The sequence below is a fragment of the Talpa occidentalis genome, unplaced genomic scaffold (assembly GCF_014898055.3).
Source record: "Talpa occidentalis isolate TD23 unplaced genomic scaffold, MPIMG_talOcc4v2.1 talOcc4.8, whole genome shotgun sequence".
Taxonomy (NCBI): Eukaryota; Metazoa; Chordata; class Mammalia; order Eulipotyphla; family Talpidae; genus Talpa; species Talpa occidentalis.
In genome coordinates, this window is record NW_023605194.1 from 71,843,758 (window position 1) to 71,982,999 (window position 139,242).

Sequence of the window (139,242 nt, forward strand, 5' to 3'; positions counted from 1 at the left end):
CTAGCCCTGGGGGCCCCTCAGCCCATGCTGCACCCCAGCCCCCCTTGGTTTCAAACTCTTGTAAACCCCCGGTCCTGAGTAAATATTTTATCTTTCACGAGCAGCTGGAGGGGTGGGGGCGCTGCTGCAGCCTCGGTCAATCCTGTTTAAATATTGATCACAGACATCGTTCAAGTAGAAGTCGATCGACTCGGCGGCCGCATAGCTCCAGCTCCAGGCTCTGCAGAGGCACTTCCTGCACTGCCGCCGGGCACTGCCCCAGCTGTGGTGCCCATAAGCGCCCCTCTTCAGGAGCGCTGGGTGCATCAGAATCCATGTGGAGCTGCGGAGCCATGACACCTCTGTCCACATTACCAGGGGATGGTGGGTGGTACAGGCAGGCCCAGCCCTGAGACCATCAGCTCCCACACCCATGCGAGGCAGCTCCATCCGAACCCCATGCCCACACAACCTCAGCTGCCGGCACTGCCCCATGCAGGGCTCAGCTTGCCCTTTCAACACCTTAGTGGACGTCCTTAAGATGACACCCATGTGGGGTCCAGCATGGGGCTGGCCTGCATGGACGTGGGAGAGGGGCTAGAGCTGCCTGCTGGCCCCATGGCTCCAACTGACCGTGAGCCCCAGTGGACATGGGACCCCTGGGCAGAGTCGGGACAAGGGTCCATCCAGGGGTGGGTGCTGGCCTCTCTGCAGACTCCATGCGACACAGGGTCCATCCAGGGAGAGTGGGTGCATGGCTTTCTCCGCGGCCTGCCATGGATTCAGTCTCAGGCATGTGTCCATCCGGCCAATGGCCTGACTTCCACGGACACACCAAGGGCGGCCAGTGGGCAGAGTAGTGACTGGCTGGTGGATGTGCCCAGCCAGGAGCAGGGGATGCTGCCTGCAGCGAGGCCAGAGCCTAACAAGGGGACAGGCCTCACACAGAGCTTGGAAGCCAGTGGGGGACAGAGGGAGGGCACGGGCCAGAGGTCAGCCAAGAGGTGAGACACCCCTCGTCTCCCACCAGGGTCCTACCCTCTCCTGTCCCATCAGCCCTGTACTCCTGGTCTGCTAGGGCCATCGGCCTGTCGTGGCAGAGCCCCAGCCGCTGCAGGAGGCCCCTGGGTGGAGGCCTTATCTCCCTCTCCGGAGTCAGACCGGCACTGCACCAGTCAGTGGCTTCCTTGTGCTCAGCCCGGCTCTGCACGCAGCTGGCTGGCTGTGGCTGGACTTTGCGGGCAGCCTGTGCCAGTGGCAGCCTCGGGACAGATGGACGACTCATGCATCTGCCTCCTGGCCCAGTGGGTCCCAGGCCAGCACCCTGAGGCAGCACGGGCAGCAAGTATCAGTGCCTGAGGCTTTAAGCCCTTGCCCGAGCCACCTTGAGGTCATCCCACAGCCGTGGCATCCCGTGGAGGCGAGAGCTCAGGTGAGCTGGTCCACCCCCCCACACCCCCCTCTCCGCTGCCTCGACCGCTGCCCTGTGGGCTCTGCCTTCTCTGCAGGCCTGGCCGGGGTCCTGAGACCTGTCCTGATCTCTCCCTCCCGGCCTGGCAGTGACGCCATCTCAGCAGACTGGTGTGGACATGCCCAAGCAGTCAGAGGCCTGCAGGGGATCCCGGGGCTCAGGCTGCAGGTGGGACTGAGCGAGCCCCCTGGCACCCCAAGAAGAGGTCGCCCCTGTTCCACCCACAGGGGCCCAGGGACCTGGCCCAGCCTGCTTTTTGCATTGTGGGGCCTCCCAGCGTGCCCTCCCTTCGCCCGCCCCCCTGGCTGCCTCACCCACTGGCAGCTGGTACTGGGGACTGCGCCCCTCCTGAGAGGCTCCCATGGCACAGCAGGAGGCCACTAGTGACACTTGGGGGGCGGGAACCCAGGAGTGTGACCCTCCATTTCTAGGGAAATTCTGGCATTTTGGAGTAAATGGGAAACCGCATGGACACAATCAAAACATGCTTTCATTACAAGTTCAGGACACAGCTGTGGGGGAGGGAGCGCTGCCCACTGCCCCCCCCCCGCTGGGGCCACCTAGTGGACGGAGGCCTCAGAGGCAGGAGGGGAGCAGGTGCCCACTGCGGGGCTCTGGGAGCCAGGTGGCTGGTAGGGCAGGGCCGCCTCCGTGGCTCAGTTCCCTCCTCTGTGAGGTGGAGCTAGGGGTACAGGCACCCACCTGCTCCCAGCCTCATTCTTCCAGCCTCTCCCCTGGGACCATGATGTGGGTCCCACGGGGCAGATGGGGACCATCCCCAAGGCCTGTCCCACAGGGAGTGAGGATGATGCGGACTCAGATCTGTGCAGCAGCCCCAGCGTCTCATGGGCTCCAGCCCCCAGAATCTCACAGGCTCCAGCTCCCAGAATCTCATGGACTCCAGCCCCCAGAATCTCACAGGCTCCAGCTCCCAGAATCTCATGGGCTCCAGCCCCAGCATCTCACAGGCTTCCACCCGCAGTGTCTCATAGGCTCCTGTCCCTGCATGCCCCAGAGCCTGCTGCCAGGGGACCCAGCCAACAAAGCTGCCCCCAGAAGGCAAATGTGCCCAGGACAGGGCCAAGCGCCACATCCTCGGTGGCAGGTGGCCACTCACCTCTGCAGGTGCAACACCTTGGGGCACTGGGGGCAGAAGAGCAACAGGAGGGGTTGGCCATAGCTGCACACTGCAGGTTGGAAGTGGGGATGGCACCCCCTTCCCAGGACTTGAGGTGGAGAGGTGATGGGTGGAGATGGAGGGGTGGGCAGTACAGGGGTGGGGGGTGGAGGGATGGGGGTTGGAGGTGTGGGGGTGGGGGATGAGGGTAGGGGTGGAGGGGTAAGGGTGAAGGGGTAGGGAGTGGGGGCTGTGGGTGGGAGTGAGGGGTGGGAGTAGAGGGGTAACGGGTAGGGGTAGAAGGGTGGGGGTGAGGGGTGGAGTGGTGGGCAGTGCAGGGGTGGAAGGTGAGGGGTGGGGGTGGCAGTGGACAGGTGGGGGTGAGGAGTGGGGGTGGAGGGATAGGCCATGGAATGGTGGGCGGTGCAGGGGTGAGGGGTGGGAGTGGAGGGGTGGAGGTAAGGGGTGGGGGTGGGCAGTGGACAGGTGGGGGTGGGGTGAGGGATGCAGGGGTGGGTGGTGGAGTGGTGGGCGGTGCAGGGATATGGGGTGGGGGGAGGAGTGGCGGGGAGGGGTGGGAGTAAGGGTGGGGGTGCATGGGTGGGGGTGCATCGGTGGGCAGCGAGTGGTAGGTGGTACAGGGGTGAGGGGTGGTAGGTGGGCAATGAACGGGTGGGGGTAGGGGTGGGGGATGAGGAGTGAGGGTGGAGGGTCTGGCCGGCCCCTCAGTGGGGCTCCTGGGATCCCACAGACCTGTCAGCAGCGGTCAGGGGCCCTCTAGGTGGGTGTCAGCGCAGGGGCGGGGCTTGTCTGCACGTGGGGTGGAGCTGGGGTCTGACGGCTGTGTGTGAGCTGCTAAATGGACACCTCCCACCCTTTGGCCCTGAGCTGGGAGCCCCCTCCCCACAGGACCCCGAGTTGGGACAGGGGCCAAGCAGGCGTGTTTAGCTGGGGCATGGGGCCAGCCCCGTCTGGACCTCGCCTCTGCGGAACCAGCATCCTCCTGCCCTGTGAAAAGACCCAAGTGTCCCCGGCGGCTGGCAGGGTCCCGGGGACAGAGGATGGCAAAGCCAGGCGCTGAAAGGGCCACCCACCAGGGGCCAGACCTGCTGACTGGACCTGCGTCCATCATCTTGAGGATTTTAAGGTAAGAGGGGGTCAGGCCTGCTTCCCCTGAGGCCTGTGTGTGTGATGTGCTGCCCAGAGGAGTGGACAGTGGGGAGCTTGTCATCTCCGGGAGAGAGGGCTGCGGGCAGGGATGCGGCTGTGCCAGCCGGCGGGGCCTCTCTCCCCCTGTGCTGGCTTTGCGCTTGGGCTGCTGGGAGGGCGCTCACTGCTGTCCCCCTGACTCTGGCACAATGGGGGCCTGAGCCTGGCCCTCCCCAGCCCCCACCTGCCCCCGCCCCCTGTCTCCCCCCACACCTGCCTCACCTGCCCACCCCTCCCCCTGCCCTCCCCCACCCAGGCCCTCCCTGCTCTCACCCTCCCCAGCCCCGACCTCACCTGACCCCCACCTCACACCCTCCTTGCCTACCCTTGGCCCTCCCCTGCCCCTGCCTTCCCTGGCAAACGCCCCCATCCCCACTCTCCCATCCTTCCCTGCCCCTGGCCCTCCCTCCCCCCCAGTCCTCCTCCTCCCTTGGCCTCTCTACCAGCCACATCCAGCCTCCAACCAGGCCTGTAGCCAGGTGGGCCCCAGGCTTCTCTGTGGAAGGTCACATATGGTGTGGTCAGGTGGACCGCGTTGGGAGCCGGGAACCTGGGCGGAGGTGCCCTCAACAGGGGCGGCCTCAGGGCCTGCAGCCTGTCTTCACTCTGTGCCCTCACTCCCTGCCAGGAGGCCTCATAGCTATTTCCTGGACGATGTCCTGTGGGACGCCCAGTACGCACTGCCCAACTGCACCCTCCTCCTGGCCCATCTCTAAGAAACCAGGTGCTGGTTGCGGACTGGCTTCTCTCAGGCGCTGCCTTTTGCCACAGAGATGTCTGCAGGGCCACGTGGCCAGACAGCCCTCGGGGTCCCTGCCCCACCCCTGGCCCTGGCGCCCGCCCGGCATATCCCACTCCCGAGGCCACTGATCCGAGCAGTGGCCTGCCACCAGCCCGAAGGGATGGGTCATCCAGCACTGGACATTGTGAGGACGGGCTCCCGCGGCTCCCCACTGGCACTGCAGACCAGGGGGCCACCTGCGCTCGGGCTCCAGGGGTATCTGGCATTCAGCCCCCAGGGCCAGGCAGCATCAGGGCTGGGGTGGGCACTGGCCCACTGCTAGCCCCCTTCCCTGCCCCTAGCACGGGCCTGACCCTCAGGCCGGCTCCTGGGCCGCAGCTGCCCTTGCAGCTCCTGCTGGCTTTCTTTTAAAGCTTGCGCCCTGCACGGCAGGCAGGTCAGTGGCTGCCCTGGCCTCTCCCGGGATGCCAGATGCTGGCGGCACCCCAAGTCATGACAACCCAAGATGGACGTGGCACTGGTGGTGCTCCCAACCCCCAGGGCTAACCCTCAGGCCCAGTCCCCCAAGCCTAGGGCCTCTGAAGGTCTGTGGGCACCAAGGGCGGGACGAGCCTTATCTGCTCTGTGCAGCTGCAGCTTCTCCAGGTGCATCCTGGCCGTCAATACCGTCCTATTAAATTAAATGACTTATTGACCGGTGTGCAGGCAGCAAGGGGCTGATGGGCTCCCGCCTCCCCCCACCCCCCATAGGTCACTGCCCAGTAAATCAGCCGGTAATGGAGTCTGAGTTGCAGAACCAGGTCTGTGTACCTTTTTATTTGTTTTTAATTTGTATCAATGGTAATTCTGTCGGTTCCAATTTATGGAGGCACAGGCCGGGAAGTACCTGTTCTCCGCAGCCAGGCTCCAGCAAGCCCCACTGTGGTGTCGGGCCTCACCCGGGCCAGGCTTCTGCTTCCATGTCATGCCCCAGTGATAAGGCAACATGCAGTTCAGGGTGCTGGGGCTGTACCCCCCCACCCCTCAAGACCAGGGCTCCTTCCTACTGGACTGCTCATGCCATCCTGCTCTGGGGAGGCCATGCGGCCATGTATGGGGGGCTGCCGGCCTCTGCCCTCTGGGGTCCCGCTCTGCCCTCCCCCTCCCTGCGCAGTGCCAGGGGGTGGCCCGGGAAGTTTGGGGAGGGAGGGGGCTTCCCAGGGTGGGCAGCCCAAGGTGCTGGGGCTGCTGGACTGGCAGCCCAGCCCTGGTGGCTTCTGGGGGAAGCTAAGGAGCCCACGTGCTGCAGGACAGGAAGGGAGGACAGAGAAGGAGCCCCACCCAGAGTGGCTCCACAGGTTTTCAAAGAAAGGTAAAAAGCGAAATCTGATGCAGGCAACAGTGAGGCCAAGTGTGGGCGGACCCAGTGGGCCCAGGCCCAGGTCCAGGCGGTGCGAGGACACATGGGTCGGCCTCTGGTGGTGCAGCACGGGCCCCACTGGGGCATGTGGGAAAGCCCACTCCGCAGTGGCCAAGACCCTCAGCTGCTGGTGAGTGACAACTGCCAACCGCCCCCACCCCCGGTCCCGTGGGACACGCCTTAAAGCTCAAGGCCCCCCCTCTGGCTGGGAGCCCTGGAGACTGGCCGCCCATCTGCCAGCGGCTCCCCTGGAATCCCAGGGCACATCAGGCCAGGCCACCGGCCCGAGTCATCTCCTGCCTCCAGGCCCTGCTCAGGGTCGGGCCCAAGCCGGGACTGAAGCCTTCAGTTCTGGGTGACTCTGGGCAGAGAGCTCCCAGCGGGAGGTGTTGGGGTGAAGGAGCCAGGTGTCCAAGCACCCCAGGTCGCCTTCTGCCCCCCCACTGCCCTCCAAGGCCCTGGAGGCCACTGCTGGGGAGTATTACCAGATGACGCTTGGGGTGGTCAGATGCGACAGGTCTTGCAGTGTGGGAGGGGGGTGCCCAGGGCCCCGAACCTGCCGGCTTGGGATGGGTCTATGCCCGCCGCATCGAGCAGACACTCCAGTGCTGAGACCTTCATAGAAAAGGACTTTAATCCTCTTGGTGTGCCACAGAGAGAAGAGAAAGAACAGAGTTAAAATACTTTCCACATGAAGCACCTACAGTCACCGTCCCCTCTGGGCAAAGGCCCAGCCCAACCACCAGCGTGGCCCAAGGAGGGCCCTGAGGCCCCAGAGCCTGTCATGTCCAGGGTGCCTCCTTGGGGGCCACAGGGAAGGGCAGAGGGCCCAGGCGCATCTGGGAGGGAAGGACCAAAATCCAAGCCCAAGTCCAGGGACAGGCTGCCACAGTCACTCCTGCGGGCCTCTCTCCATGTCTGTCTCCTCCAAGTGTCCCTTCCCTGTCCCCGAGTCCCTTGGGCAAGTCCAGGGCCAGGAAGCCAGTGCGGCTTCTCACACTTTTCTGCTCCACAGGCCTCCCCCAGGCTCCTCTGCTCTCTGTCCTCCCAGCTCCAAACCTCATGGAGGCTCAGTGCCCCCCACACCCCTCCAGCCTTGTTAGGGGAATCCAGGCAGGAGTCAACAGGCCACAGGAGGGGCCCCACACCAAGGGTGTCCTCCCCATACTTGAGGATACGGGGACTCTGTGGGCCCAACTGGGTGCAACACCGCTTGGCTGTTGAGGAGACTTCCTGGGGCAGTCGCCTTGGGCCTGCTCTGTGGGCCCTACCTGCCCCCTCCCTCCTGCCCTTCCCCTCCTATCCCTCCCTCCTCCTCCCCCACCCCCAGACTCTCCTTTGCTGCCCTGGACACCGAGCAGCCTTCTCAGGCGAGCCCAGCACTGCTCCTGACAAGAGGTAGGAGCTGCCTGGTGCATCTGCCCCGAAGACAAGGCCGAGGCGGGGGCTCATGGGGGCACCAGCCCAGCCCACCCCCCTGGCCACAGCAGCGATAGGCCCAGAGCTTCCCCTCAGGCAGGGGCCAGCTCAGGGCAGCCTCAGCCCAGGCATGGTTCCATCCTCTCCTCCTGGCATCACTTCTGTCACCCCTAAGGCCAGGCTGGGGCAGTGGCCCAGGGGGATGGGGCAGAAGAGAGAGAGCTTTGCCTTGGCCTTGGGGGACTCCAGCTAGGACCCAGCAGGGGGCAGTGCTGAGTCGGGGCCAGGGTGTGCAGTCGCCCAGAGCCGGGGGAGGCCTGGTTGGGCAAGAGGCCTGGCCCCATGGGCCCTGTCAACACTGAGATTCACGCTCCCCGCGGAGGCTCCGCAGGCCAGGCTCTGGGCTCCGGGAAACAGCTGAGAAGGAGCTGCAGAGGGTCCAAGACCTCACCTTGACACGGGGTCCAAGGGGCACCTGGGCCAAGGAGGAGCAAGTCAGCGCTGGGCATCCGGGGGGTATGAGTGGATCCCTGGACACTCCTACCTCATGCCCACAGGGACAAAGGGATCACAGGGCTACCCCCGGGGCACTGCAAACCAGCCTGGGAGCACCCCGGGACATGGACCCCCAGCCTGGAGCCCCCCCACCCCGGCATGGACCCCTGCCTGGAGACCCCCAGGCACACATCTGCTGCCCACGCCTGCATCTCCCTCATAAGCGCCAGGAGCTCCCCCAGGGCTCGTTCACACCCTCGCTGCCAGACCCCCCTCCCCCGCAGGCCCTCCTGGCCCCAGCCCAGGTCGTGGAGCCCTGAGCCTTCTTTACCCATGTTCTCTCCTGTTTTGTTTCTGTTTCCCTCCCTGCTCTGCCCAACTGATGCCTTCCAGTCTGAAAAGGCGAGACTTTCCTCAGTCCTGCGAGCTCTGACTCGGCCGGAGTAGGGAGGGAGAGTCTATATTTAACAACAAAGATAATTCCTTCTTCTTGACACGTCCCCAGCCGGGAACGCTGACATTTGCGGTGAGCAGAGAGAGATGCTTGTTTATCCCACTGTCAGGCCAGTGGGTTGAGGCTGCTGGAGAACTACAGGGTGGGGGAAGGAGCAGGCGCGGTGGGGGACCCCTATCGTGGGGTTGGGGCACACAGACAGCAGGCCCCCAACCACCAAGCAGCTCCTCTGCAGCTGACGGCCTCACACAAGCACCGACAGGACACCCAGGCCAGCTCTCCCACTGCTCATGGCGCCAGCGCCTCTGGGCCCTACTGACCAGCAGCCTTGCCTCAGCCCACAGGTCTGGGCCAGTCCCAACTCAATGATTTCTGGTGAATGTCCACTGGTCCTCAGAGGATGCATTGGGCAGTGAGGCTTGCAGGAGGACTTGGGGTCCCTGGGTGAAGTCACGGGGCGGGAAGCTGCCTCCTGCTGGCTGGGGGAGCTGTGGGGTGGGCAGCCACCTCCCGCTGGCCTGTCCCCCATACCCCACTGCACCAGTGTCCCCTCCGCTTCCCCTCTGAACTTGCCAGGACCTGCACAGGCCTCGAATGGAACAGGCTCTTCACCACAGTGCTGGGCAGCACCTGTCCCCAGCAGCACCTGTCCCTGGGAGCGTTGCCCGCAAACATTGCAGCTCCGGTGTCCATGTTGCTCGACAGCGACACAGCGACTCCAGTGTCCGTGTTGCTTACGCAGCCTGATGGCCCACATGGCGCCTCTGCCGAGCACCCTGAGTTGCTGTTTTTTTTTTTTTTGCTGCCTGCACATGCTGGTTCCGCAGCTTGGCGTGGGTCAGTCCTCCAAGGAAAGAGACGGTACCTTTGCCCATCGTCTGGCAGGTCCAGCCCCAACACCAGAGCCAGGCAGGGGTGCAGGGGCTGGCTGGACCCCCATCTGAGCTGGTGGTGCCAGGGCCTGTTTGGGGCCAGCTGGAGGGACCCCACGGTGATGAGAGCGGGTGGCAAGACCCCCCCAGAGTCTGTGCTTCCTCGCGCTTCAGAAAGTCACCAGCAGACAGGGAGGGAAACTCTTGTCACCACCACGGGAGCAGCCTGGCAGGCCCTGCTCTAGTCCTGACAGGCAGGCCTTGTTGGGCGGCCCCAGGGCAGCGAGCCAGAGCACCCGTGGACCTGGCTGCCTTGCTGGGGCTCTCGCGAGCCCGGCTGACCAGGGTCTGTGTCCTCAGAACCAGCTCGGGCCAACTGGGGGTGCGATCAGCTGGGTGTGGCTGGCCCCCTCCAGAGGCTTGGCCAGCAGTGCCCTCCAGCACCTCCCTGGGGCCTGTCCTCAGCAGGTTTCTCCCCTCTGTGACATCTCCTGCCTAAGGACACCCCTTGGCTGGCCAGGGACTGCACACTGCAGCGAGCCAAGCTGGCCTCCGCCTGGTGTCCTCACTGTTGAGCTAAGGAGGACCTTTGCAGCTGAAATTGTCAAATCAAAGCCTGAGACAGGACCACAGGTCTGGGCCCTGCAGAGCCTCCTGGAGCTGACACTAGCATGTAGAATGCCAGACCGACTGCCTGGCCCCTGCCCACGCCACTGACCCTTGATGCATCTCAGAGCCTGGGGCCCAGGAAGAGGCCCCGCGGGCTGTGCATGGAATGGAGGGCCCGCTGCAGAAGCTGGGCCTGGTGGGACAGAGGTGGAAGCCTGGGCAGGCCAGACAGCAGCTCAGGTGGGTGGGCAGGGCCTCCACTGCCGATGGTGTGGGGCAGTCTCGACCGACCTGCTGGGGCAGCTGGACCCTGGAGACTAGGTGAGTCCAGGGCAATAGCCAGAATCACAGGGCGGCCCCCACTGCCCCTCTCCTCTCTGGGTCCCGCCAGAGACTCGCTGTGGCTAGCTGGTCCAGTGCCTGGCTCCTGGGGCTCTGGGTCCGGCCAGCACTTTCATTGGGGGCCCATCCCCCACCTGAGTTCTGGCTTCACTCTCAGCAGACCCCATGGGGCACCACCTGTGTCCTGGGGCTCCTGTGCAGGGGGTGCCTGCAGGGCTCCTGGCTCATGGGGTGCCAGGCAGCAGCTGGGCCTCCCTGCCGGGGTGGGGGCTCCCCATGTTCCAGGGCAGGCAGGCTTTTGGACAGTGCCTGCCCCCAGGCCCGAGTCTCCTACATGGGGAGCTGCAGAGCTGGGCCCACACGCTCCAGGGGCTACGGCGCTGGGCTGGGGAGAGCGGAAACTTTTCCTTTTCTTTTCTCCTTTGTCACCAGCATGCAGAGCAGCCGCCAAGGTGATGCAGGTGGGACCGACATGGCTGTGGTGCCCAGCAGGCATGCGCCACCAGGGCCGCGCTGGGCTGGGTCTCTGCAGCCAGGTCTGCGTCCTTCTTGGCCATCGGAGCCCCCCACCCCCGTGCATCCTGTGCCATGTCTTCCTGGGGCATTGCCTGGGATGGCCGTGTGGCTCCCTGGAGGCCAGGCCAAGCTTTCTCCCAGGTCCTCCTGTCCACACTGCTCATCTCCACGGATGCCTGGACGGTGAGGCTGGCTGGCAGGAACTCTCCGCAGAGCCCGGCCAGCAGATGTGGGGGCAGTGCCCCTGGCCAGAGAAGCTGCCCTCCTTGGGCAGAGATGGGCCCGCAGGCCCAGAGAGTGTTGGGGCCACTGGAGACCCACCTCCGTGGGTGGCAGAGGCAGCGTCACCCAGCCAGGGCCCCAGACAGCCAGCCACATGCCTCATAGGCTTGCAGGGGCACACGGAGGGGGTGGCTGGCTCCCACTGAGGCAGTGCACATGAGAGGGGGCTCCTGAAGCCCCTCCTAGGGCCCGGAGCCTCCTGCAGCTCACTGCATCCTGCTGGTGTGTGTCTGGCCCCACTGGCCACATCCATCTAGTTAAGGGGAAAACGTGGCTTCATTTTGCTCTTTCCAATGCCGTTTGCTCTAGCATCTGGCACAAGGTCCCCAAGGCTCCCAGTGTGGGGTGTGGGCAGAGGCTGCCATGCAGCCCCACAGGGTGAGGCTCCTAGGCGTCCTCAATGTGGGGCAGGGTGTCTGCAGGGGCCCCGGTACTGTCTGCGCCCCAGAGGCCTGTGCTTCCTCTGTGGGCACGTGATGTGGAGCTTCCAGGCCCTGCCCCATGGCCTTTGCCTGGACCTTCTGGCGGACGCTATCCGTGGAGCTGGCGTAGTATAGCCTGACTGAGAAGGAGGCTCCTCTGCTCTGCAGGACCCTGCTGACCCCTGACCAACCCTGACCCCCAACCCGGCCCCCTGCCAACCCCTGACCTGGCCACCTGCCCATGGACAGGGACCTCCAGCGAGACACACGGGGAGGGAGACCTGAGGGGAGGGGAAGGCCACGTGGCCAGGGGTCCCTGCTGCCAGTTCCTGTCAGGCCTGGAGTCAAACCATTAGGGCACAGCCTGGGCCCCACACAGCAGTTCCAAGCTGACGTCACAGGCTTTGGGGATCCAAATGTGTGGGCACTGCAGTAGCATGTGACATGCGTGTGCTGCCAAGCGAGCGTCAGAAGCTCCTGAGGCGCTCGGGGCAGGGGGTGGTGTGAGGGGGGTGGGTCCTGGAACCTGCCAGGTGTGGGCAGGATGCTGCAGCCTTTCACCAGAAGAGATCAGGAAGTGAGAGGCTAAGCTTTATTTTGGGCTGAGGATGAGAAAGCAAGACTTGTTATTCCAGAACCTGAGTGTGAGCACAGATGCATGTCTGGTAGACTGGGCAGGCCCCTCCTCCACACAGCAGGAAGCTCCAGTCCTGCGGGTCGTCCTCTGTTTCCTATGGTCCTCCCTGCCTCTCTCCCTCCTGACAGTCAGTGCCCACTCCTGGGCAGTGGTGTGGGGCTTCAGATGAACACATTCATGCAAGTCAAGTCCACATCCATGTATGAGAATGAGGAGCTGCAGCTGTGTGCGGAGACAGTGGGCCTGGGGGCACAGGTGCCACCTCTGAGGGCAATCAAGCCACCCCTTGCTGCTTTCTGCTGCCACTGGGGTATTCGTGATGCACATGCTATCGATGGCTTGTTGCTGTCTTCACAGGCTGGACTGAGCTGCCAAGCCTCAGTGCTCCTCTGAAGGGGCCAGGAGACTTCTCACCCCCCAGCAGGGCCACAGGGGGAGTCAGGTCATGCAGAGCTTCCCCAGCTGCCCTCCAGGGTCTGGCTCTGTCCCCTGCACAGGGAGGCATCACACTGGACAGCCCACACTGAGTCCCTCCCAGATGCTTCACCTTGTGTTTCCATGGCTCCAGACCTGGCACCCCAGGGCTCGTAAAAGTGAGACAGGCAGGACTCGGTCTCCCCATCAGATAGTGCCATCCCCTCAGGCACCCATGGGCTCTGGATCTTCAGACAGCACCAAACAAACCCATGATGCTTGTTTTAAGTACTGATGAAAACCCACAGCTGACCACTGGCTGAGCCAGGCCTCTCAGTGGCTCATCTGTGCTCCACCACCTCTGTGGAGTATCCTCACCTCTCCTTCTCTGCTCAAGCCTAGGACTCACGGTGACACAGACGCCTGGCATGGGTGCCTATCTTGGACCTGCTTATGTCAACACAAATCCACCTTGTTGGTACAACATTTTGTTCAAGGGCCGAAGGAGCAAAGCGGAGCCAAATAGCAAACCATCTGCACTTTCAGGTTCCCTCCACAGCCGTTTTAAGACCCCTTACCCCGTGAGGGTGGGCATGGCTCTGCATGTGCAGGGAAGAAGCTGGACCCAGCTACTGAGTGGCCACTTCAGGATTTAGCCCTCATGCTCTTCTGCTCAGAGTCCTTGGCATTTCTACAGCATGGTCAGGGTGTCCTTGGCAAAGAAGCTTGAAGTCTAGAATCACTGATCGCTCAGGGGCACCATTTACTAAGCCCAGAGAAATGCCTCTCAGACAGATCTGCCAGCAAGCGCCCCTGAGGGCTCTGCCCAGCTCTGCTTGGAGGGACCCTAGAGCCCTGAGTCAAGGCAGTTCAGAGACTGGTCATGGCAGTGCCACTGCTTTCTAGGGACCTAGCACCCCCTCTCTCCCGGGGGTCCATAGGTAGCTTCCATGATCTACAAATAAAGCACCTGCCCCAGCCTGTTTCCTGAATTCAAAACCTGTGAGACTGCAGAACTGGCTGGTGGATGAAAAACAACCTGGCCCTCTGGGCAGAGCGTCAGCACCACGGACAGCGCCACGGACAGCCTCAGCAATGGCCACAGGGAGAGCGCCACGCCGCAACCCAGCCGTGGACCAACGTGTCAGAACCACGGACAGCGCCACAGACAGCCACGCGCCGCGGCCGTACAGGGCGTCAGCACCAAGGACAGAGACATCAGCTGCATCAGCACCGCGGACAGCCCCCGCGCCTCCCGGAGGGGAAGCCGAGGGGGAGGCCTGGGGCTAGGGTGCAGCTTTCTGCCTGGGGAAGGATAGAGAAGAGGCTTTGTGTTTGCTCAATGACTCTGTTTTGGTTCTTCTTTCACCAAAAGTCTAAGAGCACGTGGGCAGGGGCTCACCTGTTGTTTGGGTTCTCCCTTCTCTGTTGTCAACAACGTCTACAAAGAGGCAGACAAAGGCAAGTTTGCTAAAAAAATAAATAAAAATAAAAGAAGCGGCTTCTTTTGTTTCCTATCTGTTTCTCTGGAAATATCTTTCGCGGGGAATTTTTAAAGGAATGCTTCTTGGATCAGGCCCTTTGTGTCACAACCCCCCCTTTATGATCTAGAGTCCTTCAAGAGCATCTTGCCCACCAGCGAGGGGAGCCCCCAGAACCTCCAGGCCCTTGGGGGTGGCAGCACTGTCCTGGACCCTCACTGATGCTGCTAGAGGGGGGAGGGCGGGGGGCGGGAAGCCTGAAGGTCTTGATGCTTTGTGGAGTCCAGACTTAGAGCCTCAGCCAGAGCTGGCCACCAAGCCCTCGTCTGTGGACGTGCACCCAGTGCATCCAACCCCCCGGTCTGCCCATCCGGCCCCATGGGAGGCAGGTGCTCTCAGATCTCCTGTCTCCACCCTGGACTACCAGCTCCCACAGAGCCCAGGGCTGCCGTCCTCCCCAGCCCCTCTGCCTGGCCAGGGTGTGCTCCTCCTCCACGCGTCCTGACCTTGCACCCTGGTGCAGGGGGCATCTCCCCATTCTGTGACCCTCTGGCCCCATTTCAGCATCAGCTCTGCAGAAGTTCAGTAAATATTTATAGTACTAAATTGAATCTGAAGTCCCTCTAAATGATTCAAGATGTTGGTGGAAAACCCAGCTGCCAGAAGGTGCTCCACAACCGAGAGTGGGGGCAGGTCAGCCAGAAGGGGTGCACCTCCCTGAGTCGTCAGCCAGGAGGGGTGTCTCTGCCCAAGTCATCAGCCAGGGGTCCTGCAGTCGGTCACTCTTCATGTTTCACTAACCAAATTAGACCCCAGGCTGACCACACAGTTGCTACGGGCGATGTCTTGGAGCAGGAGCTTCAGTCTGGAACAAGGTTGAGCTGGTCCAAGGGAGAGGCCAGGCAGGGCTGAGATGGGCTTTGAGGTTTAGAATCTGCTCCCTTTGCCCCCAGATCTCATCGGTGGGCAGCAACCCCTAGAGACCCCTCCCAACACACGGTGTGGGCAGAGGGCTCCTGGAACCGCAGCCCCTGCTCCTGGACCAGAGTTTATGGGATCGGACCCTGTGGCTGGGTGTGGGGGAGGCAGCTGGCCCCACTGAAGTGTGAACGGGCGTGCGTGGGCCTGCAGCCATCATGGTGACCTCACCCTGAGATGTCAGTTTACCCCACACCACAGCCGCCAGCCCAGCTGCTGCTCTTTCACCTTCTCCAGGATCCCCTCACACTCACACCAGGACTGTGGAGCTGTCAGGGCCAGGTTGCTGGCTGTCAGCACCCACACTGAAGCAGCCAGCCCATGCTGGGGTGCCCTGGTCTTCCCCTGCCCACTACCTGCCACCCACCATCATGCCTGCCAGGGCCCCGCAGCCCCCCATTGCCCATGAGCTGGAGAGACAGTGGTGCACCCCAAAGGGGTCAGATGATGGCACCTCCCTCAGGCAGAAGTGGCTGGGCCCAGCCCTTGTGCCCCTTTTTCCTGGCAGCTCACCCCGGGCCACGGGACCGTGTACTCCCTGAATTCGGGGGCTGCAGCAGGCAGGTGTAGCCTTGGCTCACTTCCAGCACAGACTGGGGCTCTGGGGTCCCTGGGGGTGCTTCCACAGCCCCCCTCACCTCCCAGAGACCCCCAGACACCACAGCTTTGGGGGTTTCACAGATGAAGGTGAGAGGCTCCAAATTTCAATCTCCAGCTCACTCTTCCTTCACCTCAATTTTAAAAAACCATCACTCCTTCTTCTGTGGCTGCTGGGGCTGCCCTGCTGCCAGGGGCAGTGGCTGGGGGCAATGGCTGTGGGCAGTGGCTGGGAACAGTGGCTGGGGGCAGAGGCCATGGCCCCTGGCACTGGGCAAGAGGCCTCAGCCACCCATGTGGCCTTGGCTGGGGGCATCAGGGGGTATTGTCTGCTGGGGCAGCACAGCCAGCCTCCAGGGGAGGGCTCTGGGGGTGGGGGTAGTTTCAGGGCTCATGGCTGACAGACCAGCCCCGGGGGGTGGGGTTTGAGTTCCAGGGAGTGGGGGCACCGCCTTGGGGTGGCAGCTGGCCTAGCCCAGCCCAGGTGTTGGTTGGCAGAGTCTGCAGGCCTCCCAGAGACCTTGCCTCCACCTCCCCTGCCTGCTCCTCCCACGCTGCTCTCCTGTTACTCACACCCGCGGGCAGCAGTGCATTGCGGCCTGAAGTCTGGGGGTGAAGTGGCTAGAAGAGGTGACCCGAGATCAGCACCAGGGAGTGGCTGCAGAGGGTGTGAGTCTCGAGGCCAGACGCTGGCCTGGGCAGTTGCCCTGGACCTCAGTGCTGTCCGCCCGTGTTGTTCCTGCAGCTCACAGCGGGGCGGGTGCCTAGTGGGGGCGCTGAGGGCAGCCAAGGTGAGGAGGGTCCCTGCCCACCTTGCCTGCCCCAGTCTGAGCTTAATTCATTATTCGCGACTCTGAGCGGGACAGCCACCTCCGCTGCCCACCGAGAGGAGGCCTATCCCCCTCTCCGGACCAAGGACTCATCAGATGTGCCCATTTTCTCTATCCTTAAGCAGCTAGGCAGGTGTGCTCAGCTCCACTCACTGACTGCTGTGTCCACTCTCCAGAGGACTCTGTCTTCTGAGCTGAGGAGGGGAAGGGGCAGGAAGGAGAGAGGGGAGGGGGGAGAGGAGCAAGAGTACGGAAGGCGGGGGGGCCCTGCAGCCGTGATCAATCCCATGTGGCTAGGCTGCCTGGGTGGCCGTGGGCAGGGTGGCCTCACGCTGGCCCCAGGCCAACGCTGCCCGTGGACTGCCGGGTGCAAGCCCTGTGCTCACAGTGGCTGAGCCCCCACCAGGACAGCATCTGAAATTCCAGCTCGCAGCTCAGTCTGTGTGAGACTGAACCACAGAACACTGACATAATATCATTGGATCAACGTTAAACAGTGAAACTAAAAATAAGCAAATAACTTAAGTTGGAAGAGGCACTTTCAAACCGCGTAGACTGTGCTAAGGGAATGGGTGAAAACCCAGTCTCCCCCAGCTCACTCCCTTTGGTCCCCCCATCTGGCTGCTTCATAGTTTATTGTCTTGACGTTGCTGAAATTCCCACCCAGTGACCTGTAGGGGCCAGGGCCAGGCACACAAGAAGCTTTCCAGCCCGCAAGAGTTTGTGAAGGCACCTCCTGAGAAAATGGCCAACTTCAAGCCTCAGGCTCTGCCACATGAGGAGCAGCAGACACCCATGTCCGGCCCCAGCCTTTGGACCTGGAGGGCTGACCAGGGCCGGGTCTCTGTCCCTGGAAAACTCATCTAGAACCTTCTTAGCAGCTCTCTTCATCCTTCAGTGCTCCTGGACACCTGGCCCTGCCTGGCAGAGACCAGGCCAAGCAGGCAGGGGTACCTGCTGTCCAGGCCCAGCACTGTGACCCGGTCTACCACCCCTCGCCAGCCGTCTGCCTGCCACGGGGCCTCAGGACCAGGATGCCGACCCTCAGGCCCTCTCTGGTTGCTGGTCCTCTGACCTGCGACCTCCCCAGCCAGCAGGCCTGTCCTGGGTGCTGCCCCAAGCTGGGTGGGGTCCCTCTGTCCCTCCAGAGCAGCCCTGTGGGCTACGCACCAGGGGAGGCAGGGAGGGTGGCTGGGCCTCTGTGGGGCCCTGGTGTAGGCCGAGACTTCTTGGAAGCCACTTGTTCTCCCCTTTCCATTTCTTCTTCCTTCCCAGTTCTTTCTTAAACAAAAACAAAGGAATTGTAAATGAGCCAATTCTTCACTGACAGGGACAGTCTCCACCACACTGGTGAGCTGGAGGCGGCACCGGGACCGTCTGCTCCTGCTGCGGTCTACGATGCCACCATCGCTGCGGTCACAGTCAGGGCTGGGGAAGGGAAGGGGTCAGTGGTGGTTCAACATCAGGATAGATGGCTTGCATAGGTGAGTGTGCGTGGACACATAGGGGTGCACCCACACACACACCCCAGGCCAGGGCAGGGAGAGCACACACTCATGCGTATCTGAGGCCAAGGTCCCAGACGCTGTGGAGGATGGGTGTCGCCCGGCCGTCCTCAAGACGAGACAGCCTCGCGCTCTGGAGGCACGTGAAGGCCACAGCGTTGCCACTGCGGCGGAACTTGCTTGAGATTCCGACCCCCACCCGATCCCCAGACAGATGGACATGGCCTGCACCTTGGGGGCCACCTCCCTGGAGCTCAGCCCCTGAGCGCAGGCCCCACTGGACCCCAGATCCACTGCTGATGAGTTACAGCTCCAACTTAGGACATGCCCACGGGAATTTAAAGGGCTCTGGGAGGGGCTGGACTGGGTCAGGGGCTGGGCTGGGGCTGGGCTGGTCCTGGGACTTGGCTGGGCTGGGGCTGGGCTGGGCTGGGACTGGGCTGGACTGGGCTGGGCTGGGGCTGGGCTGGGCTGGGACTGGGCTGGGCTGCGCTGGACTGGGGCTGGGTGGCCTGGGCTGTGTGTTGAGGAACAGCCCAGGCCATGGCCAGGACATCCTGTCTGAGCTGGTGTGAGAGCTAGAGGCACTGGGGTTCCTGGGAGCTGGGCCCCAAGGAGGCCTCGGTGAGCTCTGTGGGCACAAGACGGGGGCTCCCCGTCATTGTGCACCTACAGAGACAGCCCTACTAAGCCTTCCAGCCACTGCAGGCCATGGGGGGTGTGGGCACGGGCTATGGGGGTGCTGCTGGATGACTGGCTGGAGGCCCCACAGCAGGAGGGGATGGGCTCAGTGTCTGGGGCAGCCCCTGGGGCCAGTCCTCTATTTAGCTGGCTCCTGTGAGCTCAGAGGAGTGCTTAGGAACTAGTGCTCCCAATCCCTTGTGCCTGATGGTCCTCTGGCCCCAGCAGAAAGGGCTCTCCACTGCCAAGCCAAGAGGAGACCCAGGCAGGCTGAGTCCACAGGCGTTGCTGCCCTTCCTTTGCCGTCCAGGGGGCACAGCAGTGGAGTGGGGTGGGCCACAGCCGGCAAAGCAGTCGGCAGGGCAAGCACCACTAGGTGGGCCCCAGATGCCCCTTGTCTGCAGCGGTGGGGCCTCAGGTGCTGCTGGCCTTGGGTCCTGGCCCAGCCCCCACTCCCTGCATTGCAAGTTCTGGCAACAGCTGGGACCGGGGCTGGCAGAAGCTAAGCCAGGAGCTCCTGGACGCCTCCCGGCCCCGTCTGCCACGTGCTCTCCGAGGCAGAGGCCACAGGGGCCCTGGGCCGCGTGGTGGATGGGGGAGTGGGTGGCCAGGGCACCTCCATCCCGGGGAGCCTCCTGCCCTGACCATCCGTCAGGGCAGACTCTGCCAAGTTTGGGGCAGGTGTGAGGTGAGGGGTTTGCGCTGGCCTATGACGACCTCGTCTTGGGACCCCAAGCTGGTGGCCAGACAGCAGCCAGCCCAGGTAGGCAATGCAGCCCCGGGAGCGTGAGCGGAGCCCACTCCTTCTCTGGAGAACCTGCCCCTCAAACCCAGGCTGGGGCCAGCAGACGGGCACCCAGACCACCGCCCATGTCCCCTGACACCCACCGGTGTGAGGGGTCTCCAGCAAGTGTGTGCGGCTCAGTCACCCCAGGCCCTGCCCCAGTCATCCTTCCCTCTGGACGCTGCCTCTGTCGTGGTGCCCCGGCCCAGCCCAGCCATCTCCAGGGCCCACATGGAAAGCCGGCTGCTGGGGGTCGGAAGCCTGGATGCCCGTGTGTGAGGAGCCACACTGGAGCCGGGATGGATGTGCCTGCCGAGGCTGCGCTGTCTGCTCAGGAGGAGGCGTCCAAGGAGGCCAGGTGGTGAGGGGCAGAGTGGTGGGAGAAGCCAGGACTCACTCCCCGCGCTGTCTGTCTAGCATCTTCACCCCACGTCAAATTCTCACCCAGTTTTCCTCTTCGTGGCAACCCCAGACTCAGGCATGACCCCTCTTCCCTGGTGGCTGCCCATGCACGGGGTTTCTTCCTTCAAGTAGGAAATGGTTCCCCAGCGGCAGTGCTTACCGGCTGGGCCACCTGGCCCTGCCGGAGGCCGGGCACCCACAGCCGCAATTGAGGGACTGCCGGGCCCTTCGTGGCTCTAGCTGGCTGTGCAGAACCTGGACCGCCCCGCCAGGACCCCCGCAGAGCTGGGGCTTCCCCAGGAGCGCATTCCTGGGGGGGGGGGCATGGAGTTGGAGATGCTGGGAGGGTGGTGCTCAGCTGGGAGCTGCATCGGCTGCTGACTCAGGCGCAGACCTGCAGACGTGGTGACGCTAATTCGGTCCTTTGTTCCTGTCCCAGCCCTCATTAAAATCATCTGCTCTGATTGTCTGGAGTTATTTTTGTGCTTCCTCTCCCTCGCTGTCTCCTGCTACCACAGTCAGCAGCAGATCCTGGGGGTCCACACTGCTGGGGGTCCTGGGAGCTGGGCCAGGCCTCTTGGCAGCCAGAGGGCAGTAACCTGGACCCGGGCCTGGCCCGTCCCTGCTGCCCACTGGCCTCGCAGCCACCTCCTTGGAGACCACATCAGGGTGTGATTGCGGGTGACCTGACCTGCCCTGCAGTGTCAGAAGGGACTCCAGGTATCCGGTGAAGACCCAGGGACAGCTGGGGGTGCTGGGCCTTGACCCGCCCGGTGGCCTCAGCACACTCCCCTGCCTGCTGAGCGCCCTCTGGAGCAGGGGTGCAGGCTGCGGGTCAGAGGTGAGTGAACATGGCCTGCCTTGGAGCCTCACCTCTGCCCCCAGGCAGCTGGGACGCTGCCTTGACCCGTACTTGCTCAAGCCAGCTCCCGCCTCCCCTGCTCCCTCATCTTCCCCCGCTTCTCCCTCTTCCCTACTCTCCTGCTTCCTCCTCATCCCCTGCTCCCTCCTCTCTCTCCCTCCTCCTCCAGCACAGAGGCTGCTGCATTCACAGCTTCATCCTTCCACCACTGACATATTTTAAGGTCTTGGGAAGGTCTTTAATTGGCTGGAACACTGATAGCCATAACAGCAGGCTGATGGCCCGTGGGGCACAGGTCACACTCATGTATGAATTAGCCAGGAACTGAGTCCTCCGTCCTCCCCTGGGCCAGGGCCTACAGGCTCGCAAAGTGGCCCCAGAGGCCGGGGTCGGGCGGGACCACACAGGCTGGGTCCAGGGCCGGTGTGCACTCGTTGGGGGCAGCTGAGGCGGTGGCAGGGGGTGGGGGGCTGAGGGGAAGCAGGGACTGTGGGGGAGGGGAGAGGTGGGGGGGTGAGGCCCTGGAGGGAGGGGGCCAGGACTGTGGGGCAGGGGTGGGGACAGTGTGGGCCTGGTCCCCATGTTGGCTCCCTGTAGCTGTTATCCAGAATCTGCTGCTGAGTTGCGTGAGCCCCAGTCGCAGCCATTGTTTTCAGACCAGCACCTGTAGTCACTGAAGTCTGCCCACCCTCCCACCCCACACATGCAGCGTCCCTGTGCCCGGCCCTTCACCCAGTCCTGAACCCTTGCTCAGGGTTTCCTGGGCCAGAGCCCCAAGTGCATGGAGAGCTCGGCTGCCCTGGAGGCAGCAGACACCCGCTTCTTAGAGCTTTGTCCAGGTTACTGCCCTTGCCTGGCCCTGGGGCTGGAAACCCCAGGTGAGGCCTGGTATGCCCTGAGAGCCCAGCACCCATGGGGCCTGATGGCCCTGTCCAGCCAGTTGAAGGACACAGAGGACACAGGAGATGGGGGCAGAGGGAGGCTGGTGCATGCGGGGGCGGGGGCCAGCCGGCGGGATGCGGGAGCCTGCAGGGAGCAGCTCAGGATGTTTCTGGAGGATGGCCATCCCCGGGCAGACAGGGCCCAAGCTCAGGACATACCCAGGCATCACCCAGAGGTTGCCCAGGCGAGGGATGTCAAAGGGTTTCAGGGAGCGTGCGACAGTCTCCCCCTCTACCCTTAGGACCCGCAGCGGGAGCAGGGGCCTGGCAACGTGGAGGGAGGCCAGACTGAGGCCCCAAGGCCAGCCGCACGGCTCTGTGACCTGGGACCAGGGAGGGGCTTCGGACACCACGGGCTGACCACGGCCCACGTTCCTCCGGCAGCAGGACCTTGGCTGGCCCTGCCCATTCCCCTGAGTGAGCATGGGGCGGCCCAGAGGGGCTAGCATGGGCTAAGAGCCTGGGGGTACTGAGGTGGGGGTACTGAGGCGGGCACGGGAGGGAGGCTGAGCTCCAGGAGCTCGTGGCTGAGCATGGCAGGAAGGGCGGCCAGGCCAGGCCGGCTGTGGCTGCGGAGGGTGGCCTGGAGGGGCTTCCACTGCTGTGGATTTGGTGTCTGTTTGTTCCTTGTTTCCAGTTTTGTTTGCTCTAAGCGATGCTTGAAATGAACATATACAAAACGGGGAGAGGAAAGAAGAGGTTCTTGCTGGTTGCCTTGAAATTACCCTCCAGGCGCCAGCAGTCAAGAGCCCAGGGGCCGATGTCCTCACACTTTGTTTCTTGCTTCCACCCTCTTCCTTCCCTTGCCATCTGCTCCTTTCTTTCTCTCCCGGTTCTTCACTTTTTCCTCTCCCCACCCCTCTCCCTCTCTCCACCCCCACCCCTCCCACAGCAACAAAGAAGTAGATGCACATGGTGCCCTCTCATTGTGCCAGGGCCCAGCCCCTGCCTGTGCCACCTCTCCCTGCCTGTGCCACCACCCCCTGCCTCTGCCGACTCTCTCTTGCCTGTGCCACCTCCCCCTGCTTGTGCCACCTCCCCCTCCCTGTGCCACCACCCCCTGCCTCTGCCACCTCCCCCTGCCTGTGCCACCGCCCCCTGCCTCTGCCACCTCCCCCTGCCTGTGCCAACTCTCTCTTGCCTGTGCCACCTCCCCCTACCTGTGCCAACTTCTTGTGCCTGTGCCACCTCCCCCTTGCCTGTGCCACTTCCCCCTAGCCTGTGCCACTTCCCCCTTGCCTTCACCAAAGGTCCTCCCTCAGCCTCTAAAAGAGACACAGCCTCTTCTGTTAACTCAGGACAGAAGCAGGGCAGATGAACATTTCTCAGAGGTGACCCTGGGCATTAGCAGGTACCAGAGGAGAGACCCTCTGGATGGTGGGCCTCAGTTTGGTGGATTCAGATTATTTTTAGTTTGTAGCTGGGGAAGGGGGAGGAAGGGGTAACCTAACAGCAGGGAAGGAGCCCCACCCCATCTCATTAGAGCCTCATGAATATGCAAAGGAGGACTAATTGTCCTCTTCAAAAACTAATCATTCTGAATTTTACAAGCTGAATTATAAAACCTGACACACTTATTTTTCTCTTTTATTATATTTGTAAGCATTACTCCTTCTGTAAAGAAAATCAGATCCTTTTTTATCAGCCGCCGCCGTCTCCTGCTTGCCGGCTTCTCCTCCCTCCTGCTGAACGAGGCAACATCGCATGTGTATTAATTGCCCTGCAAAATGCACTTGAAGTCATTAGAATTCCCCATTCAAAACTATTATCTCGTGCCATTATGCCTGTGCATTATATTTATTTAAATGTGCCTCTTCTGAATTAGCTCGTTTTCCACAGCCAGTCAGGCCCAGACAGCGGCCAGCGGCCAGCGCCTAGTCCCCCTCCCTGGAGGCTGTGCGCCCCCCACCGTCCCCTCAGGGCTGCCTGTTCAGGCAGCTCCCGTCCACCTCCATGTGCCCAGGGCAGCATGAAGATACGAGGTCACGGTCCATTCTCCGGTGTACCCAATTGGCACTCCCAGCAGGCCCATCTACCCCCTCCGGCAGCAATGAAGCCTGCATCCACCAGATCCTGCCTGGCGCTCGGGTGAGGCCCCTCAATTCTTCCTCCATGCTGCTTCCCCATCCAGGGCGGGTGCCCAGATGTCCCTGTGCCCCCTGTGACCTAGTGTGTCCCACCATCAAGCTGCCCAACCCCACCCAGAGGCTGCTGACCGCTCATGTGCGGCAGGTCACCTGACAGCACAGTCAGCTCCCAGGCCCCCCCGGGCCACAGCAGGGGCTTGGACCCCAGTTCAGGGAAATCTGCTGCATGGGGAGCAGTGCCCTTGCCTGCCCCCGTGTGCCCCTGCATACCCCCTGATTGCTCCTGCCTGGTTCCCCCAGTCTTTGTGTGAACCCGCCTGCCCCACCTGCCCCCTGTGTGCCCCTGCATATCCCCCACGTGGCTTCTCCAGTCTCCAATTGCCCCCGTGAGCCTTTTGCTCATGAGAGCCCTGGCCCAGCTCACCCAGGCCCAGCGGTGGGTGGGGCTCAGCTGAGCTCCCCGTGAGCCTCCCCGGCTGCCAGCGGCAGGGACTGCCCACACGTGGCACAGGCAGTAGCAGCAGCCACCTGCTACGTCAGTTGGGGTGGGAACGGGGACGCTTGCTGACCCCACAGTGGTCAGCGCCCACCTTGGTCTGTACGGCGGGAGACCCGCCAATCTCCGGGGATCAGAGAACCCACCTGCCAAGGTCCATTGTGGGAAGTCTTTGGGCTCCAGTGCCTTGGTCACCACGGCACCCTCAGAGACGGCTGTGTCCTGAGACTGGCCAAGCTGTGGACATTCACAGCTGCTCAGCAGCACCCCTTCCCTGAGCTGAGAGGGCTGCTGTCTGTTGGCAGGGGCAGGTGGGGAGGGAGTCGGGGGGTTCTGGGCATCTGCGATGTGGGGGGCGGGTCTTGCCCGGTCTCAGGGGGGAGCTGAGGAGGGGGAGCCAGGGACAGGACTGGCCTCCCAGGCCCAGGTCTCCCAGCTCAGCACAGGCTGCCTCTGCCCCAAGGCCACTCCTGCATGCGGGAGGTTTGGGGCAGTCTGCAGTAGATGAACCCCCTTCTAATTCTAGAATTTTACACAAATGGGCTCCAACACTGACCCGAACTGTGGGGGTCCGGGTGCAGGAACAAGGGCCCCCTTGTCCGGGCAGGATGCCCAGTTGCCTTGTGGGCAGGGATCTGGCCAGAGCACACCTGGGGGAGACACCTGTGAGGGACGGGGCCTCCTGGCCTTCCCATAGAGAGAATTACCTGAAACAGGGCCAGGAGGCCTGATGCCCCCCAAGACAAGAGCAGCAAAAAACCCAAGCCAAGGGCCAGAACAGCACCTGCAAACCAGGGGCTGCGGCCAGTGGGACAGGCCATGGTGGACGGGCACTGTCTGGGGTCTCACCTGTGCACAATTGCAAGAGACCTCACGCTCCAGGAACAACCACCCTGGGGTTTATCTTATAAACAGGGGAGACAAAGAGCTGACTGTGGCCACAGGTGGTGGTTGCCTCACCCAGAGAGTCCATGGAAGCAGAGTGCCAGTCACCTCTCAGCAGAGCATGGGTAGTGATGGTTACCAGGGGTGCTGGCCAGCAGTGGCCAGTGGGGATGGTCACCACTGGTCCCCCACAGGCAGTGTCAAAGACACCCAGTGTTCACAGCTCTCTGAGACACTGCATGACACCAGCAACAACAGCTGTTTGAGACCCCAGGCCGGGCCCTCTGGGCCCCTTTCAGGTCATGGAGAGATGGGACCTCCCCATCTCTGCAAAGGTCTTTGGCTCCTCTCCCTCCTCAGCTGCTGAGGCTGCTTCTTCATTCCCAGGCTGGAACAGTGCCCCAGCCTCTCAGGCCCTGCCTTATATCCTCTCAGGGTGCCCTGCCCACAAGTCTGATTGGGCCACTTTTCACTCCTGTGGCTGACTGGACCATTAGCACCAATCAGCTCATAGCTCACACCTGATTGGCCTAGTCTAATATCTAGGAGGGACTCATAAAAGGGAGGCTGCTGGGCTCCTGGGGGCCACAGCCTTAGTGGCCTGCTCTGGGGCAGTAGGTGAGTGACCCCACTGCTGCTGCCGCTCCCGCTGCTGGGGCAGGTCCCAGCATCACGTCCACGCTGGTCAGACGTGACAGGCACTACAAGGGAGCTCAGCTCTTGAGGGTGGGGCTTGGCTCGTGGTGACTCAGCAGCAGTCTCCACGGGACCCTGCATGGGACCCCATGCAGCATTCCAGAATCTTCGGCTGGGTGGAGTAGGAGGCCATGAGGCTGTCCTGCTACTGAGGCCCACTATCACCAGGTGGCGCCTCCTGAAACTGCTCCATTGGTGGATCCTTGTAGAAGCTGAGCACAGGTTGGTGCAGACAGGTCTGGACCTGACAGAGGCAGCATCCCCGAGAGGCTGAGCCCTTTCTAAGACCCAAGACCTTTGAAATTAGGGAGGAGGCTGGAGCCACACCACAGACGGGAGGAGCCACAGCAGGAGCTCAAGCACCCACCATCACTGGTGACAGCAAATGTAACACACATGCCAGGCACAGTGGACACAGTGGTGACCAGAAGCAAGGAGCTGCCACCGCTGTGTAACACCTCCCGGTGGTGAACACCACGGGACTCTCACGGCTGCCTCCAGGGCCTCTGGGCTCCCTGCTTCCCCCCACTCCATGGAGTGTACCCAGACCCGGGGGTCATGGGGCCCTGGAGCACAGCCCAGGTCTGAGTCATCGGAAGGACAGCGGGGAGGGCCCGGAACCCTGGGGCGGGCACCTCTGTGTAGATGCTTCAGCAGGGCTGTCCCAGACCCTCCAGCTCCACAAAGGAGGCACAGCCGCTGTGGCTAAGGGGTCCTGGGGCTCAGGATCCCTGGTACCACCCCCTCCCGCACTGCTCCTGGCACCACGAGGATGGACTGGGTACCAGGGTCGCTGACCTCCCTTCACACATCCAACTCCAGGAGATGCCGGTGCTGGGGCAGGTCCCTGCAGGCGCAACTGGGTCACAGGCTGGGGTTTCCCTCCTCCCTGAACGCGCTCTGGCCCAGAGTTCAGCTACCCAATTCCCCTCTCAGTGCGTGGAGACTTCAGCTTTGTCTGGCCAGATAACCATGGGCATTGATGGGGGCCGCTGTGTGTGTCAGGCTCAGAGCAGCAGGGTCAGCAGGAGGGATGTGTGCAGAGTGGGCCTTCCTCACAGGGCCAGTCCTCTCAGGGGCTGCCTGGAGGCTCCACGCAGGCCAGCCCGTCCCCTGCCCACCTGCCCAGCAGGACAGCCTTTCTCTCTGCTCCTGCCCCAGCAGGCCAGCCCATCTCCTGCCCCACTGCCCCAGCAGGCCGGCCCGTCTCCCCACCCTCCTGCCCCAGCAGGCCAGCCTTTCTCTCTGCCCCTGCCCCAGAAGGCCAGCCCGTCTCCTGCCCCCCTGCCCCAGCAGGCCGGCCCATCTCCCCGCTGCCCTGTCCCTGCAGGCCAGACTGTCTCCCTGCCCCCTGCCCCAACAGGCCAGGCCAACGTCCCCGTCCCCTGTGCCCCTGCAGCGCAGACCAACTCCCTGCCCCTGGCTCCCCAGCAAGACTGTGCCTCCTTAGCAGACACACATCAGTGGCAGAAGTACTAAAGCAGATGGCAGGCCTGGAGCACTCAGCTGGCCTGGCCCCATGGCAGCAGGACCTGACCAGCCCACATGTCACCGGGGGCAGCAGGATCATCGGGGCGCCTTGTCTGCCGGCCGGTCACCTCCCAGAGCCGAGAAAGCCCGGGACGTGCAGCCTGAACGTACTCCTCCTCAGCCACCGATGGTGAGTCCTGGCAGCCCCGGCTGCCCAGCTGCAGCCGGACCACCCCTTCGGCACGTCAGGAGCAGGGCCGAGGTCAGGGGCTGCGTATGGGCCGTGGACACTAGCCAACAACGCACCCCAGGCAGGATGGCATGATCCTTCCTACATTCATCAGGACCCTTCCCGGGGAGGAAGGCCAGCACCCCTGGCCAGGGCTGGGGCTTGGGGGCTGCATCCCTTCTCTGGGAGTCTTCGGCCAGTGGATGCCTTCATGCCACTCAGCAGGTGCCTGTCAGACTTGCTGGAGGATTAAGTGATTATTTAGGGCTTTGTGCCTGGGGCTGGAAGGAAGGAACCTCAGGGAGAAGGATGTGGCTCCAGACCAGAGGGACTGGGAGGAGTGAGGGGGCTGGGTGGCTGCGTCCTCTACCACTCACACGTCAGCTGTGCACTCCCCAGCTGTGCCAGCAACCCCAGGGCGAACCCTAGGGGCCCTCTGCAGGCTCAGTGCTGGGGACCTGGCAGCAAAACCAGGTGCCCTGCCACAGCCTTTAGCCACCAAACTGTAGCCCCCAGCCCAGCCCGGCCTAGCCTTAGCCCAGCCCCAGCCCAGCCCCAGCCCCAGCCCAGCTCCAGCCCCAACCCCAACCCAGGCCCAGCCCCAGCCCAGCCCTGGCCTAGCCCCAGCTCTGGCCCAGCCCCAGCCCAGCCCAGCCCAGCCCCAGCCCCACCTCAGGGATCCCTGACCTGTGGGCATTCCTGCTGGCCCTGACCTCCCCCGGGCCATGTGCTCTCCCTGTGGCTCCAACCCCTACTCTCAGGGGATTCACATCCCCCTCTGGACACAGCGCAAGACAGAGCTTCCTCAGAGGCCTTCGGGGAAGGCCCCAATCCAGGAGAAGCCAGCACCCACACTTCCGGGTAGGACCCTGGACTCTGCCCTGAGCGCAAGGAGAGAGAAACCTCCCAGGCCCCAGACCAGGCGGCCCCACTCGGCAGGCCCTGAGCTAGCCAGTCTGAGAGGACACACGAGGTGACACCACCCAGGCCTTGGTGCCTGCGGCCACAGAGCAAGGACACACCTGGCCTGGCACCTGGGCTGGGCTGGGCTTCTCCGAGGGCCCCAGGGGCTACGGCAGCTCGTCCATCTCCGCATAGCTCGTCTGCACCCATACCACCCTTTGTCCTGCGCCACGGCACCTGGGACCCCCACAGAGGGACCCCGACAGTTGTACCCAGCCCCTGCTGACTGTCCACTCACACCCACTGCCCTCCTGACCCAGAGCCCAGGCCAGACTTCTGTCCCCAGTTCCGCAGGGCCAGCTCCTAGGGGCCACTTTCAGCTCACTCTTCCTAATGAGTCAGCAGAAGCAACTGGGTCGGAGGGCAGGGCCTTTCTGGAATGTTCTCAGACTCCCCATCACCATCACACCAGGATGCACCTCTCCTGCTTCCTGGAACTAGGGATGGCCCAGCTCCTGCCAGCTTAGGAGCTTGCCCTGAGGGCTACATGTCCCAGGGACTCCATGTGTGGGGCAGAGCTCCATAACCTGGGAGCATGTCTGGGGTGGGGGGGGGGCGCCACACCCTGGAGGCTCCATGCCCTGGGAGCTGCACAGATGGGGGTGCTCCACACGCTGGGAGCTGCATACCCTGGGGGCTTCCACATCACGGGGACGGGGGAGCTCCAGCCCCCCTGAAGTTCCAACTTCCCAGGGCACTGCTGGCTCCTGCAGAATAATTCTCAGCTTGATATTTACAGAAAAATAATAAACATAATCCACGTTGGCGCCCATATCGACCCCCAGATTTCACTGACATTCACGAATAAATGATGGATTGCCTTTTGCGTGAGGCTGGCTGGCTGACCCCAGCGGCCCGCACATAATTTACTTTTGATTAAAGAAGTGCCTCGACATGAGATTTGGCTTGGGAACAGGAGGCGGGATCAATACGTTTATGACACAGACTTTCCAGCAGTGTGTGGGGGAAGCATCTCCCCGGTAAGTTCATAGCAGGCTTTGTGGGCGGCTGGGAGGAGGGTTCTGAGTTTGGCGCCTTTGCTGAAGTCTAAACAGAGTGAACAGCTGGGCTGCACCATGGACAGCTGCTGCGAGGAGCCGAGTTGTCACCTCTGCCCACAACGGAGGGGTGGGGCGCAGAGACCACGGAGGGTAGAGAGAGGCATCTCTGTGGGGCGGGGGTCCTCACCCAGAGAGGCACCTCTGAGGGGTAGGGGGTCCTCATCCAGAGGGGCAGGGTGTATCTGGAGACTTTACTATTTGTTTTCAAACCCACGAAGCAGAAGGTTGCAAATATGCTCTCAGTTTGCCACAGTCAATACCACCCCTTAATGCCTCACGTCTGAGCTGTTGGGCCTCTTCCTTGAAGGCATCACACCCCCATCCTCAGTTAAGGTCACCATGATGCTTGCACTTTTTCTGAGAATCCTGGTGAAAAGCTGTTGGGCTGACTTTCACTCATGTCTCTTCCTTGAAGGCATCACACCCCCATCCTCACTTAAGGTCACCATGATGCTTGCACTTTTTCTGAATAACCTGGTGAAAAGCATATCTCTATTTTTCCTGATAATTAGCATCAATTAACTATCAAATCATAATTGTTGTAACAATAGTGTAATAGCTAAAACACATGAAGCCAGCTGTCTTAGTCCACCTGGGCAGCCGCAGACCAGGAGCTTATGACTCTGGCGCTGAGGTGCAGGGTCAGGGCCCCGCACACGAGTCTGATAAAGAGCATTTTCTGGGGTGCAGCCTGCAGAGGTGCTCAATGCTCCAGGTGGCTGGGCCACAGGACCCAAGCCCCGCCTTTCTCAATGTGTTGGGCACCTTCAGCCTGGCCTGCAGATGACAAGATTGGGGGAGTGGTAGGGCAGCTGCAGGGGGTTGCCACTCCAGGAGCACATGCCTCCTCGGGGTCCTGTCCCAGCCTCTGGGAACTAAGGTGTGGACACGGCAGGTCCCAGGCTCCCTGCTGCAGGGGCAGCGGTGGGGCCGGCCCAGTACCTGCCGCCAGTCTTGTCCCCTGAATTCCCTTCTCGCTGAGGTTGCTTTTATTCACACCTCAGTGTCAGCATAAAGCGGGAAACGTCGCCATGCTATTTCGGCAAATTGTCCTCATCATCCTCCTCCCGCCATAGGTTCTGATCTAAAGAGCAACAATGTGGGAATCGTGGCAACACCAAGATGAAGTGATGCTCCGCTAATGACACCCCCAAATATTTATTCTGCCTCCCCCCAGCAGCGCCACATGCATAATTGATGCAGCCTCTCAATTAGAAGTCCTGGGCAGGCTAGGATGGCCGCCTGAGTCCCGCGGCCTGACAAGGAAAGATGAAAGTCCTTTATGCGTCTCCCAACACCGCAGCCACGTGGCACGTCCATATTTCAGCTTTGCAGGAAAATATAGTGTTTGCATTATCTGGAGAAAATCATTACGTGCATGAGTCTGCCGCTACCGCAGGCTGCCCCATGCCGTGTCCGAGTGAGCGGCCACTGTCCTTGCAGCACGGGGCTGTCGTGGGTGGGTGAGCGGGGCGTAGCACAGGCTGGTGGGGTACAGCGCGGGGCTGCCCGCGGGTGGGTGGGTGGGGCACAGCCCAGGCCCTGGCGTTTCTCACTCCTTCTCATCGGGCCTCAGAATAAGGACAGGAGCAGGGCAGGCAGACCTCTTTCGACTGCCCCCAGGCTCCCGCCCCTTCCGGCCTGTGCCAGGCTGCACAGGCCATGGACCTGGTGGAGGCCAGTGACCGTGACGGAGGGGTGGTGGCCACAGGCCCTGACTCACCTCTGCACCCCGCCAGCCAGGCCAGCTCTACCTCTTCCCCCTTCAATGCCAGTGAAGGCAAAAAAGACATTTGAACAGGTCTGGCTACAAACATGGACTTCAATGTGGTATGCTGATGGTGGCTGCCAGTCTCCCTTGCGCTGCTAGGTGGACAGAGCTGCGAAGTACAGCCTGGGGCGGGCGAAGGAGGCCCCTCCCTGCAGCTTGCAGACGGGGGCAGTGCCAGGCCATCGTCCAGTGCCCAAGAGTGGAGCTCCCAGTCTCTGCAGGGTCGGGCTGGTGGGCATGGGCCACAGAGGACAGAGGGAGGAGGGAAGACAGAGGGAGGAGCTGAAGCTGAGCCCCTCCAGCTGAGGGGACACTCTCTGAGAGCTCCCGTTTTGCAGGAGGGGTTGACACCCCCTTGCAGGTGTGCCTGTTGTGGTCCCAGGTCCCAGGTCTTGTGGCTTCCCCTGAGGGCGAGCTGGGCCCACTGCTGTCCCTGCATCTGGCCAACAGCTGGGAAGGCCCCCGCGGGAGACACCTGTTGGTACCTGCTGGGGGGAAGCAAGCTCCATGGGGTCTGGAGATGGGTTCAGGGTAAACTGAGTCACGTGTATGCTCTACCTCCCTACCTTAGAGTCACAAGCCACTCCTCAGCCTCAAGACTCATGAACCTCATTCTGGGAGTGGATGAGTCTGTCCTGCTCACCAGCATCTGGACCTGACAACAGCAGGTCAAGGGCAGGTTTTGAGCTGACAGCATCTCCTCACCATCCTGCTCCTCTCCACGAAGAGCTCACCCGGCAGGTGCAGGGGTGAGAGCCGGGGGCCCAGCTGGACACCGTGTCCGTACCAGGACACCATATTCCTTCAGGAGCCCCAGGCCCCCAGCAGCTCCTGGACTGTCCACCTTGAATTCTCCCTGACCGGCCTCCTGCTGGGCCCTGTGAGCACCCCAGGATGGACCTCCCCAGTGAGCCCCCACCCTGTCACCTTCCCTGGTCCCAGTCCTGGCCACCCCCACCTGGCCCCTGTCCTAGCCACCTGGTCTGGGCCCTTGGCCACGAATGACTACATGGGAGCCCAGGTCGGCCAGTTCCTGGTCTCCGTGGTCCCCCTGGGGCTGCGACAACCTCGCAGTACTACACTGGGGCTCCCCGCGCTGGGGTAACCCATGTGTTCGTGGTTTCAGTGGAACAGCCAGCCTCCTGCAAAGGACACTATCCCCTGTGGGGGGTGACCTCCAGGGAGAAACAAGTGGCTGATGCTCAGGCCGCATGTGCTCCACAGGCTCCCCCTGATTCCTTCCCCCACCCCACCCCCACCCCACAAGTCATATCATCAATAGCGCAGTGAGTCCCTGGGACCACACTGATTTCCTGGACACCGGTGGTGGCACCTGGTGGGTGAGCCTGGCCTGTCGCCCTCGGGCAAGTCCAGCACAGGGCGCCCACCCCACCCAGAAAGTTCCAAGAGAAGGAGCCTGGGCTGCGCAAGGGGCATGGGCAGCCCCTGGCCCAGAGCTCTCCAGCCCAGACCCCCACAAACCCCCCTGGGCCCAGAACCCCCTTGCCCCTACCCGGCCCAGACCCCCCAGATGCCCCCAGAGCCCAGACATCCCCTCCCAAACCCCCCCAAGGGCCCAGACCCCCCAGACCCCTCAGGGCCCAGACCCTCCAGGCCTAGACAGCCCCTCCCAGATCCCCCCAGGGCCCAGACTGCCCCCCAGGGTCCAGACACCCCCTCCTAGAACTCCCCAGGGCCCAGATACCCCCCCCAGACTCCCCAGGGCCCAGATATCCCCCAAGGCCCCCAGGGCCCAGACACCCCCTCCCCCACCGAGGCCACACAGAGAGAGCCCGGTGCCTGCTGCAGACACCCAGTAATGGCTACTTGCAAACACAAATCAATGAATTGCATCACGAGCCCCTTGTCCTTCCCCAGCGCCTTCTCTCCCCTCACATCACGCCCCCTGCCAAGGAGGGCTGCAGGGCTGCCGGGGCCGGTGCCAGCCGGGATGGGCTGCTCTGGGACAGAGCTATCTCCCAGGGTGTCCCCTAAGGATGCCGGAATGTCCCATGTCCCCGCCACAGCCAAGTGCCCGGAAAACCACACCCCCACACCCAGGAACACGGAGCCATGCCTAAGGGCCGGACATGCCCAGGGAGGGCAGTCCCTGCGGGCTGGCAGAAGGAGGCCCAGACGGCATCACCCTGTGCTCTTGGGCCGAAGGGGCCGGAACCTGGATGCTTGCCCGCAGCACCCCATCCCCTCACACATGTGAACAAGGGTCTGGGCAGTCGGTCAGGCCTGAGAGCCTCCAGGCCCTCCCTGGCCCTGAACCTCATGTCTAAATCCCATGCCATGTCTGCTGTCTGGCAGCGTCTGTCCTGCCCAGGCCTGGGCCAGCGAGCAGGAGGGGGCAGGAGCAAGGCCTCAGGCGCCCACTCTGGGCCTCATGACTGGCGGAGTGGCGGGTTCCCCTCTGTGAGAGAAAGAGTGTAGTGGGTGCCCCAGATGGCCATACAGGGGTGCCCAGGGGACGCCCCCCTCACCCGGGGTGCTTGCCGGGTCTGAGTTGCCGGCAGCCACCAAGCCAGGCAGCCAGTCTCAGAGGCCATCATCTTTGTCGGGGGTGGACGCTCCCACTCTGCCATGGAGGTGGACCCCAAGAGGGCGTGTTCTGGCATGAGGCTGCTCTATTCTAGGCTCACAGTCCTCCCGGGCCACTGCCGAGCCCCCGAATCTTAGGAGACATGTTTGCTTGGAAATTCCTTCCACTGAATGCGGGGTGAGTGTGCCACGGCCAGGAACAGCCAGAGCGAAAGAAGAGTGGGTCCCCCTGGTACCCCTGAAAACAGGAGCTGGCTTGCAGCCGTGGTTGGGGTGCTTGGTCCCGGTGGTGTGAGGCCCCCCAGATATGGGGGCGGGGAACATGAGGGCAGAGGAAAGTGGGGTCAGGGAGACATGGGGGGCTGGGGATTCAGGGCCCCCTCACACCCCTAGCCAGGCTGGGCCCCTTGACCCTCTGCCTTGTCAGGTGGGTCCTGAGAGCTGGGCTCCGCGTAGGTCTCTGAGAAGCGTCCCCCGGGGCAGGCCTGGTGAGGAAGGAGGATGAAGGAAGTGAGGCTGGCGAAGCCTCTGAGCAGGAGCTGCGGCCCTCCAGAAGTAGCCAGGGCATCCAGCACCAGGATGAGGATTGAAAAAGGCCAGAGCACACCCCTCAGTGTTCCTGGCCAGCGCCCCAAGGCTGTAGGGCCTCCTGACGAGGTGGACAGCAGGGGCCTCACTAGAGGATGCCCGGTGGGCTCCTGAGCAGGACAGCCATGGTCGAGCATGCTGCTCAGTGGGTCCTGCTGTCTGAGGCTGAGGGAGGGGAGGGGTGCACAGGGCCCCCAACCCCAGACAGGACCCCAGAGGCCCCAGAGACCCCAGGGACTGACCCCAGAGGTTCTGTTATTTTTTTGTTTCCTCCATTCTCCCCCTTCCTCCTTTCCCCCTCCTCCCCTCTCCCTCCACCTTTCTCCTCCCCTCCCCCTTCCTCCCCCTTGCTTCCTACTCCTCCCTTCCTTCTTCTCCCTCCCCACTCCCTCCTCTTTCTCCCTCCTCCTCCCTCCTCCTAACTCTGGGGACCTGGGGGGCTGGGGGGCTGTGGCCTTGGAAGGCCATGGCCCTAGTGGGTGGCCGTGGCCCTGGGCCCATCTGTGAGCGGGCAAGGAGAACCTGACTGTCCTGAGTGCCCAGGACACTGTCCAGTCCAGATCAGGGGAGGGGTTCAGAGGGCGGAGACTGTGGCAGGGTGGCCGACAGATGCAGAGTCCTCGAAACACTTCCATGCTGGGGACAACAGGCCGCAAACGCCATGGGGGAGGAGCAAGGGCCCACCCTATTCAATTCTTTTGATCGACACACTTGCTTTTATGCCAATACCACACTGTTTTGATTACTACAGCTTTGTAATATAGTCCAAAATCAAGACATGTGATGCCTCCAGCTTTGTTCCTCTTTCTCAAGATTGCTTTTGTTATTTGGGGTCTTTGTGTTGTTTCAAACAAAATTAGCTATTGTTTATTCTATCTCTGTACACAATGTCACTGGGGTTTTGATGTGAATGGCATTGAGTCTGTGGGCTGTTTAGGTTGGTTTGAACATTTTAATAATATTAATCTTTTCAATGTATGAGCATAGAATATCTTTCCATTATTTTGTATCTTGAATTTCTTTCATCAGCATCTTATAATTTCCAGCATGAAGGTCTCTCACTTATTTGGTTTCTTCCCAGGGATTTTGTCCTTTTTGATGCAGCTGCACAGGGGACCTGCCCTCAGCTCCTCCCCCTGACTGCTCGGCCGTGATGTGCAGATGCACATCAGACTTTTGTTTATTGATTTTGTGTCCTGCACTTTGCTGATCTTGCTTATCGGTTCTGACAATGTTTGATGGAGTCACTGGAGTCATTTTTTAATATAATATCACATCATCTGCAAGTGGTTTTCTTCTTCCTGTTCACTTTATATGAATCTATTTCTTTGTCTTGTCTAATTGCTCTGATTGGGCTCCAATAATACTGTCAGTGGCATGGCAGCGCGGGCATCTTTATCTCGTTCCCAAGCGTGCAGAGATGCCTTACAGGCTGTCAGTTTGCTTCCAGCTGTGGGTGGCTGAGCCAGCCCTTTAACATGCTGCACTGCTCCTCTGCCCAGGGCTTTGCTGTGAGTGGGTACTGAACTTTGCCACGTGATGTTCTCCATGGACTGAGAGTCTTGTGACCCTGCCCTCTCCTTGTTAATGTGCATGTCACCGTCGTTTTGGGGAGGCTGAGGCATCTTTGCATCCCTGGAATAAACTCCACTCAGTCGAGTGTGTAATCCTTTTACTGTGTTCTTGGATTCAGCTTGCTAACATCTTGTTGAGGATTTTTGCATCTGCCAGAAAATATTGTTTAGGGCCTCCCTGGGGACACAAGGGGTTAAGCACAGCACTGTGAAGCTGTCCGCAGCCACTGCGGCTGAGCTCGATTCCCAGCCAGGGAGGTGACACACAAGGCACAGCAGACCTCTCCTGTCTCCCTGTTGCTCCCCTTAGCAGTGCATTTCAGTCAATCTGCCTGTTCTGTTCCCCACTCTGCCTCTGGTGAATCCTCTCACCCCCCGCACCTCTGGCCTGTACCCCAGTTCTTGTATGCATAAATAAATAAATCTTTTAAAAAAATATTGTCTATATTTTTAAACATTGTCCGTAATTTTGAAATAGCAGGGTACCTCTGAAAAGGCTGGAGTCCCTCCTAAGTCAGTAGGTGACAGATCGGTCACGTGCTCATGCAGGGCTCAGCCCTGGCTCCTGGGCAGGGAATACCAGGGCCTCTGAGGGAAGCATGCAGAGCACAGGGAACAGGGTTGTGCCCATGACGGGGACAGCAGGGCAGCCCCTTTGCCCTGACACCTCACTGGTGTGATCAGAGCCCTGAGCTGCACAGAGCCGGGGCTCCGGAGTCAGGAAGCTCGGGGTAGGGGTGGGCCTAGGTGAGGGACCTGGCTATCCAGGGCCCAGCTGGCCATCCAGGGCCCAGTGGAATGGGCTCCCCTGTAAGCCTGGGGAGCAGGTGTGCATGGAAGGGGCTGGCCATGGGTGAGAACTGGGGCTCTGCTAGGGCCTCTGCCTCCAAGGATGGTGGGAGAAATTACGGGGTCCCGGTGTTTCAAGGAGGGAGGGGTCCTTTCCCAGTGTAGGGATGAGGCACTGGGGCCCAGAGCCCAATGACCCTCTTTCCAGCCTGACCCTGTGGGAAGTCTGGGGATACAGCCCCTTCCCAACCCAGGCACATGTCTGCCAACCAGCTCCAGTGTCCAGCAAACCCCAGCTCCTCTCCTTCCCAGCCCCGTCACGGGAGAAGGCTCTACTCAGCCCGAGGCCCATGGACAGCAGCATGTGGGAAAGGGACTCATGAGGCCACTGGTCCGGGCCTGGAGCTTGCCATCCGGGCACTGATCTCACAGACACTCGAGGTCCGGCTTTATTTCCTTCTCTCTCAATTTCCTTTAAAAACCTCTTTTTAGTGGCTGTGGAGAGGTGGATGGAGACAATGTATCTTTAAATAATAAAGCACCCATTTTAATATTCTCATAAACATCACCCCCTGCTCCCCTCCAAGCCCTGCGCCAGAGCCAGCTAGAGGCTGGCAGCAGAGGAGAGTCATTATTGTAACTAAATTAGACCGTTTGTTTTCTTTCCCTCAAATCAAATTGTGTAGGAGCTGCTTTATTGCAAAACAGACATTAAAATTCCAGCAAGACCTCAGAGAGAAAGTAATTTCTATTTTATCAGCGCAGTAAAGCTGTCTTTATGTTCTGACGCAGGAAATACTGCGAGGGGATTTATGGCCGCCTCCGAAGCCCGTGTGAATAGAAATGTTACACAGCGGCCTGTCGCCTGCTCGCTGGAGCAGGGATTCGGTGAATTCCTGAATTACGGCCGTAGTCCTGACAGGCCCGGTGCTGCCATGTCTGGGCGTGTGGTGAGGGATGATGATTAAATGCTCGGTCTGCTCAGCACGGAGATCTGAATGATGTTCCATGGCTCATCACTGTGCTCACTGCGGCCTCAGCCTGGCACTCCCGACCTTGTCATCAGGCCGGTGGCCACCCCCTTGCCCGGCCGCCCTGGAGGTGTCACCGGCCAGGACATGACCACACACAGAGCCTCCTGCTTTGTCCCATCCGGTGGGAGGGTCCAGGCTCCTGGGAGTCAGGGAGGCCTCGCCACCCATCAGCCTGCATCCTGGCGCCCAGGGCTGGCCCACGCCGCCCGCTCTGCTGGAGTCAGCTCCTTGTGGAAAATAAACACCATTTAGTGACAGCATAGGCAGAGCCCTCCTGCGTGTCACAGGGCTGGTGACTCTGCACAGCGCTCCTGGCGGGTGTCCAGGGGGCCAGGGCCAGTGGCAGCGGTGACCACTGGGTGTGGGGAGGGGGTGCGCTGGGGACGCGGCAGCTTCCTCAGCCAAAGAGGGAGGAACAGAGCGGGCAGTTGGGGCAGCACAGGAAGGTGGCTCTGCAGAGCGTGGCCCTCTCACCGGTCTCCTGGTGCAGGGCCCCAGGGTGCAGGTTCAGGTATGCGCAGCTGCACACAGGGCCAGGCTTGGGGCTGCATCTGGGCCGTGCGCTGGCGGAGGGAGCAGGCTCGGCGGGTGCAGAGGTCCTGCTGGACTTGTCCCTCCCCGCGAGCCTGCGGATGGCCAGGGATGCCGGGTGGGGGATAAGGGACAGAGGCTTGCGGGGCCCTGCGCTCCCGCCTCACCGGACTTGGCAATGCCACGTTGTGCCTAAAACCTCTTGGGAGGCAGCGAGGGCCCCACCGGCAGCTCTTCCTCCTTGCTTGTCGGTGATACAGGAAGGAAGGAAGGGGGGTGAGAAAAGAGAAGTGCACACAGGGTCACAGCAGCCTTGCTTGGAAGGTGTGGTGGGACACCCAGGCAGGGTGTGGGGGTGCCCTGGTGTGGGGATGCCCTGGTGGGGTATGGGAGGTGCTCTGGCATGGGGGACGCCCTGGCGTGGTGGTGGCCTACTGTGGAGGTTGCCCTGGTGTGGGGGACACCCTGGTGGGGTAGAGGGGCACCTTGGTGTGGGGGTGCCCTGGCAGGAGCAGGGGAAGTCCCAGCTTCTGCTGGCCTTCCCTCAAGGAAGCCGCACACACAGGTGGGAAGACCCGGTGTCTAGACGCACAGAAGCAAGTCTGTGCTGGGGCGGGATGAGCAGGGTGGACGAGGCTGACATCTCCCCTGGGCTGGACACCGCCACCTCCCTGCACCTCTGTCTGCCTCCCTGTGGGGCCTGCAGGCTGCCACTGCCCCAGCCACTCTGGCCCTGCCCTGCCTCCTGTCTTCCAACCCCCTGCCCGGGCACGCTCACAGCCTGCCCACCTGTGCATCCCTGTGGTGGGTCCCGGCTCAGGAGGGCAGCAGTGTTGCAGGAGGTGTTGGCCACGGCTCCTCTCCCAGGCGCACCTGAGTCTGATCGGGCAGTGGGGCGGGCAGAGACCCCAAAGGGTAGGTGGCCGAGGCATAGTGCTCATGGCCAGGGTTGCAGGAGCCTAAGACATGACCCCAATGGGCAGCCATTGGGGCAAAGCTGTGCCTGGACAGCCAGTGAGGGGCCCTGCAGTGGAGGTGGCCCCTGACCAGCCCAGCCTGCCAGACTCCCATACCCTGAGGGCCCAGGCAGGCGGATGCTGTCCTTGGTGGCCGCTGAGCCGCCGGTGCCCAGCAGCCACAACTTTTGCTCCTGGAGGAGAGGACGCAGGTAGGGAAGTGGTTGCAAGCCTGAGCCCATAGCTGGGCCCCACAGGGCCTCCGCGGCAGAGCTGCTCTCTGAGGACAGCCAAGGGGTCAGAGTGGGAAGCTGGGTGGCTGTGCACATCTGGAGGGGCCCTGAGTGTCGTGGGGGTGGGGCGCCAGGCACCTGGGCTGGGAGGGAGGAGGAGGGGCCGGTGGACAAGGGGTGGTGGCAGCAAAGAGGGTCCAGATGGAGAAACGCAGTTTTGAAGGAAAATAAAATGCCCCCAGGTCAGACTCCTTTGAGGAGAACTTTGGGGACCCAGTGGGAGCTGGGCGAGGTGCAGGTGCCTCTGAGCGATGGGGAAAAGCTCAGAAAACAAACCACCATTTAAGGGCGACATTGACACCACCCGAGGAACGGCGCACTCCCATCACCCCAGCCACGGGCCTCGGGGCGCACAGCACTGGGGTCCGGGGCTGATCTGTGGCCTGTGAGGACAAAGGGGAGTGGTTGCTGCTAGACACACCAGAAATTGTAGTGAGGTTCTGCGTGGGTGGCCTCCCCAGGACAGGCTGGGCCCAGCTCAGCTCTGAACCCCGGGTCTTGGGAGCATTTCTGGGGGCGTTGCAGCCAAGCTCCCAGCATCTGTCGGAGCGCTGGTGCCGAGCCGTCTGGGCCGGCGGTGAGGGTGGGGATGGTAGGCAGAGCCCTAGTGGCCACCCTTTCTGGGGATGGGGAGACCACGCGTGCCCCAGGAGGCTAGGACCAGGGTGCTGACTGGGGGATTGGGAAGGTCCCTTGCCTCCCAGGCCGACGTGGGGCTGAGGCTGGGAGACACTTTGTGGAGCTTCTCCCGCCTTGCCAGGCACCCTGAACCCTGACCGCCTGAGTGGAGGGCGCGCTGAGGGATCCTGGGCGGCTCAGGCCACGGCTCCTTCCCCCCCTCACCCCCAGAACTGGGCCTGGCCCACGCAGGGAGCAGCGGGGAGGTCCTTCACCGGGTCCTGTTTCCTCCCTGCTGGACCGCCCCAGAGGCACCCTGGTCAGCCTCCCACCCGCGGGGAGCACACAGCCCCCCAGCCCTGCAGGCAGGCAGGAAATAGAACCACATGGCCATAGTGGTCTGCTGGGGCTGGGACCAGCCTGTCCCTCTGGGCCCATGTCCCTCCCCACTGCTGGGTGACCCCGGCGGGAGCTGAGGCCAAGGAGGGTGTGGGCACCGGTGCCCAGCAGGCCCTGCTTTCTGGCTTCCTCCATCACAGGTCCAGAGGCGGTTCTGTGACAGCCGGGCTGCCACTGCCCCAGGATGGACGCTGAGGATGCCAGGTGTGGTAATGAGTGTAGCACTGGGAGGACACTGAACCTGTGAGGAGGGAGGGGCTGGGAGGGCGGAGGAATGGGGGGTGAGCCTCCCTCATGGAGAGGGCCAGGCTCCCGGACCAGGGGCAGGGCTCTGCACAGGGAGGGGGAAGGGAAAGCCCTGCTGGACAGGACTGGGCCCACGTCCCTGTCCCAGGAGGCTGGGCAGGCTTCCTGCCCCCTCTAGTCAACACCCCCAGCCCGAGAGGACCCCCATGTGCTCCACCCTCCCTGGGCACAGGCCTTGCTCATGTACAGAGGCTCCTGCAGCTTAAGACGCACTGTGTCGGCTGGCAAGGGCTCTGGGAGAAGTCCAGAGGAGGAGAGCACCAAGTTCTGGGTGAGAAGACAGGCCCCACCCGCCCCAGGACGGCCCCGCTCCAGCGCAGCCCTGCCCAGCACAGCCCCCAGCCCAGCAGAGTCTACAGCCAGGGGAGGGCCACTCCCCCGGCTTCAGTTCAGCACTGGACACACTCCCACGAGCATAGGCCAGTAGGCAGCCCCCAGCAGGGGGCCCTGGACGTCCCCCCCAGACATGAGCCTGCTCCCTGCCAGGGGTGGGGGGCAGCCCCTCCCGCAAGCCGCTGCCCACTGATCCAGAGCAGAAGTCACTTCAGACCCCTCCTGACTCTGTTCCTTCCGCCTGTCAAAGCGAGGGTGACATTAACTGGTGCACACAGGGGGCTCCGTGCCAATTAACAATTTCTCATTAGCTTAATTAGGGGACACATGTCTTTAATCACAGCTAAGAAAGTGCAGTGATTGAAGAATTGATCTGAGCATTTGGCGCCTTCCGTTAGCTTGTGCCTCTAATTCCACAGACGTGCTTGGGAAGAGCTGGCCAGAAGCGAGGCCGCCAGGGGCACTCCGTGGGAGGGTTGCCCTCTGGGCCAGGCAGTGGTCCGGACACCACCCAGGCCCCTCAATGTCACCACAGGCTCTAACGCTCGTCCCCAGTCCTCTCTGCCAGCCCTTTCCCCAGGCCCCGAGGAAGTTGCACATGGCTGTGGGGAGACCCAGGACCATGGGCCTTTTCATCTGGGGAGCTGGGGACAGCTCTGGCTGAACCAACAGCAAGTCTGGGTCTCAGGAATACTGGGCAGTCTGCATCAGTGGGTCTGCTCATATCAGAAAGTGACATGTCCCTGGGGAGGACAGCTGACTGCCCGGCTGACTACCCAGCCCACAGCCATCCAAAAGGCCAGAGGACACGGCAGAGCCCCGCTGCGGCAGCTTGGGGGTGCTGGGCCCCAGCTGTGGAGCCTTGGGGCTGACATGCCCAGATGGCAATATTGTCACAGTGTAACAGCAAGCTGGGTTGTTGGACACATGTTTCAGTGAGATGAGGTTAATTGCACTTCTGGCATTAAAACAGGCTTTTCCACTTACTCCGTCATCATCATCTCTTCGCATCATTAATGCTCTTGTACAACACGACTGTTAATGGCTGCGTAGTACTCCAACATGGGACCACGCCCTGCTCATTAGGGGGTGAGAGGGAGCTTTCCACCTTGTTAGTATAAGCAACGATCAGTGGGCTTCTGCGTGACTGTGAGTCTTTCCAGGCATCTATGATCATCTCTTTGTAATAAATTTCTGGAGGTGAAGTTTCTGAGTCAAAAATCATGTGCATTTTAAAGACTTTGGAATAAATTGTCAAGTTGCTCCCCAGAAAACTTTTATCTGGTAATTGACATTCCAGAGCCAACAATGCAGAATGCTACGGAAAGCTCAGAGAATCAGGGAAGAGACTCATGTCACTGTCACCGTCACTGTACTTTCACCCCGGGGAGGGCCAGTTCGAGGACCCCCCATCCCTGCAGTTGGCTGCTGGGGCTCACTGTCCCCACGAGGCCATCTCCACAACTGCCATCTGTTTGACTGCGGTTACTGGTATAAATGTTTGGTGACGAAGAAGCCAAGTCAGCTGTTCTGGCTAGCTATTCCTGTGCTACATTTGGAAAGTTTTCCCTGTTCTAGAATGTCCTGCTCACCAATACTTTCTATTTTTATGCCTAACTTCTAAAATCCATCTGTAGTTTACCTCTGCTTGCTGCACAGGTGGGACTGCCTGTCTATTTTGCTTTTTCCTCTGTAAATTGCCATTTGACCAACACTGTTTATGGACTTACTTGGTATTTCCCTAAACGCGCTCCTTGGGACATTAACCTAGTAGGATTCTAGAAGGGAAAAAAGGTCTTTCCAGTATACATGTGCTTGATAAATGATAAATAATGATTTCTCCATTAAAATTCACAGGGCTGGGCCTCCCCGGTGGCGCAGCGGTTGAGCGCTGGGTTCCGAAGCTGCCCGCAGCCTACGCAGAGCCAGTTCGATCCCCGGCTGCTCCCCGGCCACCAGAGGAGGGTCCCACATGGCGCGCAGACCTCTCCTGCCGCCCGCTGCTCCCCTCAGCAGTGTACTTCGGTCCTTCTGCCTGCTCTGCTCCCCGCTCTGGCTCTGGTGAATTCTCTCACCCTCCCGCGCTTCTGACTGTACCGTGTTTGTATGAATAAATAAATAAATAAATAAATCTTTAAAAAAAATAAAGAAAGAAAGAAAAAAAGAAAAAAATAAAATTCACAGGGCTTCAAGGCTCCAAGTCGTGCAATGAAAACACCTGTTTCATCTCATGTTACCTGGAGTCCTGTGTCTCACACATAAACCTCCTGCAAACAGCGCCAGCGCACCGGGGTGGGAGGTGGGGGCTGGGGGTGCATGGAGCACCTGGGGAGGCCTGCCTCTGTGGCCAGGTGCTCTTGGTGGAAGGTCCAGGGGGCTCCTAGCCTGCTGAGGGCTAGGCAAATTGAGATGTAAGCATGAGCAGGGCAGATGGAGGTCAGACGTGGCCAGCACGACTGTCATGGAGTTCACGCCCTGCTCAGGGCCCACAGCTGCATCGCTCTAAGGCAGAGGCCTCCCTCTGTCCCTCCTGCAGTGGGTGGCACCGGGGCCCAGCCCAGACATGGGAGAGGATGGGTGGGCCTCAGCAGGCCGACGCCCTCTTCCCAACTGCTGACTAGGCCATGGCTCCCTCCCCTGCTCAGCCTCTAAAACCCAGGGTCTAACCGAAGCCCAGTGGGCTGCCCCGCGGGAGAGACCCCCACCTCCTTGCCAGTCTGGATCTTCTGAAGGGCTTCTGCGGGGAGCCTGGGTTTCATGTCCAGAAGACTGCTGTGGGTGGAACAGCACATTCTCCAAATCAGTGCCTCGCCCGTCCCAAGTACCGTCCACACTGCCCAGACCCTTAGCGGGTCTGCCGGGGTGACCCCAAGCCAGGCCTCCGGCAACAGCAACCCTGGTCCAAGCACAGGCCAAGCTCTCAGTGCCCAACTAGGCTGCAGCCCAGGGCCAGACCCTACAGGGGACCGGCAGCCCTTAGCCAGACGTCAGTGGCTGAGTTGGGAGTAGCATATGGGCTATGCTGTGACCGCACTCTGCTTACAGGGCCGCCCACACTGACCTGCCAGTCAGTGCCAACCCCCCCTCTTCTCCAGGCCCCTCTGCCTCCTCAAGAGCATGGTCAGGGCCTCAAGGCAAGCCATGCCTGGTCCACTGACATCTGGGAACGGAGCCGCTTGCTTGGAACAAGGCAGAGATGCGGGCCCTGGGCTGCCAGGTCCTCTGGCCACCTGGCAGAGCCCAGCCCCTCCCCGCGTGGAGACTACCTGCATCCTGCACCCACTGTTCTCACCCCACCAAGGGCCTCCACCTGTCCCTGCCTGCCCCCTGCCCTGCCGGCGCTGGACCGCCGCCTGCCTCCTGTCAACCCAGTCCACACGCGCTGCGGCAGGGGGCAGCCTGGCCCTCCCGCTGCGAGACCCTCCTGGGTGGCCTGGCCCAGCCTGGGGCTCAATCAGGCATGGAGACTGAACCTGGGGTCCCCCATACCCGCACGTGCGTCAGCCTCCCCCATCCGCTCGCAGAGCGCTGCCGCCAAGTGACTGTGATTCCAGGCTTGTCTGTGGGAGGCGCACTTACTTAAATAGAAAAATTGTCAGATTGGATGAAAACCCTAAATTACTGGCACTGTCTTGGCTTCGGAGCGAGGAAACCAAGAGACTGACTCGGAGGCTGGACAGTGACCTGCGGTGAGGGCGAGCGCCCCCCAGGGCCCAGGAACCCAGGGCTTTCCTGCATTGCCACCCCCCCCCCCGCCCCTCCCAGGGCCCCAAAGCCTCCCCACAGCACCTCCCCCCACCCCCCCTAGAGCCCCGGAAGCCAAGGTTTCCCCACAGAGCCTTCCCCCCACACCCCTACAAACTTGCTGTGACCTGTGATCTTCACTGCCTGACCCCTGCCTTGCCAGGGCCCAATCCTGTAAAGGTCACTCACTGTGACCTCTGTGTGGGTCAGACTCTCCAGGCCATGTGTCCCCCCCCATCTCCTCCCTGTGCCCACACTGGGGCACTCCTGGGTCTCCAGGGACCAGACGTCCCAACCTAATTCTGCTGGAGCTCATGGGCAGCCGTGCGGCAAGGGGGCAGCCTGGCCAGCAGCCTGCAGCTATGCTGAGGCCTGGGACCAGCCGCTGCAGCTGGGACTGCTCGCTGGGCACTGTTGCCAAGGGGCCTCTCACTGCAGAGTCAGGAAGCAGCCGCCTCGGGGAGCTGGATAACAGGCTGCTGAGCTGCTGCCAAGATTCATAATCGTGATGAACGTGGGGCAAGCTGGTGCAGGCAGAAGCTGCTGGGAGCCCCCCTAATGCCCCCAGTGCCCCCCTCCCTAATGCCCCTCCCCTGTAACCCCTCTCCTGTGGCCTCCATCCCCTGCACCGCCTTCCCTGCGGCCCCCTCCCCTGTTCCTCCTCCCCTCTGGCCCCATCTCCTGCTCCCCCTTCCCTGCAACCCCCTCCACTGCTCCCTCTCCACTGCACCTGCTCCCCTGCAGCCCCCTCCCCTGTGGCCTCCCTGCTCCCCACTTCCCTGCATGTCCCTCCCCTGCCCCCTCTCCTGCGTGCTGTGTCCTTCTCTGGAGTCCTGCCTTGGACCCAGCACAGCCCAGTGTTCTGACAGGACCTCCGAGGATGGTCCCAAGAAGGCAGCAGAGCGCACAGGGAACGTCCACCCCGACAGAGAGGAGGATGTGCTTCCAGATCCTGCCCCACAGGCCACCTCTCCCTGCCCTGAACAGAACCCTCTGCGGACACTGATTCCAGTCCCACAGACTGGGCAGTTACGGAGGCCCTGCCCGTCCATGCTGACTGGCACAGTCCTGTGTGGACACCCACCCCAGTCCATGCCATCCACGCTGACCCCTGCTCTGGGCAAAGGGGAGGGAGAGGCTGTGCCTCTCTCCTGCCTCATATGGACCTGGGTGTCTGCAGGCCTGTCCCCCGGATGCACCCCCCTGTCCTCAGCCCTTGGGTGGACGGGGCCCCAGCCTCCATGTGTGCAGCTCTTGTCACATGTGCCTGGCCCAGCCTCTCCAGGGAGCCACCTGCTCCTCACCACCAGGGGGACCTCTGCCCAGCTCCGCCCACCCGTTCCCCACCCCCATGGGCATGCACCTCCAGGGAGGCTCCCAGCCCCCATCACTGCTCAGAAAGCCGCACTCGACCTTGGAACAAAGGGAGCGGCCTCAGGTTGGTGCCCCGCCAGCCACCTCAGATCAAACACAGCCCACCCTGGCTGCGGCCCACCCTGGCCACAGTGCTAGTTCCCAGCACCGGGACAAGTAGGCTGCCACCCGTCCTGACTGGAGCCACTGTGGCCGCCTGGGGGTCAGGCAGACAGAGAGGGAAGCAAGCAAAGGGGGCTTAGGGGGAGCAAACAGAGGGGGCTCCAGGAGAGCAAGCAGAGGGGGCTCTGGGGAGCACCTGTCCCAGGAGGCTGATCTTTCCACTCTTTCGAGGAAGGCTTCCTCCCTCCCCCACCTGGTGAGCTGTTGCTCGCAGCAGACATCTCAGCTTAAGAGGCTTCCCTCGGGAGCCCTGGCCTGTGCTACCTCCTCCCACTCAGAGCCCAGCCTGTGCTACCTCCTCTCTGAGGGCTCCCAGCCTGTGCCATCTCCTCCCACTCAGAGCCCTGGCTCGTGCCACCTTGTGGCAGGCTCACCCATGGCATCAGGAAGCTCCTGTCAGTAACCGTTCCAGCTCAGGTGTGAGCTGGCTGCTCTCTGTTCTGATGAGACCCCAGCCACATGTGCTGATGTCCCTGTATGTCCAGTCCATGACCCTCGGATGCACTGAGCATGTCCTGTTCTGTCTGAACGAAGGAAGCTTCAGCGGCCTGGAACTCAGGCACCTCAGTCTCCTATGCAACCTTCCTGGAGGGACTTTGCTGCTTAGGAGGGGAACAGCGAGAGGGGGTGGGCTTCCCGGGAACACCTGCGCAGCTTCTGGGGCAGCCGAGTCCAGCCTGGTGACCCGAGGTGGCGTGCATAAGGGTGCGGGTGAGGCAGAGGCCACTCGGGCTCCAGAGTGGGGGCTGCTCCAGGAACCAGGCCTGCGGGTAGCACCACATCCCCAGGACCCACAGCTGCTCCCCTCGGCTTCCGGAGGCCACAGCCCCTGACAGTTGGCACCCAGGGCTGCACTGTCCAGAGGGCAGCTGCCCGCCCAGGGCCGAGGACCCTTGCTGCCCACGGCAGCCTCTGCTGGGGCAAGGAGGGCCCAGGCATCCTGCTTGGCTCTGTCACGACCATGACTGTGGAAAGGGGTCAAGCCTCAGACGTGGGGGGCTCAGCATCCCTTTCACAGCTGCCCCAGGTCAGTCAGTTATGATAAGACACACACAGCACTGGGAACCCCAACACTGGCCCGCACCAGCATGTGAGTGCACTCCCCGCTGGGCCCCCCAACACCTGTGCTCCCCCACACCTGGGCTCCCCCACACCTGCCCCCCCCCATATGGCCCAGCGTGAGGCAGGTGCTGGAACCTGGCAGAAGCAGACCCTGAAGAACCAGGGTAGCTTCTGCTCAGGTATCTCCCCTCCCCAGCGAGGCCTCCCATTTCTTTAAAAAAGACATTGTTACTGATCAAGGCCCAAGGAGGACTTCCCCATGAGAAAGCTTCCATTTAATTTAAGGACAGAGTTGAGTGGCTTGAAGACACGAAGCAGGGGCCAGGGGCGGGGAGGAGAGAAGACCTGGTGTGTGTGGGGGTTGGGGGTGGGGGCAGGCGAGGGCAGACGAGAAGATAGGTCATGTGGGGGGTGTGGGGGCGGCAGGTAGTGGTGATGTTGTTTCACCCGATGCTAGGGCTTGGGCTGCTGGGGGTCCTGGGTCCCCCCCAGGTGAGTGGAGAACCCCTCTCAACTCCACATTGCCTCGGCCAAGAGAGGAAGTCGTGGACAGGTAGGGCTGCGATCAGAGGTGGGTGTGCTGGGAAAGGCAGGGAGAGGCCCTGCCGGCCCTGGCGCAGGGGGCGACCCCCCCCACCAGGAGCCCCAACGGGCCCTGCTTCAGGGCGGGGTCTGTGAGGTCAGGACTCTGTGAGCCCCACCAGCCACCCCTTGGGCCCGCACCCAGACACATCTGAACCTGCCCTCACTCCTGGTCTCCCTGTCAGGGCTCCTCCCCTCTGCGGTGGGGTGGGGTGGGGCAGGGCACCAGGGGAGTGGGTGGTGGGGGTGGGGGTAGGGGGTGGGGGGGGCGGGGCCACATTCAACAAGGGGTGGGCCGGCCCTGTGGAAGGGGAGGGACCCGGGGGAAGGGCAGCCTCAATCACCCAGCAGGTATCTGGAGCCAAAGGATGGGGCTGACCAGACACCTGAGTGCAGTCGCCAGACTCATTCAGCCCCCAACGAGGGTGACCCCAAGAGTTTCCTGGAGCCTTCCTGTGGGGTGCATGGCAAGAGTGGTGCTCCCAGGGGAGCTGGGGGGCGGAGCCAGGCCTGGGGCTGGCACACTGGACAAAAGCGATTTGTGTCTGGAGTTACAGAGGACAAGAGGGAGACTGGGGGGCGGGGGCGGCGCTCTTCAGCCCAGCAGCCCCTGGGAGGCTTGTGATCGGCACCCCTCACCCACCAGTTCTGCCGCCATGGAAGCGCTGGCCACAGGCATTGGACAAGCCGCAGTGACCCGCACGTGTGCGGGAGGCGCTGTTTGTGTGTGATAAAGGCAGGCACAGCTGCGGGCGACCTTCCCTCCTGCCCCACCCATGGGTGGCCCTGGGCCATGGACGAGGGCACTGGCGGACCCAGGCCCACATTCCTCCTGATTCTGCAGTTTGTGAACCCGGAGTTCAAGACAACTTTCTGGATTTATGAGCAATAAGGAGCGATGGAGACCATCACTCATGAGACGCTTCCCACCCATAGAAACACTCATCTTCACACCCCAATGCACGATTCCCCAAAATGTGCAGCCACTAGGAAAATCCAACTACAACTGACACTGGCTGCAGCTGCCACAGAACCTCAGCAAGGAGCTCAGAAAAACGTCTCCTTCAATCCACCTACCTTTATAGCTGTTCCCACTGGCCTGTAGGACTGCCCTCGGGGACTGGCTATGGTCCCCTGGCGAGGTCAGCGGAGCAACAGAGAGGACAGCCAGTGCTTTCCAGAAGCCTCACAGCATGGGCTGTGCCCCCGTGCTGTGACACGGTCTCCATCATGCCCCTCCTGGCCAGGCAGTCAGAGTCCCAGCGGGGTGCTGTTGAGGAGGCCTGGGACTCGGCCTTGCTGGGGGTGAGGCACTGGTTCCCTGCAGAGACCCAGGCTGCAGAGTCAGGGAGCCCCTGGCTTCCCAGGCTTCAGTGCCCCCATAGCCCCAGGCAGCAGGGGTCAGGGAGTTCCATGGTGGGCAGGTGGCAGGGACAAGGCAGCCAATCACAAGAGGGCCCCAGGGTGGGCTGGGGTGCAGACATCCCCGCAGGGGGCAGGGGCAGGATCCAGGCAAGGTGGGCAGCGAAAGGGCCTTTGGGGCCTATCTGTCTGTTTCTGGCCCTCAGGACAGGCAGGTGCTGGTTGAGACCAGCCGGATGCCTGTTTTGCCACAGACACTGGACCCCAGCAGCGCAGCAGGTGTCCACCCTGAGTGTCCACCTCACAGAGGAACAGGAAGCCGCTGGCTGCGGCCTGTCCCGAGTGGCTCTCCCTCTACTCTAGCTACCTAGAAGCAGACAGGAGATCCAGTCAGGGCGAGGGCCGCACAGAACTACAACATTTCTCTTTCCTTTCTTTTTGTAGCTTTTTAAATCCAAGACACCCCTCTGGCCCTCAGCTCCTTCCCCTGAAAGGGAGGGACAGGGTACTGTGTTCAAGAGCCCTGGCCCCAGAACCCCGGTCCATCCAAACCCCCAGCCTCCAAGCCCTGGGCCCCCAGACCCCTGGAATCCTCAAACCCCCAGGTCCCCCGGGCCCACCCTACAGCACACAGATGCCCAGGCCCCCTGCATAACCCCCACTACACACAGACACCCCAGCTCCCCAGGCCCACACCACTGTACGCAGATGCCCCAGGACCCCCTACTACTCCCCACTGCACAGCTCCAGGCCCCCCGGATCCCCGCCACTGTACACAGACCCCCTAGGCCCCATGGCTTCCCCAATGCACACATACCCCAGGTCCCCACTACACACATCGATGTGCACAGCAGTCAGACGCAAGGGTGGGCAGGGCTGCGGGGGCTGGGCACTGACCTCAGGCCTGGCGGCTCTGTCACTGTCCCTCTGATATGCCCCTCCTGCATCTCCCAGGACCTGGCCTTGATATTAATCATATTTCCCAATTTTGTGTGAAATTGGTCAGAGCTGAAATGACTTCAGTGTGGCGGGTGTTAAATCCTACTTTATCGCCGCACTCTGCCCCTCTCCTGGAGGCCGGCCTCAGAGATTACTGTCCGTTCTCAGCTGCTCCATCATCCCCAGTGGCAATTCCGGGAATATTGCTTTCTTAAGCCCACAGACTTTTATTACTTTATTCAAAGATGAGTATAAAGTCTCAAAATTTATTGCCCAAACAACTTCTGTGAAATGCACCCATCGGAGGCAGGCCCAAGGCTCCATGCTTCGGGCAGGGGGTCCCCCTGGGGAGCTTGTCAGTGTGGGGCAGGGCCCCGCCCCATGGGGATGCACATGGGCATGTAACTGTGCAGAGGTTGTGTGGGCACACCCCAGCCTGGGGCCTCCATGGGCAGGAGAGCATAATCTCCCCCAGGCCCTGGGCAGGGAGCGCTGAAGGACAGGACAGACATGACACCGCCTGACTTACAGGGACATACAGTCTCCAGTCCTGCGGGTGTGGGGAGGACAGGCCACTGCCCACGCAAGCAGCACCCAACACCCAAACACGCTCTGCCCAGGGTGACCTCCACCCCGGGATGGGGCTCCAGGCATCCCCCTGGCCAGCAGGTGAGGTGGCTGTGTCCACACACGTTAGACGGGCTCATCCCTGCCAGAATCAGGGGCTGGGCACACGCAGAGTAGAGTGGCCACTCAGGCTGTGACCCTCGTCCGGCCCTGACATCTGCTCTGGTGGCTGATCCACACCCAACAGTGCAGGTACAGTTGGCACCTAAGGCACAGTGAAGGCCACCACAGTCTCCCAAGAGGGTGGGGCCTGGGCCTTGCCCGGCCACATATCTGTCCAGGATGACACCCGCGTAACAACTCCTGGACTCTGCACTCCGCGCTGGATTGACGCCCTCAGGTTGCCTTCAGGACTGCTGGGGCATTTGAGCTGGGACCCCAGATGTCCCCCATGAGTCCCTTGTTGACTGTAGGAGGGGGGAGGGAGGAGGACAAGGGCGAGGGAGGGTAGGAGAGGTGGGGGTGTCTGGGTGAGAATCCTGCAGGAACCCTGGGGTGGGGGCCTAGGCAACTTGGCCTGGGGGCTGGAGGCCTGGACTCGGCTTGGAGTCAGGGTTCCTGGGAGCACATGGGGTGTCCAGGACTCGGCCCAGCCAACCTGTTGTGAGCAGCCAGGGGAGGGTCCTACCCAGATGCAGAGGGTGGGTGCCCTAAGGTGGGGGAGCCAGGAGGAGCCAGCACAGCACAGAGAGCTGGGGGCTGTGGCCGCTGGCCAGCTGTGTCGCCAGCCCCACTGGATGCAGCACCAGCCGCCCCCCACTCCATGCTGTGTGGAGGCCATTATACCGGGATCCTGTGCCCTCCGCCCACCTGCCCCCGAGGGTGCCAGCCGTGGGGTGCTCTCGTGCTTGGGTTTGGAGGCAGAAGCAGAAACTACGAATTGCTTTTCAGGAAGATCTGAAATAAAGTCTGGGAAATTAAAGCGCTGTGGCCATGTTCTCCTTTTCAGATGGACGACTACGAGAATAAAATGGCAGAAGAAATTCCTCATCAGCCACAACAACATTTCCAAGGAGAAGCCTCACAGGAGCCAGGGCGCCGGGAGGTAGCCAGTGAGGCGCAGGGAGTTTCTTAAATTAAAAACTGAAATAGGTCCCCGCCAATGTGGGAAATGAAAGCAGCTCCGGGTGGGGGCAAGAAAGGCAAATACTTCACCAGGAAGAAGTCAGGGTCCTTCCAGTGTGCCCCAAGCTGACACTGGCTCTCCGCCCCTGTCCTCCTCAGAGCCCCGAGCTGGAGAGAGCCTGCACCCAATGCCTGGGCAACCTAGTCTCAGTGTGCCTGGGCAACCTCGGTGTGACAGGCCACAGGCTGAGCCATGGACCACTTTCTGTGGACCAGATGTCTTGAGGGCAGAGACGGTGCATGGAGGACCTGCAGGGGGGAAGGGATATAAGGCTTTGTTGCTGGCTTGAGTGCCGGCTGTGATTGACATGCATCCTGCTCCTCCAGAGCAAGCTTCATCCAGAGAGGCCAAGTGTGCCCCAGTTCCAGCCCAGCACCAGCCCAGCCCCTGCCCAGCCCAGCCCAGGCCCCAGCCCAGGCCCCAGCCCAGGCCCAGCCCAGCCTAGCCCAGCCCCAGCCCTGTAAACTCGCACGTGTCAATAGCAGTGACTTTCCTTGCAAAGTGTCTTTATCTTGTTAGTGCCCAGTGCTTTCTGCATGCGTGCCGAGTGGCTGTGGCGTGTCTGTAACACCAGTTAGCACACTGATGCTTCCCTACGCCGCCTGTCACTCAGCGCACCAGACCAGAGCTGAGCGGAGTCTCGGTGACAGCAGCGCCTGTTGCTTACACCCGGGGCAGCGGGTGGCCCTGGCCGAGCCACAGCAGCAAAGCCACCACCCAGGACCCAGGGAAGCCCAGACGCTCCGGACACCGAGGGCCGAGCACTGGGCACTAGCCCGGGGTCGCTTGAGGGGGTATCTGAGGTCAATGCTCCAGTGGGTCTGCAAGTGCCCCCTCAGCCACTTCTTATAAAAGCTGGGCCCGGGACAGATCTCCTGGCCTCAGGGCCTCTGCGGGCCAGGCCCTCATGCTCCCTGGCCCAGGCACCTCCCCTTCCTCCTGACAAAAACCAGACGCAGGTCCCAGGAGTAGCAGAGGCCAGGAGCAGCTGGGGCAGGGGGCGGTTCTGCTTCCGCTGCTCTCACTCTGGCGCTGGTCCACATGCCCTCAGCGTCAGGCAGGGGCAGAGGTGCCCTGAGCGGTGGGGGTCAGACCCCACCACTGACAGCTCTGCTGGAGACCTCCGAGGCCAAGCGTCTCCCCGTGGGAAGGGGCAGCCTCCAAAGACGGAGAGACCAGCAGACATGCACGACAGACCCAAGGCTCCAAGGCGGGTCCGAGACACGCCCTGAGGAATAGGGAGTCTGTCCACCCCGGCCAAGCAGCCTGAGTGCAGCTGGGTGGTGGCCTTCACGTCCACACCTGCCCTCAGAGCCAGGCCCTGAGCCCGCAGCACCGGGTCAGCTTGAAGCATGTCATGCACTAGCTCCCCGGCCCAGCCCAGGCCAATGCATGGACAGGGAGGACGGAGCCCAGTGGGGCAGCCCCCCTACCCCCATGGTGTGGCCCCCCCAACTCCCAAGGCATGGACCCCCATGGCCCCTGACCCCCGTGCATGACCCTGTGGCCCCTGTGACCCCCATGTGGAAGAGGGTTACATGGTTCTGGGGGTTTCAGGAGGATTGTGAGGGGCATTCACGGGGCTAAGTGGCAGGGAGGGCGGAGGACAGCTCCTGTGAGGCAGGTGCCTGGGAGGGGAAGGAGGAGGGCAGCTCCTGAGAGACAGGTGTCCAGGAGGGGGTTCTCAGGCCACTTTGTATTCCTTCTAGCCGGGCTCAGCTTCCTGCTGCGTCAGACACTGCTGCAGTCTCCTGCTTCATTCCCAGCTTTTTTCTCCTTTTTGTTTTTCTCCTTGGTCAGCAAATGTTTTCCTCTGATATTGGATTTAGCCTGGGGTCTCTGGCCAGAGGAAAACTGCTGGCGCTTGTCTTACTGCCTGTCTCACCACCGCCCACCTGTCCAGAGACACAGGAATGTTCAGGATAGGGGTGGTGACGGGGTTGGGGCAGGCAGAATGGGTGGCTGGTGACCACTGGGGGTGCAGGACAGGTGGCTGGTAACCGCTGGGGTGGGCAGGACAGGGTGGCTAGTGAGCGCTGGGGCAGTCTGGTTGGCATCTTGAGGCACGTCGGTCTGAAGCTGCCTCCTGCACCCTCTTCCTGCAGGCTGGGGAGGCCAGAGCTGGACAGCCTATCTCTTGGTTGCCGTCCTTACTCAGCACACATGCTCCTCCTCCAACTCAGCCCTGGTGCTGGAGCCACAGGCCCAGGGGCCCATGGGGAAGCAGAGGGGGGTCTGCTTCTTGGAAATCCCCTCCCCAGGCAACCGCAATGAGCAAGAGGAAGGCACCCCGACATGCAGACCCTCGTGTGGTCCTACCACAGCCATAGCAGCCCCTGACAGTTCTGCTTAGTTACCTCGGGCCTTGGGCATCATCGGCAAAGGGGGTGTCCTGGTCACTGGTTCTTCTGTCTTCCCAGAGGGGCTGGCAGGGGCAGGGCCAGGCCAGCAGGAGGCCCAGCAGGGGTGCGAGCAGGGGACGCTGGGGAGAGCACACTCTAAAAGATGGGCCCAGAACCTGGGGGTGATGGGCCAGCGCCGCCCTTATCAGCCACAGGACCCTTGTGGATGAGCGGCTGTCAACCCCGCCTGGGCCCCCACACCCAGGGCACCAGTGTCCAGCCAGGCTTCAGGCTTGCTCCTGCCCATGCCCCGTCTGCTCAGGAGGCAGCCGGTCAGGGACAGCCCCTGGCCAGCTCCACCACCCATGCTGAGACTGACCATAGACCCAGGGCCTCTGTGCTCCGGTTGCAGGTGGGGCCGCCTAGGGGCCCCCAGGAGGTTCCCACCCCAATGGCTGCCCGGTGACCCTGCTACCCCTGAGGAAGAAACCAAGGGGCCCTAAGGGGCGGGTGTGCCCGTGACATGGCCCACGAGCTATGGTGGGAGCCACAGCTGTGACAAGGTGCCCATGGAGCCACATCTGAGGTGGGGGGGGGCAGATGAGCGCCTGTCCAAGCCATGCCTCAGCGCACACTCACAGACACACACACCTGCGGCTGAGCTGTGGGGCAAGCGGCTTCCCCTGAGCAGGCGCAGGACCACAGCCCAGTGCATCTCAGACAAGCTGACCTTCCAGGGCAGAGTTGACCTGCCAGGCTTCCTGCATGCTCGTGGACACCGCGGTGGAGGGCTGGGGTGGGTGGAGCTCCCCGTGCTCACCAGCCCGCCCACCCACTCGCCCGTCCCCCACATCAGTCTGCCCTCCCCCAGCTGTCCACCCCCACCCGAGGAAGCACCCCCTCACCCCGCCCACCCTGTCCCTCATCCCTGCCCCTCACTCGCCCGCCCCTCACCTGCCCTCCGCCCCCACAGGAGGCACTCCACCGGGGGCCATCCAAGCCGGGCGGTGAGCACGCAGCTGCGCGCAGGCACAGGGGCTGCTGCTGGAGACACCGCAGGTGCTTCGCGGGAACACCCCCTTCCCTGGGAGAAGCCTCGTGGCGCCACCCCGCTTCGTGGTCTCTTAGAGCCGGTGGCGCAGGCGTCCAGGACTGGGGGTCCCCCCGACAGCCCAGGTGGGCGCGCCCCCCTGGGGACGGCGGCCCCTGCAGGGCTGGGGGAGTGTCGGACATGGGCAGAGGTGATCACTCTTGGGGAAGGGCACCCGCAGGCCACACGCTAGCCCAGGAGCCCGGCTCTTGGCCTGACCCGCCTGACGTGCTTGTCCTCCTGCTCTGCCGCGCGCCCGTCCACTGTGGGGCGAGCTTCTGGCACCGGGCGCAAGGCTGGTCGAGGCAGCCGGGCCCACCCGGTGACCCCGGGAGAGGCCCACGCACTGGAGGATGGTGGTGCAGTCAGAGCCGGATCGCAGTCAGCGCCAGGTGACAGGGCGGGCGCGACAACACCACGGGGTTCTGCCTGAGACGGCGCTGCGCCCCCCACTCCAAAATTGCAGGTCCCCCCTTTCGATGTTGAAATGGTTTTCGGGCCACCTCCCTAGGAGCGCGGTCTAAGCTGCCACCTACGGGGAGCAGCTGGCTTCCCGAACCCGGGCTGAGGCCTCTAAACCGCCTGTGCTGGGGGCCAGCGGGCACGGGGTGGCCAGTTAGGAGACCCCGCAGCTGGCAGGGCCTGGGACGTCCCCGCCTTCGGCACCCAGGATAGGAGGTGGAACCAAACCTCTCGAGCCCTGGACAGAGGCGCGGGAAGGGGAGGCGTCGCGGTCGCCAGAGACACGCGTTTTTGCTGCGAGACCTAGGATGAGCTGAGCACGAGGAGATGACCGCCCCCCGGGCCTTGCGACGGGTCCCGATGCCGCTGGCCAGCCCTGGCCGTTTGCAAACCTGTAGGAGCTACGTGAGGGCAGGGGCTGTAGCGTGCAGTGGGAGGGGCGGACGGAAACCTGCTGGCACTGGTCCGGAGCCGCCCGCCCCTCTCAGCCCCGCGCCACAGACCCGGGTGTGCCACCGCCTGCTTGGTATGCGGGCACTGGCGCTGCCTTCACCGCTCATCAGGGCGCTCTGTTAAATAATGTTTAATGATATCTGGGGAGTTTAATGGCTCAGTTATTGGAAATATCACATCCTTCTTCCATGCTCCAGACCTGTCACAAACCCACAGCCGAGACCGGAGACCTATGGTTATAGAAACCTTGTTCATTTTTGTTCCATTTACTGAAATTACATCCGCTCTCCTAGCTAATGAGCTGAGTCTCTCCCGGCTGCTCTCCAGCACACTCGCAGGGCACGACCTTCACCAGTCGGGAAAGGCAAGGGGGCCTGCAGGTGGCCCTGGTAGGCTGGGGCTGTCCCACACTGCCCGCTGCCCCAGGCAGGTGTCCCAGGGCCATCCCTGCCCTCCCCGCCCCCCACCGTCTAGACCCTGAGATTCCCCAGAGCTGTGCTGCCCTCTGTGGTGCAGCCACTGCCCCCGTGAGCCACTGGGAAGTGGGGGCTGCAGGCTAGGGCCACAGAACAGAGTTGACGTGTGAGTCGGTGCACAGGCTCTGGGGGCACAGGCAGGCAGAAGGGGCTAGGGTCAGCCAGGCTGGGTGTCTATACTGCCGCTCCCCTTCCAAGGATCCGGGGTGCTGGGGTCTAGCCAGGCTGGTGGTGAAGTCCATGTGTGGAGGTGGGGGTTAAGAGCATGTTTAATGCCAGACTTGGCTTTCTCAACACGGCGCCACCAGATCTGTAGCTGTAGAGGGAGGGGTGCAAGTTCCTCCTACAGAGCCACACCAGAGCACGCGTGGACGTGAGGGTGACGGTCCTGCAAGAGTCCACCCCTCCCTTCCATTAACCTTAAAATCAGCCTCAGGAAGATTCCACTTGCCGCCTATAAAGCATGTCCGTTTAAAGCGTGTGGCTCCGGGGAGGTAGACATGTCTGTAGACAGATGATTCCATCCATCAAGACACGGCACCGTCACGCAAGGTTGCACCAGCCAGTGCCGGGCCCCCTCGAGACCAGCAGGCTCCGACTTGCTGTCTGTCAGCAGAGGTGATTGGTCTGTCCGGAACTCCTTCTGAATTGGCCCACCTGGAGCTGGCTTTCGTGTCCAGCTGCTCTCTCGGGTCCTGCTTTGGGCCCTCAGGCTGCTCTGTGGGGAGTGTGTCCCTGGGAGACCCATACTCCCAGAACAGCGCTGGCGTCCTCCGTCACTCGAGCTCTGAGGTCACTCCTGAGCTGGCCACTGTGGGGGGACATGGCGCTTAGTCAGCGGGTGTGCAAGTGGCTTCTCCAGAGAGTACCCAGATGGCACACAGGGCTGGGCCAGAACACGGGGTCCAGTCATCCTCCGGGAGATGTGGGGGCCCTGAGCATCCTTCACGACTCACCGTCTGCTGTGAATCTCCTTAGCAAAATGTCTGCTCAAATACTCTGCCCTGTGAGGAAGCAGGTGCTCACATTCACCAAGGGCAACTCCTTGCCAACGCTGGACGAGGGTTTGTCAGGTGGCTGCTATGATGCATCTTCCTATTGAGACTTGTCTTAATTTTCCCAATGGTATTTTTTAAGGAATAGAAATTTAAAATGCTGATGAAGTCCAAATTCTCAATTTTTTCTTTGTTTCAAGACTTTTGTGCCTTGTCTGAAAAATATTTGCCTATCCCAAAGTTACAAATGTGTTTGTTTGTGCACTTCTTTTCTAGAAGGTCTACAGGTTTAATATGTCTACAAGGTCTATGGTGCATTTTGGATTAATTTTTAGGTGTGGTGTGAGGTCAGGGGCCAAGTAAGGGTCAGGTTAGGGGCCAGGTAAGCATTCGTTATTGTTTTCACTTTGTGTTTGTCTAGAGATGACTAACTTACTCCAGCACCAGGCTTTGAAAGCATCACCCTCCCCCATCCATCGGCCTGGGCAATCAATTCACAAACAAATTCATCATTTGTCTTTAGCCTTTCATGGTCTTAGTCCTACTTTATTGGTGTGTGTTTCTGTGTTTACATAAATATTTCTGTCTCACTTACCGAAATGCTACAATGAGACTTAAATCACCAACTGTCAGTCTTAAAACTGTATGTATTCAAAAATGGTTTGGATACTCTAGGTTTTTTAATATTCATGTTATTATTATTAGAGTATGCTATTTAAAAGACCTGGTAGGGAATTTGTGTAAAATTGAAATGAATTTATAGTTCATTTTGGGGAGAACTGACATCTGAATAAATTGTCCTCTAATCCATAAATACAGTATGTCTCTCCCTTTTATTTTCTCTCAGCAATGTTTTAAATTTTCCAGGATACTCTTCTACATATTTTGTTAAGTATATCTATAAGCATTTCATGTCTTTTATTTTTTTTAAGAATTTATTTATTTATGCATAGAAGAACTGGGGTGCAGGCCAGAGGTGCAAGGGGCCAGAGGAACTACCAGAGACAGAGTGGGAGCAATCCATTGAAATACACTGCTGAGGGTTGCAGCGGGGAGACAGGAGAGGTCTGTTGCACCATGTGGGTTAGCTCCCTGGCTGGGGGTCGAACTCAGACCTTCAGGGTGTTAGCGCCGAGACTTAGCCCCTAGGCCACAGGGGAAGCCCCATTTCATGTCTTTTATGTGGTTGTAAAAACTTAACTTTTTCAATCTTGCTTTTCCATTGTTGACCTTGAATCCTGACCTTGCTGAATTTCCCTATCAATTCTAGCATGTTTTTATAAATTCCTTTTCTTAGTTATTCTAGCAGGACTTCTACTAATTCTTTTACTACAGACCCAGATTGGGTTGTTTTCTACTTTTGTTCTCTATTTCACTTATTTCCAATATTATTTTTATGTCCTTCCTTCCACCGACTTTGAGGTTAACTGGTTCTTGCTTTCTAGCTTTTTATAGAAAGCATTGATTTTAGACTTATTTCCTAATATAAAACTTCAAACTGTTCTCCAACACTGCTTTAGGGCTTCCCTCAAGTTATATTAAGTTTCACTGTTTTTAAGTTGACGTATTTTCTGCCCCTTCATGTTTCATCCTTAATACCTGAGTTACTTGGAGGCCTATTGTGTATTTTTCAGATTTCGAGGGATTTTCCAGAATTTTGTCACTTATTTCCACCTCATTTATGTTTTTGTCAGAGAATTTACCCTGAATGACTCCAGTCCATTTAAATCTATAAAGCCCGTCCCGTTTGTCCTGCGTGACCGTTTGGGCAAATGTGTGCATGACACCACCACCCGTGCCTACAGCTGGGGTGTGCGGGTGCCAGTCAGGATAAGGCAACTCATGACTCCGCCATGCCCGCTCCATCCCTCCCTGCTCCGCTCCCTTTGACTGGCTATCCACTGCCAAGTACGGAGTATAGAAATCTCCTACTATAATTATGTGACTGTCAAGCTGCTCAATGACACTGCAAATTATCTCACTCTTATTCTTGTGAAATGTCTCCCTTGTCCACAATAGTGTCTCCTGCTCTCAAATCCACTTACAGCCACGGGGTGTCTGCCATTGCCCCCCTCGCTCCTGTCCCCCCTCCCCCCTGTTTCCCCTCCCCTGTCTTCATGTCTGCAGAGGTCTCTTGCAGCTCACATTAGTTCAGGTTTGTTCCTTCACCCATGATCAACACCTGCCCGTCACTGGAACTCACTGTTTAGTACACATGCAGATGTAAGTTTGCCATGTCGAGATTGGTTTTACTGATTCTATCTTACAAATTTCTTTTTCTTTTTTCTCGTCCTCTTTGATTTTTGTAAATATGTTTTAGGATTTTGTTGTGTCTCCTTTATTGACTTATTTTTAAAACAGTGGTGGCCACTAACTTTAGAAGCTACATCTTTACCTTATTCCAACCTACATTTAAAAAAAATAAATCACTGTTTCTATGAAAAACATATTCTGGAGGACTCTGTCTCCCCAGTTCTGGCTGTTACTGCTGTGGATATGCTCCTGCATGTGTTTGCAGTTCTATGTAACTGTTATTCTATTTGTCTTTACGCACACTTATCTTTTAAATAAAAAATGAAAACAAAACGCATTTAGTCATAAAGATGCCACTGTCGGCCCTCTTCAGTCCTGTTAAGGTTCAGTTTCTCGCCAATCTTCAAGGCTACATTCCTGGTGGGTTCTGGCGCCCACGAGGGTGCGCCCACAAAGGGTCGTGGCTGCTGGGCTGCCCTCAGCGCTAGGCCGGGACCGGGCGTCTGTGTCTCTCCTTTCCTTTCTTGTAAGTAATGTCTCCTGTCCCCCTTGGGTGCCTCATAGAGACGACAGCGCCCCAGGTGTGGTTTCTTTGTGTTTATCCTGGAGTTGGTTCGATTTCTGTATCTGGAGACCTATAGTTTTCATAGCTTTTTGGAAAATATGTGATTAATTTATTCAAACATATTTTCTTTCCCTTCTCTTTTCTCCTGAGATTCCAATTACATATTTTAATGTAGTTCATATTTTTTTTCCAAAATATCTCTCCTATTTTACTTTCTACATTTTAATTAGCACACCCTCTGTTGTTGTTTTCAATCTCACCAGTGTTTTCTCCTGACTAATCTGTAACTGCTCCCATCTAGTTAATTTTTCATTCTAGAGGTTTTATTATTCAGCTCCAGAAATTCCATTTGATTCATTTTCACATCTTTCATTCCCACCTCATCGTGTTCTTGTTTTGCTTTGAATTTTTAAGCACATTTAAATGGCTATTTTTCTGAGTCTGCTGGGCTGCCTTTTCACTGGGGGTCATTGTCCATCCTGCATTTTGAATCCAGGCAGTTTCCCAGTGAATCCCTCTCAGGCCAAGAATGCAGCTAACAGACTACACGGGCTCCCCCTTCAGGTGGCCGCCAGGCGGCAGCAGCCCCCTGGAGCAGCCCCCACCCCAGCAGCTCCCCGCCCCGCCCCTGCTGAACAGCCCCCTCCGAGCAGCCCCGTGGAGCCCGGTGTGTGCGCCAGAAGCTGAGCGCGCAGTTCTGAGCCGGAAGGAGCCCCGACATGCCGAGCACTGGCCCCTCGCAGCCCACCGTGGGGTCTCAGCATGTCCCCCGCCAGCCTGGCCCAAGGGCTGCCGATGCCCCGCACCCTGAGCACGAGCCTCTGGGTCACCCCGGTCAGACCAACACCCGGAGCCCAAGATGCTCCCCCAGAGATCCCCGGATCTGGCTCCCCGTCCCCAGCCGGGGTCCTGGGGGTGTTTAGTCTGGGTGACCCTTCCCCTGAGAGGGGCGGTCCCAAGTTCTGCTGAGACGCGCCCAGCCGAGGCCTGCACCCCATCTCCCTGACCGGGCCAGTCTCTTGGCTCCAGCGCCGTCACCCAGCAAATATGAGGCGGCTCCTTGGGTACTCGAGGGCCGTCAGCCGGGGACATGCTCTCCTAAGCTATCGGGAGCGCTCAGTGGGAGGGTCCTTCTTGTCTCAGTCCACGGAAAAATGCCTGCCCAGCACCCTTCGAACTGTGCACCGTGGGGACCCCTAGTAGACTGGAGCTGGCAGGGACACAAAGAGCTCCCTGGGGAAGGCCCAGATGCCTCACCCCGCAGCCTCACGGAGCTCTTTCTCTTGGACCAAGACGCCCCGTTTCCTGGGAGGATGGCCACGCCCCCGCCAGCGTGGGGGCTCTCCGTGGGCGTGGGGGGAGAGTGGGGGTGTTAGAGGGAAAGGATGTCCTGAGCTAATTCCATACACCAACGCGTTTTATATGGGGGCTGCCCTGTAACAGGGGGGCCTGCGGTGGGCGTGGGTCCAGTGGGGGGCACCGCCATGTGCGTGGGGGCTAGTGGGGGGCACCCCTGTGGGCGTGCAGTGTAGGCAGATGAAGATGTTCGGGCCTTTGCGCTGCAGCCTCTGGCTACCACCTGCGGCTCTGACTGCAGGGACCGCTTGGGGGCAGGGCCGGGACTGGAGGCAGCACCCGGTGAGCTGCGGTGGGAGTGGGTACACCTGGGCTGAGACAGCGCATATCAGGGCAGAGGGTGGGCGTAGGGGAGTGTCCTATGGGGAGCCCGGAGAAGAGCTGCGAGAGAGGAGGAGCAAATGCTGAGGGAGGAACACCGGAGAACCCAGATAGAGTGGAGAACCCAGATAGAGTGGGCCTGCCAGCCTCCCGGCCCCCCAGCACCCTTGCCTGCTGTGTACCAGGTAAATCCTAATAAAAGACCTGCAAAAACCTCTGAGGACTCTGATTCCTCCTTTACCCGGTCTGCTGGATCATAGAAAACCTGCACTGTGGTCTTCCTGCCCCTACACCCTGCCTTCTAGAAGAGGGAGGAGCAAGGATAGAGGGGGCCTGGGGACTCAGGAACCGCAGCCCCCAGCAGATAGGACTCGCCTCCTGGCCTGGTGGTCAGCATTGCCCACCTCCCCACCCACTGCCCAGGGCCACCAGGGAGGGCCTGGGCCGGCAGGCGAGGCCGGCGGCATGGGGGGCTGCCCCGTGCTCAGCTCAACGTCATGTCCCACTGCGACCTGGCATCTACCTCCCCTGTCCAGGCTGAGCGTGGCCAAAATGCAGCTCTCACCTTGTCTCTTCCAGTGGTTTCTGGCCATTGAGCACCCCCCACCTCGTAGATGAGGCTGATCCCCCATATCCCTCTGATCCTTAGAAAGCCACATGGATCAATGCGGCTTCGCAGGGGACTCAGCAGCACGGGAGGTGGAGCCAGCGCTGCTCAGAATGTCCAGGGCTCAGGGGCACTTGCCATGGCCTGGGCCAGGCCCCCACCAGAGGGCTGCCCCAGCAAGGGCAGGCCTCTCCGTTCCTTTTCTTCTTCTGCGAACTGAAGGAGACTTTTAGTTATTTTTTAATTCCAGTTCAAAATAGAGTTTGGGGGAAGAAGCCCACAAGGGCCTCCTGATGGAAACACCATTAATAATTAATCCCCAATAATAACCGCGTCCATGGGAGACTCATTACAAGGAGCTGCTGACGGCTGCGGGGCCGTCCGGGCAGGCCGGGCAGCAGGATTGAGCACAATAAGCAGTGACAAAAACAGGATAAATAGCAGATTTGCTCATGGAAGAGGCTTATGCCTCCCCATAGGGTTTTTTTCATTTTAGGTTTATGGCTTGGTGGGGAATTTCCCTTTAATTGGGATTGTAACATAACGAAGGAAGCTGTCGGCATTTACAAGAGGGATGGGCCTGGCTCCTTCCTGCTCTGTTGTGATTATCATGGTGTCCTGGAGGACAAGCAGCTCGGTGGATCAGAGCCGTGGGGCTGCCTCCCCATGCTGTTGCCTGGGCCCGGCAGATGGCAACTGCGCCTCTCCTGGGCTGCCCAGCACCCAGCACGCTGGCCCTCATTGCCAAGGCAACATGGGAGCCCAGCCTCCCAGCCCTGAAGGCCCCCTTGACCCCAGCTTAGCCCCCGCAGGGCAGGCCAGCCACTGTGGACTGTCAGCAGCTCAGAATTCTGGGTTTTGTTAATTAAGAAAAACCTTTGGCTGGATGAGGAACGCTGAAGACCGGCCATGCCCATGTCTAAGTGTGTCCCGCCAGCCTATGGCTTTATTCAACACACTTTCCAGTGACCCTTGCCTGGTGGCCCCATGGCCTGTGGCCTAACTCCCCGGGGCTGCCCTCTCAGCCTGGCCACCTGCTGACCCAGCCAGGGCTGCTCCCTGCAGGCAGCCGGGGCCAGCTGAGAGGACATGGTGCCTGCGTGTCCCAGGGCCTGGCCCAGTCTGGAGGACTCCTGGCTCAGTCTGGGGGTCTCCTGGCGTGGCTCACTGAGGTTCTGCCCTGCAGACCACAGTAGGCGGGCACCACAGCTGGCCTGGCCGGGGGCAGCTCTCCAGTGGACACTGTCAGTGTCCTGTCCCTGCGTCGGCTCCTGCCCGGCCACCCTGAGACCCAACCTCACTCCCGCTGCCTTGGACGCCAGGCTACACTCAGCCTCACCGCGGTTTTAATTCACACCTTCTGTTCTCATTTATGTTTCCTTTATCACACACGAGGCTGTTTCCTGGCCGCTGTGACTGCTCTGATGAATTCCCTGTGAAAATGTGTCCCTGTCTCTCCCAAGAAGGGCTGCATCTCACTCCCAGGGACTGGCTGCTCTTCTGACCCCGCGTCTGGGCCAAGCACGCACTTCTCATCTCCTTGACGAGATGCTTTCCCCGTCCTCTTAATGGGGTCTCCACGGAACAAAGCCTTGCAATTGTGAAGAAGTTTATGGATCTGCTCCTTGGAGCTGAGTCTAAAAAGGTCTTCCCCAGGTCTCCACCCCACACATTTTCTCGTGTGTGTGTTTCTAGAAGTCCTGTACTTTTGTGCTTAACTTTTAAATCCGTGATAGCTTTTGAGCTAATTTTTATATTAAGTGTGAGGTTTGAGTCAAGGTTCTTTTTTCCCCTGCCTCTTTTCAGCACTACTTAATGAAAGCGCCCCCGTCCCTTGGTGACCGTCCTTCACACTTTCTCAAAGCCCAGCTGTTTGGCGGCCGCTTTGGGGTTTCCTCCTGTGTCCCTGAGCTATCTGCCCACCCTCTTCCACACCCTTAGTTACTGGAGCTTGACCTCAGATGAGCTGATTTCTCCCACTTTATTCTCCATGTCTAGATTGTTTCAGTTAACACCTTTTTAATTCCCATATAATTGTATAATAATCTCATCTCTACAAAATATTCTGCTTCATTTTGCTGGGAATTTCACTCAGTGTCCGTGCAGATGCTGGGAGAGTGGCCACCTAGCATGTGGTCCTGTGTCCATGGACACGGTATGCCTCCCACATGGCCTGCCCCAGACTCTCAGGGCACCAACTCCAGGCCCGAGTGACTGGCACCTTTGCACTCAGGTCATTATTTATTTTGGGTCCTCCAACCTCGCTGAACCCACTCTCAGTTTGGGTTTTTTTTTAATGCAGATTCCTTGGGCCATCTGCAAACAAGGAGTATCTTATTTCTTCCTTCCTAATATGGATGCCTCTCTGCTATTTCAAGCATGTAATTTTATTACTCAAGTACTTTTTTATTTTTATTTTTTTAAAAGATTGATTTATTTATACAAGAACTGGGGTAGAGGCCAGAGGCACAGGAGGGTGAGAGAATTCACCAGAGACAGAGCAGGGAACAGAATAGGCAGATGGACAGAAAGCACTGCTGAGGAGAGCAGCTAGCAAGACAGGAGAGGTCTGCCGCACCATGTGGGTCTCTCCCTCGCTGGCAGGGAATTGAACCCACACTTCAGAAGCTGTGAACAGCTTCACAACGCTGCGCTCAACCCACTGTGCCACTGGAGAGGCCCTTGAGCACTTTTTTAATATGTGCACCTACATTTGACACTGCTACCGGTTTTGGTCATTTTTACTTTCTCTCTTTGTGCCCCTCTTTTGCATTTTAGTAGCAGACCCAGCTGTGCTAAGCGAGAGATCCACACGCATGGTGCACAGGCTCAGCAGGTCAGGTGGCCTATGGCCTCCTCGTGTGATTTCTGGCCTCTCTGCACCCCATTATTATTATCTTAAGTGTTTCCTCTATGCATATTTGAATCACCTTAGTCTGTTAAATTTTTTATTTCAATTGTTAAATATTATTTCAAAAATTCAAGAGAAGGGGAATGTATTTACCTGAGTTTTCACTCTTCACATTCTTTTTGTTCCTGATGTCTTAAGATTCCTAATTTTATCATTTCCTTTCACGACTCCAAGGCTGGTGTGTTTGTTTTTAATTGTTTAGTTGTTTTGCTTTTATAAGGGCAGGGAGGAAAACAAGGACAGTAGCTACAAAGAGACCATAGATCAAAACATTTTTTGTACATTTCTATGCTGATGAGAATATCAGAAGTGGAGGAGGGGCCGGGCCTGCTGCCCTAGCCCTGCACTGCCCTGCGGGGAGCTGCGTCTATGTTCCCTGGCCAGGCCCCCACACTGGCCGGCTCCACTCACCTGGCAGTGCCGGTGGACAGGTGTGTCCCTCGGGGACACAGACCACAGACCGAGTCAACTTAGATAAAATGCCTGGGCCCCAGGCCCTTTGTCTGTAAAGTGACTTATGTGCTGGGACCCTGGACACACGCAAGGAGCTTAGGACAGGCCCTGGGTGTGATAATGAGGGGGGGCTGTCACAGGGGGAGTGGGGGGGGTCTCAGCTCACCGTGTCTGTGGACTGGTGTGTAGAGGGTACTTGTTGCTTCTCTGAAACACCTGAGCCTCGGCTCCCAGCCAGGCCTCTCCTGGCTGTACCTCTCTGCTCTGTCCTGCAGCCAGGGCCGTAGCTGAGCCCCTGGGCCAAGCCTGACCTCAGGAAAGAGGCCTGTGGGGACTTGCTGCATCCCTGTGTGCTCAAGTTCCTTTCTAGCCCTGTGTCCTGCCCGAGGTCTGTTCCTCGCCTTCGCTCCCCTGCACCGTCCGTACTGCCCGCCTGCTCTGAGGGGTGAACCTGCCTAGCCCGGTGTGACTCCTTGGCTGGATCGGCCTCAGCCCTAAGAAGGCACCCAGACCCCATGGCATGCACCTGGAGACAGATGTGATTCCTCCCTAGAGACCTGGTACTGTGCTCCTGGCCACAGGGTCACCAGGCCCCGCACACCCCCGAGCAGAGGTCACAGATGACCTGCTGGCCTGGCCAGAGCCCCCACTGTCCTCCGCCAGCGGGTCCCCACCTCCCCTCACACCTGAACAGCTTCCCTGAGCAAACTGGGACCCTGGACAGCTCTGGACTCCTGCTGGGTGTCCAGGCCTGGGGCTGCTTCAGGTTACACAGATGCTGGACATGCAGGGCTGCTACTCTTCAGTCGTGGACACAAAGCCCTGCCTCACGCCTGTCCCCCTGGACATCTCACACTGGACTATCCCCCTAGGTGCTTCCCACTGGACCGTTCCCCAGCTGCCTCCTCACTGGGTATGACCTTGACTCAGGAAGGTCCAGCAGACAGGAGAGCTACCAGGCGGCGCCCCCGGCACCTCCTGACAGCCACCCCCGTCCGCAGGCCCCAGTGTCGTTGCTGCTAATGAGCCCCTCACCCCTCTGCCCTTGTCCCCGACACTGTGTCACCATTTGCCCCATCTGCCAATGTCGCAGTGTGGGAGTGTCGACAGAACATCAAGGGACGTGACCACTGCAGCCAGGATGTGACAGGGAATTTCCAGCTTCCCAATCACTATGTACTCCAGCACGATTCCATTCAATCACAGAGATTAGAGCTTGTCAGGCCCCGAGGCCGCTCCTCCCGCCTGCAGAGAGTGGGGGGCGGGGGTCCTCCCGTCTGCAGTAGGTGGAGGACAGGGAGGTCCTGTGGCCACAGCTCCAGCAGGCACCTCTCCTGGTGCGGACCTCCCCAGGGGTCTCTGCCACAATTCCCTGGGCCACAGCAGGGACAGGCGGAGCCCTGGCCACTGGGGTCCCCTCTCCACGGGGCTGTGGAAACCAGCCCTCACAGACTCTTGGGGAACGGGGGTGTGGGGGGGGGCGGCGGGCACAGCCACCTGGGAAGATCCCAGCCCAGGCCCAGGAGTGAAGTCAAGGCACCCAAAGGGGACTGGCCCTGGCCTGGACACCACTGGGCCAGCTGCAGTCTGCTGCCCTGAGCAGACAGAGGGACCCCCACCCCAGCTGCCCTGGGCAGATGCAGATACCCCCAGGTGAGCCAGCTCTGGGAGACGCCAGGGCAGGAAAGCACATCTGTCCTCTCCCAGGCTGTCTTCCTAAAGCCTCCCACCCGCGAAGATGCTCTGCTCGCAGAAGTGCTCCCTCCCGCGAAGATGCTTCTGCCCACACAGATGCTCCTCCCGGGGCTGAGCATGGAGGGGCCCAGACAGGCCAGCGCCTGCCCAGGAGCCGGGCAGCAGGAGGTGCTAGCCCCAAGAGCCAGTTGCAGTTGGGAAAACGCAGCTGCGTCACGTGGGCTGGCCAGGCTCTCGGCCCCAATTAACTTGTCATTCCTGGTGCTGCACAAAGGCGGACACGCAGTGACTGCGGAGCCGGCTGTGTGCGGGGACGGGACCTCCAGTGGCTGCAGCAGCCCTCCCCCGTACCCCCACGTGCACCCCCATAACCCCCTCCCCAGCCCCGCAGCCCTCCCCTGCCCCATCCCTGGCCCTGCCTTCCCCAGGCCCCGCCCCCTCCACCCCCATTTCCTGCTCCCACCCCCCCTCACCGCCCTTCCCCTGCGGTCATCCCCAGGTCCTGCAGTGGCCAACCCCCACCCCCCAGCCCTCTCATTCCCCGCCCTCCCCCTGCTGCCCTCCCCAGGCCCCACCCCCTCCACCCCCCACCCCCACGGGCCCAGACTTGCTCCCTGTCCCCTCCATTCCCCCACACCCTGCCACCCGCCCAGGGCAGCCTTGAGGACAACTAGCGAGTCGGCTGGAGGATCTGCTGCGGGAGCCACATGACACGGCGCCTGCCTTCAGGCCTGACCCTGGCCGGCCGCTGGGGATGTCCGGGAGGGCGCAGGGAGGCACTGTCTGGCAGCCTGCGCTCCTGCTGCCCTCTCGCCTCTGCAACCGCTGGCCATTCAGCACCCCGATGGTCTGTCCCCAGGATAGGCCGGAGGCTGGGAGCGCAGGTGCGGGGCCCTGGCCTGGCGTGGCGAGGGCCCTGGAGGGTGCATGGGCTGTGCTTCTGCTGGCAGGGGTCAGCTCAGGTGTCCATGTCCGGGGTTTCCCCCACCCCTGCCTGAAGAAGTCCAGGAGGTTCGTGATTAAGGGGCCGCTGGCTCCACTGACCCCCTCCAGCTGCCTCTGACCCACTAATCGAGCATTCCCGTGGCAACCAAGTCTCCAGTCTGCGGGCACACTGCCTGGCCATCAGAGGCCTGCTCTGACCTGAGCTGAAGTCGGCCTGTCACTGGTGAGGGTGAATGCTACGTCCTTCCCAGTGGCAGTGAGGGGGCGGAAAGGGAGGGGGGCAGCACCTGCGGGGCACAGGGGCCGGAGCCAGGAGTCCGGCACAGAAAGCCCCCTCACTCAGCCCCACGGTGCCCCACAGCCCAGCAGGATGTTTAGCAAAGCTGGGAGGAAGGAAAGTCCTCAGACTTGAGCTTAAACCCCAAGCTGGGCTTCGACACCCCACTCTCAGGGTCTCAGCATCCCCCTGAGCGGCCGTCAGAGTCCAGCCTCGTGGTCAGGCTCCTCCCCAGCGCGCCGAGCTCCCGTACCCTTCCGTGGTAGGCGGGAGGCCTAGAGGTGGGAGGGAGAGGACGCCCTCTGCTCCAGCTGTTTCCTGGTCCTGGAGGGATCCCGGCAGCAGGGGCCCCTCTGGCCAGGAGGCCGGTGGGGGTGCCTACGGTGAGGCCCTGCGCAGCCATGGGGCCGGTTGAAAAGGAGAAGCACGGCAGCCTGTGGGGAGCCCCAAGGACGGGCAGGGGCCAGGCAGGGAGACAGTCTTGGAGCCTGAAAGCAGGGTGGGGGGCAGGGCTGGCTGGGGGTCAGAGGCCGAGAGGGAAGCACCCAGCATGAGCCCCAGATCAGGGTGACGGTGTCAGGGACTAGAGCCATGTTCCCGTCAGACACGGCGCCCAGGAGAGCCATTAGCTCTGTCCCCCGTGAGAGGAACCGCCGGTCTGTGCCTGGGGGTATGTGTGCAGGGGGAGAGCTTATGAGGGGTGCACCTGTGGTTTTGGGGTGTCAGAGGCTCTGGGCCTGGCAGCAGGGCCTCCCCGCCTCCCTGCAGCCCGTTCAGCTCCGACGGCTGGTCCCCTGGCCCAGCATTCCTGCCCGGGCTCCTCAGCGCTGGCCCTGGGTTGCTGGGGCCCTGCTCAGGGGTGGCATCCTGGGGATCCCCCCGACATGGGCTCTGCTGGCACACTGAACATGCGCTGGTCCTTGACTCGGCTCAGCGTCTATACAGATGTGCTACTGGAGACCCTGCCCCGGAGCATGTCCCCATGGGGAGGCAGCCTGGGCTTCTGTGGAGGCAGGAAAGTGGGGCGCCCAGCCAAGAGCCCCCGCAGCCCACCAGACCCAACAGCCCCCGGGGTAGGACGCTGAGCCTCTGGGCCTCGCTTCAGGCCCGGCTCTGCTGGCCTTGGGTACTGCCCGCCAGACGCCTAGCATGCATGTCCGGTGCCTGAGATCACAGCCAGGCCCAGCCCCCCTGACGCCCTCCCTGGGGCCTCAAATTTGCTGTTCTCCGGATCAGAGCACGCGGGCCAGTCTGGCCAGGACGAGCCTCCTACAGGAGCTAATCAGATTCTTCATTAATGAGAGAAATATGAAGCTAATCAACACTGTAGAAGGTCTCCAGGCTCAGGCCTATTAAACTTCATAAAAAATTAATGACTGAAAGAGCAGCTCTTCTGAACGGGGTCTCTGGTGGCTGCAGAGGCCTGGAACCCCACTCACCTCTCATTACATGGAATTAGCCTCAGCCCGGCCCCCAGCAACCCGTCACGTGTGTACCCATGGGGCTGGGAGGCCAGTGTTGGGCACTCCTGAAATATTTATCCCCGGCCACCCCAGCTCCGCTCACTGGCTCTTCCCATTTTAATTAAAAAGATTTGTCCTCCTCACGCCTCAGGGATGCGTCCACCATGCGGCTTGTGGGTGCTCCAGAGCCCGGGGTGGCAGCCTGGACCCTCCCGGTTGGACCCAGCCAGCCCTTCTGGAGTCAGGCCCCCATGTGTGTGCGGGGGGGGGAGGGGGTGTATGTGCGTGTGTGTATGTGTGAGTGTGCATGCAGGCGGGGTGTGTGCACTGCATGATGGATGTGCATGTGTGTGTGTGTACATGTGTCTGAACGTGTGTGTGGTGTGTGCGTGTGTGTGCGCGTGCGTGTGCGTGCGTGTGAGAGTGAGCACAAGCTGTTATCTGGACCGGAATCAGATAAAAGTCGTCCATCTGCCGTTGGCAGCCTCCGCGCCAGTTAAGCCCAGCCCCTGCCCTGCCTGCTGTTCCCTTTGCCCCCACCATGATTCAGCCCGTGGTGTGCGGCCTGAGGTCAGAGGACACATGGACTGTCCTGGCAGTGCTGGCTTGGAGAGGGCAGGAGCCACGGATGGGGGCGTCTCCCGTGGGTGTGGACAGACAGGTGGGTCTTTCCTCTGGGGGCTCCATTGAAAACAGCGCTGCTCGTGGGGGCACCCGCTGTGATGGGCTATCAGAGATGCCTCGCACTGCTCCCCAAGTGCCCACTGCAGAGCAGGGGTGCCCCTGGACACTGGGCGGGGCGCTAGCCGGGTTGGATCAGCCCGAGGCCTGTAACGCCAGTCGCCTGCAGGTGCCGGGGGTTGGGGCCTCCCAGGATGCCCCTTAGAGCTACTGCCAACAAGCCGGGGCCCTTCTGCGCCTCGCACCACCCACCCCAGGAAGTGGCTCCTGTTTCCTGTTAGTGAATGGACATGAATGGACCCAGGCATCCCTTGGACACCCCAGAACCCCCAGGGCTGCCCGCTCCATTAGGGAGGACATCAGCACTCTAAACATGACTCTTCCTCGCTGGATGCAGAACCCTGGCAATGGTGCGAGGCTGACCGGGGCCACCACCTGCCCCGACTCCCCAGGCTGGGGCCGCGCTGCACGGAGGGCGGAGCCTGGAGCCCCTGCGGTGTCCACTTGAGGCTCATCCAGGGCTGGTGTGTCCGCTTTGCTCTGTTTTATGCACACTGGTCGCCAGGCGGGAGGTGTGTATGCACACTGGCCACCAGGTGGGAGGCCGCAGGAGCTGTGACTGGAGCTTATCCCCTTGGCCCATCTCCAGCCACCACCCACGGCCACCCCATGCCCAGCATGTCCAGATGCCCGCTCTGGCCCTGAGACGCCAAGGCCCCCACCTGAGCCAAGGCTCTGGGGGTTGGGCTTCCCTGTCCCTGTGACCCCACATGGGGCGCACCCCTCGTGAGGGACCCCACCCAGCGGCTGCACGGCCCAGAGAAGCCTGAGTCCAGTGAATAGGCGCCGTCCCCGCAGGCGGCCAGGGCCAGCACAGCACAGCCACTGCAGCTGCTCCGACACCAGGGACACCGTGGGCCGGAGATGCCTGCCCAGGAGCCTCTGGCAAAGGGTCAAGTCACGGACACGAGCCCCAGAGTAGCTGTGCGGGGTCAGGGCTGGGGGGCCAGACCTCGGGGGCACCCAGCAAGGCTACGAGTTGGGCCCTGCCCACCTCTGCCCTTTTTGCCAGCCTTAAGCAAGACGTCAAATCCTCTGGAGTCAGTCCTTCCCAGCCGATAGCCCTCCCCGCCCTCCCTGGACTCCCTGACCTGGGAATGGCCTGCAGGAGCACGAACTGGCCTCAGGATGGGGTTGGGGGGGTACTGGGCCAGCAGGGGCCCCGCAGAGCTGGTTGCCTTGGGTGCAGCAGGCACTGGCTACAGACACTGGGTGCAGGCCGGAGCTGGGGTCCTGGCAAGAGGTGGCATCTGAGGAGGAAAGCACTTTTTTTTAGTGACCATCAGAGAACAGCAGCCTCTGTGGCTGTGTGCCCTGGCCCAAGGTCTGGATGCCAGGCTGGGAGGAGCCAAGCAGGGCAGGCGCGCTGGGACAGGCTCATGGCTGATGGCGCCTGCAAAGGGCGGGCGGAAGGGGCTCCCGCATGAAGGTCCACGGGCTCCCGCATGAAGGTCCACTCAGCACACACCCCAGCCCCCTGGGGTGAGGCACAGAGCTGCCTCCCCTGGGCCACTGTGAGGGCGAGGCAGGGGAGACGGCCCCCCAACGGCCAGCCTCCAGCTCCAAGCCCACAAAAGGCTGACCCCACAGGGAAGCCCCCGCCCCTCTTGTCTTGAACCTTCTCACCTAGCAGCTACTCAGAGGCACCCACTCCCTAGGAGTCAGGAACCAAGAAGAGCCCAGTGGCAGGGGCTGGGGGCGGTGGGGGCACAGAGGGAGGGGCGGCTGTGGGGGCCAGCTGTGGGGGCCGGCTCTGGGAGGCCGGCTGGGGGGGCAGAGGCCAGCGTGGGGGGCAGTTCTGGGGGACCCCGTTCTTGGGTCCAGCTTAGGGGGGCCGGCCAGCTCAAGGGGGCTAGCTTGTGGGGGGCAACTCCAGGGGGGCTAGCTGGGGGTGAGCCAGCTTGGGATGCCGGCTCCAGGGCTGGCTCTGAGGAGGACCAGGGAGGTGCAGAGCCCTCTGATGCTGCAGAGAGGGTGCCAGTGGCACCGGACTGTCTGGTTGTCTTGAGCAGAAGGACCTAGAAATGCTGCCGTGCGGGCGGGTGGGCGGCAGCAGGCACTGGCTGCAGACATTCGTGGTTAACTGCTGGCATCCGGAGCAGGGTGATGGGGCTCCCCTCCGGGGAGATGTCCTCACAAGCCTCATGCAGGCACCGGTGCAGACCCGTTAGCAGGTCAGGGATGGGGACCCAAGGGGCCGGATCAGCCCAGGGCACAGCACGGGCGGGCATAGAGCAGGCTGGACCTCGGGCCCAACTTCAGGCCTGCACCCTACACCCTGCACCCGCCACAGTACAGGCCCCCGAAGCCTGGTCCCACACAGCCCCAGAGTGTCAGAGAGCAGCGAGGTCGAAAGAATAAAAGCGACATCCCAGTCAATTACTTTAATGAAAAAATAAATCCCAGGCAGCAAACAGGAGCAGGCCCTGAGCTAAACTTGGGGAAGGGAAGCACCCATGATGAGTGTGGCTGCTGCAGGCTGTCCTGGGCCAGGCTGGAGCCACAGATAGTGCTGGCGCCCAGCTGGGCATCGCAGGCAGCCTGGGGTGCAGGCCCCTCCAACCCCAACACACCCTGTGCGGCTCTGAAAAGACAAGAACGAGCGGCTGCTCCCGCAGCAGCTGCCAGACCCCGTGGGAAAGGCGACTGATTGGACAAAACGCCATCGATGGTGGAAGAAGGTTGCTCACCACAAGCCGTCCCTGGTGGCAGGAAGGCTCGGGAGCCACATGTCCTGGAGTCTGGGGACGAGTCAGGCCCAGCCAGCCCTGCACAGAAGGAAGGGAGGGTGGAGCCTGCTCAGCGTGGCTTTCAGGGAAGACAGGACAGGGGAGGAGGGAACTCGACTCAGACCCAGGAAATTGTCCAGAAGAGATGGCCTTGCTTCTCTTGGCACATGGCTGGGAAGGTGGGGAGGAGAGCAAGGGTGAGGGAATGGCTTCTGGGGACATGGTCTGCCCAGCACTTGCACACAGCCCCACACTGCCCTAAGGGTGCTCCCCCTCACTGCCCTGAGGATATTCCCTCCTGCACTGCCCTGAAGGGTGCTCCCCCCACACTGCCCAAATGATGCTCCCCTATACATGCCCTGAGAGTACTCCCCGCCAAACTGACCTTAGGATGCTCCCTCCCAGTGACCTGAGGGTGCTCCCCCACACTTCCCTGAGCTCCTCACAAACTGCCCTGAGGATGCTCCCTCATGGCCCCTGCACTGCCCTGAGGGTACTCCCCACTCAATGCCCTGATATGCTCCCTCTACACATCCCTGATGTGCTCCCTCTACACTGCCCTGAGGGTGCTCCCCATATACTGCCCTGAGGTGTCCTCGCCCTTGAGCTTGTGCCCGTGGCCTGCTTGCTTTCAGTTTCCTAGTTCACCAGGCAGCTTGCATGGTGTCCCTGTGGATGGTGTCCTGATGTGTCCCCTCCAAGCTGTATCTGCCAGGTTGTGTCTGTAGTGCTGTCCTCCTTGGCTGCCTATGCCTGCCAGCTGGCCCCTCTGAGCAGACGCTGCCCTGTGCACTGGGCCCTGGCTGTCCTCCAGCTCAGCTCACCTAACACACATCCACCTCCTCAGTCTGCACACACGGCCTGAGGTCACGGGGCCACAAGGTCTCAGGGGCTCCACAAGGTCATGGGAGCCCCAAAAGGTCACAGGGCCACGAGGTCATAGGGCCACGGGGAGGGGCAGTGCAGCTCTCCCCACCCATGGCCCCTGGTGCCGGGACTCTCGTCTGTGGTCAGGCAGCCCAGAGTAGCCGTGGGGTGGACATGGGGACCCTAGCTCCAAGCAGCCTGCCAGGAGGGGCACATGCAGGATGTGGGGTGGCCTGCTGGCACTGGTGTGGCCTGCTGGCACTGGTCCAGGGCTCCACAGACGGCCCAGCTGAGCACCCACATGGCTGCCAGAGACCCCACAAGGGCTGTGGCTGCAGCTCACGGAGGCCCTGGCCATGCTATTGAACACCCTTCCTCCAGGAAGCGCACCTGTGGCCATGCAGACAGTGCCGCTGCCCCCCTGCCCAGGCCTGGCTGCCACACCGTACATCTCCACAGCCAAGGCTGCCTCAGCCGTCTGGGCCTCTTTCAGCCCTGACCACCCCAACCAGCCTGAGAGGCGTCCGCCTGGGGGCCACTGCCTGGGCCTGACCGAGCGGGGCTGGCACAGCCACTCCCAAGAGCCGCGATGCCAAGCGCAGTCTGTTCTTGGCACAGTGGGAGCAGCAAGGCGTGGGGACGGCTTGAGGCTGACGTCCTCAGGGGCTGCTTGATATCCCATCCCCACTGCTTCTGTGAAGGAAGATAATTGGTGGCATCAGTTCTCACCAATGGCCCAGAAACGCCCTTTTGCTACTTTCCTGCCTGCTGCCAAGGCCTGGCCCAAGGGAGCCAGGGGCATTAGAAGCAGCCGGCATCACCTCTTGTGCCCAGCCTGGCCAGGTGGACCACAGCAGCTGCCTGGCAGATGCAGCCACGGTTTGGCACCAGCTGGTGTGGCGAGGACAGAAGTCCTGGCTCTGCCACCAGCAGCTGGACGGTGAGGTGACGTGTCTGTCTGTCCATCTGGACATCGAGGGTCAGGCTGTTGGCACGGGGCTCTCCAGGACTCTGGGGATGGGGATGCAGGGGACATAGGAGATTGCAGGGGACCCAGGGGGCAGCCGGGGATGCAGGGGACAGCATGGCAGCAGATGCATCAAAGCTTCTGGCACGGACCCGCATCCCTGGACCTGGCCTCAGTGCAGCAGGGTGAGTGGGGCCCTTGCAGGCCTCATGGGGCACAGGGGATCCAAGGACGGCAGGGGTCACAGGGGATGATGGGGACTGTGGGCCAGCCCAGGCAGGAGGAGGAGCCCGAGTGGCCCCTTGGGCCACACAAGCCAGAGGCTGGAGACCACCTCACTCTGCTGTGGTTTGGGCTGCTGTGGGCTCTGGTTCACCTTCTGGAAGGGCAGTTGGTCCTGCCTGGCCCCCGTGGCCTGCGGGGGGCTGTGTCCAGGCCACGCTCTGCTCTGGAGGAGAGGATGGACTATCCTCAGAAGGCAGGGTGGCGACAGTGGGCGTTGGCTTAGTGGTGCACGCAGCAGGCTCCACGGCATCCCCCACAGCCGCCCTGACCCCAGGGCCAGCGCCTCCGCCGGACCAGCCCTGCTGCTAAAATGGGGCACCCTCTGCCCACAGCCCACCTGGTGAGAAGCCGCCATGGCAGGGGAGAGCAGTGGGTAGACGTCAGGTCGGCCAGAGCCACTAGAAAAGGAGCAGTGCCCAGGGCCGTGGGTCTTACCTGTGCACAATTGCAAGAGATCCTGGGCTCTAGGAACAACCACCCTGGGGTTTATCTTATAAACAGGGAGACATAGTGCTCACTGTGGCCACAGGTGGTGGCTCCCTCACCCAGAGAGTGTCCACCAGAAGCACAGATGGAAGCAGAGTGCCGGTCACCTCTCAGCAGAGCTGGACAGCACAGGTAGTGATGGTCACCCCCATCACCACCAGTCACCAGGAGTGCTGGGCAGCACTGGCCAGTACTGCTGGTCCCCAGTGGTCCCCCAGAGATGGTAACAGAGACACCCAGTGTTCACAGCTCTCTGAGAGCCTGGATGACACCAACAAATAGCTTACTGAGACACCAGGTATGGCCTCTGGGCTCCCTTCAGGGGGTGGAGGAACAGGAACAATGGGAGGTCAGCAGCTGAGACTGCTTTTTCCTTTCAAGGCTGGAACAGTGTCCCCTGCCCCGCCCCTCTGGCCTTACCTTATATCTTCTTAGGGTGCCCCGCCCACAAGTCTGATTGGATCACTTTTCACTCCTGTGGCTGACTGGACAATGTACCACCAATCAGCTCATAGCTCATACCTGATTAGTCCAGTCTACCTTCCAGGAAGGACTCATAAAAGGGAGACTGCTGGGCCCTGGGGTGCCACAGCCTGAGTGACCCCACTGCTGCCACTGCTCCTGCTGCTGGAGTGGGTCTGGCTCGGGGTGGACAGCAGCAAGTCCTTAGTGGCTAGCCAGTGGGTCTGAGTCTCAGTTCCGGGTCCAGTTCTGGGTCTCAGTTCTGGTCCGGTTCTTGTTCTGAAACTGGCCTCTGGCCTGGGCCACCAGCCTTGCGTCTCCTAGGAGATCTCCTGGGTTTGTCGCAAAGACTCTCCAAGACCCAGCTTCTCCATCCCTAAAGTAGGATATTGGGGGCTGAGGGTGCTGTGAGGGTCCTGGTGGCTGAGGGCTCTTTGGGGTCCTGGGACCTGAGGGAATTTGGGGGTCCTGGGGGATGAGGGCGCAGGTGTTGAGGTAGTGAAGAGTGGAAACATGCCCTGACAGCAGGGAGTGCTGCCAAGTGTCAGGCGCCCCGAACCCCTAGGGGCTGGTGCCTTGTCTCCCACCGGTGCTGCCCAGGCAGAGCTGCCCCTCGAGGCTTTGTTCACCTTTATCATGCAGGAGTTTTAAGTTTTACTGTGAATTTATCCAGTTTTTATGACTTGTGCTTTTCCATGTACCTATGTATCTTTTTATCCCCAGGATCGTAACGTTTTCTTCCTACCTTATATCTCAAAACTTTTTATAAACCACTCAGGACTTTCACTTCCCTGGGATTTATTTTTATGTGGAAGCGACGCACTGAGTCTCCTTCCTTCTGCTTTTCATTCAGGCGTCTGTTACCCCAGCAGGTTCTCGCTCCTAAAGTCGCCTCCATCCAAAGCCCACTCGCAGATAAACCCAGGCCAGGGGAACTCAGCGCTGCCCCGCATCTGTCACAGGTTATTCTCCCTGTCTTGGAAACACACTCTCCTGCTGCTCCTCACAACTGAACGTTAGCTCCTACATGGGAATTTAAAAATAAACTGACCAATTTCCAGGAAAGAACCTACTGGGATTCTCACTGGTTTACATTGCGTCTGGGACCAGTCTGGGGCCAGTTTCCAGTGTTGGCTGCAGTGCCAACGGATAGTGTGAGTAAGCCAGTCCTTGACCTTGTATGGCTTATAATTTTCCTCCATAAATTTATTTAATACCATTTGTTAGGTTTTTTATCTCTAGATAGCACACAAATTTGGATGCAGTTATGAATGAGATATTATTTTAAATTGCATTTTGTATTTTTCAATTATTGCTAAATAAGATCTGACGTTTAATCAGTTTTATAGATTGAACTTATTTCCAACAAACTCCCAGACATCTTTGTTCTGAGTGGCTTGTCTGAGACATCCTTAGTATTTTGTTGGCAAACAATGATGTCATCTGCAGATAACTGTTCCTGTTTCTTTCCAACAATCATATCATTTCATTCTTTTGATTGCATTTTTGAATTGGCTAGAGCTTCCAGTAAGTGCTGCAGAAAAGTGGCTTTTTGAAGCTTCTTGTGAATTATGTGACTGCTGCTGAGTTCTGACTGGGAAGTGTGGCATTTATGGGGGGAGGGTGGGGGGCTTCCCTCATTTGTGCTATAATGTGGAGTGAAAAACAGGAGTGGGGCACCACAGCCTTGTCTCCACAGCCCCCAAGATGCTGAATCACAGGAGCTGACTGCTTCTCTGATGTGTGTAGAAGATCAGCGGGTCTCTGTCTTCCCAGAGGACCTGCTCTGTCACGAGCGCCCCCGAGGACTGCCCTGGATGTGTCCACGGGCTTGTCTGTGCGCGTGGGATTGGCCAGGACATCTGGGATTCTGAGTCCAAGGTGGTGTCAACTAGTAGGGAGCTTGCTCCTGTGTGGACAGCAAGACAGGTGTGCAAGCCACAAGCCACGGCCACAGCCATGACCCATGACATGGTGGTAAGCTCGCAGCCCAGCCCTGTACTGCTTCCAGCCTACCCTGAGGCCCTGAGGTCAGCTGCCTGAGGCTTCTGGCTATCCTGCGCTTGGCTGTTTGGGGGATCGAGGGTTTGGGTGTCAAGTCCTGGGGGTGGTGTCCAGTCTGGCCATGGACGGGCCACATAGTGCTGTTCATGGTTCTGTGGACCGACCCACTGGTGACTGTCCCATGAGGAGTGGGCAGCACCTCTGACCCCCACCTGACCCCTCTGTACCTGCCCTCTCCGGACCTGCCCTCCTGCTCTCCCCAGCTACCCCTGCCCCTTCCACCCCCTCACCTGCCCCCCTCATTTGCCCCCACCCCTGTCCCTCCCGCCCCTGACCCCCACACCTGCCAGGTGGGGCTGGCGGGGCCCTTGGCTGAAGCTGGATGGGCTGGGTCAGGCAAGGCAGGAGCCGGAGCAGGTCTGCAGGAGTGCACCGGGGGCCTTGACCCACAGGAGACATGGGGCTGCCCGCCTTGTCTTTACTTCTGCAGATGATGTTTAGGCACATTAGGTCACTTCACACAAACCTTAGGCCAAGCACTAAGAATACTTTAAAAGTGGTATAAATAAGTCAGCAGAGGAAATCAAATAGGATCACAAAAATAATCAACCCAAGAGAAGGCAGAAGAGATGCAGATGATGACAAGGTCGTTGTGAGTCGAGGTGGAAAGACAGGTGTGTGGGGGCTGCCAAGGCATGGGCTGGGTTCTGGCTGGAGGGCAGGGCGGGAGCAGGGCAGGGCCGGGGCAGCGCCTGGAGACGGTGTGCAGTGCAGTCCCCTGGGGTCTGATGAGAAAACCCCACTCGGTGGAAGAAGCACAGTGTTTTCAAGTAACAGTGCACGTGTTGAAAGAAAGGACAAAGAACAGAATCTGTGTCTCTGAATACATTATAGACATGGACAGATAGCGTGAAAATGTAAGGCTTTTAAAGTAAAACAAAATCTGTGTGGACAAATAATCTTTGTTACGTCACCGGAGGTGGTCCATAAATAAAGAACTTGGGCCTCTCTGGTGGCACAAGGGGTTAAGTCTCAGCACTATGAAGCTATCGGCAGCCACTGAAGCACGAGTTCGATCCCTGGCCAGGGGGTGACCCACATGGCTCAGCAGACCTCTCCTGTCTCCCTGCTGCTACCCTCAGCAGTGTATTTCAGTGGATCCACCTGTTCTGTCCCCCACTCTCTCTGGTGAGTCCACTAATCCTCCATACCTCTGGCCAACACCCCAGCTCTTCTACGCAAAATAAAATAAAATAGACCTGAGAAACTGCACTTTGTCAAAATTAGAAACATTTGCTCTGCAAAAGATACGGCCATAGATGAGGGAACATACCTGCAGCCTCTTCTGGCAAAGAACTTCTAATCAGAATGTGTCACTAACCCTCAAGACACAACTGCAACAGATCAAACCAACAGGAAATGGAGGGGCGACTTCAGCAGACATATGAGGGCAAGTCAGTCTCCGGGGGTGGCCAGGCATAGGGAGGCAGAGCTGGCACACAGGGCAGTGCCCAGCACCCACAGGGAAGTGGCCTGAGTGCAGGATGTGGTTCATGTGACAGTTTCACAAAGCCCCACATGTTCCCAGTACCGGACCCAGCCAAGCCAGCCCTGTGTCAACCCAAGGAGGTGAGAACCCTCTAGGCAGTCAGGAATTCAGAGTTGCTCTCCCTTCTTGATCACGGAGCTTGTAGGAGAAGGATCTTGCTCACTGAGGGTTTTCTCTTTGAAGCCATCAGGCACTGGGAGAGGGGAGGGGCGGCCCAGATCAGGTAGAGATGCTTAGTATCAGTGAATCTCATGCTTCATTCACCCTGGAAGGAGGACACAGAGCCACCCGTCACCTGGGGACGCCCCCCTTTCTCAGCAGGTTAAAGCCTGGCAGGCTCTCAGCTGGCTTCTCTCTCCTGGGGCTAATGCAGACAGAACAGATTTGCTGGGGTTGAACAAATCAGGGGTCAAGGACAGAGGCTTCCGTGAAGTCCTGCACAGCAGCCGTTCCCGGAGGCCCGCCCTCAGCTGCTGGCCTGGGGCCACCTGCACAGCAAACTGGACGCCATGGAGCGCAGGGCCCCAAACCCAGGAGCCCAGACACCCAGCACAGAGAGCCTCACTTCAGCTGCCTCAGCCGGGACCTGGACAATGCATCTGTGGCTTGCCTGACCCAGCCTAACTCGACCAGGAGCTGTGGTGACAGGGTGCATCTGGCCCTGGGCAGGGTGTGGCTGGTGCTGGACTGGCACCTTTGCTTAGGAACTGCTGAAGATGAGCTGCAACCTTCTGAGCAGGGATTTTCACTCTTTAAAGGACACATATTGATTTTTCTAAGTTTAGCTGCATTATCCTCCATAAATCCTCTGTCTTCCCTGGTCACTCCACAAAAGACAGGTATGGGGGCTTCGCTTGGGTGGAGTGATATAACCAACACCTGGCACACTGACAACCACCCAGGAGTCCCCCACCATTGGCTGACTCCAGACCTGCCATGGAGCCTCAGGGGTGGGGGCTCCCCACCCCTGAGGGCACTGGGGGCTGCAGCTACCAAGTTCTGCTCTCAGCACCTCACATCCCGCTGGGAACCCCCAGGCTCTGAGGCCTGTCCCCTCTGAGAGCCAGGTGCCAAAGGCAGGCGCCCCCACAACGCCCCTGCCATGAGTGTCCCCCTTGCCATGAGCCCCACCCCCTGTGTACCATCCCCCACCAGCCGACCCCACGCCCTGCACTGTCCTCCGCCATGCACCATTCCCCCACAGCCCACTTCGCCCCCACCGTGCGCCCAACCCTGCCGTGCTGCGCTGCCACCCCGCCGTCCTCCTACCACCGCATGCTGTCCCCCGCTGCCCCTCGCCGCGCACCGCATCTCCCCACCCCTCCCCCACCCCCACCCCCACACACCCCCGACATCCCTCTGCCCCATTCCGCCCCACCTCCGCCATGCTCCCTGACCCCCAGCTGCAAGTGTCCCCCGCCGCCCCCAGCGCGCGACCCTGCGCGCCTTCCAGCTTGCGCTGTGCGGAGCCGGCGGTCTCAGCTGCGATCAGTGCAGGCCGGACCTTCGGGCTCTGAGTCCCGCCCGGCGCTGGCCTCCGAGCTGTGTGGCTGATGCCAGTGGTGCCCGTGTCCCCCGAGGCAGACGTTCTCTGGGGCTCGCTGGACAGCGAGGCTGAGACAGACCTAGTGTCCACGCGGTCAGGCAGCCATGTCCACTAGACCGGGGTGTGAGGAGCAAGCCCCACCCGAAGCTCTCCTTCGCTGGGATCCCCACGGTGCACAGGATTGGGGGGGTGGGCAAGGGCAGGCAGGAAGGTCCAGGGGTGGGAGCAGGGGCAGGCTGGTCGGCGGTGGAGGGGAGGGGGCTGCCAGAGGGGCACGCATGCACCGGGGCCTGCGGGCAGGACGGGAGAGAGGCCAGAGGCCGTGCCGCTGTCTGTTGGAGGGTGATTCTGAACAAGCCACAAAGTATTAAATAAAATAAAAAAGACGCCGTGGGATTAATTGTCATTCCGCCGGCCTGTGAGGCGACTGATACCAAGTATAATTGAATTACTCTGTGATTATTTCTCCTGGAGCCTCAGCCCAACAGCTCCGCAGATGGATTTTCCTCTCCCGCTGTGCTGCGCCCCGCTGCGCTGCAGGCTGGACAGTCCCTCTGGTGGACCCTCACTGTCCCTGCCAGCCCCACCTGCTGGCGCGCCTGGAGCCCAGGTGGGGGTGTGACCCCTGTGCCCAGAGCTGAGGACCCCTGCCAGGCGGCGCTCACACCTGGAGGCTCAGGCGGGGCCAGCCCCAGGTCCTCTGGTGAGGACTTCGCTCCAGCCACAACACTGCCCAGTGGGCACTGAGGACTCTGAGAGACTTACACTGAACAGTAAATCCCACCCCATGTGGACTGGCATTCTCTGAAGCCCCCAGACATGGGACCCCAGCAGGCTCTGGGAGAGATGCTTCCTGGAGACCTAGAAGGTTGGGGTGCCGGGGTGCCCTCCACAGGCCGGGGGAGAGTAAGGCGGTGAGAGTGGAGGCTCCCTGGCTTCTCTGGCCTCCCTCCCTCCAGGGACCCCACTTCCACCAGGGGACCCCCTCCCTCCCGGGGCCCCCTTCCTCTGGGATCCCCTCGCACCTGGGACCATCCCCAACCTTCTGAGTCCAGGGCACCCTTCCAGGGACGGTGTCCCCAGGACTCATGCGTCCTTAGGCCACAGGCCCCTCCCCAGGGCCCCAGTTAAAGGGCAGAACCAGAAGCCAGAGAGGCCTGTTCCTCCCAGCAGAGCCCCGGGCAGGAATCTGCTCCAGTGCTGGCCCTTCAGAGCCTCACAGTCCGAGCAGGGAGCCAGGGTCTGCACTCATCCCCATGGGGGATGAAGCAATCAGTTAGGATGGGGGCCCCTGTCCTGGGCAGGGGCAGGGGCTCAGCTGCTCCATGTCTGGCCGGGCAGCAGCCCCCCACCCATGTCCATCTCCCTCCTTTCCCCTCTGCTGGGGGCTGACCTGAGGGGCACCCAGGCATCACTGCTCACCCACTGGGAGCCCGTCTGGTCCTCCCAGCGCCTCCCGGAGCAGTCTCGGGCCAGGAAGGGCGGGCACTGCCCAGGGTCGGCCTGCGATGGGGCAGCCAGAGGCCAAGCCAGGGCGGACCCCGTGCCCCACAAAATAAAATGGCTTGTTCTGATATACGGCAAGGACACCAATTTCAAAATTTCATTTTGAAATTTCACTTTGAATAATGAATAAGTAATATCAAGGAATGTTAGCATCTATTAGAGTGATATTTCCACAGAGTTTTAATGACATGGAAAGAATCTTAATAACCTTAAGCACAAAAACAGAATAGAAAGTCACATTAGCATGCATAACGACCCTGGTGAGGGCTGGGCGCGGGGTGCTTGGAGGAAATAAGCCAGAATTACAGGATGGCAAAATTGAAGGGGATTGTTTTTTCCTGCTCTTTCAAAGTGCCTGTTTTCTAAATATTCACACATGAACATGTATCCCACGGAGACGTGCGGCGGGGATGTGCAGACACAACACGGCTAGAGACTCCTGCCAGGGGGCCCAGTGAGGGTAGGGGCTGGGGGCAGGAGCAAAGGGTAGGGGCAGGAAGGGCAGAGGGCATTGGGCAGGAGGCAGGGGCAGTGGCGGGGGTTGGGGGGGCACCCGCGGGTGCCAGGGCCCAGCTGCGGACAGCGGGTGGCTGAGGTGTGGGCCGGCTGGGCCAAGGGTTGGAGGAGGAGGCCTGCAGAGGAGGAGGCACCCGCTGCATGAGGGCTGACACCGGCCATCACCAAGGGGCCCCAGAAAGTGGCTGGGGCTCACAGGGTGGGTGGACTATCTCCTTGCATGGCACAACATGCCCCCACGTAGCAGCGTGAGGTAACAGCCTCAGCTCCTGTGAGCGAAGTTACGGGAGCGGCTGTGCTTGGGTTTGGGGTGTCTGGGGGTCGCTGTTCTGGTGGGGTCAGGCCCACTCACCCACGGGTTCCACGGGGCTGGAGAATGGGCTCCACCTGGCCCCCGTCTGTGTCTCTGCCTGTTGTCTGTCTGCAGACATGTGCCCCACACCTCAGCCCAAGTTGTGCATGATGAACGCACATGTGTGGCCATGTGAACATGGGCAGGCCAGCTCCCAGGCAGGCACATGGGCCCTCACGCGTGACAAAGGAGGCCCAAGGGGGCTGCAGGGCCAGAGCTCAGGGAAGCTCCCTTTTCTGTGCTGGGGTGAGCAGTGGGGGTTCTGCAGGGGTGTGAGGGCCAGCAGGAGAGTTGAGACCAGGGTCTAGAGAAGGAGCCCAGCATGGCCGGGCTTGGGCATCCACTTCCACAGAGACTCAGTCACCCTCCCCGTCCCCCTCCTTCCCGCTGCTCCATCTGGGGCCTGAGGACTCAAGGGGATGCTCTGAGCCCCGAGACCACCTGTGCAGTGCCCACCAGCTCCCCAAAGTGCTCTACTGGTCCCTGAGGCCTTCTGTGGGTCTGATGGGGAGACACCTGGATGAGCAGCCTCAAGAACCACCCCCACCTGCACACCCAGGCCACCACCTGCGTGTCTGGGCCCCTATCTGCGCGTCTGGGCCTCCACCTGCACACCTGGCCCCCCATCTGCACCCCTGAGCCCCCACGGCATGCCCAGCCCATGTCCAGGGCCTTGTGGTAGCTCTGCAGAAGGGCAGGAGGCGCTCACAGAGGACAGGGCCTCAGGGCATGGCTTCCCAGTGGCCTCTGAGGTTGGGGACAGCAGGGAGGTGGGGCTCAACTGCCAGGAGCAGCTCAGTGAGAAAGGAGGCTCAGTCCACTGGGGACCAGGCGTGGGCACGGGCAGAGCTGAGGCTAACAGGACTCGTGGGAAAAGGCCCAGGCTGGGCTGGTGTTGGGACCGGAGCTTCTGGCATGTGGTCAGGGCTGGCCTGAGCCCCATGCCAGGAGTAGGGTCCTCCACTGCTGGCCCTTTGGGAAAGGGAGGCTGGCGCCCCTGGTCCCAGCAGACACCGCCCCCTCCGCCCCCCCGCCTGGGGCCTTGCTCCGCCAGGGGCTGTCACAGCCGCTGATTAATTACCGCAACGCTCATAATTTTTAAAAATTAAAATTCCCTCTTCCCATTTATTAAGCTCGCAGCAGAGAGGGGCCAGAGGTAATTATTTTCCAGAAGTGCTTCCGAATTATCTTTTCTAATCCAGTGAGGCTGACATTCTTGAGACAGAAGAGTGTTTTGTCTCCCCTTGCAGGGGTGACATCTGCAATGCAAACAGTGTCAGCAGCAGCCTGGAAGGAGATTTATGAGGCCCCCTGGTGTGAGCGCCAGAGGCCACACACAGTCCCTGCAGCTCCCCCATGACATCTTAATTGTGGCCCTGCCTCCTGCGGGGTGGGTGCCGGACTCTCCAGGCTGGCAGGCGCTGGGGTGCAGGCCAGGGCGGGCGCTGGGGTGCAGGGTTGGGGTGCAGGGCTGTGATACAGGGCTTGGTGGGCCCTGGGGTGCGAGGCTGGACCAGATGCTGGGGTGCAGGGCTGGGGTGCGGGGTTGGGTGGGCACCGGGGTTCAGGCCTGGGGTGTAGGGTTGGCTGGGCGCCAGGGTGCAGGGCCAGGGTATAGGGCTGGGGTGCGGAGTTGGGTGGGTGCTAGGGTGCAGGGCTGGAGTGTGGGGCCAGGGTTCAGGCTGGGGTGTGGGGTTGGGCAGGTACCAGGGTGCAGGGCTGGGGTGCAGGCCGGGGTGGGTGCTAGGGGACCCGGCTGTCACAGACCCTCTGGGATCATGGCAGGTTTGTGCTGATGCTCAGCCCTCCCAGCCGGCAGGAGGGCGGTGCAGAAGCCCCCAGAAAGGCTTAGGCCTGTGTCTGTCCTTGGGTGGTGACTTCTCCCAGGACAGGGCGTGTCTGCACACTTCTGACCATGGGCCTGGCCAGTGTGCCATGTCCCCCCCATGCAGACTCCACCCCAGTGAGGTCACCCCTCCGGGGCCTGATGGGTGGCCCTTCCCCACCCAGGAAGACCCTCTCCCCTGCTGGCCAGTGCTCCTTCCACTAAGCGGGGCTCCGGGTCCACAGAAGCCACCTGATGCAGGCTGTGGGGGCTATAGCCGGCCAAGTGTGATGGGGGTCCCAGGAAAGGGAGGTTTCAGGCTCCTTCCACTCATGGGAGGGTGGAGCTGAGCAGGGAGAGGAGAAGCTGGAGAGGAGCCTGGGGAGGGAAGGAAGAGGATGGGGAACAGGAGGAGCCTGGAGGTGGCACAGGGAGCAGAGACACGTGAAGAAGCTGCACCTGCTACTTGGTCCTGGACTGGGGGAAATGTGACAGTGGCCGAGTTGATCTTGGTTTTGATTTTGCTCTTTTCCTTCGAGACTTGTCTGGTTGTTTCTGCCCCTTTTCTACGGGTCCCACCAGGAGGCGCCCTAGACTGTGGCAGGCTCTCGGGCCTCAGAGGCCCCACTTGGGCCACCACTGTTGGGCTGGACATTGACCCACGAGAGGATGAGTGATTTCAGTGCTTGCTTTGGAAACTATTCTTCCCCTTTTCTGTGTCACACACTAACTGGATTCAAGCTCCTTTCCATTGAACACCTTATGCACTAGTTGTGGTTTGTCTTAAGGTGGCAATGGCAAAAGCTATTTAGAGTGGGCAGGTTAGGGGTTTCTGGGTGCCCTGGTCCTGCCCTATAACACAAGGACAGTGTCTGGCAGAGGACGGGTCACTCGCTACCTGTGGGGGTCTCACCCCGCCCACAATGGTGAAGCCCCTCAGGCTCAGGAATGACAACGATGGGGTGTGTAACAAGCAGGGGAATAGTGTCTAAGGCCATCGGCTGTCTCTGACCACCAGACCAGACAGCAGCAGAGGCTGCAGCACTGGGAGGTGCCGAAGGACCCAACCAAAGACTCTGTGAGTCCCCCAGCCCTCCGGTCCCCCCGGTGGAGGCAGGGACAGCCACCCAGGTCCCAAAGGGTCCCCACTAGCTCCTCGGTGTCTCTCGGGGGCTTGGCTGCTGGAGGCGTCTTTCTTCTTCCCGAGGCGGTGCAGAGTCGGGGGAGTTTGCCTCCCCATGCTTCCAGCGTCCCTGCCCAGATGACCATCCTGACCGGCCCACCCAGCAGCGCTAGAGCCGGAAGGGGGGCAGCCCATAGCTGCAGCTTCTGGCATGGGCCGGAAACCCCCACGTTGTCCCTGCAGGAGCCCCCTCCCACCTCCCAATGCAGCCCAGGAGCCCCAGCCTCTTAGGCTCACGCCCCTGCACCCCCCAACCACCCCAGCCTCGCTGGCCCCATCCTACCCACCCTGCAGGCCCAGGGTAAAGGCAGCAGGAATGACTCTGACCAGTGCAGCCTGTACAGTGATTCAGGTTCAAGTCACAAAAGCCCAACTCAGATGAATTTGCAAAAGGGGCACGCTGGCTCCTGGGGGCACAGAGGGCCTGGCCTCACAGACCTGTCCTCCTGGCCTGGGCCCACCCTCCAGGCCCTTTCACCTGCAGGCCCTGCCCAGGCCACGTCGGCCAGCGCACCCTCGCTCCACCCCATCGGAGGGCAGCAGGGCCAGCCAGGCCACTGTGCTGGGGTTGTCGTGCAGGAAAGTTGGGGCTCTCTGGGTCCAGCTGCTGACCAGCGTTTCCTGCCTCCTGAGCCGCTGTCCGCTGCTGGACTCCTCAGGACAGGGCGGGCCAGCCCAGGGCAGGCCAGGCCTGGGGCTGTCGGGCACAGCCTGCTCCACTCCTCTCCTTGGAGTTTAGCCTTTCGCTGACAACAGCGAGTGCCTCAGAAACCCCAAGCAAAGATCTCCGGGCTGCTTTTTGATTCCACCAAGCCTCTTTCCTTCTGGCTCACTCATCTTTAAAATTCTGATTTCTTACCGTGCTGTCAGGAATAAAGGGGCTTTGTCTGTTTTCTGTATGTTCTTTGATTGAATCAATATTTGATTTCTCTCTGCACTCCGCCGCCCCCTCTCCCGCATCAACACATCTGATCATTGACTCGTCTTTTAATCTGAAGAGGTGACTATTGCGCAAGCAGCATGAGCCCGTGTGGTCATTCAGCTGTGGCCAGTCCCTGAGATGGAGCACATGGAGGGCACCTTAGCCTGAGACCTGCCTCCCTCCAGAGGGGCCGTCTTGGGCTCTGAGGTCTTGAATTACCCCACAATCCCAGCAGAAAGCCCGTCAGGTGCAAAGACCCTACCGCTCTGGGGAGGGACTCCCTGAGGCCAGCTGCCCTGTGCCTAGGCCAGGCGGGTCCTGGGGGCCATGTAGCTGAAGGGGGCCCAGGGACTGACTGGCCTAGGGTCAGGGTCTGGGCCCAGAGCCAGGGGCAGGGCAGGAGGCAGGGCAGCCTGTGGGTGGGGGGAAGGCCAGGGCCCATGGAGGGGACAGAAAGCGGGGACCCCAAGACCAAGGTAAAGGGGGGCTGGGACCCTGGAGGGGGAAGCCTGGGACTCAGGGGGTTTAGGAGACCGGGGCCCATGGGGTGCAGGAGGTAGGCCCCGAGACTGCTGAGGGTGGGGTGGGGTGGGGCCCATGGGTGGGCTGGAGGCGGGGCCCAGGGCCGTGGTCAGCCAGGAGGCAGGCAGGTTGGGCAGCTGGCATCATCCTCTAACCCTTCTCATGGAGTCCCAGGCAGGTCACTGAAATAGGAAAGAGAGAGCGAGCCTGGGAACGTGTGTTCAAAGCCTCTGCTCATTCATAGCCCTGATCATTCCAGTGTCCATTAGCCCCGCCCACGTGCAGGCCCTGTCCTGAGTGTCCTGGAGACAGGAACAACCCTGACCACACTGCAGAGAAGATAGAGAATGAGTGTAAGAGCTAATCTCCAGCCAGCAGAATAAAGGGAGGGCGAGGGCTCCCTGGGATGCCCCTGAGGCGTGAGTGGAGGGTGGAGGAAAGGCATGAGGGCCAGAGAAAAGCTGCTGTGATGGGCAGAAAATGGGAATGGGCAGCGGGAGCGACTCCCGGCTCTGCGGCGCCTCAGCACTGTTTCCTTGCAGGACGAAGGCCTTGTTCCTCAGGGACCAGGCCGCGGTGCCACCATTTCCACCCCACTTTGTCCCCCAAGTGCATTTCAAATACAAATATTTTAATCAGAATAATGCTAACATAATACGTTTTTGTGGAGAAAGTATTTTTCCAGTGAAGTCCATTAGCCAATTTAATTCCTTGATCGATGCTCCATATTGCAGATTTACTCATTTGTGATTTTTCCCATTTTCATTAGCCGCATTTCTTTTCCATTTCCCTCCATCACGAGATTGAAGGTCCCTAGAGCTGAAGGCGGGAGCGAGCAGTGCTTCCCTTGGGAGGCTCCAGCACCTGCTGCAGAGGAGGCTGGGTCAGGCTGTCCCAGGAAGCAGCAGCCCCGGGCCGGCAGGGTGCACTCAGCTCTGGCAGGTGCCGGGGATCCCGCACTGCTCTGGGGTGGGGGGCGGACTGTAACAAGCAGGAGGAAGCACCTCACAGGCTATGAGCTCAAAGCCAGCATCTGGCCATGCAGAGCAAGTGGGTGTCCACTGGGGTCCTCTCCTGGCATGATCAGGAGGCTCCAAGACCCAGCTCAGCCGCAGCCCTGGGGAGAAGGACTCGTGTGGGGTTCTGTGTCCCTGCGGCCACATGAGGACACTGAGGGAGCTGCTGGAGGAGGAGGGGCTGAGGTCCATGTGCCCACCTTCCCTGGGGCCACTGAGCTGATGAGGGGCTGGTGGAGACTTCAGGGAGAGGCCACAGCTGGCTCGAGGTGTTCAGCTGCCCCCTCCCCAGACCCTGGCATCTGCAGACAGGGGTGGGGAGGGCAGCCAGAGACACCGCCCAGCTCAGGGAGCAACATCTACCCAGCGTGAGGAGCAGCCATGACAGCACATCCCAAGGACAGGAGGGGTCATCACACCGGCAGCTGCCTCGTTCTAGGTCAGGCTGCTCCCCCATCATGCCACATGCGGGGCAGGTGGGCAGGGCAGTGAGGCCGGAGTGCGGGAGGGGTCAGCGGTGTGGAAAGCCAGGTGGGTGGGTCAGTCCATCCTGGTGGCCCGTGTCGGCTCTGAGGGTCGTGTCTGACAGCTGTGGCTCCTGACCACCGAGGGAACGTGGCCCAAGGGGGGCCCTGGGACATGGGCTGCTCCGTGACTCCCAGATGCTCTGGGGGGATTCCCTGCACCCCACTTTCGTGGTTGTGAGCTGGGAAGACCTGGCTTCCCTGAGGACGCATCTGACTACTTGGCAGCGGACCTCCCACCATGCGAGGGAGAGGAGGTGTGGGGTTCAGGTGGAGCGTGGGGGCCCAGGTGGGGCTGCAGGGTCCAGACAGGGTCCAGGAGGGTTGGCAGGGGACCCAGGCTGGAGCATGGGGTGCAGGTGTGGGCACAGGTGGAGCCTGCTCCGAAGTGCCATCTCCTCCAGGCCATTGGCACCCCTCAGGGCTTCCAAGCCAGAGCCCAGGTAAACTTTGGAATTCAGAATTTATGGGATGCTCCCAAATTACTAATTAAAGTCAATTTTCCTTCTGTGCTGCCACCTGCCATCTGTGGGCCATTGCATCAGTTGAGTGATGGACCTCAGGAGGCCCAGCCAGAGGGGCCTTCCCCACACCCTCCGCCCCCTCCCCGTGTACTTGCTCCTCCCCCTGTGTCCTCTGGCTCCCCTACAAGTGTCCTTTGCCGCCCCCCCCCCCCGTGTCCTCAGCCCCCCGACCCCATGTCCTCAGCCCGGAGTCCTCGTGTGCTGCTACCCAGGCCTGGTCCCCGCGGAGTGGAGTGCTTCTCTGCGAGGGTTAAAGCAGCTGTGTGCTCAGAACATTTTGTTTTTTTTAAGACCTCTGACTGCCATGAATTTTTCAGTGTGGCTTTTATGTAAATGTAGCAAGAAAGACAAGACAGGAAAAATTATTTGCAAGCTTTAGGGGAAGAATAAGGAATCTGAAACTGTTTATTGAAAATAAATGGATATGAAAAGTAGAACAGACAGAAGTGTCTTGTGTCTTCAGTAGCAGATGAGACCAAGGGCTGTTCCAGGGTACCCAGGCGGGCGCGCCCCCCCCACCAAGCCCACTCTCTCTAGGAGGCCTAGGCCCAGCCCTGCCTCTTTGCAACCCACTGTGAGCCTGCAATAGGCCAGGTGCCTCCGCTGTGCCCTGTCTTCACTGCCGGGGCCGCCTCTCCGAGGCTGCAGTGTGTCAAGCTCTCGATGGGGTTCCCGGAGGAGGGAGGAGGGCCCACCTGTGTGCCAGACTGGCACCAAACCGGGAGTTGGGGACTGGGGTCAACTTCTGGGCGGGCCCAGTGCTTGCTGTCACAATCAGCGTGCATCGCTGCTGGCTGCGCGGTCAGCACACACCCCCAAAGCCTCTGGCCACCAAGCCTGCCATGACCGGCCAGAACTTAGGCTCTGTGGGGGCCAGGGTAGGCGGGATAGCTGCTGTGGGCCTTCCCTGCATGTCTGGCAGCCCTTGTTGCCCTCAGGGCGTAGGGTGCCCCCTACCTGTAGGGGAGGGAGCAAGACAGTTGTGCTTCCCAGTACCAGCATCACTGAGATTGTCCTCTGAGCTGCATCCACAGAAAAGCTTTCCCCGCTGAGTCACCCCTCATCCTGCTCAGGGGTGTGGGCTGCCAGGTTCATCCCCAGAGTCCACGGTATGGATGGTGAGCAGTACACCGGGCCAGCCTGCCTCTCCCAGAGCACCCAGAGGGGCCACTGGAGGCCGAAAGAACCCATCCCTGAGCCTCTGTTCTTACGTTTCCCCTCCCAGGATGTAACACCCAGCTTTCCATAAGCACCATCAGGGATGCCTGAGAGGAAGGTGCAGAGGAGAGACGGGCAGCACGGCCCAGCCTGGCTGCCCTCCCTGCCCTGTCCTGTCCTCTGCATAGTCCGCCCCTGTGACCGCTGCTGGATTGCACCCTAGTGGCCCCTGTGCACGCCCAAGATGGGGCAGGGCAGCCGATCCAGCTGCCATGGGGCAGGAACAGCCCTGCTCTGCCTGGGACTCGCATTCACAGGGGCCAGGATGGTATCCCACATGGGGCGGCCCCCCTGCAGGGCTGAGGAGGCAGGGCTGCGGGGTGATGACCAACCCACCTCTCTGCAGAAACCAGGCCCGGCTGGCATTCAGAGTAGGCTCCAGGGCTTCCCAGGCCCTCAGAACAAGGCTGGTCACAAGCGCTAGATGCTGGGCCTCCAGAGAATGTGGCCAGGGCCTCCCTCACGCCTGGCCGAGTGGACAGGGCCAGAATCAGGGAGCCCATGCTCAAGGTCAGCCCCAAGGCCGGGCCCAAGGGTTGTGCAGGCCCACACAGGGGTGCTGGTCTTTAAAGTGAGCTCTGTCCAAGGGGCCGCTCCCACACCATTCTCCCTCCTGCCCTCAGCGACAGCCCTGGCCTTGCTTAGCCCAGGGCAGAGGCCAGCCACCTCTCCCACCACCCAACCTGCCCCCACCACCCGGCCTGCACGCCCTGCCGCCAGGCCCATGCTCCCACCCCCAACCTGGCTCCCTTCTCCCTGCCCAAGGTGCCACTGGCCGCAGGAGCCTGGTTCCACTCTCCTGGAGCCTGGCCAAGTACCTGGATTGTGCAGTGCTCTGAAAAGATAAATGAGAACTTGGGAAATAAAATTCAGAGATGCAATTATTTCTACTTTCAAAACGCCTTTGACTAAATTACACACTAAGTGATTTTTTTCCTAAAAACACGGCAGCCTGAGAACCCGGCCAGGAGGCCCTGGGGGCAGCATGTGGGGGGGACGCTGGAGCAGGGAGTCGGGGCCACCCATGCTGGGCTCTGCGGTGTCCTTTCCGGAAGGTTCCAGGAGTGCTGGCTCCAGGCACATTTCTGGGGCCCGGCGGGTGGGATGCATCTGCCCCATGGGGTAAGGGGGATATGGAAACACAGGGCTCCCATGAGGCAGCTGGGGGTACAGGTGATAGAGGCACAGGAAGAAAGTGGGCATGGGCCTCTGCCTCTTGCCCATGACCACTGCTGACCTCCAACACAGCCACCCCTCAACGCCCAGCAGGACAGAGGGGCCATGACACCTGGCCCCGTCCTTCTCTCTCCCTGTCCCCTGTGTGACTGGAGGACAGTGGCTGGGGGGCAGTGGTCACGTATGCCCGCAGGGTCCTGGGTGCCCTCCAGACACCATGAGGATGAGACATGCCTGGACGGGCTGGCCGCAGCACCCACTCCACTCAGCTGGCCCTGCAGACCCGCAGGCCATCCACAGAGGGACGCTGCCATCTGGGGTGCTCAAGTCACTGTCCCCCAGCTCATTCCAGCTGACAGTGTCTGTGGGTGTTAGCGGTTTGGGGAGGACAACACCCCACCCAGCTCGTGGGTCATGTTTTTGCAGCAAAGAAGGTGGAGTTGGCAGAGCTCATCTCCGCTCTTCTAAAAAACGCTGATTCTTTTATGGGAAGGAGGGAGCGGGGAGGGGAAAAGCCCCCTTCTCACAGATCAGCCCGGTGCTGCCGGACAGAGCTCGCTCTCACGGCTTTGGTCACTTGACAGCGATAAGGGTCCTGCTTTTCCTCAGAGTGAAGTCACAACCCCCACAGCAGGCAGTGAGGACACGTGTCCTCACAGAGGTGGGCACCACTGGCCAGGCCCTGCAGGGAGAGGACAGTACCCCCTGTGGGCTAGGCAGGAGGACAGCAGCTGCTGCCATGGGCTGGACAGCAACTTTAAATTCCAATCAATTAGGGCTGATTAATCAAACATTTGGTGAAATCACTTTGAGATGCCAGGCGGGGAGGAGACGGCCCTGGCTCCAGGCCTGCTGGACAAGCTGGGCTCTGGAGGCCCAGCAAGCCCCTGGCTGAGGGGGGCAGGGGGGCGGTGCTTTGGAGAGAAATCAGGATCCCGGTTTCCTTCCCCCAAGGGAAATGCTGTGACCCCACCAATGGCCGGGACAAGGTGCTCAGGCCTCAGAGCACCAGATCAGCCTCCCTGCAAATGGACAGCAGGGCTACGGACAGGGCTGGGGCCAGGAAGGCCGTCACCACTCGCCCAGGCTAGCCCCGGGCTCATGGCACCAGAGTGACCTTCCACCTGCAAGGTGCACTGGGATGAGTCGTTAAGAAATGATGTCACTAGAAACCAGATGTCTGGTCGGCCTGCCGGGCTCTGCAGGGGTGAGTCCTATGCCTGCTCATCCTGGCCATGAGGGCACCGTCCCAAGCAGAGCTGTCTGTCCAGCATGAAGAGCCCAGCCTGAGGGACCTCGCAGGGCGCCTGGGGTTCCAAACGGGCAGGTGGCTGGGGTCCCGCTTGGGGGAGGCACCCAGGATCCTGGGGGGGAGGTGTCTGTGTGTGTCCATGGGGGCGTCCATGTGTGTTTGTGGGGGCATCTGTGTGAGTCCGTGGGGGAGTCTGAGTGTTTGTGGGGTGTGTGCTGTGTTGTCCTCTAGTGTAAGCAGCCTGAGGATTGCCCGGGAATGTGTGGGAAGCGGTGTAATGGCCTGGCCTGCCACCTCTCTGAAGCTTTTCCTTTGAACAAAGCCCCTGGCCAGGACTCTGTCCAGCGGGTCTCTGAGCCTGGGCCTCGTAGCCATTGTTCCTGACCATGCTGCTCCCTCACCTGCCCTTGGCCTCCGTGTGCAGGTTTAGGTGCGGGTCGCAAGCATGGGACATGGGACGTCTGAGCCCTGGGCCTGGCCACCTTCCCAGGAGACCCCCGGGACCCTGTTAGGCGTCCAAGTGCAGTCTCCACCCCCAGTAGCCCCAGGGGGGTGGCCGGTTGAGCCTGGTAACTCCAGGGGTACTGGAAGGGCCCTTTGCTGCTGGGCCCCTGAGGACAGGCGCAGGCCGCCGGGCAGGAGGGCGGAACTGCCGCTCTGTGGAGACCCGCAGTGGCAGGTAATTAGTGGCCGCCTGCTTCTCCCGGACAGAGGCTCAGCCACATCAAGGACGTCCGTCCAGCCCCAAGTGTCCCCGTGGGGCCTCCTGAAACACACTCAGACAGCTGTCAGTGCCGCTCACCGAAATTCCCTCAATCTCTTTCCTCTGAACCCGCACCCGGGCGCAGAATCGCGATGCCCTGGTTGGTGCAGTGAGGGGGATGGACGCAAGAGCCATCTGCCCAGCAGAATGTGCTGCTCAGGAAGTGCCCACATGGCGCCCCTGCCTATGCCACCTCTCAGGCCGCCAGCCATCGCACCTGGGAGGGGGGCACCCAGGGCCTGTGTGGGGGCACATGGGGGCCCCAGTGCACCTGTCACACTGAGCGCTGTCCTGTGGGCAGCGAGCATGGAGGCCGGCCTGGCCTGGTTAGGGCTGTCCCTGGTCCTGGGGGCCTGGTTCCTTGCTTCTTATACTTCAGGCTCCTCTCCCAAGTGAGGACAATCTGGGAGGAGTCAAGCAGCTGCGGACCCTGGACAGGGAGCCGGGTTCCGTGAGTGCACAGCCCATAGCTGGACAGGAGGAGAGGCAGGCCCGCTGCTGCCCGTGCCCAGGGCTGCCTGCGCCCACAGTGGGATCTAAGCAGATTCCCCAACACGCTCTCAGCCCTAGTATCCCCCAAGAAGTGCTGGGAAGAGGCTGTCACTTTCCACTGAGTAGAACATGTCACCCCCCAAATGGCTGGGGACCCCCAGTGCAGACAACCCAGGGTGGGGAGGGTGGCTGGACCCGCCGACGCCTGTGTGGCTGGGAGCTCCCCATCGTGGGGGGTCTGATGCTGCCGCATGGAGCGGACACGCTGGTCCTCCTGATGGCAGAGCCACTGATGGTGAAGTCACTGGAGTGTGCGTCCAGGCCGAGACCGGTCAGCGCCCAAAGCCACCTGGGCCCGGCTGCCCCCACTGGCCCCTGCCACCCCCACGGGCCCGGCTGCCAGCCCTTCCCCCACCCCCCACCTCCCTCTGCACCACCTGGTCCCCCATCTGCTTGTCCCCACCTACCCCCACCCACCCTGTCACCCCCACCTGGCCCCTTTTGTCCCCCAGGGTCTAACTGCCCCCCCAGTCTGCCCCACCCGGGCCTGTCTGCCTCAGGCCCTGTCTGCGTGGGAGGGAGCCAAGAGGCAGGGACCAAGAGATGGGATGTGGGGGCCGGAGAAGGGGTCCAGCAGATGTGGGGGGCTGGGGGCTGCAGCCACTCTCCCTCACGGAGCCCAGAGGGGTGCTGAGCTGAAGGCAGCAGGTCCCCCTGCTTAGGGAGTACTAGAGGGTGAGGAAACTGGCAGGGGCAGGGTTACGGGACTCGGGATTGTACAGGGGTGCAGGGCTGGGGGGGTCTCAGCTGTCAGATCAGCTTGGGCGGCCACCCTGATGGCCAGGTGTGACCAGTCAGACCAGGTGTGACCTTGGATACATCGTTGTGGCCGGTCTCAGCATCCACATCTCAACACCACTCAGTTTGCATCTGCAGAGGCAGGAAGCACTGAAAGCACCATTTTCTGCTTTCTTGGCCCATCTTTCTGGCCTGGCGTTTCCCACCGGGCCTGGGGCTCTCCACTGTGCACGAGGCCCCGCTGGATCCCCGCCCCCTCCATCTGTCCGGTGACCTAGGAAGCACCCCTCACCCCACACAGCCTCCTCCAGGAGAGCCTTATTGATCCAATGGTCACTGAAATCCCACTTGGTCTGAGAAACGCCCCAATAGTCAAGCCCGACTTCCGCTGCACCCCTCTGGACCCAGGCCTCCGCCGCCCTGTGCCCCAGAACCCCAGCCCAGAAATCAAAGTCACCTTAGTCAAGGTCTGGGAACAAGTTTTCTCCCGAGGCCCCGGGGGGGACTCCTATCCTCAATCTGCGGCCCAGGCGCCTCTGCCCCGCACCCACAGACGGCCTTCTGTCCAACCACTGAGGTGGGTGCTGCCTCTGCAGACGTCCCAAGGTTTGGCCCCACTGTCCAGAAGGATCCCATGGTGGGCAGGGGCTCCAGGGGATCTGCGCCCGCAGCCCCTCCCCACACTGGGGCTCGCCCCACTGTGGAGGAAGAAGGGGTACTGGCCCGCGCAGCCCCGGGGCGGGGCCTCAGGGCCATCACTCCTAGGCCCCCTCTGGCTCAGTCATGGGGGACCAAGCCCTTCCCACATCTGGAAGCCCCCGGGACTGACCACACACTGTCCTGCATCTGGGTGGGGCTCAGGCTCCCTGGAGCAGGAAGAGAGGGAAGCTCAGGTTGGGGGGTGGGGGTGCGCTCTGCCTGTCAGAGACAATTCCTGCCTCCTCCCTCATCACGCCTCCCTCCCCCTCCCACCCTCTTCTTTCCCTCCCCTCCTCTCCTCAGGTCCTCCTTCTGTCCTCCTCCCCTTCTCCCTCCCTTCTCCTCCCCCTCCCCTCTCCCCCTTCTCCCTCCTCTCCTCTTCCCCATCTGTCCTCCCTCTCCCCCCCTTCCCTCTTCTTCCTCCCCTTCTCCCTCCCTCTTCCTTCCCTCCTTTCCTTCCTTACTCCCTCCCTCATCCCTCCCACCCTTCCCCCTTCCTGCCCCTCCCACCCCCCCTCCTGCCAGGCCATCCTCTCCTAGGAGGTGCTTGGCTTTCAGCAGTGATGGTGACGGTGACGCACCTTCTGCAGCGCTAGGAGTTCCGCTGTGGAAAAAGGAGGCAGAAGCAGAAAAAGAAAAACAAAGAAGAGTGAGAGAGAGAGAATAAGAGAGAAGGGCTGGTTTAAAGGGATTTTATCTAATTTCATTTTAATTAGATCCTTTTTCTAACTGAGTTTCTAATTTTTCAATTAGCAATTAGCAGCTGCAACTCATTCTGAGCATCACGAGGTGCCAAAGACACTAATTACAGCACAGGAGCAGGAGGCTGGAGATGAGAAATAAAATTATCCATGAATGTTATTAGAAGAAAGGAGTGATTGCTCCCGTAATAATATACTGATGTGCACCTAATTAGATTGAAGGATTCAGAGGGAAAAGCGAGATTTAGAAACGGACCACATCTAGACACCGGAGGTCACCGCTGGGCCATGCGCACTGCCCAAGGCGCTCCGCAAGCAAGCAGGCTGCCCACAAGGCCCTGATAGATGCCACAGGCCCAGCGCAGACACCAGCCGTGAGGAGACATGGCCCGAGGTGACTGGGCCTGCAGGGCAGGCAGTGCCAGGGGCCTTGGCAGGAAGACGCCCGTCCTGACTTCCCTGCAGCCGTCTGGAGCAAAGCACTTAGGCTGGCACAGGCTGGGCACCAAGGGTCAGGCACCGTCCAGCCGCCTCGCCTCGGGGACTCCTGATTCTGAGGGACATTTCCTACTCCCCACCCTCCCACAGCCCGCTGACTGACACCCCAGCCTCTGGGGCCATTCCCCCCCACCAGGACTCGCCCCCACACACACTGTCCTGGGGGAGCAAGAAGCTGTAGGTAGAAAACTGGACACTCAGGGCCCGAGGAGGCCCAAGCTCCAGGCCCTCGGCCACCCTTTAATCCAGGCCCATGACCTGGGATGGCATGGGTGGCACTTGGGCCTCCTCAGGCCTAATAACATTCAATGGCTGTCCCTTCCCTGAGGAAGGTGGGGCCCAGCTGGCCATTGTGGTGGCGCCGCCGTGGAGCTCTGGGGATGGGGCAGCGAGGGGTGTGCGAGTGGGCAACTCCCCGTGGGGACGGGGTGGCCAGCCCCCTGGAAGCAATGGGGGTTCCTGGGCCCCCGACCGCAGCTCTACTCCCGAGTCTTCCCAGGGTGTCCGCCCGCCTGCTGGGACCCACCTTCCTCAGGAAAGGGACAGCACCTGGTGTGCTACCAGCAGCCACAGCTGCCCAGCACAGGGGCTCCAGTGAGGACAGGCCAGGCAATGAGACGGGGCGCCCAGCACAACACCCAGGAGCAAGAGGAACCCTGAAGCGGGGATGGCGTGGGTGGACTGGGGAGATGCCGGGAAGTCAGGTAGAGGGAGGGAGCTACGGGCCACACTGGGGCTGCCCCTGAGGAGCAGAGGAGCAAACCAAAGACACCATCATGGGTGTGGCTGCCAGAAAGGAGATGGCAGGTAGGGAGGCGCCATGCACATGAAGCTTTGCACATCAACCACATGACATGGCTCACAGCTATAGACCACAGGTGTAGACCATGCTTGTGTGCCTGTCGTTGGGTCCCAGCCATGTTATTGTGCGTCCAAGAAACACACGTCCGTTCGGGGAGACACACAGGTGGGCCTATGTGTATATGCATGGTGCTGGGCGAGGCCTGGGCAGTGGGAGCTGGGGTGCAGTCCAGGCAGACCAGCGCTCCCTCCTCGGAGGCCCTCTCTGCAGCCCCCACAGCCACGCCTCTGCTCCCCTCCCGCTGGGCTGGCCTGGGTTCTGGTCTATTCTGCTTCTATCTCCCAGGGTGCGGCAACTCCGAGCTAGGACGTTCCAGGGACCCAGCCTGGCTCCCCGCCCCCCACCCCGCCCCGTGATGCTCCTCCCTGACCTGGGCTACCCAGCCCCCCATCTGCTGCCCTGGGCAGGGCAGGCGGGGCACCCAGCAGAACTGGACCCCAGACCCGGCTACTCTGCAGCCCGAGTAGGAGACAGGCCCAGAGCTTGGGTGCCAGCCCAGGGAGGGCGCAGCTGCCCCTCCTCCTGCCCACACCTGCTGCAGCAGGAAATCTGCTCTAAACGCGAAGGCGGCCAGGCCATGGCCTGCGGGTCCTTCAGTCATCCCTGCTCTGGCCATGCAAGCTGCTCTGAGGGGGGCAACCTGCTGGGGAATACTGTAAAGGGGAGCAAATGGCAGAGGGGAACATTCAGCAGAGGGGAGCACATGGCAGAGGGGAGCACACTGCAGAAGGCAGTACATGCTGGAGGGTGCCACTGGCGCCAGATGGCCTCTCCCGGGTGCTTAATGAACTCAGTGCAGATCGGGCCTCACTGGGAGTTCTGGGAGAGATGGGGGAGGCCACCAGAGGGCCCTGCTCTCATGGCTCAGGCAGAAATCAGGGCTGGGGCAGCACCTGGGGTGCTGCACAGTGTTGGGCCCTTGGAGCAGCAAGGGCCCTTGGGCCCTTCGCGGGGGCAGCTCCTGGCTGGGCCCAGGGAGCAGCAAGTCTAGGGCCATCAGGGCCCACATGTGGCCTCTCCCAGCAGAAGCCCCTTCCCAGATCTGGGGTCCACAGTGCGAGCTTGGTTTCGGGGAGGAGCTGGTGGCGAGCAGTAAAAAGGAGTCCCTGCCCTCACTCCCCAACGCTCTGCGCACCCTGATGCCCCGTGCACCCTGACACCTGCGCCCAGGGTGTCCCTGCGTCTGCAGGGCCCCCTGGCTCCAAGACCTCACAGCTTCCAGCCCCACAGCTGTCAGGGGTCTAGGCAGCCAAGCCCAGGTGGGTTCGGGGGCCTCTGCTGTCACCGGACGCCACACCCCATCCCTGGGGGAGCCCAGCACAGTCCCGGCTGGGAGGGACATGGGGTCACCTCTCAGCTCCTTGCCATTTTCCAGACAGTCCCAACATCCGTGGAGGAGCCTGGGGACTCGGGGATCGGGCCTCTGTCCAGCGGGATGTCCCGTAGACTCTGTGGCTGACTCCCAGTGGCCTTTCAGCTTGGGAGCTGGCGGTGAGCCCAGGAAAGGCTGCCCAGGGTCAGGGTGAGGCCCTTCCCTCAACAACAGTTCAGAGCCGGGCCTGCTGCTCTCTGGAGAGCCAGGGACGCCTGCATAGCGACCCGGGCCCAGAGCGGCCGTTTCTCCTTGAAGCTGCCCTTCTGTCCGAACCCAAGCAGAGCCTAATTAGCCCAGCGCTGGCGGCTCCGGGAAGCCAAGTCCATAGGAAATTAAAACGCTGATGAAAGCCAAGAAGAGACAGCAGACGCCACCCTCCAATTACCCCGCTTCCACCTCCGCCCCCCCTTATCCCGGCCTCATCTGTCTTCCTTCCTGCAAACCTTGTAAAGGAGCCTGCTGCTCAGACAAATATTTCTCCCATCTCATTTGACACCAAGAAGGCAGGAAAAATATTGCCCATCACGATAAATATCAGTATAATATTCCAATTTTCCAGCATTTGACAGCAATCAAGGGAAGACTAATGTGCTCTCTCTGTGACTAAATCATTCAGAGACCAAGGTATTCCGTCTCGGCCTCATTAGGAAAAAAAATCCCGATAATCTCATTATCCCGCACGCGGAGCAGTGAAAAGGCACGAGACGAATGGCCTCTGGCCACTCCGTCAGGCTGCATGTGGGGCACGGCTGGGGCTGCCTGGCCAGCTCCGCAGACCCAGCGGTGGGAGCAAGGCCGCATCCCGGCCCGGCTCGAGGGGCCGCTCCGGAGAACACAGGTGCAGCCCTCAGGACGACCCAGCACACGAGCGATTAATTATTACGGCTTCGTGTCACCTGCCCCTCCCGTGCTCACCCGCTGGGCTGTCAACAGCGCAGGGCTGATGAGGGGGGGAACTGCGGGGGGCGGGGCGGGGGATAAAGAGAGGGGGCTTGCAGGGGGGGAGGGGGAAAGAGAGTGGGGGGAGCGGGCACCCTGGGGTGGTTGGGATGAGTGGGGGGGGGTCCCAGCGGGGGTAGTGTGAGGAGGAGAGTGGAGGAGAGTGGGGGAGGAGGGGGGCTTTGACCAGCGGGACTTTGTCAGGATCCCTCTTTGGGGTGGGATGGAAGGGGCAGGGAGCAGCCTGAGGAGGGCTCTGTGGCCCTGCAGCCCTGCAGCCCAGATGTGCCTGCCTTGAGGACCTGTTGGATGCTGGCCAGCCTCCTCCTGTGCCTGGGGAGGCGGGTGGGCAGGGAAGGGGCCTTGGCTCAGTGTGCCTGGCCTCCTGGGAACGCAGGTCACCTCCTGTCCACTTGCTGTCCACCCACTTCCATGGTGGGGGGAGGGACTCAGAAAGGGACTGTAAGGAAGGGCAGGGGCCCCAGGACCAGCACCCAGCCCCCAGCCCCCCTATTCCAGGCCTGAGCCTTGGACAGCCCTCCTCCTGGCTCTGTTCCGAATAAGATGCCTCCAGCAGCCGAGTCCGGGAAGATGCCAAAGAGCTTGTGGGACCCAGGTGGCTGCCCCCGCTTCCACCTGGAGGACACAAGGGCCAGGGCCTCATGGAGCCATTGGTCTAGTCGTCTGGCACCTCCTGGCACTGCGGCCTCGCTGCCGTCCAGTCCAAGGGCTGGTGCTGCCCATCCCAGCCTTTAGGCTGGGGCTGCAGGGTCTCAGTGTCCCCTCATCCCATGGGTGTCCCCCACTGCCCCACACCCCAGGCCCTGTGGGGCAGACAGTGCCACCTTGGAGGGGCAGCCTCTTGTTTGGGACCCTGGATAGCATGGACACTGGAGAGAAGTTCGGCCACGCCCCCTCTTCTTGTACACCCCATGGTGGCTATTCCCCAAACCCAAGGGTCTCACCATCGTGTGCAGGTGAGACCCACAGTGATCTGTCCGGACAGCACCGTCCCTGGACAGCATCGTCCCTGGACAGCCACACCCCCACAGCTCTGCCTCACTAGGGCTCCAGGAACCACTACCCCCAAATATAAAATTAAGGGGTAACAGAAGTCTCTCGGCTGTGATTTCTGTTCAAAAGTAACCGTCTGATTGTCCCAAGAGAGCACTCAGGGAGGGAAGTTGCTGTCCTCTCCCGGCCAGCCGGCGGCCCCTCTGTCCAGCCCTTGCAGGCGCCGCTTCCTGGCTGAGTTAGGAGGAAGCACCTCTGCAGCCAGTGACCCCCCCCATTGGGGGGTCCCAGAGGCTATGGTCCGCCCTGCACACTTGCTGCCCTGTGCAAGGGGTCATCCCATCTCTAAAGTCGCTTGCTCCTGCCTCTGGGTCTGTGCTGATTGCAGGGACGCCTCGGGGTTCAGCTGCTCTTTTCCGGACTCGCGATCCTGAGTGGGTTGTGTGCGCGGTCACTACCGAGGTCAGCGACAGCGTGGGTGCTGCGCGGATGCCCCAGCAGAGCAGAGTAGCAGCTGGTGCCCCCGGCTCACACTATGGGGAGAGCGTTGGCCGCCCAGCGCATTCTGCTGCTCCTCGGGCCCTGCTGCCGCCTGGGACACCACGAGGGGTGCTCTTGGGCCCTTCAGCACTGGGGCCTTGCTGGTGCCACCTCTGCAAGGTGAGCTGGGACCCCAGGAGACCGTGTACCCCGGCCTCACGTGTGTGTCAAGAGGCTCCTGTCACCCCATGGTTTGTGCCCCCTGAGGCCCCCGCAGGGTGTTGGGCCCACTCTTGCTGATTCCTGGGGTGCTGGCACTTCTGCCTTTGTGGTTCCCAGAGGCTGTGGTATGCCCTGCACACTTGCCGCCCTGTGCAAGTCATCATCCCATCTCTAAAGTCCAGTTCTCATGCTGGAAACAGTGAGAGGGAAGCCAGCTCAGGAGTGTCCCTTGCTCTGGACCCAGTGACCCCAGGCCTGAGGCCAAAGGTAGGACGCGTGTTGACACACACACTAAGCCATCCGGGTGTCCACTTCGTGTCTATGTGATATGAGAGAGTGGACAGACAGACGGATGGACAGATGGGCAAAGGAACATGCGTATGGATGGGCAGACAGGCCTGCTGCGCCCCATGCCCTCCACCTCACCAGTCTGCCAGCAGTCCCCCTCCGTATTTGCTCTTCCTTTAACAACAAGCCACTGTCACTGCTTGCTACACTTCCCCATGTGTGCCAAGCGCTCCCCGGCCAGGGTCATGCTAGCCTGACCCTGCAGCCTGTTCCTGGGTCAGAGTTCCCAGGCCCACCCACCTGCTGCCCACAGGGCGCAGGAGCAGCAAGGCTTCATGCTGCTCAGGCCCGGCCCTGGGTATAGCCCCTGGAGCAGGAGCCGCTCCGGCCTTGGCAGCATCTGCTGGTGTCCATGCGCAGCAGTTCCTGATGGCAGGAACAGCTGGGAGGGAGGCCTCAGAGGTGGGGGCCCTAGTGGTTCTGCAGAGGAGCATGGGCCACAGGGCCTGGAGGCCAGGAGAGAGGCCCAGAGACATCCCCTCTCCCTGACGCCTGGTGCAGCAGAGATGGGGTGTGGACAAGTCCTCCCCAGAGAGGAGCCCCAAGAGAGGATGGCCAGGCCGATGGAAAGCGTCCCATAGGGTGTATCCTACACTCACTCACTCAAGGCCACCCTCAGGCAAGAACTCGGGGTCTCTGATCAGCTCCAGGCATTCTACTGCAGGCTCAAACTTTCTCAAAGTTAAATGGTCTTCAATAACGTATTTAAAGAGAAATGCAGAGATTGCATTTCACATGGTGGTGTTAGGAGAAATATAGCCGAGAGGACTGAACAAGCAGCTAAGAAAGGAGGGAGGGAGAGAGGGAGGAAGAATAAGGAGAGGGAGGAGGAGGGAGGGGGAGAAAGGGTGGACATAGGGTGGGCATAAAGGGAAGGAGGGGGAAGGGCAGAGCAAGAAGGGAGGGAGGAGGACGGCGGGGAGGGACAGAGAGCACAGCCTGGGATTACTACCAGAGGAGACCTCAGTCAAGAGAGTCCCTTTGGCTCTCACTGCTGGGGAGCTACTGCACTGGGGGGTGGAGCTGTCTGAGGGGCTGCGGAGGAGGGGCGGGGCTGTCTGAGAAGGGGGCGGAGCTGTCTGAGAAGGGGCGGAGCTGTCTGCGAGGAGGGGCGGGGCATCGACGGGAGGGGCGGGGCTGTCTACGGGAAGGCGGTCAGACACCTCTGCCCTGTTCCTTCCTCGATGGCACACAGCGCTGGAGGGACTGTCTGGGCCCCGGAAGCCCCTCTGGCCTCCCTCGCCGCCCCGGGGCTGGGTGCTGTCGTGTCTCTAGGTACATGCCCCTCTGTTCTCCTAGGACGAGCCACCGGGCGCGGGCTGCCGCCACAGCCCAGGAGCAATTCGCTCTGACCATGACTCTTGCAGCGCTCATTACCAACCTGGAGGCACTTTCACACCTCGGAAGCACAGGCTTAATGAGTAGAGAAATTAAGGAATGAAACTCTGTTAGTTTCCTCTTAAATGTGGCATTTTGGCAGCTCAGGGCTCGCGGTTCCAAGAAGCGGCCACATCCACTGTCTTGCTCTCCGGAGAGCCTCAGGTTTCACCTCCCCAAGCATGGCAGCCTCTTCTCTGCCCTGGGGACGGCCTCCCAGAGGAGGGACCAGTGGAAACCTGGCCTCCCAGCAGGCTCCCAGGAGGCTGGAAGGCAGCAGCCCTAGGTCAAGCCTCCCCACCCACCGCAGGCCTCGTTGCAGCTCTTGGCACATGGCTGTGGGCATGTGGAGCTTGTTCCTGTGGTGCAGAGGCTGATTTCCACGTGCTCCTGCCTGGAGCCGGAGCCCTGGGGTCAGCCATCTCAAGGCCTTGTCCTCAAGGCCTTGTCCCCGCAGCCATCCTATGCCCAGCACGAGCAAGGCCTTGAAGAGCAATGGGCATGTAAAGGAAGATGGCTGGACTTCTGGTTTCACATCTATGACTGGGCCTTTGATTGCTACAAAGCGGCAAAGTCCAGCTGCAGGCCCAGCGCGGCAGGGGCCAGGGCCAGGAGCCGGGCTGGACGCTGCATGGGCACCTGGCACGGGGCACTGCCTTGACGTGTCTGGCCCATCCCGGGCTGGAGTCACACAGCCCAACCTTAATGGCTACTCCAGCTCCGCAGAACAGCACAGCAGCCTTGGGAGCATCAAAGCCTGGCCTCAGACTGTGGCTCCATGTTTCTTCTGTGGCAGCCCCAGGCAGCTGCTGGGCCTCCCAGAGGTTCAGCCAGGAGACACACAAGCCAGGCCCCTTTCTGGCCACATAAGAATAGATATCTGTGATGAAAAGAGAGTCACATGAGGAGAGGTGAGGCAGCATGGAGGGGGCCTAGTCCAGCACTGGGCAGCTGCAGGGAGGGGGGACCAGCTCCCACAGGATGTGGCCTGTGGCAGAGGGACGCGAGGCCACACAGAGCCACTGTCCGGGCCAGGCCGCCCACCTCTGACCCCTCACGCAGAGTCAGGGCATGAGGTCACTCAGAATCAGGGCGGCTGGCACAAGCCAGGGCAGGGCCAATGGGGCGGGCAGGGCCGGCACCATGGCTAGGAAAGGGCCCTGGGCTGGGCTGAGCAGCTGCTCCCTGATAAAGCCCTGGTCTGCAGCCGTCGAGCTGTGGGCAGGGATCACCTGGAGAAGGGCCAGTGCAGCCCGGGGACTGGGCACTTCTTGCCTCTCTCCACCTGGCCCTACTCTTAGTCCTGCCGTCTCCACCAGACGTGCCAGGAGACTCTGAAGTCCTCCCACTGTGTCCCCGTCCCAGCCCCCACAGCCTCGCTGACCATTTGCCCCAAACACCAGCCCGACCCACCTTGGGCCTCCCAGGTCCCGGGCTCGAGGCTCCAGCCACCCCCAGCTCTGACGTCCACATGGTTGGAGGGGTAAGCGGGGCAGTGGTGACGACAACAGGCTCCTGGGGAGGCCTGGGGGCACCCGCCCAGGCCCGCACCCGGCGGTGGATGTTTGGACTAGTGGTGAGCTCTGATGGGTCCCTGGAGGGGCCCCCCCGCCTGCCTCCACAGTGCTCAGAGCTGGGGCTCCTCCCCAGGACCAGCTGCCCAGAGATGCCAGAGGCCAGGGCAGCGCGGGGCCCCTCAGAACGACACTGGCCCCATTGGTCACACGAGTCCCGCCCTCTTCAAAATGGGCAAAGTGTCCTCTCACTCTGCACTTGCATGAAATCAGGCTTATTCTCCCCATCACACATGCAGCCTAGCGCACATGCCTAGCCTCCTGCAGCGAAGGAAACTGAGGTGGACACCTGGGGCCATTTCTCCCCATGGGCCCCAGGACATGGACACCCTGGTGGCCTCGGGGCCACGTGTGGGGGCCCAGAAGGCAGGCGCCAGGAGTGTCAGGGTGGAGGACGGCGGGCGTCCCCGCCTCACAGCCAACCCAAATATAACAGCTCCATGAGCAGTCAGAAAAGCAGGGTGGTCACTCCCCCCAGCCTCCCGCCTGTTCAAAGCCTCTGGTCTGGGCCCAGCACCCCATCTCTCCCCGGGAGGCAGCGCTGCGTGTCCTGGCCAGGCCCCTCTGGGGTGGGGGCCCCTGGAATCCTCCACAGGATCCTCGTCAGGACAAGGGCTGGGCACAGGAGTCCCCAATACCTGGGGGCTTCCCCTAAATCCTGGTGGCTGATGAAGCAGAAGAGCAGAAAAGCGACCTCCCCACCACAGTAACCGAAAAAGAACCTACGATCCTTTTTGCCAGAGGCACTCTAAAGCACCAGGCCCTGGCAGGCTGGTTCCTCCATCTGGCTGTCCCAGCCCCACGCCCCATGGGCCCATGCCTGGTGGCCCAGCTGGGTGGCTGGAGAGGGCCCCAGCAGCCAGGGCTGTCTGTCCTTCCGGCGGTTACAGCTCGCAGGCAAGGGGGGTTTGTGTTCACTTCCCTTGGGCTGCTCTGTGTCTTGCTCCGGATGCCTGCCCCAGATGTGCCCCAGGCTGGAGAGAACAGAGCAGGACCCACCTCCTGGGAGGGCTGTGGATGGTCATTCTGTCATTGTGCGGGAGGGGGCGAGGCAAGAGCGGGAGGAGGCTGGGGGCGCAGATGCCCACGCCAGAAGCTCAGTGGGTACATCTGGGTGTCCAGGGAGTGGGGAGCAGGTGCTGGAACCTGCTCTGAGGTCTGGGGCTGGCTGTGACCCCCACATGGGTGCTGACCATTCTCCCAGTAGGCGCCTGCAAAGAACCATCGGCGGGGCCTGGGGGGCCACTCCATCCTCTCCACCGCTCAGGCACAGCCCCCCCCCAACACACTGCCCTGTTCCCTCAGCACCAGTGGACAGCGAGTGGCCACTGACCGTCGCCTCCATGACACTTAGCGTCGAGGCCATGGGGAAGGCCCAACACCTGCCACTCTCAGGGGTTCCCCAGATCTGAGCAGACGTGTAGATGGGATCACAAATGGGGCTTTCTGAAGGCCACTGCGCTATCAGCTGGAATCTGACCTTTAAGTAGGGAAACAATGAACCTGAAAGCACTGTCCAGACAGGGGCCTTCTCTAGGCCGACGCCCAGGCAGCAGGCACACTGGGTCGAAGGCAAAGTCAGACCTGCCCTCCCAACTGTCCTCTCTTCTCTGGGAGTCCCAAGCCTGTCCAGTACACGCTCCTGTGGTGGACACAGCGAGCAGCTTCCTGACCTCCCCCAGGCAGGTCCCTATGGGAGGAGCCCCTGGCCCCAAGACCCCAAGGTGGAGGGGCTCAGGGGCACCCTGAGCACAAACCCCCTGAGAGCCCCGGCATGCTGCTCCTCACTCTCCTGTGCCCATCCCACTGCCTGCCAGGTCCAGCCGGCTCCCATCACAATGCCCTTCCCTGATCCATCAGCCTTTCGTCCAGAGTGTGGGCAGGAGAATCTACTGCCCTGTCCCTCCCACAAGCACGAGAGATGGAGGGGAAGGCCTGCCCCCCACAGGCCCAGGCTCTCTGTAAAGACTGTAGGGTCCCCTCACGGAGCAGATGCCGCCTGAGGCGAGCACCCACCCTGGGCCTCCCTCCCTCCGCCATCTCCACGCTGTCCCCTCATGGCCACCAGGTCGGGGGAGGGAAGTGAGGTCTGCAGGGTCCCCGCCCAACACCGGCCTTGCTTTGTCCACAGGACTTTGCCCACAAGTCCATGGCCCTGCTGCCCGCCTCCCCTCCGGGTGCTCTGCCGCTCTGCTCAGTTCCCACTGCTAGGCCCCCTCCCTCCCCAGAGCCCCCCTGTCTGGAGCCCCTTCCCAGAACCCCCATCCTGGAGCCCCCCTTCCCAGACCCCCCTTCTCTGCACCCCCCAACCCCCCTCCCCGGTCCCAGAGCCTTTCCGGGGCCCTGAGGAAGTTCTGGAACTGTTTTCTGCATAGGGGCGCATTACCCCAAGCCAAACAGGGCGCCACCTGTGCTACAAGAAGCTGGCAATGCCCCACTGCTGCAGGCGGCTCCCTGGGGTCCCACCCTCGCTGCCACTTGCTCCCTCTGTCCCCGCTCCCTGCTGGCTCTGGAAGCCTTGGGGGAGCACCAGGGGCTGGCCCGCCGCTGGACAGGGCCGGACTGGGCTGCGCTGCCTGTGCCACCTCTCCGCCCCTCCTCCCTCTCGCTCTCAGCAGCTCCCGGGTGCTGCCCAGGGCCACACACGCCCAGCGCAGTCACGTCCCTCTGACCAGACGCGCCCCCCCCCCAACCCCCTATGACTGGGCTTTTGTGTCTTCAGTGTCTGTCGTCCTCACGTGCTCAAGCAGCTCCTCCGCAGGGCGCCTCACTCTCCCACCGCCACGGCAGGCCTCTCGCTGAGCTCCAGGCCCTGGGCCCCCACCGACAGGCTTGAGGGGCTCCGCTCGGCTGCCTCCACAGCTCGAGGAGGAATCCCCGCACCCAGTGACTTGGGGACACACGGCACCCTCTCCAGGGGTGCCGGGCTCCAGACTGGAAACCGTGTCCGCAGAGGCAGCTCTGCGCTAGCCCCCCAAGGAGCCCAAACAGCCCTGTGCCGAGCTTGTCCACCTGCAGTCCGCGCAGTCCCGGGAGCCCCGCCCCACCAGGACAGGGGGAGAAACACCAGCACAGCCGCCAGGTGGAGCCCGCACGTGGAGAGAGGCGCAACTTGGGGGGGCAGGGGGAGGTGGGCCTGGGGGGATCAGCCTGGGGTGGGGAAGGGAGTGGGGGTGGGTTGACCTGGGCAGGGTCAGCGGGGACCTGGACAGCGGGGTCACCTGGGCCTCAGGCTGTCCCACCTGCAGAAGGGACTTTGTTTCCGGGCGCCTGGCGCGGCCAGGGGCGGGGCAGCCCAGCACCCCATGAGCCAGGCCTCCTGCCCTGGCAGAGCCTCTGCCCAGCGAGGGGTGTCCACAGCCGGGCACACTCAGCACCAGGAGGCTCTGATTTCACGCCGCTGCGGACTTTGGGCCTTGCTGTAATTCGGCGCTGGGGAGCTGATCGGTTTTAACCCGCCGCGCACGGATCTGGGCTTAGGCACTAATTCCGCCGTGCCCGTCCTGTGCGCGCCCAGATCGCTGACTCCGGAGCAGACTGGACTCAATCTCCAGGTGGCGCCGGGGTTCCCCGCTGGGCCCGGCCCTGAGGTGGACTCTGGCTGCCACGGAGAACGGTGTTCCCAGGTAACAGGTGTGAGGTGATAACGTTCAAATACTGGGTTAATTAAACGATTCTGTGGTCACAGGAGTCAAGGCCCCCCCCTCCACCCATGTTGCTCCTGTGCTCGGACCCCGGATAGCAAGACCAGCACCGGGGGGCTGCTGGGGCTACCCCAGCGGCGTGAACAGTCCCCGCCCTCATCCAACACACACCCCAACTCCGCGCCTGGGGCACCCAGATTCTAACACTGGACCTGAGCTGTGCTGGGATGCATGGCACCCACCTCCTCTGAATACTGAAAGCTGAGGCCAGCCACCTGACCACTCACCACTAACCTGCCAGCCCCAGCACCAACCCCGCTACACCGCTCTGTGGGTCCCGGCGTTGGCCCCATGGTTGTAGGGGGAGGCGGCCATGCCCATCTGAGAACCCTGCTGGGCCTCCTGGGCTGCCTGCCCAGTGCGCTCCGGCTGACCCAGTGTGGGTTCCAGGGGTCCTGGGGGCTGGCCGCCCCAGTCCTGGGACCCTGGGGTCTGGTCCCCACCCTCCAACCCCCTGGCCAGCCAGGGCCCCGGTGGCCCTGGGGACAGCGCTGACCTGTCGAGGCCCTGAGGATCTGTTGAGTCCATGGGCAAAGCACCTAGTGGACGCCGCCACAGGTGACACCGGGAAGTCGCCTCACAGGAGGGCGTCTCGATGAGCACAGCACGACCACCTCCGAGGGGCAGGCAGGGTGAGGAGAGCCACGGAGGCCATGGCCCCAGCTCCTTCCTGGGACTGCTGCCCAGGTGGGCACGTGCTGGGGTGGGCAGCACAGCCCTGGGTCTTGGCATGTGCTGGGCATGGGGCCCGCAGCTGCGGGTCAGAGAACTGGAATTCCCAAGGGGGGGCTGAGGGGCTTAGGCTCCCAGCGCCCCCATGGGGAGCCTGGAGGGGGACTTCCAGAGGGTGGGCGCCCACAACGGCAACACCTGCAATGCCGTCTCACACACACACACACACACACACACACACACACACACACACACACACACCCCGCCTAGATGTGGGCAGCCTTCCCGGCATGGAGCAGAAGTGCGGGAGGCTGATTGGACTGCCTGGCGCCCCAGAACCCTGGCCAGACCTGGGGCCAGGGAGCTTCCGGTCAGCCCTGCAGCCCGAGACTCAGCATTCCGGCCATACCCGCCTACACCACAGCCCCTGCCAGCAGCCGCCCTCCCCCTCAGCATTCAGGATGCCCCGTGGGCCTCGGAGGACAGACACCACTGTCCCCTCCTCCTGCTACCCGAGCCGTTGCCTCCTGCCGAGAGCTCTGCGCCCTAATCAGGGTCTTTGCTGAGCCTCACAAGGGGCAACCTCTGCAGACAGCAGTCCTAGGGAGGCCCCCTCTGCTCCTGGCCCTGCCCATGGCCATCCCCCAGACACACAGAGCGGGGAGAGCTGCTTCCACCCTCCTCACAACATGGCTGTGGAAACGCTCTCTGCACTGGTGGGGTCTGGAGGGACTCCGCTCTGCGGCCCTCTCCCGCTCTCACAAGCTCCTTCCAGACTCCAAGGTGAGCTGTGCTGTGGGGGCCCTCCCGCTCGGCAGCCCAGATGTTCCGCTCCCGAGTGCAGAAGTGCTGCACCGGCCTCAGTGCTTCATGGTGGCTGATGGTGGGGCAGCTTCTGCCCTACCTGTCCTGCCCCAGCCCTGCCCCAGCTCTGCCCCTGCCCTGCCCCTGGCCCTGTCCTGCCCCTGCCCTGTCCTGCCCCTGCCCTGTCCTGCCCCAGCCCTGCTCCTGCCCTGACCTGCCCCTGCCCCCACCCCTGCCCTGCCCTGCCCTGTCCTGTCCTGCACAGCCCCTGCCCCCACCCCTGCCCTACCCTGTCCTGCCCTTGCCCTGTCCTGCCCCCACCACGCCCCCACCCCGCATGGTCTCACACCTGCAGCCCAGCACCCCCAGCTTGCTCAGAACCTGTGAGCAGTGTCCGCCCTGGTCGAGGTCAGTGACGGGCCTGGGGGTGGGCAGCTCTCCCCTCCCGGAGGACCAGAGACCAACGGGCCCTCACCACTGTGAACATACAGGTGAGTCTTCCTGGGGACCTGCCCCCCTTCCTGCAGACAAGAGCATGCCCATCCTCACAGCCCCGGCCTGCAGGTAAACCCCATGGACAACCAGGGAGCCCGCTCAGCAGCTATTCAGCCCTGCTCCCAGCACATTCTCCGGAGCGCCCCCTGGCGTCCACAGGCCATCGGACAGGGACAGCACCTCCTCAGAACAACCCCCTCAGCGCCAGCCGCCCCCTTAGGAACTCACTGTACTGTGCCCACCCGGTGCCGCAGTCCAGCTCCCCGAGGCCAGCCCCACTGCCTCCGCCTGGCGGGAGGCCTCTGGGGACAGACACTCATCCCAGGGCCGCTCACTGGGGGGCCTCAAGATCTTTATTCCTCGGCAAACCCCCCCCCCCACGACCGCACAACTGGCCTCAGCCACTCCTCTCTGCTCAGCCTCCGGTGTCCCATTGGGAAAGGAGAATGAGACGGGGGTGCTGGCCAGAGGGGGTTTGCAGGAGTCAGAGTTCCCACCCACAGTGGGGGGCTGTGGGGGTGGGGGCAGCTGGGAGGCAGTGGGGTGCAGCTGGCTCACAGGCAGCAGATTCTGCTGGGGTAGGGTGCAGCCTGCTCTGACCCCCGCGGGCAGCTGTCCGTCCAGGCTGGGGTGGGGGGTGGGTGGTAGAGAGTCGCAGCACAGCTTGGGGGGCAGGGGGTTGCTGGGCACTATCCAGCCAGGCTGTCCCTTGGGGAAAGCCCACCCTGGCAGCGGAGGTGATGAGGCCCAGGCATGTGGGGCCCTCAGGAAGATGCAGGGTCTTTCTCCAGCCAGAGCACCATCCTGGGAGGAGGCCAGAGTGGGTGCCAGAGCCCCTTTTGATGAATTCTTAAATCCCTTAACTCCTCTGAGTGATATTTGGGGGCTTTCTGGACTGGCTTTGTGACTTACCTTGTAAAGATTCCAATTCTAGGTGAGCAAAGCCGATAAGGAGGCGAGAGCACTCGCAGCAGCACTTCTGGGGTTCCACATATGCTCTCGGAGACTGAATCCGCTGCCCCATTATCGAACCTTGCCCACCCAGATGGGGCTGGTGGGAACCGGGGAGCTGGCAGGAACCTGGTGGACGCCAGGGAGTGCCCAAGAAGGAGCGCAGCCTGGAGGCCATGAGGCCAGCCCAGTGGCCAGCACCGCGGCCCTAACCCACGCGGGCAGGGCTCAGCTGAGAGGCAGACGGTTTATATGGACGTCCTCGCCCCACGATGGATCAGCTGTCCCCTGTCCTGTGCTTGCATCAGCCCCAGGAGTGGATGCTGTGGGAGAGGCCCTCCTGGTGGGTTTATCACCAGTGCCAGCGGCGGGGTGGAGGGGCCCGGGGGCAGGGAGACAGCGATGGGGCGAGGGTGCGGACACAACAGGGAGGCTGGGAGCAGGGACACTCAGGGGCCAGGGAGGGGTGTGGCGGCACGGCCCTGGGTGGGGCAGCCCAGCACCCAAGAGCCTGGCCTCCTGCCCTGGTGCAGACAGTGCCCAGCGAGGGGCATCGGCAGCTGGGCACACTCAGCACTGGGAGGCTCTGATTTTACGCTGCTGTGGACTTCGGGGCTTGCTATATTTAGGCGCCCGGGAGTTGATTGGTTTTAACCCGCCAGGTACGAATCTGGGCTTAGGCGCTAATTCCTCGTGCACCATTTTCGGAATTTCTACGATTCCCTGCAGCATCGGCCCTAGCGTGGTTTCAAGCAGATCCAGAGCAGCTGGCGGGTCCAGTCACCATGAAGGAGCCAGCTCCCGAAGAACAGGAAAGCGCTCTTTTGGCCAAGAAGTTCATCTAAATGCGACAGGAGCGCGTGAAGATCAGCCCTTAACGAGAAGCCAATCGCTGCAAAGAGAATTGACTCCAGAAGCGCCTTATCTAGGGCAAAATTGAAGACAAGACAAATTTAAAATGTCACCACCTCCACGCGCCAGAGGGCCCGGCTCCAGCCCTTTAATTTGGCATTCTGTGGGCCTGGCACCCCTGGAAGGCGCCCCTGGAAGATGCCCCACACAACCCCACACACCCCTCCCGCACACACACCCCACACACACACACATGCCCCCCTCATACACCCCTCCCACCTGTGCACACACTTCCCCCTTCCCTTGCGCACGTGCCCATGGCCCCGCTCACACATCTCCCACATACATACAGCCGCCACCCCCACCCCTGCGCACACACACGCGCGCACACACATGACAAAGCCACTCATTTCAGATGCAAAGGCCACCCTAACAAACACATAATCCTTTAATGGAACCTGTTATTTGGGAAGCAAATAAATCCTTCCGTTCTTGAGATGGAATCAAGTCTCACACGACTTGCATCTCAGAAAACACTGGTGTGGGTGTGGCCTGGGATTGACAAAAAAAAAAAAGGAGGGTGGCAACGGGAGACAGGGGAACCGTGGTCACAAAGCAGCTCTGCGCCTCCCAGGCCCTGGGGTGAGGGATGAGGGAGGGGGGTGTGCACGGGTTGAGGGAGACAAGACTGCTCCTGGCATGCGGGAGAGAACAGCGTGGACTGAGGGAAGCAGGTGCCTCCTCACCCACAGAATGGGGAGCTCGCGGGACACCCAGACTGTAAGCCCCACGCTCTTTGGAAGGGAGGGGCCCGACCCGGGCAACGCCCCCAGCACCGCCCCTTCAACACCCCCCCTCCCCCCACACACACACACATACAGCCACAGGCTCGCCTTCAGGTCCCAGTGACCGGGAGTCAGGCGGGGAAGGCCACCACACCCTTCCTGTGAGCCCCCAGTGCGCTGACACCCAAGCAGGCTGGACTCAATCTCCAGGTGGCGCTGGGGCTCCTGGCTGGGCCCAGCCCTGAGGTGGACTCTGGCTGCCACGGAGAATGGTGTTCCCAGGTAACAGGTGTGAGGTGACAACGTTCAAATAGTGGGTTAATAAACAATTCTGTGGTCTTAGGAGTCACAGCCCCCCGCCCCCCCGCCGGCCCTGCCCACCTCACTCCCGTGCTCAACCTGGGGTAGCAAGACCAGCCTCCTAGGGCTACCCCAGCTGTGTAAACAGGCCCCGCCCTCATCGGACCCCCCCACTTCTGGCAGCTTGGCCCTGCATGTGTAGCCAGGGCACTGGTCAGCTATGGGGGGTGAGGGGACGGTCGCATAGCCTGGAGGCCCCTGGGTTGTGGCGAGGCTGCAGTGAGCACAGGGAGAGGACATTCAGCATCATGGGGGGCACAGGAGAGGCCCCCAAGGCCAGAGCAGCCCCACAGAGGGCACCCGCTATGGCCACAGCCTCCCGGAGAAATGTAGGCACTTGGCTTTGGTGTCACTAAACCACAGGAACCGCTCTTGTAAAATCCACTCCCCCTCGGCAGGGTTCTCCACCTTCCAGCCCCGAATGTCCTGTGGCAGCCCCAGAGGTCAGCTTCTAGGGAGGCTGTGCAGACACAGGGATGAGGTCCTGCTTTTATCACAAGGTGGTCCCAGCAGATCCTGTGCTGTTTCCTGTGCACTCGGGCAATGCGGGGCTGGCGTCCTGGGGAGGCTCTGGGCCCTGCTGTAGGGACACCATGTGTCACGCCATACTGATTCACAGTGCTCCCAGCCGGGGTGGGAGAGCAGCCTGTGGGGGCCATGCCCAGAGTAGGGTTGCGGTTTGGGATTTCCCTGCCCATCTGCTGTCCCCCCACCCCCAGACTCAAGAATCTTCGTTGGCATTGGAAACAAATACCTGGCAGTTCTAAGGGAACCAGCTAGTGAATGGATTGGGGGGCCCATCTTGCGGCCCCTGTCTCTGTCTCCACCCTGCAGCGAGCTCACCCATAGCTGTACCACTGGGGGCTGTGGCCCAGCACCCTCAGGAGCCACATCCCACTGTGTGTAGCAGCTGGCCAGGTTCCTGGCTTGGGATGGCCGAGGCATGAGCTCAGGCAGCTGGGGTGCCACACCCGTTTCCCTGGTGCCCCCCTGAGGCCTCGGGGCAAGAGCCCCCACAGCCGTGCCTCGCTACCCCCCGGATGGCATGTCCCTGCTTCTGGCTACAGGGGAGGAAAAGGCCCTGGGAGTGGCAGGCAAGAGCCCTGGGGTCAGGCCCAGCCGCGCCCTGTCCCGGCTCCTCGGGCACAGGGGTAAGGCCATCCTGGCCCTTGGTTCCCCTGTCTCCTGGCACAGAGCAGCTGACTGTGCCCAGCCCTGAGCTCCAGCCAGCTTCCTCTTATGTGGTTCTGAGCAAACCCTCAGGCCCCATAAGAGGCTCACGGGCAGACAGACTCAGGCAGACAGCTGCCTGCCCACCCGCCCACCGCCGCCCACGACTCCCTTGGCTGCATCCATGTTGGCTGCGTCCATGCTCCCTTCAGCGGTAGCCTCGAGGGCGGCCGTGTCACATGTCCAGCTGGGAAAGTTAGGCCACCTAGGTGTGGACGCCAGAAGCCACCCCAGCACAGGAGGGGTGAGGCGGGAATCAGGGCACCCTCGGGGTGAAGCTGCAGCGGAGGACTGGGGCAGCGATGAGAGGCGCTGGGCCTGCTCTGGGCAGCTCTGCTTGAGATCCCATCGTGAAGAGTGTGTCATGTTTCACCTGCCGTTAAATAGTGGGTAACCAGACAGGCTCTGTAGCTGTCCTGCACAACCTCCAGCCGGGACCCTCCTCCCTCCTCCTGCACAACCTCCATCTGTGTCCCCCCTTCTCCTGCATAAACTTGAGCCCCCCAACCCTCCCTCCTCCTGCACAACCTTGACCCCCTCAACTCCCCTCCTCCTACACAACCTCAACCCCCCAACCCTCCCTCCTCCTGCACAACCTCCAGCCGCAATCCCCCTGCTCCTGCATAAGCTCAAGCCCCAACCCCCACCACTCCTCCCCATGCCTGGGGGGTGCTCTGCTGGGGGGACACTGGGACTGTGCACGGAACCTCGGGCCTCCCAAGCGAGGTTGCTGTGGGTCAGATGGGCCAAGGGAGGGCCAGCAGACGGGGGTCCCCAGAACCTGACTTGTGCTTTGTTCAGGACTCGCCTCCTGTCAGATTTGTGTGTTTTGAACACAGGCAGTCAGAGCGGGACGTATTGCTCTGGAGGGTCTCTGGACGCTGCAGGACCTCCTACAAGGCTGCTCCCGGGGACTGGATGGGGCTGAAGCTTCAGTGCTGGTCAGAAGTGGGTGCCTCTGGGACCGGCATGGCCTCCAGGTGTGGTGGGGCTGGGCGCCCTATGCTGATGCCACCGCGACTCCAAATCAATCCTTTCTCACTCCCCAGAGGGCTCTGGCACATGGATGGTACGTCCACCCAGCACTTCGGTTTCCTTGCAGAACTGCCAGCTCTCCCTTGGACTCAGATTAGCCCCTGCGAGGGAGTGGGCCAGCCATGGAGCACCCTGAGCCCCCCCTCTGCGGGCACTTTCGCCACCCTCCTGAGGGGCCAGGATTAGAGGGAGGACACGGACACTGCATATGCACTTCCCGGCCTGCACCTCACTCCTGGGCTCTTCCGCTCTCCGCTCGCTCAGACCACCTGCAGGTTTGCTCCTTATCATCACCCCGCACCCTGTACCCCACACCCTACACCCCTTCCTAATGACCACTGTGCCCCAGGGCCCTTAGCTTTTCTGTAGAGCTGCAGTTAAAGGGTGGCCAAGCTAAGGTCACTCAAGCTGAAGGGGAGTGTAAGACACCCCTTCACTGTCCCTGCCCCGCAGGCCCCCCAACCCCTAGGCCCCCTAGTCCCCAACTCCCCAGTCGTTCAGGCCCCAGCCCCCCCAGGCAGGCCCCAGCCCTAAGTCTCCCAGTCCTCCATGCCACCAGCTCCCAAGACCCTCAGACCCCTAGTCTTCCAGGCCCCAGCCCACCGCCCCCAGACCCCAGCCCCACAGTCCTCCAGGCCCCAGCCCCAGCACCCCCAGGCTCCCAGCCCTAGACCTCAGGGCCCCAAGGCCCCAGCCTCCAGGCCCCAGCACACAGCCCAGCCTGACCTCCAAGCCCCAGGATCTAGGGTCACGACACCCCCTCAGGCCACCAGAGAACAACACAATGCAAGTCCCCGTTGCCCCTGGACCTGCTCACTCCTGACTTCCAGTCCCCCCTCCTAATCCTCCCTCCTGGGTGCCTCACGCTGCTGTGTCTGCAGTGCTCCAGAGCTTGCAGAACCCCGGGGGTGGGCGTTCTGGGCGCAGGGCCTTGTGCACAGCCACGCGCGAGCAGCCTCATCTGGGGGCAGAGCGGGCCTGTTGTGTGTGGCTCTTCATACGGGAAGCTGGGCCCCAAGGGAGGCTCTGGACAGGCAACAGCCTCCCCGGCGTGCGTCCCAGGGTGCTTGCTCACCAGGGGTGCTGGCACGTCTCCTGTCAGGCGACCAGGTCTCCTCTTGTCCTGCAGTGAGGGACCAGCTGAGGCTCCTGTGTGCGCAGCTGCGGGAGTGGGGGCTGCGGGCACTCCAGGGAGAGGGCTTCGAATGTCACTCAAGGACAAATCCTGCCAGTGTGTGCATGTGGAGTGTGCAAGTGCCTGTGGGGTGTGCACGTTCTGTGTGCGCATGGGTGTCTGTGGGGTGTACCTGCATCTGTGGGGCATGGGGTGTGCACGCGTCTGTGTGCACATGGGGTGTGCACACATCTGTGGGGTATGCACATGTCTGTGGGGCATGGGGTGTGCGCGGGTGCTTGTGAGGGTGCTGTCTGGGGGCTGAGGGCAGGTAAGAACTGAAATCCACTTGACTGAGATGATTTTCATCGGTTTCAATTTTATGACTGTCTGCCAAATTCTGGTTCCTTTTATTAACAGCTGAGGGTGTCTCACTCCAGCTGAAGTCTGGGGCGCTGCAGCACTGACTGCCCGCAGACACAAACCCGCAGCCCGCTGCTCCCACTGAGCCCCAGCAGGAACACACTTGCTTTGTGGCACCAGCATGGAAGCCCCAAATGTCTGGCCTGGGGGGTGCCCTGCCCCATCTGCCCCACCAGACCCTGCTCCGGGAAATCCCCACATCCGGTGGTCACTGAGGTATCCGCCCTCATCCCCGCGTTAGCTGTTGTTTGTAGGGTGCACATTTCATGGCAGACTGGAGGAAATGAATATTGTTGCATAATTTTCCAACAGTCCTAGTGGCGGGTGGAAGTTGGGAAGGCTGGGCCGCTTCCCTAGCCAAGCCCTAGCCCCCAGGCCACCTGTGAGCCTGCCAGCACCACCTCTGCCACCTGTTGCCACCTAAGCAAGCCCTTCTGAATGCACATGGCAGCAAAGGTGTGACTTCTGTGATGGGATCTGAAGCGTGGACAGAGCCTGATCTCTCCAGTCTCATTTCCTCTATGCCCTGAGCACTTTCCAAAGCAATAAAGATGGATGGAAGGGCCTGGGCGGAGCCTGTGTTGTCAGCACCCGCTGTGCAGCTCCTGTGTCCACCATAGAGAACAGAGGGTGTGGGGGCACTTCCCCCTTCCCTTCTGCCCTCCCATTTGCTCTTTTCTCACCTGCCTGTGAGCCCCAGGAGTCCCTCTGGCGCTGAGAGCTCCAGATGCTGACGTGGGGGGCACTGGTACGTGGACAGCTCTGGACACTGGGGGGCAGCAAGGAACCAGTGCGAGTGACGCATGCATCCGTGTGCAGTGCATCGAGTATGCGTGAGTGTCCTTGGTGTGGTGTGAGGTGTGTGTGCATGTGTGAGTATGTTAAGAGTCTGAACATATATGTGGTCTGTATGAGTGTGTATTGTGTTTGTGTGTGTTGTGTGTGCATGTATGTGCATGTGTGTTCTCAGTGTGGTGGTATGTGTGCAAGTTCACGTGTGTGCTGCGTGTGTGGGATGTGTGTTATGTTTGCGGTTGAGAGTGTGTAGGCGTGTGTGTGCATGTTTATAGGTGTGTATATGTGTGGGTGTGTATGTTTGTGTGTGCATGTGTGTGCTTGTAGTGTGTGTGTTCATGGAGGGGTGTGAAGAAAGGAGTGGGTTCTATGCAAAAAGAGTCAGAAGCTCACCAGCAGGTGCTAGTCTCCCTCCTCTGCCTGGCTCACCTCCCTCTGCCTGGCTCACCTCCCTCTGCCTGGGTCACCTCTCTCTGCCTGGGTCACCTCTCCCTCCTTCTGAATCACTGGCCCCTGGAGCTCACAGCGCAGCGAAGACCCTGCTGTGCGTTTGGCAGGCAGCAGGGCAATGGCCCCGTCCCCTGGAAGGGGGCCTATCTGGTCAAAGGCACGGCCAGCACAAAGGAACATGTGCTGGGGGTTTGCCCTTGTGCCTGCCTGGGGGCCACCTTCCAGGAGATTGGGGGATTCTGCGGGATTCTGGACAAAGGGAGAGGCCCGTGAGTCTGTCTCCTGCCTGAGGATGCCAAAGCAGAGCACGGAGGTCTGGCTGTGGGTCTCAGTGTAAATGGCTTCAGCTGGCACGTCCTTTGGATTGCGAAGAACCAACATATGACCCGGCTGGGCAGCTGAGGGGGTGGCTTTGCCTTAAGGGGAATGATCCAAGGGATCTGCCCACCTCAGCACTCCAGGCCGGGCCTGCTGGGCTCAGGACCCGACAGGAACACTCGTGGGTCAGTCATCAGACAGGGGCCGACTGGGCAGTGCCCAGCAGGACCAGTCATGCAGGACAGACCGCAGCGCACCCAGCCCCGCCCCAGGGTTCCCCGCCCACCCTGTGTACTCTGCGCACCCCTCTCCACCCCAGGGGGTAGGAGGATGCTGCCGCCACCCCCCACCCCATCCCACCCCCCTGCCCCTCACCCAGGGACCTGCAACTCTGGGCACCTGGCGCCGCGGGCTCGGAGCGCCCCCTGGTGGCTGGTGGCCGGTGGCCCGAGCGCACCTCGACGCTTGCCTGGCTTAGGGCAGGAATGTTTGACTTGATGCTGCTGGGGTGATTTTCTCCAGCAGCAGGGCTACTTACTGCCATGTCAGCGCCGGCGGGGAGACGGCAGCCGCAGCACCTTCAGCAGCGGCTGGAGGAGTCAGTCTGGGGGCCAATGCCTAGGGCCCGCGCGCCGCGGGTGGGACCCAGGCATATGCCCATCCCCCAGGAGCTCCCCTTCTGCCAGGAGCCAGGCCCCGAGCACCTGGCAGCAGTGGGGCTGGGCTCACAACGCCCCCAGACTCCATGTGAGCGCACCCAGCTCCCACGAGCACAACTCAAGGTCTAGAGGCGGACACTGTACGTGACGCTCCGGGCAGGTCTGGCCTGAGGGCACAGGTAAGGGCCCCGCCTGGGCTGGGGCACCTGACCTCCTGCTCTGAGGTTGGCTCAGGCCTAGGACAGGGTGGGGCCAGGGCTCTGGCCTGCGGACAGTCTGCTCAGGCAGGGGTGGGGTGGAAGAAGCAGGCTGCCAGCTCTGACTAGCCTCCATGACTGGCCAAGGCAGGAGACCTGCGGTCACAGGGTCCTGGTCCCCCTCGGCCACCTGCAGGCCAGTGCCCCACAACCGCAGACACGTCACCAGGCCTGTGTGTGTCCACCCACCACCACCCAAAAGCCCCAGTGGCGGGAGCAAAGCGCTCAGGTTCCCAGCACCTGGAATTTCTCATCTAGAAATCAATACCTACCTCAAGTTTTCCCATAAATTATCCTATTTACTCCTTATGCCAGCCTTTGTGCTGGGAGGCACCGGCCTGTCAGTGCCCATGGGATAAATGGAACCAGCAACTATGCTCAGAGGGGGCCCACTGGGCTGGCACAGCTGGGGCGGGTGACCAGCCAAAGTAGCACAGCCAGGGGTGTGGGGATGGGGGAGATGGGAAGGCCAGGGGTTCCAGCCGGGGTGGCGCAGCCAGCGGCGAGGTGGCATGGCCAGGGGCAGGCTGGGATGGTGCGGCTGGGGTGTGTCCAGCTGAGGTGGTGCGGCCAGGGGGCAAGCCATGGTGGTGAGGCCAGGGGCAGGGCTGGGCACAGGGCCCGCCTCTAGGTCTCCAGCATGCTGGAGAGGCAGCAGGGGCATAGGGGAGCAGGGAGCAGCCCGCTGACAGTTGTAATGCTACTTGGCAGCGCCAGAAGAACTTCCCATTTCTGAACATGAATCCAGGAAAAGAAATCAATCACGCCAGAGAGACCGAGCAGACGGTGGGTGACATTCTGCCAGAGACTAAGAGGCGCCCAGGGTAAGGCACAGGCTGGGCTGGCATCCTAGGGTGTGGGGGGATGCGGCTGTGGGCCTGGCCAGCAGTGCAGCATCTCCCGGCACTGACGTACTGCCCGCTCCCTGGACCAGGCACCCCCATGGCAGGGACAGTCTTGGCAGGGGTCCCTGAAGCCTGCCCCAGCCTGAGCAAGGCGTGGCTCCTCACAGCCCCCATCATGTTCAGCAGGGGCTCGGGCACTGCGGGACCCCGACTGTGAGGAAGGTAAGCCCCTGGGGCGCTGCTGCTGGCGACCCTGAATCATTCCCCTGCTCTGCCTCAGTTTCTCTGGACCCCAGGGGGCTCCTATCTCCCCCACTTCCCTGGGGGCCCCTGGGCCCCACTCCGGGTAACCAAAACCAAAGGCTGAGCTGCAGGTGGGCACTGGGCCCCTGCCGGATATCCCTCCTGGGTCCCTGCCCTTTGGAAGGTGGAGGCTGGGAAACACCTGGCGCGGGGACACGGGGGCGGGGCCGGAGGGGCCAGGGTCCCCTCTCAGAAGAGCGAGCAGCCCGCTGACTCAGGCCCATGGAGTGGCCACCCTGGGAAGTTTATGTCCTCAGTGTCCAGCCCAGCATCAGGCCGGCCTGGAAGGCCTGCCCTGGGGTGTCCTGAGCTCAGCCTTAGGCCGAGGCAGCAGACTCGGTCTCCAGAGGGTGCAGGAAGGAGGGGGGCTCATGGGAAAGCTGCTGCCTTGGCTTCTCGGTCCCGCCCCACCTCGCCCCTGCCAGGGAGCCCCACAGACTTCCACCCGCTGGGCAGTGCTGGGCAAGGAAGCCCTGGGGCATCGGGGACCTGGTGTGAGTGGGCAGCTCCTGTAGTGGCCCTCTCAGCCGGCCTGGCAATTGTTGAGACTCGGGGCTGCCCCCAGCACAGGGGTGAGTCAAGGGGACCTGAAGGGGCAGCGACAGGGACAGTGACAGTGAGCTGGGGGGCGGGCGGGGGCCTGGCTCTGCCCCAGGGCCATCTGACCCTTGCAGAGCACCAGGCTGTGGGGCCAGGATGGGGTGATGCCATCCCCACACTTCGACCAGGCGTGTCCCTGACTCACCAGCACGAGAGGGAATGGGGCCACTGGTGACTATGGCCCCAGGGGTCTGACACACCACGTGAACAAGGCAGGCCCTGCAGAGCAAGCATTCCCTGTCCCACCAGCCCCTCCAGGGTCCCGCCTGCTCCTGGGGTCCTGCCTGCTCCTGGGGGCCTCACCCGCCCTTCCAGGGGTCCCCCCTTCCCTTCCTGGGGTCGCACCCACCCCTCTGGGCTCCCCACCTGTGGGCCACCATCCTAGCACAGCCCCCAGGCACAGCCCCCAGGCACCCTCCCACCGCTTCCTGCACCCACACAGCCTCTGTGGCACCCACATCTCATGCTCCTGACTCACTTGGATAACAGGGCACACTCAGCAGAGAGGAGGGGCTCCCATTCCAACCAGGACAAAGGGGTTGGTCAGGGCAGCGGCCGGACAGTGGGCAGGAAGCTGAGCAACTCCCGACCCCTGCAGTCTCCCCATCCTGGACAGCGCCCTTCCACAGCAGCCAGGGCCTGGGGGCCTCTAAGTCACCCCAGGTTCCAGCGGGCCTGCTGGGCCCCAAGGCCAGGGCCAGCAAGGCGGACACCTGCTCCCAGCCCCCTGTCACAGGGCCAAGGCCCGGAACCCCTGCCCAGCACCTGAGAGGCGACTTGCTCAAGTCTCCGCTCAGGGGAGGGAGAAGGAAAGCCCATTTCAGGGGCTCCCCTGGCTGGAAGCAGCGCTAGTCCCCAGCACCCACTGCGATCCATCCTGTGAACACCGGGGGCCATGAACACAGTGCCCATCAGTTGCTGCTGGACTAGACCTTGTGTCCCCTGGACTGGGGGCAACTGAGTCTCAGGTGGGCTGAGAGGCCTCTCAAGGTCGCACTGCTGATGCGGGCTCCAGCGCCAGCCACCTCTTCCCTCAAGTCCAGGCCCAGAGCCCCTCCAGAGCAGGGGTGTGACCCAGAGAGCCTGCCTACCAGGAGCGTCCCAAGCAGGTGTCTTGTTCAATGCTGGCGTGCTTTTGGAATGTTCTGGAGAGTCAGTGTGTGAAGGCTGGCCCAAGGGCGCCGGGCCGTGGACAGGAGTGTCCTGCTCCAAGGGAGGTCTGCAGCAGCCACCAGGCCCTGTATGGTATTTTCCCTGGTTTTTACCTCAAAGACGTCTGGGCCTCAGGCCTCAAGGCAGCTCCAACCCCGACCTCCACCTGGCGGCCGGCCTCCAGTTGACAGCGCAGAGTGGATGAGGCTAGAAGGTGGGTCCTGGGCGGGTAGGCTTAGCTCGGCCATGAGTAGCATCCAGGCAGAAGCACCTGCCTGACCCTGAGTTACCCGTGGGGACAGTGGCCTCCCCCTGTCGGAGCCAGCAGCCCTGCTGCTCTCCCGACTGGACACAGAAGCCGGACAAGATGCGCTGGCGGGCACTTGAGGGCGCGCTTGCTGCATTAGTGCCCAGGCACCTGGTCCTCATTTCTGAGTCCAACAGCGTGTGTAGACACGGGACCCCTCCACCCCAGGGACACCAGGACACCAGCAGGAGTGGGGATCCCGACTCTGCCCTTGGGAGCCTGGGTGTGGGGCCAGGGTCAGGGCACAGGGCACAGGACCAGGCCGGAGAACAGAGTGGGGAAGCCAGTGGGGGAGCCAGTGTGGAAACGCCTGAGGAGGGAAGAGGAGTGCAGAGTTGGGATTAGCTCCGCTCCATTTCCCATTTCAGCGTGTCCCCCCACTCGTGTTCAGCGGTGCCCGCTCTCCTCTGCCTCCAGACCCGCTCAGGTGAGTGCTTCCTGCTATACAATGGAGGCCCAGGGCTGGGCCAGCACCAGGAAATGGACTTAGCAGCCACTGCATCACTCAGAGGAGGCCCAGGCCTGGCTGGAGCGGGGCTGAGCGCACACAGCAGGGGACAGACCCCAGGATGCCACCATGTCCACAGGAGGGTCTCAGCTGGGAGTGACTTTCAGCTGCACACATTGTCTGCTGTGCACAACGTGCACACTGTCTGGCGCCTGGGGAGGTGGGGGCGGGGTGGTGGTGGAAGCGCCTGGGGCAGAGCTCTGAGTTGCGGGGGACTCAGGCCAGACCTAGCGCACTGGGCCAAACCTGGCGCAGCCTGTGGGGGAGGGGTGGAACAAGAACAAGACGCCTCCTAGTGTCATCTGCGTGGAGAGCTTCGCTGCCCTTGCCAGCTCCTGGCTTGGTCAGGGAGGCGATCCCACCTGCCCACCCAGGTGGCTACAGGCCAGGTGAGCGCAAGCCCCACATGCAAATGGGCCAACTGGAAGAAATTAAACAAGGACTTAGAGCATGAGAATGACAAAGGCGAGCGCTGCCCTGGTGGCCCAAGGAGCCTGCTGGGCACCCCCCAGCCTCCTGCTCACCTCCCACCCATCCCCCTCTCCCCACTCCCAGCCCCTGAAGGCTCTGCCCATCTGCTCCTCCAGGTCCTGTCTTCAGGGAGCAGAGTGGGCAGAGGGCATGTGTGCAGACCCTGCTGCTTCTCACCTGCGTGTGCAGAAAGCACCCTCTCTGCTCCCCACTCCTTGTCTGTGTGGGAGAACAGCTCGCAGCCAGCATCGGGCTTGGGGTCCTCTTGCCCCAGTCCCACCGGTTCCCGTCTGGGTGTTCCCTGGCCCGCCCCATGCACACCTGTGTCTAGAAAGGACTCACCTGTCACTGTGTGGTAAGATGGCATCTGACGTAGGACGCCCCCCCTTCCTTCCCCAAAGCCCTTTCCCGGTGTCTGTGAAGAATGGGGGGGAACTTCCCTGTGACCTGGACTTAGGCCTCTGGCAGGACTTGTCTCAGGTATGCCTGCAGCTGGGAGCCTCGAATCACAGCAGATTAACATGCACCCCAGCACTGCTCCCCAAACCCGCTCCCCGGCCTGGGGGGTGAGCCCAGAACCTGTCCCCATGAGCCACCCCAGCCGTTTCAGGGCTTCTGGTTTCAGGACAAATTTGTGCCCCCACCCAGCCCACATGGCTCCCAATGTGGGCCCGCCTGTACACTCCCCGAAGGCCACACTGCTTAGAGACAGAGTCCCCCACTACCAGGCCAGGATTTCCTGTGGACAGTCCTCGTCCCAGGACAGTGCATCCCGCGCTGGTGCAGGGAGGGTCCCTGTCTGGCAGGGGTCTTCCCTCCGCCCATTCTGCAGGTGAGCTTAGCAGCCGGCCCAGGTCTCCCCGTCTTCCACCAGAGCAGGGTGGCAAAGGCAGCAGCAGGTAACCCCCACCCCCAGAAGACACCTGCCCACTGAGATGGGATTCCAGGTCCAGACCCCAAGGCTCTCTGGTGCTGTGCCTGCCTCTGTTCTCAGGATCTCTCTGGCTTGGGTTTCTTGTGTGATGGGACATGTGAGGGCGGCGGCGCCCCTGGCTCTCCTGGCTCCCTCTGCCAGGGCGGAGCGAGCTGGGCAGCCCCAGCAGCCTACACACTGGCTGCCTCGCACCTCAGCAGCTCCTCAGCAGGCTACTGCAAGCCCCACCCCCAGCAACTCGGAGCCTGCCTGCAGCGCCCACATGTGGACGCTCCCCCCCCCCGCACCCGCATGTACACACACACACCAGCACACACACCTGCTCACGCGCACAACTGCACATGCAGCCCGCAAACCGGCATGGGACAGTGCTCTGCCCCCTCCATCTGCCCAGTCCATTGCCACCTCACTAGCAGCAGAGCCTGCTCGCAAGGACACAGCCACTCCCGCAGAACTGCCTTGTCCCCCCTCAGGAACCGGGAGGAGGAGCTGCCTGGCCCGGGTGCCGGTGGACCACATGGCCCCTCGTGCTGTGCAGGGAGAGACAGGTGGACCTGGCCACATGCAGGCTCAGCTTAGCCTTCCCAGCTCTCGCCCCTGTCCCCAACGGGCCTTGCAGGGTGGAGGGCCTGCGGGGAGACTCAGGCTCTGCCTCCACCTCCACCCTCCTGAGGCCCAGTGTGGCAGGGGCTCCGCCTCTAGGGGTCATAGCCTCATCCATCATCCCCCAGGGCGTGCCCTGGGGTGGGCCAGGACCTGGCCTTCATGTGGACACAGGCCAGGAGTCAGCGCTGAGCTGCTGAGAGACAGCCCCAGCGGCAGCCAGGCTCAGCCCAGTGACCAGGCTCTGTTGCCCCCTCGTGGCTGACAGCACCACAGGGACCTCCTGCCGAGCCCATGGTGACCAGAGCCAGGCCCCCGAAGCAGAGCAGGGTCCAGAGAAGGAGCCCCAAAAAGGCTCCTCGGTCCCTTGGTGACTGGGCCTTGGGGAGCATGCACACCGGGCTTTTGTCATAAATCAGAGCGTTCACTTGGTCACTCCCTGGGAATCTGCTCACAAGGTCAGCGTGTGCCCCACATCAGGGGAGAAGCTGCCTTCCCACTGCCTTCCCACCAGGGCAGACAAAAGAGCCTGGGGCCAGCTTCCCACAGGGCAGGCCCGGCCCCAGCATCCAGGCCTGGCAGCCCCCCAAGACGGGCTCCTGCCTCCTCCCTCCATGGCTGTTCCCTTGCTCCACAGACACGTTGGGGGAGTCAGACGAGGCGGTGGCCTGCGTCCACCTCTCTGGCACCCACAGGTGTTCTCAAATGCCTCCCAAAGCAGCGGTCACCTCCCCCCCCCAGAGCCCCGGCCCCCCTCCACCCTGCATCAGCCTCACATGTCTCAAGGCCATGGACCAGTCCTGCACATGAGGTAGGGCTCCTCAGGCTGGATTTCTGGGCCCTGGGGTGCGGGTGCCCCAACACCTGCCCCGCCTCACCCCAGGTGGTGCCAGCAGCCCTGCCTGGCCCTGGGGGCCCAGACCAGGGTGCAGTATCTGCGTGTGGGGGCATCTCACTGGTGCCATGGGCAAGCAACTGGGGAGCAGGGGATGTGACTGGCCCCTCAGTGCTGTCGGGGAATCTGGTCCTGGCCGCTTTGCAATGTCACTTGTAGCATCACCACACTCGGGCTTGGCTGTGAAACCTGTCCAAGTCAGGCCATTCAGGCAAATAGCCAGGGACCTGGGGAGGCATAAGCTGGGGTGTCTCCGCTGCGCTGGCAGCAGCCACACCTCCAGGGGAGCAGCAAGGGGGTGTGGGCGGCCCCGGGGGTGCGGGCACTTGGGCACAGCTGGGCCCTCTGGGCCCCCCAGCCCTCTGGGCCACCCGAGCTGCCCTTTGTTCTTGGGGGGGTCTAGTAAATGCGCATGTGTGGACCCTCCTGCCCCACCCCCATGTGCCCACATCTGTCCAGCCAATCCACTCAGGTCCAGGCACCTGCTCCACATGGGGCCAGGCTGCTCCAGAGACCATGACCACAGCGGGCCACCACCAGGGCCACTGCCATGGCCACCTCCCTGATGGCCTGAGGCCAGAGCCTGTGAGGAGAACCCCCAGCTCTGGGAGGGCTCCTGGAATGAGGAGGGGCCAGGGCTCCCACCAGGATTGACATTGTCACTTTACCTCTGCCCTCAAGAGGCCGACACACAGTGGGGGCTGGGCCCAGCTGCCAAGAAGAGAGAGAAGGAACAACAGACAAGCGGAGGGCAGTGGAGTTACTGCAAGCCCCAGAGCTCCACAGCAGGTCCAGCACTCACGGCCCCCCACCCCAGAGGGGTGGCTCCTGCCTGGGTGGAGTGGGGTGTGGCAGGTCAGTGGGGTCAGCGGGAAACAGCCATAGGTGGTGGCTGGGCTGCTGCACAGCTGCTGTCCAGGGCAGCCTGGTGACTTGCCCCTGCAGCGCCCCCTGTTCAGCCCCTGGACAGACTATGTGCCAGGGGCCTCCTGCAGGGTCCATGGGTCTTGCGTCACAGGTTCTCTTGAGCTCCTGGGTTCACACAGACTGGTCTGAAAGAACGGGGGATCAGGGACATGTCCACTTGATTAGACAGAACCCAGGAAAAGCCAGAGAGGGAAGGGAGGGGAGGGGGGAACAAGAAGGGAAGGAGGGAGGCCTCAAGTCTTATTCCTGGCAGGGCTGTAGGTCCTCCCCCTTCCCCTTCACCTCTCCAGACTCCCCACCTGCACCAGCCAAGGTATCTCTGGACACCCCAGTAATTCTGCCTCTGATATCAGAACTAATGCCTGGGGGGAAACTAAATTGCATTTAAAAGGAATCTACCTTTTTATCTCTTAACTTTAGTGCTTCCCCAGCCATGTAGAAAAATCAATCTCGGCTAATCCACTGACCAAGAAAAAGGGAAAGCGGAGGAGAGCCAGCCTGAAGCAACGCTTAACGGGGCGCCCTGGGGGGAGGGGCAGGAGAGGCGAGGCACACTGGGGCGCCCTGGGAGGAGTGAGGGGGCCAGCGAGGCGGGGCCCTGGGGGGGAGGGGCAGGCAAGGTGGGGCACACTGGGGTGTAAGGCAAGCCCACGGCCTTCGTAGCGGGCACAGAGGACATGGGTCGTCGCCTTTGGGCTTTAAAGCAGTGGCAGAGCCTGGCAACCAGAGTTCATGACACCCACCCCCTATGTCCTGGCGCCGGCCCAGGCCCCTGCGTACCGGCGGGGTAGTGGCCAGCGCCTAGAGGCCTTGAGCTTGTGTCTTCGGTCCTGCAGGACCGAAGCCCTTGGGCCTCCTGGACGAGGAGTGGGTCGGTCACCCGTGGGGAGCAACCCTGAAGTTGCTCCAGGGGCTGCTAGCTATGTAGGAAGCACCTTCAGGGCCGCCAAGTCCTGCTCCTCCCCAGTGCGAATCCATCTGCAGGCGCCCACAGTGTCTGCACAGAGGCCACCGCAGCTGGGAAGTGTACAGTTCCGCCCCGCCACGCCCTGCCCTGGGTAAGGGCCTGGGCCCCGCCAGCTGATTCCCTTACCAACTGTGCCCCGGCTCAGCTCAGCCAAGTCCTCCTGCCCTCCTTGCTGAGAAACTAGCCCCACGGTCCCCACCCCCACCCCCACCCCACACCGAGGCCGCGCCTTGGGGAAGGGCCAGCAGGAGTCGGCAGAGCGGCCCCGGGAACCCAGGGCCTGGACCAGCCGTGAAAGCCCTGCGCCGCCATATCTCTAGCCCAGCCTGGCATCCATGGGGGCTTGGTCTCGGAGTTTGACAGGATGGGGAGAGGGGGTGCTGAATATGGGGGCCCTGCACTTCTGTCAGGAACCTGGAGCGTGTCCTGGAGCAGAGGGTTTGGAGAGGAAATGTTACCCGTGTTCTGATGATTACGGCGTGTGGTGGCAGGAGAGTGAGGCTTTGTGGCAGGCTGAGGTGGCGGGGGGGTGTTGCAGCGGGTTCCTCTGCTCACAGGTCTGCAGTGCCTGCACACCCTCACTCCCTGAGGTGCCCTGTGCAGTCACACCCGCCCCCCTCAGCCCTGCTGTTCTCCGAGAGGCCGTTTCCTCAGTCTCTCAGAGTCCCTTGATTCTAGGTGCTGTCCTGTAAGGAACAATCCCGTCTTTGACCACAGACATCTCATTTGATCATTTGAACAAACCACATAAATGGCTGTGGGCCTCCTGAAGTCTGCCTGCCAGGTGGGTACCCCCAGAGCTGTGTCTGCTGCTGCCCGGGTCCTGGGGCGCCCCCCCCCCACTGAAGGGATGCTGCCCCCAGAGCTGGGCTGGCATGGGTGGGCACAGGCCCTGGGTGTGGTGTCCAGTACAGCCAGGGTGCACTGCTTCCTGAGGACGCTGCCGTTCAAGTCTGTACTTCGCCCTGGCCTGCTGTGGGTCCGATGCCCATCCTGGGCACCTGGAAGAGGGCAGCCTGGACATGGTGGCTCCATCCACTGAATGAGGGTCGGGTGTTGTGCCTCCATCAGCATTTCCTTCAGGAGACTGATTCCCCCATCTGGGGCTCCTGCACATGGCTGCCCTCGCTCTCCTTGACACCCTCTTTGCTTCCCGTAGCCATCGCTTGTGAGGACTCTCATGTTTTTCCTGGCTTCTCTGTGGCTCTGGACACTCATCCTTTGACAGTTTCATGTGATCAACTTAATTTTATCCCCTGTAAGTAAAATTGCATCAGGCTTTTCTGCCCTCCTGCCATGAGGATTGATGATGGATCCCAGTCCTGAATGCATGCCTGATGGCGGGCACCTGAAGGAGGGTATGGGTGTAAGTAGATGGGTTCACCTGGGCTAAGACTGGGCTTATAAAGGGGGCATCACGGGGACGTCAGCAGAACAGCAGCAAGAGAGAAAACAAGGCCACAAGAGAACGCCGAAGAGCCCAGAGAGAGTAAAGACTTGCTGGGGGCTGGGAGGCCAGCCAGTCTCCCGGGTCCCCGGCATCTCTGCCTGCCATGTGCCTGGTAAATCCCAATAAAAGCCTGCAAAAGCCACCAAGGGCTCCAGGACACTCTCTTCCTTTACCCCATCTGCTTGATCATAGAGATCCTGCTCCGTCCCTTCCCGCCACTATACCTGCCCGCCCTGTGGACCAGCCCCTCCTACATGCCTCTGCGGGGCCTGGTGGGAAATGACTCCGATTTGACCCGAGGGGCCCTGGCCACTGTCAGTGTCGGCCCAGGACAGTCTCAGCTGCAGGTCATGAAAATTCTTCCTGTCTTTTTCTAAAACCTGGCTCTGGCTGCACCTGTGGTGTCTAGGCTGGTTGATGCAGGGAGCTGGGCCGTTCTCCTGCGAATGGCGTCAGTGTCTTTGTCTAAATCAGCCAACTCCATGACAATGAATGTTCTGTGACTGCCAGACCTGCTGGTTTGACCTGAAGTGTCCCCCAGTGTTTCGCTCCTCCCTCCTTCCCACTTCCCAGGGCTCCAGCCCCGTGCACCTGGCCTCAGGCAGCCACCACCAGTGTCTGCAGCTCCTGCGATCCGCACTGGCTTTCTGCTTCTTGGCCCCTGCCCGGCTCTGTGGCTGAGCCGGCTCCATGTACTTGTAGTCTCGGTGGGCAGGAGGGCCCAGACCTTTCACTGGCGCTGTTTCCCACCTGTCCTCCAGGACTGTCTTCTCCCACCCTGGAGTGCCCTCAGCAGCTGCTCTGAGGGCCCCGCCTCTCGCTGCAGTGGGGCTCACCACCTGCCTGGGTGGCTCACCCCTGCAGGGGGAGGGGCACTGCCTGCCTGGGGGGGGTCACTGCCTGGAGGTTCACTGCCTGACTGTGGGCTCACAGTCTGTCTGGGGGGGGCTCACAGTCTGCCTGGGGGCTCACCCCTGCATGGGGCTCACCCCTGTCTGGGGGAGACTCACCATCTGGCTGGGGGGTCACCCCTGCTGTGGTGTGGGGGCTGAGCCCAAGGGGACCCTGTGCCCTGCAGCCCCTGTCAGTGGGTGCAGGCCAAGGTCACTGGGTGGCTGTCCTGGCTAGGGGAAGTGCTGGTGCCAGGCAGGTGCAGTCGCAGCCCTGCCTGGACTCCGGCTGTGCAGGGCTCGTTGTGTGAGTGGCCATGCACCCTCGGGCAGGAGAACATGGGGTGCCTAGCTGCGCGGGATGGGGGTCTGAGTGAGCTCCAACAGGCCCTAGCTTGAGGGAGCTTCACCCTCCGTGGCCGCATCCCCCTGCCGCCAGCCTGAGGCCCTGGGAGCATCGCCCCCGCTCCCTCTCCTGAGGCCTCCTGAGTTCTTGTGTCCAGCGCGTGGTTCTCGCCAGTCTCCCCTGGTCCCCGCAGTACCAGGGTGTCTCATGGGTGTGCAGCCGGGCAGAGCTCTTCCCCCTCTTCCCCCACCTCCTTCCACAGCGGCCAGGCCTCCCACTGCCTGCCGCCGCTGTCCATGCTCCCAGACCCATCCGGCGCTTGGTTGGCCTCTCCCTTCACAGGGGCAGATCTGCGCGGGGGCAGATCTGCTTTCCTTCCGAGCCTGGTGCTGGGGGGCTCGGTCCCCACACTCAGCGGAATCAGCCTTGCTCAGGGACGCTGGCCTGGTCCTCGGGAAGGGGCCACCCCAGGAGAGGACACTCACCAGCTAGCTGTCCTGCTGAAAGCTCCCAGCAGCTGCAGGCCAAGGAGGTTGGTGGCAGGCCCCAGTGTCCCCTGGACAGAGGCCTCTGCGGCCCGGAATGTGAGGTGGGGATCTCCAGGCGACCTCCCACTGGAACTGGCCAGCCAGGCCCACCGCCCTGGGAGCTGGGACAAGGGCTGCACCCTGGGGAGGGGCCACAAGGGGGAGCAGCTCAGCAAGGCGGCCTGCTGGGGTAAGGGAGACCCCTGGTTGAGTGGGGGTCACAGGGCCTTGGTGGAGGTGTTGGGTCAGGAAAGCCTTTCAAATTGCAGCAGAGGAGAGGGGCAAGAGCACGTTGCCCCCAGAGGCGTGAGGACCAAATGGGGTGCACAGCCAGGAGGGTGGTGCATGAGGCCAGTGTGGACCTTTCCGGGGACCAGGCACAGCCTAAGGCGCAGCCGGGATGGACACGGCTGGGAGACCGGTCCCAAGCCCCTGACAGTGGTGCTGGGATAGTGTCTGTGGGGTGACTGGCCGCCACCTCCTCGGGAGGCCATGGCTGGGACCACGTGGGCACAGCTCCCTGGCTCCTGGCATGGTGGTGGTCAGAGAGAAACGACAGGCCGTGGGCCCTGAAAGGACTCTGCAGGGCAAAACGCCTCCTCCATTCCTCAGGGACCCTCAAGCCCCGCCCATGCCCACCAGGTCCCCATGAGACCAAGCAGCAGTGGGCAGAGCAAGGGGAGGAGCTACCCTCGTTTCCCTCGGGCTCTTGCATGGACTACGGAACCGAGCGGCTCAGCAACTCTTGCGCGGGCCTCGTCTGAGAAGATGAAGACCCTGATTCAAAGATGCCCCAGTGCTTCCTGCAGCCGCGCCAGTGCAGCCTCGCCGTGCTGGAGAGCCACCGCACACCCCCTCTGAGGCTGCAAGGACATGGCCCCTGGGCCAAAAGAGGAAGGGCACGTGGGTCCCTGAACACCGGCCTGGGGCCCTTTTTGGGCACCGTGATGATGAGTCGTACTGGTGGCTTTGGCCAAATGAAGATGAATCACCATTTTTTTCTGAAAAATAATGGAACTTTGGTAAACGCCCCAGGTGTATCCTTTTATTTATCCTCAGCTGAGGGAAGGGAGCAGACCGCCGCACTGCAGCCACTGAGCCTGCCAGCACGGGTCTGTCCCCCGAGGGACCAAGCGGCCAGGACAGCCTCATGGCTCTCATGCCCAGCACCAGCGCCTGACCCAGAGCTTCCGTCAAGGTGAAGGGTCTTTGAGGGTCCTCAGAGGCTCCGGCCGTGTCATGAAGCTTCCATTATTAAGCAAAGACATCTTACGGGAGCCAGAGGCGCAGCTTCGGTGCCCACCCCCCGCCCTTCCTTTGTTGCTATGACAATGGGCGCTGTCTGCACCCCTTCACCCCCGGCCCCTGCTGGCCTCCAGGGAGGAAGGGGTGAATGGATAAGGGCCCTGGGCCACCTTGCGGCTAGCAGGGCTGAGCACATGGCCTCAGGGAGCAGACGAGCTGCCAAGCTACTGGCCACCAGGGTGCCACGAACAGGGCTTGGACACTGGCCTCTGAGCCCCTGGACACCGGCCTTGTCCCTCCGCTGGGCAAATGTTAGGGTGCTCGTGGAACACCACCTCCGAGGCTGCCTCTCAGCAGAGAGAAGGGACTCCTTGCTCCCCAGCCAGGTGTGCGGGAGAGTGGGGCTTGGGACTGCTCTGGCCCCCAGCACCCCCACAGGGGCACGCAGCGTTGGAGGGCCCAGCGACACGACCTGTCCCTGCTGCAGGGCACTCTGAGCCCCGGTATCTCTGTGCTGGCAGCTCAGCCCACCCAGGAGGTCTGAGGACATGAAGGTAGGGTTGGGGGGAGGGTGTCCGGCAGGGCTGTCCCGCCTGGATCTTTGTCTGACCCGCTGTCCACACTGAAGCAAAGAGGCCTTGGGTGGGCTGAGGAGACTGCAGGTGCACCTGATAGAGCACCCACAGGTCAGTTTGAGGGCCAGGGCAAGGAGGACAGACCCCACCCCGCCACCCCACCTGGCGGTCATCTCAGCAAGAACATGTTTCTGAAGACACCTGAGCATCTGGATAGGAAGTGCATGTGTGTGCATTTGTGTGGGTGTACACGTGCATGCATGTGTGTGTGCCTGTGTGCGTCTCTGTGAGTGTCTCGGCCTGGGGCACGCAGTTTGGGGTTGAATGGGGAAGGGGCACAGCAGACCCCGAAGCTCACTGAGAGCCCCTCCCCCTCGAGGCCTGGCACTCAGCACCCTGCCGGCTGACTGCCAGCTCCCCACTCCCCGGAGGTAGCGTGGCCTCTCCTTCCTCTGCGCCCCAGCCCACAGTGCCCTGGACGTGGGGTGCCTTGATCCCACTCCCTGAGGAAAAATGTCTGTTTCATTGGCGCGAAGAAATAACTGCTGGACACAAGCTATAGTTCCCGGCATTGCTATGGCAACTGGATGGCACAGCCAAGCTCAGAATGTTAATGCGTCCTGGGACCATGCATGAGTACCAGCAGCCAAGCGAGCCTGGGATGGTGGGCCGGGGCTCAGCTGCTAGCCGGTGGCAGGCGATGGTGTCCTGGCCACCAGGAGTCAGGGACAGTGGCCCGTCTCAAGGGGGAAGGCCAAGGCAGGGAGGTACCTGGCCACTTGGTCACCAGCGTGGTCATAGCACCACCTGGGCAGGACTGGGCCTGACATGTCCCTGGGGAGCTCAGAGCTCCACACCCCTGGCTGGTGTCTCCCTCCACCTGCTCCAGGGTCACATGGATATTCTCTTCCCACCTCCCCTGCTGGGCACCAGCCCTGGCCTGGCCCCAGAGGGCACCTGAGGACCCCAGGCCAGGACTGGTCTGGCTGCCTTATCACTCCCTGCACAGCGTCTGTATGTTGCTGGTAAGTGGGGTGGTGGAAACATCACCCCACCCATCTGCCCTGGCATCCAGGGCAGAGGGCAACAAGGCAGGAGGCCAGATGGAAGGACAGACTGGTCACCCACCCACCCAGGCTCTGAGACCAGAGCCACCAAAAGCCCCAAAAGGCCAAAAACCAAAACCAAGAGCTAGAGCCTAACAAGACAGTGCCCAATAAGAGGACTGTCTGTGCGTCTCACACACACACACAGTTGCAGAAACCTCGGGCTCAGGGAACAACAACCATGGGATTTGTTTACAAACAGGGAACAAAGAGCTCACTGTGGCCACATGTGGCGGCTGCTCACCCAGGTAGCCTCAGTGATGGTCACCACCGGTCACCAGGAGTGCTGGTCAGCACCAGCCAGTAGCTATGGCCACTACTGGTCCCCCAGAGGTGGTGTCAGACACCCAGGGTTAGCAGCGCCGTGTGACTTGTCGGGTTATACCAACAACAAACAGCTCTTTGAGACGCCAGGCCCAGGGCCTTGGGGCTCCTCTCAGGTAATGTCAGAGACAGGATGGAGGCGCCATCTGTGACCCAGTCCTTGGGCTCCTCTCCCTCCTCGGAGGGCAGCTGCTGGACGCTGCTTTTCTTCTTTCTTCGGAGGCTGGAACCATCTTCTTTTCTTCAGGGGCCGGCATTGTCTCTCCTCCTCCTCCGCGGGCTGGCATCGCCCTTCCTCTGTGTGCTGCTACGTTGGTCTCTCCTTTCCCTCAGCTCCTGCCAACACTGGCTTATATCCTCTCTCAGGGTGCTCCGCCCACATGTCTGATTGGACCATTTTTCAGTCCTGTGGCTGATTGGATCATTTAGCACCAATCAGCTCATAGCATGCATCTGATTGGTCCATTCCATGATCCAGGAAGTACACATACATAAAAGGTCTCTGAGCCCAGATGCCCAACAGACTCCTGGTGGAGCCTCAGGGAGGGAGGCCAGCGTTGCACCTGCTGCCCCCTCCCTTCCTCCTGCTGCCACTGGGCTCCAGTAACAACACTGCTGAATGCCTTTTGGGGGACACAGCTGATGGGCTCAGCAGGCAGAGGGCAAAGCTATACGGACCCCAACCAGCTCCCTTCCCTAGGAACCACCCCAGCCCTCTGCTCACCGTCATGGTAAGAACCCGCTGGGGCAGCAGACGTCAGCCTGACCTCCCTGTGTGGCTGCCTGGTGCCCACACTATCTCCCCCTGAAGGTTGCCTGCACATCTGAAGGAGAATGAGCCTTCACGGGGCTTAAGTCCACGTCAGCGTGTACATTTGCTTGATGGGACCAAGGGGCCGGGGAATAAGAGCTGGACCGCAGCTCACGCCCTCGGAGGCCACGAAACACCATGTGTTCGTGGAAACTGTTCTGCTGTGGTGGGTGGCCAGGGGCTGTGGTCTGCCCGTCAGTGGGCACCTGGCGTCCACACGGGGATAGTCAGCAAATAGGGAGGTGTGGGCACCGCCCCAAGGCCTGGGGTATCCAACCAGTGGCCAGCAGAGTAAAGGTAGCAGCGAAGGTGCCTGGGAGAGCCAGCAGCAGTCATGTGGATGTTTCCAGCCGGCGGCATCAGCCTGGGTCCCCCACACAGGACTCTAGGTCCACCACAGGCTGATCCTTCCCTCCCTGTAAATTTTAAATTCCGGCAGACACAGTGTGTCCTTAACACTGAGTAGCCACGGGGCTCCCCGCTGCAAGCCATGGCCAGGGTCAGCACTGGCCTGCTGTCCAGGGCCAGGCCCTCGGCATCCATGCTGGCTCCCATCCACGGGGACTTCCCCAGAACAAATGGTCACCCCTGCTGGGCACTGCCGGGTCTCTGCTCCCTGCCCCACTTGGGCCACATGCGCCCTGACCTCCTGCTTCCCACCAGGGCCTCGGTGCATGGGATGAGCCATCTGCCGGCACCCTCGCTTCCGCCAGCCCTGACTCTGCCAGCCCTGACGGCTGTCTGTAGCACAGTTGGTGAACGGTCGGTGGAGGCCCAAGGGTTGAGGTCTTTCTCCCCGGAGACCTCTGCTGCCAATGCTCCCTCTCAATGACAGCAGCCCCTGAGAGAAGGAAGAGGTGGGGCGACCACCTGCCAGGATGCTGGGTCCTCTCCCCTGAGCAGAGGCCCCCGCCACAGCCAAGTGCGGTGGTCGGGAGGCGGCTGGAGACAGGCAGGGACCTGGGGACAGAAGGCAGGCCGGGGTGTCCTCCCCACTGTGTCTGGCTTCCATCCCCAGCACGTGGCCCCTTTCCCGGGGTGCCCCTCCCCAGCCGAGGTTAAGCCAGTGCTGGCTCTTGTCCCACGCCATTTGCTGCTTGTCTTGTTTCTCCATGGAGCTCTGGCAGAGCCTGGCATCCATGTGTGGCACTTCCGGGCCCTTCACACTGGTGCAGATGGCAGCTCCAGCCCCTTCAGCAGGCACCAGCCCCGCGTTCTTCGTCTGCAGGCCCCCGGCACCCCGCCCCACTCTTCACGGTGGGTGATGTAATGTTCATGGGAGCAGCCAGAGCTCAGGTTTTGTGGGTCCCGGGAGAAGCATGGTCGGGTCAAGTACAATTACTAGTTTGACCTTTTGAGTGTCTCTGCACTGCTTTCTGGATGGCTGCCTGTCCTCCCACAGTCCCCTGCCCATCCCCCCATGGTCCCCAGGTTGTGGGACTCACCGGGCATCTGTCCTCACAGGGCCTGGCTCTCTGTGCGTCTGTGCCCCCAGCCATGGAATGTCTAGTGTTTGGCTCCACTCTGGGG

The 139,242-nt window shown here is 61.5% G+C and overlaps 1 protein-coding gene across 2 annotated transcripts; it reads left to right on the forward strand.

Annotated features, from left to right (window-relative positions):
* The first annotated feature begins 9,984 nt into the window (after nt 1-9,984).
* On the forward strand, nt 9,985-13,875 carry LOC119233822 (uncharacterized). 2 transcript variants are annotated; one of them, XM_037496453.2, is made up of 2 exons: nt 9,985-10,807; nt 12,782-13,875. In XM_037496453.2, the coding sequence occupies exons 1-2, from the start codon at nt 10,033-10,035 to the stop codon at nt 13,033-13,035; spliced, it is 1,029 nt and encodes a 342-aa protein (XP_037352350.2). In that variant the 5' UTR covers nt 9,985-10,032; the 3' UTR covers nt 13,036-13,875. The 2 variants fall into 2 exon arrangements, 1 of the variants encoding a protein (XP_037352350.2); XR_005122484.2 differs by having other exon boundaries at nt 10,618-10,807; nt 12,777-13,875.
* Nucleotides 13,876-139,242: the final 125,367 nt, after the last annotated feature.

Coding starts and splice junctions, on each gene's coding strand:
- LOC119233822 (XM_037496453.2), top strand. CDS start 10,033: ATGGTGTGGGGCAGTCTCGACCGACCTGCTGGGGCAGCTGGACCCTGG. Junction 10,808..12,781: donor TCTCCACGGATGCCTGGACG/GTGAGGCTGGCT, acceptor GCTCAAGCCTAG/GACTCACGGTGACACAGACG.